Genomic DNA, 141,081 nt, shown 5'->3' on the forward strand with positions numbered 1-141,081 from the left:
TCATCCTGCACGTGATAAAGCCAGCCTTTTCCCCAAGGGGAATGCAACAACATCAGTGCAATGATTGTCTTTCTAAATAAAACAAAGCAATCCCCTCGTCTTAGAATGTGCACGATTTAACACCATTTAGACCTTTCCGATTTATCTGGAGTTTTGTTGTTTAATTCTCCTGAGTCTTTTCAGCCTCCTGCTGTTCCTGACGCCTCTCTGTGTTTCCACAGCCGTCAGGGCGAGCCATTGGCTGGAGAAGAGGGAGCAGAACGCATCGCTGGCTGTGTCGGGCTCGACTCCGAGGTGGAGCTGTGAAAAGGCACAGCAGCGCAAGGGACGACCATACCTTCCCGCTCCCTTTTCTTCTGTTTCATCCTCCGATTCTGGAACCAGATCTTCACCTGAGTGTCATTGAGGCCCAGGGATTTGGCGATCTCCACGCGTCGGGCCCGGGTGAGGTACTTGTTGAAGTGGAACTCTTTCTCCAGCTCCGTGAGTTGCTTGGTGCTGAAATTGGTCCGGACAGCACTGGGAGGGCTGGGAGATCCATAGGTGGAGAGCTTGCCTGCATGGAGTAAGAAGAGAGTTGAACTGTTAAGGAATTAATGCCCAAGTCATGGGACCTGCCGCTGGTTCTAACCACACAGCTTCTGAACGCACCCAGGTCTGTGGGTTAGAGCGTGTTGCTGATAACGCCAAAGTTTGCAGGTAGGATCCCCGTATGGGACAGCTGCATATTCCTGCATTGCAGGGGGTTGGACTAGATAATCCTCAGGGTCCCTTCCAACTCTACAATTCTATGAAACCCGAATCAGCTTATGCGGAAGAACCGCCACGTGTGCTTGTTTTAACTTCAAAGTCGACGTGGCTTGACAAAGTGGGGATATGCACCGTGTGCTACGTCGGTTGAATACGAATTATGTTAAGCAATAAGAACCCCCACCCCAGACGCGTTTCCTGGCTTTCAACCAGCTGCTCTTCCAAAGATATGTGCTTGGGGTCACAGCCTTAGAAGCAGGTAGATGGAAGCGATCCAAGTTCAGGAAAGGTTCCTTTACATGGGGGGGGGGGAGAGAAAGCCCCAGGTCCATGCTTTAGGAGGGTTTGAACAAGTTTCCTTTCATTTCCCGCCAGATCTTAAAACCCTTTTCCTTCTGAATGGAATAAAAGTACCGCCAACATCAGCAGAACTTGTTTCCAGAATGGAAGCTTGCACAATGCACAGGTGCTTGGGAGTAAGCCCCACGAAGTTCAGTGGGGCTCACTTCCGAGTTAACTATCGCAGAACCAGGAGGGAGGGGCGCGAGGTGGGACATGTCAGTTTCAGACTCAGAACCCAGGACCCAAGGGTGCCAAATATTGGGGGCCCAGGTAAGCCCTGCCCCGCATAATAGATCACAAAACATGGCGCACATACACCATTTTAATAGCAATGCCCATTAACTTTGGGGGGCGAAGGGACTCCTAAGAGTCGCCTCCTACGCTAGGACCCGAGCATTAGACAGCCCAGAGCTCACTTGGCGCGCCCAAGGCGCGACACTTACTTTTCGGGGGCGCATTCCTCTTGACTTTCATCCACTCGAACGTGCTGAGCGCGATCCGGGAGCCGGCCTTGACGCAGAAGTCCGAGGAAGGGGGAGGCGGCCGGGGAGGCGCATCCTTGGCGCAAGGCTGGAAGGTGTCGCTGAGCGCGCCGTAATCCACTTGGAGGTAAGCGCCGCCGCCGCCACCCGCAAAGATAGACGTGGTGGCGTAGTGGAGGGGAGCGCCGGCCTCGTCTGGGCCGCCGGGGGCCGCGTAAGGCGCCTCGGGCCGGAGCAAGCTGTACTCTGCTTCCGCGAAAGCGCTGCGCGCCAGGGCGCAAGGCGCCAGCTGTTGCTGCGGTTGCGCCGGCAAGCTTCCTGTCGTCGGCGTGGGGTAGGCGCCTTCCCCGCCTGCTGACAGGGGACAGGGCGGCCGCAGAGCCACGCCACCGGGCTCGGAGCCCCCGAATTTGGTCGCCAAGCTCAAGCCATCTCCGCCCCGCGCGAGATACTCCAGGAAGGAGTTCATGGCGGGTCCCTGAGCAAGATGAGAGAGCGCCGGAGAAGGGGCACCAGGGCGACTACGAGGCGGCCACGGCGCCCGCTGCGCTCTCTGAACCTCCTCCTCCTCCCTTAACCATGGTAAAGCCGGCTGGGAGGGTAAATAAGTGCCCTAATATAGAGCCAGGGGAGCTGGCACGTGCTTCGCCGGCTGGCCAATGGGAGCCGCGAGTTAGGCGCGCGACCTGGGATGCAGCCGGCCCGTCCCGGGCATCACCAGCCACAACTTTGCCAACGGAGAAGATGATTCAGGAAGCAGCAGCAACAGCGATGTGGGCGGGGGAGCAGGGAGGTGCCTAGTCATGCCTAAGCCTCCGAGGCTTAGGGACCCAGAGAGAGAGAGAGAGACCCCGGTAAGTGTGGTAAGAGATCCTGAAAGAGAGACGCCATTTCTCTCATTAGCGCTGGAATGAGGTTGCTTTTACAGAGAGGGGACTCTGACCAAAGTTTGACTTTGTGCAAACGGGATCACTACCCGAGTCCATCGGGCGAGCCTTCTCAGCACAGGGATAAGCAGCTGGGACAATGAATAAGGCGCGCGCGGAGGGCAAGGAGGGCTGGGAAGCAGCTGGGAGGGTGGGTAACTAACTAGTCCGCTTCCATTAAGCATCTCGCCCACCCCACCCCAAAAATGAATGGAAGAGTTCCCGTGTTCAGGCTCCAAGCCAGAGGTTATTCCAGGCTGGAAAATAAGTGAGAACCAGTCTGGTGTTAAGTTTAGGCGCGGGGAGAGAGAGGTCCCCTTGACCTGAAAGTAGACGTCAGTGAACTCTGCAGAGCTTGCTTTCAGGGTTAGGACGGGTAACCAAACATAATCCTCTCTTTATCCGCTTGCCTTGGCTAAATCGTGTGTCTAACAGGAATGGTTATGAAATAAAATATTAATTTAAAAATTGGGAGACTTTAATCCTGTATAATGCTCACTGATGAATTTAGGCGCACCTAATAGGGTCGGGGCTCTAAGAACTGCTATAGCAATCATTTATCTTCCCCACCCCATAGGAGCCAACTCTTAAGGGCTGAGGTCACTTCGTGTGTCCCCCAATAAAATAGTTGAGGGGACCGGGCCCCCAAAGTTGATGGGCATTGCCATTCAAATAGTCTGCCTGCGTCCCACGATGAACGCCGTGATTATGCAGGGCGGGGCTTGCCGGACCCATCCCCGCAATATTTTATTCAAGTTGGTACCGCTGCCCCAGCTACACACACATCACACACACACACACACACACTTTTTGACACTGTTATCTCTTAGGGAGTCATCGATGCTAACTGATGAGCGAAAGCTGAATAGTTTGTTCGGTGCCACCTCTGGCTTCGCTTCCCAAAGAGCGGATAACAAATAACGTCAGCTCGGGGTTCCTCCACCTCCAGGCTGACGAGGCTAGTCTTCTTTACGCGCACCGACTTGGGAGTTAACGTGAACTTCTTGGAGCTGCGTTCCTCGCAGAGCCTGAACAGGGCTGCGCTGAGCCAATTCTCCAGCAATCGCTCCCTCAGTTCAGTTTAGGACCGGGAGCTCCAAACCTCGGCGCGCTCCCGCACCGCTGCCGCCTTCCATCCTGCCCTGCCAAAGACGTGTAAGCTCTCGTCCTGCCAGGCTGGACATTAAGACTTGACTCGAGGTTCTTCCTGAACATAATATAGCAGGTGCTTCCACGCTGCAGCCACTGTAGTTCAAAGGGGAGTGGGGTGGGAGAAGTTCTCCACTCAGTCTAAAGTCCTCGGTCCTCCCTGTCTTGATGTGAACGGAAGCACTGTGGTTTCCAGTGAAACTAAGTAGGGTGGTTCGCTGCAACCTTTTCGTTCTGTCTTTGCTCCGAGAACTGAAGCACATCATCTCTCTCTCTCTCTCTCTCTCTCTCTCTCTCTCTCTCTCTCTCTCTCTCTCTCTCTCTCTCTCTCTCTCTCTCTCTCTCTCTTTTTCCCGGCGTGCGCTTTCGAATGACTCTTTGAGCTAAGGCTAAAAAGCATCCGGAAGCCAAAACAGACCAGGAATGCGCGCTACTGTAAGGAGCAGCTATTAATGGTCCTCAGCCAGCCGGTAAGTGCTCTGTGGGTCTTTGCAAGTGAATCTGAGGCCTCACGATGTTAATGGGATTCCTTGTTTCCCTTGATAATAATAACAGCCTTGTTGCTTTAATGACTGCTTTCAGTTGGCATAGTAGAAAAGAAAGGAAGTGGGCTTACAAATGGCGAATTTTTTCCTCCCCATCGTTTTTGTTTTTGTTTTTTTGCGGGGGGGGGGAGCAGGTGAGGGTATTTTTCTGCTGCAACACAAAATTACTCCCCTCCCACCCAAAGGTTCAGATGATCATCCTGATTTGTTTCTAAACAGTAACGAAGTACCGGCTTCTCAAAGCATAATTCTGATGATGTCTAACTTCTATTTTGGAGGTGTGTTTGAATTCAGGTGTCTATGCAAGAAGTGTGGGAATGTTCAAGGAGGCAGGAGAGGATATATTGTTTAATAACATCCTTCCCAACTTGCGTTAGCAAGTTCTATAATTTAGCAGAGTAACATTCCCTTTTTAAAACTTACGCAGTGGATAACTTGTTGCCAGGCTTGCTTAAGTTTCTAAAATAAGTTTCCTTGTAATTTCCCCCTCCTAAAAAGAATAGACACAACAGTGTCTTGGTATAAAATAGTTTACTCACACATTGTAAAGATCCCAGAAGGTAGGCTTAAGTTACAAAATATATACACTTGGAATCTATCCCATAAGGAGAAAGTTCCTTTGTCCTCCCTAGGCTGGAGGCCAAGAGAGCATCTCAGGCTGAGCAGCTGATGCTTCTGCAATGAAAGCAAGATGGGTAAGAGAGAGAGAGGTGGTGGTCAGCCCTGTGCTTATGTTACCTGCACAGGTAAGGTCACACCCACCTCTAGTCACAGGTGGAGGAAATTTGTCCCAGCCTAGGAGGAAACAGGAAGTTCCAACTGGCTGGTACAAACATGTCCACTCTAGGAATGTTGTATTTGACTGCTCTGTGTTTCACATCCCACAAGAAGAAACCCCTCCCCAACCCCTCAGTCTTTTGTATTTAAAATCAGTAGTTTCAGGAAAAGAAGAGCTGCCATTCACACCTGTTTGAAAACCATGCCTTGGACCCTGCATAGAAGGCCTTCCATGTGGAGGGTAATGTATTCCAAGTAGTTGTTTTTGTACTAGTTGTATATCCACTGTTTATCATACTCTGAATATGACTGTTGGATATTACCCAGAACTGTAAGGAAGAACCTTACATTTACAGAGAAAAATATCATCTTGAATTATATACCCAGCACATTGAACCTTACAAAAAGGCAATACAAGTGGACCTTCCATGCCCTGACTACAGCAAAAAGACTGATACTGATGAATTGGAAAAATAAACACAGACTTGCCATGGACAAATTCAATGATATTTGGAATCCATGCTTACAAATACTGTGATAGGTTAAGACAGTGCTTTTTTCTTTTAAAAAAATGTTTAGGGGTACTCTCATTTTCCTACTCATATTGAAATACTGCCCTTCAATGAGACCAAACTTAGATTCACAAAATGTTTAGGGGTATGCATAGCCCTGTGTACCCCCAGAAAAAAAGAACTGGGTTAAGATCTGGTGAAGTACGATGACAACCTTGTAAAGTGTACATTTTTGGGTTTCTCCCCCTCCCCCCTTTATTTTCTCTTCTACCTGGGTTTTGATTCTCTTTTTCTTACTCCCTTCTTCTATTTGTGTCTCACAATGTTTAGTGCACATATAATTATGTACTTTTTGAACTTTCAATAAAGATGATTTTAAAAAGAAAGAAAGAAAATATTATTAAACTGCATCTCAACAAAGGTTCCCAATATCAATAATAAAACCTTAAAATTATCAATAATCATCAATAATTGGTCCAACAATTTTTAGCAGTACATAATTCTGTGGGAATGTTCAGGGTGGCGGGAGATGATATATTGTTTATTAATATTCTTCCTAACTTGCACTAGCAAGTTCCTTTATGTAGCAGAGTTACATTCCCCTTTATACCGTATATGCACAGCAGATAGCTGGTTGCAGGTTTGTGTGAGCCTCTCACTATTATACAATTCATTCTGTCTCAGATTGAATTGTACGTTCCTGGTAAATTTCCTTTAATCCCTCTTAAAGGAATAAAGACACGACAACCTTATTAAAGTCAATAAAAGAAGTTTACTCACATCAGTTCACAGTTGGATTCCTGAAGGCAGACTTAGTTACAAATAGGTACATGTGGATCTACCCAATATGGGGAAATTATCCCAGTGCTTCTGCTAGCTGAGAGTTAGCAGAGCAGTCCTAGCTAGAAGCTGGTCAGACGAAGAAGGAAGTCAAAAAGAGGGAGGTCTGCTGTTTGACTAGTCCTTTTGTTACCTGGGCAGGTTAGGTCACGCCCACCTGCTATCACATGCCAAAGGAAGGACATGTCTTCTGTAGCATTACCAGGAATGTTGTACTTGACTGCCTCTCATGGATCACATCCCACAAATTCCACAGCTAACAAAATAGTTAACCATTTCACCAGTCCCTGAAGGCGAGAGGGAAAATCGATATCAGTGAGGGAGTTGGCCATACCTCTAACGTAAGCAAGTTCTTCAATTGGGGTGCCATAACAGATAAAGCCCTGCAGTGCCCTGCTGCAAAGGGAGCCATGTCTATGCATGAAACAATCAGCAGAGCATGCTCAAAGCCTCTCCATCATAACTTCACATATGCTAGGCTGGTCAAAGACAAAGGCTGAGTGTACATATTGCAAAGTTCTGCTGTTGAGCGCTGGTGAACACTGTTTCTGATCAGAACTGCTATTTTATGAATGCAAACTTGGGAGCAAGTCCTACTGAACACATTTCCTTTGGTGTAAACAATAAGATGGGACCATCAGTTAACAGAGCTTCTGAAACATAGATGAGACCATCAGTTAACAGAGCTACTGAAACATAGAGGCATCTCTTGCTTTTATAGTTCCTTGGCCTCTGTGGGTGCTCCTGCAGGGTAAGGAGCCAGCCTTATGTTGCAAGCCAATCACAGCTTTCAACTTGTTGCCATACAAATAAGGCTGCATTCCTAGGCAACCTTACAGCCTAGCATGTATGGCTTGGGTTGAAAGCATGCCGCCCTCCAGATAGGCCTGGCCCACCCATGAGGCGGGATGATAGAGCCATCTTGGGTGGCAGAAACCTGAGGCAGCACCCACACGGGTGGCGCAGAGCAGGTGGCGTGGTGCAGCAGAGGCAGCGGCAAGGCAGGGTGGCACTTCCCATTTCACCTCAAGCAGCAAAATGGGACACACCAGTCCTGCCTCCAGAACTTATTGGACTACAACTCAAGATGTCTTTGGATCATAGAAGCCAGCCTGGTCAGGGATGAATTAAGTTCTAGCCCAGCAACAACTGGAGGGCCACAGGTAACCCATCCCTGTTTTAGAGCAGGCATAGGCAAACTCGGCCCTCCAGATGTTTGGGGACTACAACTCCCATCATCCCTAGCTAACAGGGCCAGTGGTCAAGGATGATGGGAGTTGTAGTCCCAAAAAATCCGGAGGGCCGAGTTTGCCTATGCCTGTTTTAGAGTATTCACGTCAATGTAATTGCATTGCTGTCTTTCCAACAACCTGTTATAAGGTCAGTATTATTATCTCCACGTGGAGCTGAGGTGGAGAGAAACTGGATTGTTTGAGGCCACCCAGTGAACTCACAGCAAACATGGTTGTAGCCAGGATTTATGTTAGGGACGGCAGGACACCCATCTGCCACCATCCTCTGTCTGGCTCAGCTGTTTTACATTCCTTTCTTTTGACCCAAGGGCTCAGAAAAATCTGCCAAAATCATTTGAAAACTGGGAAGTTAAATAAGAAACGAACAACAGGGAATACAGTGGTACCTCGGTTTACAAACACAATTGGTTCCGGAAGTCTGTACTTAACCTGAAGCGTACTTAACCTGAAGCGAACTTTCCCATTGAAAGTAATGGAAAGTGGATTAATCCATTCCAGACGGGTCCACGGAGTACTTAAACTGAAAGTACTCAAACCAAAGTGTACTTAAACCGAGGTATGATTGTACCTTTCATGTGGTTACCGAGTATATTTTGCAAAATTACAAAGAAAATGCCTTTTTTCATCTTTTTAAAATAAAAAGTCTAAATTAAAACAAGATTTCTTGGATTTGCTGAAAGCCTTTTCAGCGCTTCCTTCTCAAAATTCCTCCTTTCTCTAATGCAGCTTTTCTGTGCACATTCAGTAAGCATAGTCCATGGTCAGGTCTTTACTCTCCACAAGGTTCTGAATGACCATCCAATGGTACAAGTGACCTCAGCGAGCATTTCAATTTCAAATATTATGATTATTATAATTACTTTTAGTTAAGTATTTTAATTTATTTACTTGATGGGGGAGCAGCTCCCCCCCCCGGGTACACCCATGATAGCAAACGTGAGATCTGAACCAATGATTTATTGAACTGCTGCTGCTCAGACTCTTAGTCACTAAGCTACACCAGCTTCCTACTAAAGAGTGCAGCCCATTGAGCTTGGTTGGGAAATATTTCTGAATAATATGATTATGCCAAAAAGTCAATATAATGTGTGCGCCCACCAGCTTGTTTATAAGTAGGGTCCATAGCTTCAGGTGTGATACCATTTACTTCTAAAGCATTCCCAGTAGGCCCAGTTGAACGAAGGGGTTTTACGACTGTGGTTTGAAGTTTTGCAAAACTCTTCTGTCATTTCAGGCACTGGTGTCATTCTAGTGCCGAGGGGGATTGTTTTTCAAAGAACTATATTCCAGCTGTCGTGGACGTAAAAGAAACAAAAGGCCACATGATAGAGAGCACTTAGGTAGAGAAGTCGCTTGCAGCGTGTAATGAAGAAGACTTGGCTCCGCAAAGGACCCTTCCCATCTACAGAAAGGTAGCCTCCATCCTTGTTGCAAGCCCGGCCCTACCATCAGGAAGGTGACTGCCTCAGGCAGCTGATTCTGGGTGTCATGGAAGGGAAGCAAATTGCTAGTTGTTTAATTCTCTTCCCTTTGTACTTGTACTGCCCAAGGACTTCTGGGATTTTCCACCTCCATTGCCAAAATAACTCAACCACTCTTGGGTCCCTTGCATCTTGGGGGGGGGGGGCAGAATTTGTTCCTCCGTGTGAGGCACAAAATGTCTTGGTCCAGCCTTGAAGAGCAGGGTGGGTGAAAATGTGAGCAAAGCTGCAAAATAAATCTAGAAATGACCATTCATGTTGGGGGAAACACTATATTGACTAAAACACTGAAAAATAAAGATGGTATCTCAGACCAGATCATTTCTCAAGCTGCCCATTCTTACTTTACTTTATAGTGTTGCCTGTTACCATTGCCTAATTGTAGGGAAAGGAACACCAGGGTTCAGCTCTCTTTGAAAACAATGCCCTACTATATAATCCTTAACTGCTCTGTGACTCATTAGTGAGGAGGACGAATTCTTCACCTGGAGCATTTTTTTAAATGCTGGCAATCCAGTCTATGCCTTTTCTAAGCCATTCTGTTGAGGTTTGTCCTATTTGGGGGCTGTTGGGGTTTGTCCTGTTTGGGGGCTGAATCCTGGCAATAGTTCAATTGCATTCATGTCCTGTTTGCAGGTTTCTTATTTATTCACGTATTGCAATTATATCTCACTTTTTCTCCTAGGAGCTGAGTGTGACATATGTGGTTCCCCCCCCCTTATTTAATCCCCACAATAGCCCTATGAGATAGGATAGATTGAGTGCTGTGATTGGCCCAAGGGGCTTCATGGCCAATGGAGATTTGAACCCTGGTCTCACAGGCCCCAGTCCAGCACTCTAAACATTATGCCACACTGGTATCCGATTGGCCACTGTAAGAATAGGATGCTGGAATAGATTATTTTCAATACATTCTTACGGTGTAAGAATTTCTGAAGCTGAATCCTGTGGGAATGTTCAGGGTGGCAGGAGAGGATATATTGTTTATTAACATCCTTCCTAACTTGCACTAGCAAGTTCCTTTACTTAGCAGAGTTTACATTCCCCTTTTTACATGCACAGCAGATAGCTGGTTGCAGGCTCGTGTGAGCCTCTCACTATTACACAATTCAGTCTGTCTCAGACTGCATTGTACGTTCCTGGTAAGTTCCCTTGAATCCCTCTTAAAAGAATAAAGACACCACAATCTCATTCAAAGGCAATAAAAGAATTTACTTCAGTGTGATACCTGAAGGCCAACTTAGTTACAAATATGTTCATGTGGATCTACCCCAAAGGTGGGAATAATCCCAGTGCTTCTGCTAGCTGAAAGCAGAGCAGTCCTAGCTAGAAGCTGGTCAAATGAAGAAGGAAGTGAAAAAGAGGGAGGTGTGCTGTGTGACTCGTCTTTTGTTACCTGGACAGGTTAGGTCACACCCACCTTCTATCACATGCAAAAGGAAGGATGCTCTAGCCCAGGAGAAAACAGGAAGTTTTGACTGGCTGGACGAAACATCCCCTTTCACGTCCACTCTAGTAAAACGAGGGATGTTGTATTTGACTGCTCCCAGTGGATTACATCCCACAAATCCTAGAAAGTCCTGGCTAAAACAAAAGCATCCAAACGATAGTTTTCACATACCTTGCAACATTTCTAATAAAACATGAGGCTTTAAAAAAAGAACAAGGAAAAATAATAATGCTTTTTTGTGCTGAATATATGCTATATGGTGATTTATGGACCTAATAGGTCCATACACAACACAAACACTGTTGCTGTATGTAGGTTTTATTTTATTTTTATCTTATATTTTGGAAATGTACATCCAGGTTTTTGTCCTTTAATTTTTTTTGGGGGGGGGACCAAGAGAGTGGGGCCCTAAGCTATAGCTTGTTTAGCTTATACGTAAATCTGGCACTGCCTGATATTGTAGAGGAGGGCTGCAGTAGGAGACAGACAGTATATGATACAATCAGGGGGACCCACACTTGTGACAATATGGAAAGTGTGGCAGTTCCCACTACCATTCATCAGACTGACAGAGGATTCCAAGAAGCAAGTAGGAATGTGTGTATGTTTACTGCTGTTGCATAAATCCTCTACATATCTTCCCAGAAGTAAATTTTATTCACTGGGACTTACCAAAAGCGCGCGTAAGAGTGTATAGGTTTTCACCTTTAAATATTTATAATCATGTTATAAGTTCAGGGATGCCTGACCCCTCTAAATTCCTGGATCCAGCAAATGTTAGAAGCTAATCAAGCCAGATAGCTTCCTGCGTTCAGATGATCACCTGGGAGATGGGTCATTAAGAGAACGAAGGAAAGGTCTTCCAGGACTCACAGCCAACCATGGCTCAGGACGTAAAGCTGATTTCATAAAATGATTATTTTCCAGGCTTATTGGGAAGTCTCACTCAGCTCAGTAGGATGGTTGTGTAAACATGTACAGGATCATGGCCCATGTCTGATTTTGCAGAACTTCATACACATCCTCCTTAAAAACATGTCTCAGAAGACAAGTGTTTCCATAAAAAGTGTGTGTATTTTTTTTTAAAAAAAGTGACTTAAAAGAAAGACTGTTCAAAAATACTTTGGTAAGATCTCTTCCCTCCCTCCTTTTCAGCGTTCAGAGAAATATTTAGTAATGCTAATGTTCCAGTTCTGAGCATGTGTTCGATCAGTTCATCTGCCTTCGATGCTGTTGTTATAATGTCACATTTGGCACCCATTATACTGAGTCAGCAGTTGGCAAACCCCACCATAAGCACACACATGCTGGTGCACAAATTAGGGACTTTAGTAACAAACATTTCCCTTATCCCAGTACAGTTTGGATGAGCAACAAGAAAAGGAACAGGTGTATTAACCAAGTGTCTTTTTAACCAGCAAATCTGTTAGTTAACTACATTCCATTATATTTCCATTCTACCATTGACTTATTAGAAGACTGCAATGTTAGAAGCATGTTTCCCGAGAAGGAAGTCCCACACAATACACAGTGGTCCTTACTCCCTAGCAATTGTGCTTACGACTGCAGCCTAAAATGTGATCCTATGCCTGTCTACTTATATTCAGTGGGACTCACAGCAAGATTTATGTGTGCAGGGTTGCATTATTCAAAAACTCCATTTCTGAAATGCAAAAGGAAATGCGAGATAACTTACAATGCAAATTAGAAGGAAAGGTCATGGTTAATACCGGTATTTTCTTCTTAATTCCCTATGTCTGTTAGCAGGGTTGAATGGAATAAGGTTTAGGGATTGTGATGCTGCCAAACATTTGGAATATTTGTGTATTTATTTCTTTTTCATATGGTGGGGGAGGCTGTGGGTTGAGCTGAACACCTAAAGTGATACAACTTTTTGGAAAGGTAAGCGGGCAGAAATTATGTCACGTCTCTCTGGAAAAAGCATATTCATGGGCATTTTAATGAATGATAGGCAAAAAAAAACCTGTTTTTATTTTGTTTCTTGGCATGTGGATTTTGTTGACGTGGACTGGAAATCCTTGAAAGGGGAGAAAGCCTTTCATACTTGAAATGACACTACATTTCATATCATTTCATAGTTGAAGCTGTACCTCATGTGGCATTTGGATTTTGTGGGAATGTTAGGATGTGGATTAGGATATATTATTAGATAGATCCTATCCAAGCTTGCGTTAGCAAGCTTCCAATATCAGCAGAGTGACATTCCCCTTTTGTGCGCAGCAAAGCGTGTGCGTTCAGGTTTCCTAAAACCTGTACAATATTATACTTCCTGGCAAAGTCCCCTTTGTCCCTCTTAAAAAAAATACACAACGTTTATAAAATAAGATAGAGTTTACTTACAGTTTCATCCTGAGTTAACAGCATAATCTCAGAAAGGCAGGCTTACGTAGAAAAGTTACAGATATATACATCTGGAGTCTACTTAGTAAAGTGAGGCTCCATCTGGTCTCTCTCTTGGCAGCAGGCCAAGAGGGAGAACCATCCTAAATGTAGGTTCTGTGCAGATGTGTTCCCATTGAAGGAGAAATGGCTAAGAGAGAGAATGGCTGCTGGCTGGGAGCTTCTATCTGCCAGCTAATCCATCTCATCTACATATCTGGAGGAACAGGAAGCTGAACTTAGTCAGGTGTCCCTCCAGATGAGTTCCTGTTAGTGGACACTCTAGGAACTGTTGTGACTTGTCTGCCCCAGTGTTCCATCCCACAGATTTAAGGGAGGAGTGGTATAGTGGTTAGAGTGGTGGACTAGGATTTGGAGTACCAGTGCTCAAAAACCCCTGCTCATCCATAAAGTTCAGTGGATGACCTTGAGTCTATCCTACCTCATAGGGTTGTTGTGAGGATAAAATGGAGGGAGGCGAAGAACCACACACACTGCCTTGAGCTCCCTGGAAGAAAGGTGGAGCAAGTTAATAAATAATTATATGTGTAAGAAAGAAGTATTTGGAGTAAATCGGGTGGTGATAAAGGTTAGGGTGTTTCTTCTTCCGGGTTTAGTGGAGCCAGATGTGCTTTTTTATACCAAACAGAAATACCCTGAAACCACATTCTTCCTAGAAAAGATGGAAGCGTAGATCATGAAACCAATGAATCCTTTATTCAGTTGAGAATTCTAACTTTGGGAAAGGAAGAGGTAGGAAAGGAGGGCAGAGGCTCTAGCGCTCCCAGTGTACAAACCTTTGGTACTGCAGCTCTCATGTTCACCAGGACTGTTGCTTCTCCTGTTAGACTGCGGACTGTAGGCTGGGGGGGGGGGGGTAGAACAGCCAAGCCACTTCCTTCTCTTAGTCTGGTGAGCATCACGATGGTTTCGGGAAGCCAAACTCTTCCTGAAAATCCAGACCTTTGCCAAAGCAAAGTGGGCTATGTCACACGCATGGGCGTAGCCAAGCTGCACCCCATCCCCCGAACAAAAATCCTGACTATGGCCACACACGCACAGGTTGTGTGTCCAAGGAATAGATCTCCTTGGAGGTTACGTCCAGTATGTTTTCTCCCTACTCAGCAAGTCCTGAGAAGCTGTCCGGGGTTCGCAGTTTACAGTGGTGGGAAGTTCCCTGGGTGGCTTGTCTAAGTCTGAGATTTCTCCCCATTCTTCAAAACCACACACCACCCCGTCCCCTTCATCTTATTGTGTTAGCAGAAGAATCTGGTTGCAACTTGGCTGCTGCCTGCTGGCAGCCCATGAGTCAAGCGATTAGTAGGTGCATGTTAGACGGCGCGTTCGTTTCTCCCTGGCTCCTCCTGGCTGTGCTTTCTGGTTGAATCCCAGCTGGTCCCGGACGGGAGCAGGAGGAGGGGCTGCTGTCGAGTGAAAAGTGCACACACGGTGTGATTGATGAACTCTTCATAGAACTATAAAAAAATAAAAATCCGCCCCGTTGGCCCTCCTCTTTCTCCGCGACTGCCCTGCTCCCAGCAGTAAGGAAGCCCTCCTTCCTTCCCCACTGGAAAACGCGGCTTCCCTTGGTAATAGCCAAGGAAGAGATTTGTTGCTTGTTGGCGATCAACTTACCATTCAGTCTCTCTCCTGATGAAAGTAGCTGAGGCCCCCAAAGTAGCGGAGACCTGGCCAAGCTCTCTCGCGCCTTTCCAGAGGCGGCGCTGGGTTAATGAATGAGCGCAGTGCCTGCCACGTGGTCGCACAAAGAGGCTCCGCCAACTCGTCTCGGGCCACTCAGTGAAGCGATTCCCCCGCACCCCGCACTCTTGTGCCCTATTGTTCGGTTTCAGGCTCTCCAGCCCTGGGATTGCGCGAGGAGGAGACTCTTTCCAAGAGTGTGTGCCTGGCCTGGTGTTGTTGCTGGCAAACGTTTGCCATTCCAAGCTGGAACCTTCTTGATTTATTTTTTTTAAAAAAAAACACCATTGTGCTGCGTGTGGTTAGGGGGGTTGTTTGGTTTTTGGAAGGAGGCTGTTTTCTGAGCCTTGGAAGGCAAAACGGAGCCTGGTGAAAGACGTCGGGGGCCTCCTTTTCTCAAGCTGCAATGTTTCTGCCAGTGTGGTTTGGGAGATGTGACTGCAACTGCCACCCTAACCGTGGACTGGTATATATAAAAAAGAGCAGCCTGAACCGGTTTATTGTGGCACAAACTTCGTGTGCCACAATAAATCTGCCTTCCAAGCACAGAAAGAAACTCCTAAGGGCCGAGGTCCCTTTGCCCCGCCCTAAAATATTTGAGGGGTTCTCTCCCGCCAAAAAAAGTTGATAGAATCTGCCATTCAAATGGTGTGTGCCCCCCATGTCATGTAACTGATTATGTTGGGCGGGGCTTACCTGAGCTTACCCAATATTTTATTCAAGTCGGCACCGCTGCTTCCAAGGGTTAGAAGGCTAGTTCTGCCACAACGCTCTAGCATAGCGCTCTAGAAAAGAATTTTGTTATAGCAGGCAGCGCGGAAGACCAGTGAAGTAGCCTAACTTTGCACAAGGCGGTAGCCTTTATTTCTTCTCTGCACAGTAGGCCTACTGTAGCCTCTTCTTCTCCTTCTGCGTTGGTCACACCACAGACCAGCATGGCAGGGTTTTAAATGAATGGATCTGGGATCCAGAGCTCTTTTGGTTCGAATAGCAAGCTGACTCTGTTTTGCATTGATCGTATTAATTTGGAAATAATATGTTTAATTGGGTTAAAAAATGGAAAATCAATTTTAAAAATAGTTGGCAAAAAAGAGAGAGTTTTGCCTAGTCTATGTAGCTCAGTGGTGTCCAAACTTTTTTCAAAGAGGGCCAGATTTGATGAAGTGAAGGGCCGTGAAGGCCACCAGAGGGACAACCAAAGATGCTGACCTTTTTTAGGATTGAAGTTGTTGGGGTGTTTTTTTTTAGGATTTTACCCCAGGGGCCGGATTGCCACAGGGGGCGGATACCGGATTAAACCGATCGGTGGGCCGGATTAGGCACCGAAACGGACTTTGGACATGCCTGACGTAGCTGATCCGGATTGGGACCGGATGGGTGGATTTCCATCTCCTGACATAAGTGGTGTTGTGGTGCCCCTGATCAAAGGCATCTTGGCACCGATGGCTTTGCCCCACCTAAAGCACTAGACAATGGTCCTCTCTGCACTTATTAATCACCACCACTTCATGCCCACAGGAGACCAGGACAGAATCCCCACCTGACGAGGCCCCAAAGATTGGCTGAAAGGACGGATGAGGAGGTGATGGAATCCATCTATTTACCACCCTGATTGAAAGTACACCCGGCCAGAGGTGCCAACTTGAATAAAATATGGGGGAGGGGGCAGGTAAGCCCCGCCCCGCATCATCGATCACAAGACGCTCAGCCCTATTTGAATGGCGATGTCCTTCAACTTTGCGGGCGGCCACCCTCAAATATTTATTGGGGGGCCGGAGGTACCTCGGAATTGGTTCCTATGCACCCGGGTGGGCACCGTGCTAATGAATCAACATATGACAGTGGAACTTGCTTCCTAGTATACACGCGAAGGCTGGAGCAGCGCGTAATCCTGGTCTTGCAGGGTAGAATTTGGGAGTGGGGGGTCGGTTTCCACGTTCTGCAGAATGGAACGCTGAAATCTAACAGCTAAGGTTTGTCCTGGACTACACCACACCACACCGGGGAGGAAGCATTCTTCAAGCATGCATTCAAAACAGTGCGGGAATAAAACAAAACAGATCCCATCTGCAACCTGAAGTGGTGCAGCCTAGGAAAAGTTTTACCCCTGGGTTCTGCTGCGCGGAAAATGGAAACAAAAAAAAAATGCCTCCCATTCCAATTATTCCTAAACCCCGTTTAGAAATAAATCATTCACTTGGAGGATTTAAATACACGCGCGCGCAATTAAACTCTTTCCTCCTCCTCCCCCTCCGCCTACGTAAATAACTTTATGGGAAGGGTTGCAAGTATTTACACATCCAGCCCCTTCAGCTTTGACTGAAGCTCTTTGGCAGAAAAGAATAGAAGGCAGCTGGCAAGCTAGAGACCGTGCACACAGCAGAGAGACGGGCGAGGGCAATGGGGGCTGGGGTGGGGGTGGGGTTAGCACTGGAAGTCTGGGCTGAGCATTCTTAGGCGATTGAGATTGACTCCGTCCTGAACACACACAGGCCCCTGTCGGTGCCACCAGTGGGACTTAACTTCCAAGGAACGTGCTTAGGATGAGTGATATCAATTCCCCGCCCCCCGCCCGCAGCATTTCGAAGCACACTTCTGGATGGGATCCATCCAGGGGGAAGCACTTTGGCACCCATATCCTACGCCTGAGTGGGAGTCAAGTAACTTCGACACAGAACAGACCCACTGAAATAAATTTACTCAGGTTAGCCATGTGCATTTTTCCCCCATGGGCCTAACATTGGATAAAAACCTCGCGCGTCTCTACGGAATAGTATGCCCTCCTGAGTTCAAGTGAGCAGCTTTCTATATAGCTCACCATGTTGTGACGTTTTGGTTGGTCCTAACAGGCACAAAGATTTTGGAATTATTGTCAAGCAAAAGGCTGCTGCTTTTATGGGTTGATTGTTGAAATCAATTGAATTGCTCAGCCCCATTGCTTTTGGTAGAACTCTCCCACGAGAGGTATGTGACGATTGGGTGCCAAACCACCAAGGTTTCGATGCTAAGTACTGTACGCTTACTTGGCAATAAGTCATATGATATTGGATGTTGTGGTGGCAAACAAAACGCAACACAAGGCAGTAATTTCCGGGGGGTAGACCCAGAACAGAAGCAGGAGCCCCCTTTTATTGAGATTTCGTTACAAAGTAAATGATTAACCAACAGTGCAGTCTTCCTCCAATGACAGCCAGGACATCCCAGAAAAGGTGGTACTTCCATACATGTCACATCCTGCCAACACCCAAATTTTCCTCTATAAGGGAAGTACCTGGTTCTCATGTATCCCTCAGACACCTCCCTGTCACATGTGCACTCTTTACACATCCCCCTCCTCTCAATCTTGTGACCACTGGTAGTTTTCCAAAACCTCCTCTCCATTCCATTGTTCTCCTCCCGACCTGGGTTCAACCTTTCTGGCTTGGACCTGCTTCCCCTGACACAACTTGCCCAAACCAGTTCCATCCTGTTTTCCCCACCTCTGTCCTGTGGTGACCTGCTGCCCTGCTCTGTCCCAATGACCCAACTTACAGATACGTGTGTGCCTATACCGACGTACAATGTGGCTTGCCAGCATTGTACGCGATAACAACCTTTTACATTTGACAGCTTGTCGACATCAACCCCAGGAACACCCCCACAATTGGACTCCGGCGGGACTGCTTCTGAGTAACTGTGCGTAAGATCAGGTTGTAACAGCCAGAATACTACAATACTGAATGGAACTAAAAACCACCCTGCGCTTGTATCCTGCGGCGCAATGGGTTAGTGCAGGCATCCCCAAACTTCGGCCCTCCAGATGTTTTGGACTACAATTCCCATCTTCCCTGACCACTGGTCCTGCTAGCTAGGAATAATGGGAGTTGTAGGCCAAAACATCTGGAGGGCCGCAGTTTGGGGATGCCTGGGTTAGTGCGTCTGGCTGCTAACCAGAAGGTTGGTGGTTCGAACCCACCCAGGGATGGCTGTGGGCAGGATTCCTCCTATTTCAGGGGGTTGAACTAGATGACCCTCCGGGTTCCACCCAACTCTATGATTCTCTGTTTCCCTGTCCCAAGCAAACTGAGCACTCTCCGATCCGACCCTATTTCTGACCTCTACTTTTGTGTTTAAGGCAGGATGTTACTTGAGTTCCACCGATTCTAGTGAAACATCCTTCTACATAATTGCGGTTTATAAAAAAATAAAAATAAAAACTATAACCCCATATAGTGCACATGTGTCTGTGTCCTAATGCCTCAAAATAAGTGCTATTTTGAGAAGGGAATTTAATGAATATAGATGTTTCTACTGATTAAAGGACCACGGAGGGGCATTCATTACTCGGGACGTTGTCTTAAACATGAATTGGGGGTGATATATGTCACTTGTATTTTGAAGCAATAAAAACGTTATGATTTGTTTCCTTGCCTGTTTATTTTTATTGCCGGGGCAGCATCAAGAGATTTATTAGAAAGCTGAGAACTACCCTCACAGCACTTGCACGTGGAAAAAAAGTCCAGAAAAGAGTCCACATTTAATCTGCAGATGGACCAGTGGTCATTTGCATGCAACTAATTATTATCCCCCATGTTAATCAAGACAGCATTTAGAAATACTATTACTGGTGTAAACCCTTGTGAATCGCTTTTAGCTGCAAATAATGAATTTGGTTCGGTGATGCAAAGTATGAAGATTCCTGTCAAAGCCCCATTATATGCCACTAATATTTTTCCAAAGTTGGCTGCATTTGGGCCACTTCGAATTAGTCCTGAGTCCAGTGAGTGATATTCCGGTCTAGGCCAACTTTGCTTTGAAGTATATCCCCTAGATTTTAGTAAAACTGACTTCCAGTTTTTGGATCGCGATGTCAGTCATCTCAAATGACACGGCGATACTTCAGTTTATCTCCGCGGTGGATCGGAGAGGGTTTTAAAAGGCTCATTTCTCAAGCCGCCTTTCTTTCCAAGAGGTCGGCCACGTGACTAGCTGAATAAATTCTGGAAAGGCTGAGGAGACGCTGCAGGGTCTATTTAAGCAGAGCTATTTTACAAATGGAGCAAATAATGCCGCACATTCGGTTACCATTGCAATTGATGTGAAATTTCAGAAAGGCTTATATACACCTTCGTTCATAAACGGATGGCTTGATCTGCGTCTCGATCATTCACCTTTGCTAACTGAACACGCTGCCACTTACTCATTGAGTAAACATGCATAGGATTGCGCTGCAATTTATTTATTATGCTAGAAATCGAAGAAATATCCAGCTATCTTCCTTCCTGCGCAGCCCGACCCCTGTACCTGTTCATCCTGCTATGTTCAATGGGACTTAACACGCACATTTACTTGGGAGTAAGCCCCAATGAAAATAGGGGGCTTGCTTCTGACTAAACATGTACAGTATAGGATAGGACAGCCTCGATTTACCCGAAACCAAAGGTGGAAGAGAGCTTAAATTTGACTGGATTGTACCCAGTAATAGAATCCCTCTTTTAAGGGATTTTCACATCCTCATTCACACCCACCCGATCCAAAAGACATTGGAAAGAAGAAGCATTCGAAAGGCAGGATCTCCAACACTCCTCCTCCTCCTGGATTCCATGCTAGCTAGTTAGGTGCTACTCAAGCCGGATCGGCGGATCCTGTGTATGTGACAATGAAGGAAGGAAGGAAGCCTAGTCGAGTTCAATAGGACTTGATCCTAAGGAAGCGTTCGCCTGAGTGCAACCTTCCATGAATCAGAAAGGAGTACTAATCAGCTTTGGCAAGTATCTGAAATGCTTTGTAGAGCCCAAACCTAGACATGTACCCTCAGAATTAAGACCTACTGGATTCAGCAACCCTTACTCTCAAGTAAGTACACAAAGGCACGAAATACACAATCTATGCATGTATACTCACTGAGTTCAATGCGGCTTACTGCTAGAACACTGTGAAGTGGAGGACAATGCACACTTAGACTCAGGAGTAAGCAAGTATATAGGATTGGAGCCTAAGACTCTCTTCTGGTCGCGTCTTGGCTACTTCAACCCTGTAGTGCGCAATATCTTCTGGAGGGCAAAGAGAAGGGAGAGCTGCCTTATGTGTGTTTTAAGTTATTTTTACCGGCGGCTCCTTTCTTTTATTTTTATATTTTAAAGATCCTCCATACCACAAAGGGAGGCCTCCCAGTCTAACGTCTACATGCTACGCCGCAAATAAACCGTGCGCGCTTTTGTGCCTTGCAAGCGGGCCTTCTAAACCAAAGAGGCGCCTCTGCTTTGTTCCTTTGGCGACCTCTGCATTATTATTCCTGTGCAAAAATGGCTACCAGGCCCCTTTGTTTGCACACAGCTCTGTTACAGTGGAGAGGGAGGGGAGGGGGAAGGAGCCAACGAGAGAAGGCAGGCAGGCAGGCGGCCACTATGCAGCGGGTAGGCTGCTGTATCATCCACGTCGCCTTGCAAATAGCTTCAGCAAAGCGTATCCCCCACTGACCCCGTCGAGTGGTGTCCTATCCGACGGACGTTGCTTAGCTACAGGGTTTACTCCAAGCCAATGAGGAAGGAGACCCGGGGAAGATGCAGCGCCTCGTTCTTTACCTAAGTGTGGGAGTATCAGCTCATCAAAGCACAGGAGGAAGATCAGTGAACGTACTGAAGGCCTCTCCCCTCCCATTCGGAGGGGCTGATACCTGCGAATAAAAATGGGGAGCTAAATGTTTGCTTATCGCTCTGCCATCCTCCCCTGTTTAGGACAGCCGGAGCCCTCGGAATCGCCTCGGAATCGACGGGCATGAGGCTACTACGGATCCGCGTTGGCTGCTCCTTGGGTGTCAAAACCTTAGGTTCAGTCCCATACCCACTTCTTACTCGGGAGTAAGTACCACGAAATGGTACTTATTTCTGAGTATGAATGCCTAGTCAAGGGGGGTGGGGGTGGATGCCGTTCTGAAGGGAATGAAGAGGAAAACAAACGGCTCTACTTCGGGACTTATGGGGCCGATGCTAATCAAGTTCACTTAGAAGTCAACCCAGCTGACTTCACCCAATCTTACTTTCCAGAAAGCTCTCTGAAGATTGCACCCCTAAAGAGAGAACTGGGGGTGGGATGGGGGCTGTGCCTCTGATTCTCACGCTCTCTCGCGCACACATTCACACTCACACGGATCTTTCCTTGTTGCCATAGCCTCTTTCTGCCCACATGCAATACCACAATAAGCCACAATCGAGTTTACCACTTTGGGATGCAGTGGGTAAGTCTAAATTAAAAGCGAAGGCGCGCCATGCAATAAAATCAAGGGCAACAGAGAAGGGAGTTTGTTAGCCCTAGTCCCTATTTTTCTTTCTTTTCACCTTAACCATTGAAAAAAATGGGAGGGGGTAATGTTGGCGTCCTCCAAAAGCTCATTCTTGGCGTTGGCCAGTGATATGGCGCAGCTAAAATGAAGATGAGTTACATTTAAAGGCAAGCCCCCGCAACCTTCCTCCTGTTGTTCTGGAAAAGCCATCCTGGGGAGAAGGACTGTTGACTCTTTGTAAAAGGGGTGCGGGGAGGGGGAGAGAAAAATATTCTTGGACCTGCTTACAGCATACTGTATTTGATTCAGATAACACCCCAGCAATTCAGGAAGCTAAACGGAGCAAGATTTATGTTAGGTGTGGAAACGGATTGAATATCATTTATGACGATCCGAAATGCGCGCGAAAGCCAAAGGCACGTAGTGCCAGAAACGTCTTTGAGCTTAAAGCAGAGCCTTTAAAATCCGTGGGAGAGTTGCCATTGACTTCTATGAAGAGTCCCCCCTCTCCTTCCTCCCTTCCTCCCTCCCTCTCGCTCTTGGGCATGGATCCCACAACTGTTTACTTGGAAGTAAGCGCCAGATTAATCAATGGGGCTTTCTGGCCAAGTAATTTGCTTAGCCTCGGCGTGTTCCTCCGGGGCTGGCCTCCTGAGTCAAGGGGGGGAAGCCAGAAATAGAGCCAAAGGGAGACGTCGCTGTCCAGTAATTGGGTTACGCTTTAAATGGAGGCCTATGCCAATTCTAACAATACACTCCTACACAACCCCTGAAATTTATGATTTCGAGACTCACTTATGAAGGCTATAGTGTATATATGTATAGCACAGTCTGTTCAAATGCCCATTGTGAAGATGTCAATTGAGGGCTATGAATATTTTGAGTAAGGCTATCCCAATTTTTCTACGTATGTGCAGACTGGGTGTGTGTGTTTTAGTTTATAATCCCTCCCAGCAATGCTTATAAATTATCGTGTCCCCTTTACTTGACTTTAAGAGGGAATAATAATGCAAGTCGGCCAAGGCACCATTTGAAGTTGAGCCCATAAAACATTAAGCTGTGGATAACATGTTAGGCCTCCCAGTCCCGCAGACTCAGCGGATGCCTCCTGAGTGACACACTAGACCATAAAGGGCCCACAGGGTTGGACTCTTTCTGCATTGTTTTGATTTATAGTAGTATGTGAAATATGCCCTCACATAAAGAATATAAAACTAAAATCTACATGCACTATTTATTTATCAATTCAGTTGCTGAGAATTCCCTGGAAGACATATTAGAAAATCATTTTTTTTTTTTGTTGTAGCAGCTCACCAGTTGTGCGTATTATTAGTTATTGTATTGTGATTATTATTATTTTAATGCTGGAAGAAACAGAAACTGCCATAGAAAGCCACTTTAGATCTGGAAGTGGTTAAAATATTTCTTCATTTGAAGCTGTTTATTCTGTTTTGTTTACAGATCTACAACACTTGGGTAAAAGTGAGATTTAACAAAACGATACATTTCCCCCTCTTCTCTCAGTTAACAACATGGTATTTTTAAAAAAGATAACGAGGTGAAATATATATATATATACACACACATATATGTTATACCATATATATATATATATATATATATATATATATATATATATATCCATATCCATCCTCGTTGTCTAGACAGACACAAATGTAGGAGTAAAAACCTCTCACACACAAAAAGAATTGCAGTAGTTGCCATCATAGGACGTGGAGAGATGGAGCTGCATTATTAGTCAAACTGAAAAGTGAGATTTTGCTACTGTTCTGTGGGACTTCAAAAGATCTGAATCTTAACTGAGTGCTTTTTAAAGCGATAAGGGATGCTTCCTTCTGAATTAATGGGCATGTATCGCTTCTAACGTGTACCTAATGCCCCTTTCATGTTGAGAAAAGCTTTATAAAACCCAGTAAGAGATTAAATGCAACATACAAATAAAGAGGAAGAGTGGGGCGGGGGGGGGGAGGATGTTTGTGTTTCCTGTCCCTTCTAGGCTTGGGGCAGAAACATTAGTTTACACAAGGATTGTACCAATGTCTGCTACAGAAGACTATATTAAATATTGATAGACCTAATTTCCTATCTTGAAAGCCATTCTGAGCATTTCAGAATGACTTCATCTCCTAAACCCTATCGCAGTCTTTCCTTTGTAGATACTTGATTGTCAATATTTCATTCAAAGTTTCTTCTTCTTCTTCTTCTTCTTCTTCTTCTTCTTCTTCTTCTTCTTCTTCTTCTTCTTCTTCTTCTTCTTCTTCTCTTTCCCTCCCCTCCCTGTTCAGCAAAAGTAAGTTTGGGTTTCCAGTGACTTGTACAAAATTGATTTATGGTTAGCATAAATATCATATCATATAAATAATAATAATAATAACAATAACAAAAATAACAACAGAAGCAACAGTATTAGCCTGAATTGCTAAGAAAATCCTAATTACATCAACAGTATTATATTGTTCCTAAACGTCAGTCTGAAGGTGTTGCATATTTCAGACTTTAAAATTATAAACAAGCAACCAGACGTAATGGTGTGTGCAACAGATAGGAAGGAATCAAATTATGTATGCAGAAGTTGGTCAAAGACCAAACAGTCGATTGGCCACTATATAGCAGAATATAACAATATATGAGATATAAGGTAGCTTTTAATGCTAAGTAAAACCATACCAAACAATCTGAAATAAATAAACATGTGATATATATTAAAATAAAAAATGTATCGGCTCTTTTGTGTAAAGTTTCAGTTTCTGTATTAATCTATGACTTACAATTTGCTTAATCCTTACATAAACTACAAACACCAGCCACTGTTACAACTGTTCAAAACTACTCTTTCTATTTCAGACCAAATATACTAAATAGGTGAAAATGTATAGTCACCAAAGACCTGAATCAATCTTCCCAAGTTAAGGGGGAAAGGGGGTGTGAAGAAACTCTACAAATATCCACATAAATACACTGAAGATCAGGATTAAATAATCAATGATACAAAAAAAAGTTCCTCTTAAAATAATAAATACATCTTATTTAAGTCCAAAGCAATCTTTCACATTGCTGGAGAAAAAAAATATCTTATAAATTATAACTCTCGAAATAGGTCTCCGTTTTGGTCCCAAATGTTGTAAACGCCTCATCAGGACTCACTTTCGCCTAGTTCTAATGGATTTCTACAACTTACCTTCCAGTACATCGTTACCAATTATTACTCCCTTGAGGGAATGTTTAGATTTATTTTATTTTTTGTTAAGGATATTGCACTGCCATGCTTTTAAACGGCTAAAACATTTAAGAGGGCAACAAGGGGGGGATGGGGCAGAAATAATTTTCATGGACTCGGTCGCCAAAGAAAACAAGAACTAGGTAGCTTCTACCGGGGACACAAAAAAACCCCACTATAATACTCAAAGTAATACTGCAACGTCAGGGGCAAAGTGAGGTAATTTAAACGCGAATGCATTTCACTCTCTCTCTCTCTCGTTTTCTCTTTCTCTCTTCCTTTCTCTCTCTCTCTTTCTTTCTTTCTGAATGCGTTCCAGTCTACTACAGATGCGTCAGTTTGGGCGCCTCCTGAATCCTTCCCTGAGATGTGTGGTGAGAAGTGAGATCTGTGTACGTGGGATGGGGGTCACAAGGTCCATGGTGATGGTTGCCTGGGATCTGAGCAGCGCAGCTGTAGTCCACGCTGGCAGATGAAGGATGAGAGAGGTGGCCGATGTTGAACATGGGGCCAGAGGCTGGCATGGAATCAACGAAGTTCCCTCCGACATAGACGGGGCTGCCCTGCAAATTGGGGTTGGCGAAGCCGCCGTTGCTTTGCATGGCGTGATGGTCGTACTCGGCGCCTGGGTATCTCTTCTGCTGGGGCAAGCAGCTGCTGAGAGGCGCCGTGTAAGCCGCCAGCCCGTACATGTTTTGCTGCGATTTGGCAAAGGACGTCGGCGACGGGGCGTCGTAGCTCAAGCTGTTGACGGTGGGCAGCTGGCTGGAGTATCCTACATGGTTGGGCCCGCTCAAAGGCGGGCTCCGGTCTGGGGACTGCCCTACCGGGGAGTGCATAATTCCTTTCGCTTTTTGGTCTTTTTTGTACTTCATCCTCCGGTTCTGGAACCAGATTTTGATCTGGCGCTCCGTCAGGTTCAGCAGGTTGGCCATCTCGACCCGGCGAGGGCGGCACAGATAGCGGTTGAAGTGGAACTCCTTCTCCAGTTCCACAAGCTGCGCGCTGGTATAGGCGGTGCGGACCCGCTTGGAAGCGGGGCCCGGGGGGCTTTTGTCCTCGCAGTTCTCTCCTGTCCAAAAAGGAGAGAAAGAAGAAGGAGAGGAGGTTGGCTGGCTGGCTGGCTGGCTAATTTACAAAGCCTGAGAGTATTAACATTGCAGCGGCTGGGGGAGGGAGGGACGGGGAAGGGAGGGGAAATGCTTTGGCACTCTGGGGCAGCAGCAGAGGACTAGGTGCCAATTTTGTGGGGCGCGGAGGGAAAGAGGCACACAAATCGCTATTATCACGCAGTTCGAATCTAGCCGCGTGGAGACCTGCCCGAATTGGTATTATCCTCTATTTGTGGAACATTTTTAACTGTTCACGATCTTCTTTTTCCTGAAGGTCCCTCTCCTCCTGAAATTCTAACCCACCCACACCCCACCATTCCACACTTTCCCCAAAGTATAAATCTGGACATTCGAAGAGAACTGAAACAGGACGAGAAAAGGACTGGGAAATGTTCTCCCCGCGCACAATTGCCATTAATTAGCGAGGGTCGCTGCCTCATATCCGCACGGGAGAGGCGTGATTTAGGAACAGGGTGATTCAAACGACGCTTTCCCCAAATCTTTCGATTTCATTGGATTTTATTTTATTTCTTTGAGACGGGCGGTGCTGCAGCCGAGGTTTTCAGCTACGGACAACACTCCCTCCCTCCCTCGCCCAGTGTCTACAATGAGAATGGGGTTCGATCTCCCAACTCCGGGGTTCTCTGAGGGTTAGGAAAGTTACAGTTCCAGATGGGAGAGTTGTAAATCATCTAACTTAATTAGAAGAATCGATCGATCCCTGACAGAGCCCAGGAAGGTTCTCTTGGCTGGTCCCAAATAGGAGCAGGGCCCAGGCCTCCAAACTTGGAAGACAATGGAGCCGCCTCCTCCTCTGGTACAACTAACAAGAGGAAATCAGGCACGTTTATTAGCTCTGAGGCGGTGCTCTAACTAGCAGGACAGCAGAAGTGGGGATTCCCATAGGAAGAGCGTCTGGCGCGCGCGGGGAGGGGGGAGAATCCGGGTTTACAACTCTCCACGCTCCCCTTCCCCAGGAAAGTTGGCAGCAGCCATTTCAAGACAGGGGAGAAGGTCGCAGTGGTTGGATATGTGACCACATCAGCGTGTCTGCATAATAAACACATGTTTTGTTAGATGGCCTGTTTGCATTTTGTACACACCTTTGACATTGCTTTGGGTTTAGACAGTCTGTAAACTTTCTGCATGCCAAATAAGGGGAGTAATGCTTGTCAGAAATGCTCCCACCAAGATGGTTTCAGAGGACAGAGTTGCCAAAAGTAGGCCACACACGCTTGGGGACAGAAGGTTTCAGAAGGTGATGAACCACTGCTGTTTATTTGTGATGGGGGAATTATAATTGATTTGATACTTTTATTGCTTTATTGTGCTTACTGTAAATCGCTCTAAACGCTAAGTAAGTAAGTAAGGGAGGAAGGGACAGAGGGAGGGTGGTCAGTCCATTCTGGAACTGGAGAAGAGACCGGCCTGCTAGAATAAAGTCGGGGATTTATTGGTTCATTGTTTCCCCCTCCCTTTTGGGTAACCTTTGCGTTATTACAGGCTTTATAGATTCCCCAGATCAACTTCTGAAAAAGAAGGGTTGTCGTGGAATCTGATATAAAGCACCATGGATAAGTTGCAAAATGGTGTGAATTGTGGGAAGAAGGAAGCTCTATGGAGGGTCTGTGGATGACTGCAATGTGCCAGAAGAAAGCTGGACACTTGGAATGCAAATTGGTGATATTGTATGTTGTATCGATTTTCATTTTTTATTGTGTTGTGCATTTGCATTTGGTACACTTTTTGGATATTTCTTATGTTTAGCGATATTTAAAGTTCTTAAACAAATGACACTTTCAATAAAGAAGACACCTCTTAAAATAAGACTTCTGGGAATATGTTTTGCAGTGGGGATCCTTGAGAGCCTAAACTTTGAAATGACAAAAGAGCGAGAGTTTCCCAAATACCATTCCCCGCCCTTGCAGTTTTATTTAATTTTCCTCTTCCTACCCCAGACTAAAATCCTGATTGAAAACTAATTCCAATCTATTTAAATGAGACTTTACCCCTTAAAGACACTTGGGTAACTAACCTCTTTGAGAAGGGGCAAGGGAAGGGCAATATTAAAGGAGGAAATCTTTAGACTGGTGCAATTTCTATATGAAGTTATCAATGTAGGCTTTGAAGTCACACAGAATTCGCCCTCTGGCTGAATGTTCAAATGGAAACAAAGAGGGGGAGGAAATGCTGCCAAGACAAGTACTTTCATTCTGTTTACATGGCTGTCCCAGAGACCAGCAAAATGTATCCAAGTCACTTGTACTGTATCTTGCAGGGCTGAGGGAGTCAGATAAACGTCACAGCCTGGTCTCTGATGTTCTAGAGAGTTGGGTCTCCTTCCTTCAATATTGGTGGGGCGGGGAGTTAAAAAGGGGAACTAGGTACACCCATATTAATGACTACTAGCCATGAAGGTTCTGCACCACCTCCAAGTTCAGAAACAGTTTGCCAATTATTGGAGGTGGTGGTGAAAGAAGGCTCTTGCTGCTCTGTGCTGCTTGGAGGCTTCCCATTGTCATTGGTTAGAAACTGCATGCTGGACAAGATGGGCCTTTGGTGTACTGGTGGAGGGGAAGGGGATTAGATTCATAGACCCATAGAGCTGGAAGGCACCCTGAGAATCATCCAAGCCAAAGTTTCCCAAACTTGGGTCTCCAGCCGTTGTTGGACTACAACTGCCATCATCCCTAACTAGCAAGACAAGGGATGGGATGACCAGTGGTCAGTGATGATCCCTGCAATGCAGGAATATGCAGCTGTCTGATACACGGGTTGAACTTGCAACCTTGGCAATATCAGCACCATGCTTACACCAACTGAACTATCCAGGGTTGGCTTTTGTTGTTATTGTTTTCAGGGTTTTTTTAATGTATTTTGTGCTTTTACATTGTTTTTTTAGCTTCTGAACTGCCCTGAGATCTGCAGGTGACCAGATGGGTCCAAACCCAGAACACTGGGTCAATCCACCTCACAGCCTTGTCCATGGCAGCAAACTCCTAAGGGACAATGTCCCTTTGACCCCCCCCTAAAATATTTGAAGGGGCTGCCTCCACAAGCTGATGGACATTGCCATTCAAATGGGGTGTGTGCACCGCATCTTGTGATTGATGCAGTGTGGGGCTTACATGGGTGTCTTCCCTCCTATATTTTATTCAAATTGGCACCCCTGACATTGCCTAAATAAACCCTGACTGGCAGCGGCTCTGCAAAGCGGAGCTACAGCCCCTCGCTTGGCAGGACTCCTCCTCCTACTGCTCTCTCTTTCCTGCCTCTTGCTCTCTGATTCGCGGTGTGTCTGGACTGGAGCAACCAAGGGAAACCCCCTCGAAGGTCACAGAGGGCCTTGCTGCTCCCCAGGAGGTGGAGCTCGACTGGGTACCTGCGGGGGCGCAGCTGCTCTTCTGCTTGGAGTTCTGGCGGGACTCCTTCATCCAGGGGAAGATCTGCTTGCTAATAGTGGCCGCGGAGCCGCCCGAGGCGTTGGCCCCGCCTTTGCCCTTTTTGGCGGGAATCGAGTGGGCGGGGTTGCTGCTGGGTGGCGAGGGCGACGGCAGCGCGGGGGGCGGAGCCTGTTGCTGAGGCGGCGGTTGCTGCTGCTGCTGCTGTTGTTGTTGCTCGGCTAGGCCCGGCGGCTGCTGGGGGCCTCCCTGGGCGCCTCCGGCGGGGCGCATACAGCTGCCGCTCAGCTCGGCGCTCTTGTGGGCCGGAGGCGCCCGGATGGCGGCGGCGGCGGCTCCCTGGAGTGAGCAGGCCGAGCCTGGGTAATCGGTGTCCAGGGCAGGCTGGGCGTAGGGCTGAGGAGGGCCCGGCGGGTAGCCGTAGGCGTCCGCTTTGCTGTAGCCGCCGTAGGCCCCGAAGAGGCCCGCGTTGTCGTAGTAGGCGGCCTTCTGCATGGTGGGCTCCGCCGTCGCCAAGGCCTCGGCAGCCCGCTCAAATAACATGGGCTGCCGACCACCCCTTCACGCGGCCTGGCCTCCCTCGCGCCACGGGTCTCGGCCAGTCGCTGCCCCAGAAGCCACCTGGAGGAGAGAGAAGCGGGATGGGGGCGAGAGAAACGAGACAACCGTCAGTGAGGGAGCGGGGAGGGCGCGCGCCTGAGGGGAAGCGAGGGGAAAGCGGGAAGTGGTTTCCTCACACGTTGGCAACTTCCTAGGGGGGCAAAGGCCCAGGTACAGCTGCCCTCTTACACAAACACACACTCCATTCCAATTTCACCTTCTCACACTCCGTTCCAGTTTCGCCATCACACACCACACAAACGGTTCCGATTTCACCTTCACACAAACACATGCCCGTCATACGTTCACAAGGCTACCTCATGAAACACTTCCCTGGCCTCATTTGGCACGGCTCTCACAAGTCTTATTAATTATTTATTAACCAAATTAATACACTGCCCTCCTGCAAGATCTCAGGGCGGTTCACAGAATAAAATACTGTACAAGATAAAAAGCGAGTAAATAATTAAACCAAGACATCAAAACAGTAACTCCGCCTTTCCACAGACATTTAAAAGGCTGTGGAATATTAATCAGCCAAGGGCCTGGTTGAAGAGCATAGCTGCCAAGTTATCCCTTTTTTACAGGGATTTTCCCTTATGCTGAATAGGCTTCCTCGCGAGAAAAGTGAAAACTTGGCAGCTATGTTGAAGAGGAGCGTTTTAGCCTGGCGCCTCAAAATATATAATGAAGGCACCAGGTGAATCTCCCTGGGGAGAGCATTCCACAAACCGGGAACCACTACAGAGTCTCTTCATACATTCATGATCATGCGCACAAGCTCGGGCACGTTCTGATCATGTGGAACTCCTGACCGCGCCATGAGAACCACACACGTGTACACTTGGATGGAATTCAGAGGCAATCCGTGCATCCCCTCGCCCCTTCTCAAGCGTGCACAAAACGGACAAAACCAGAAGGCTCTGTGAAGGCAGTTACATGGTGCTGTCTCGGAACTGGTGCAAACTTATTTATAATGCTCACAAAAATACTAGTGGTCCAGCTGTGTTCTGAGATTCGAGACATCTCCCCAACACGGGGGAAAGTTGCCTTGTCGCACACATGCATACACATGATCTTCGTTCCCATTCTCCCTTGCCAGTAAGGGTCCATAGGAACCAACTACTAGGGGCCGAGAAGGCCCCTTCAGCCCCCCAATAAAATATTTGAGGGAGTCAACCCTCCTCCCAAAGTTGATAGACTTGTCATTTAAACAGTGTATGCGCGCCATCTCATGTGATCAATTATGTGGGCCAGGGTTTACCTGAGGGGGCCCCCCATATTTTATTCAAGTTGGCACCCCTGTTTCCAAGGGTCTGAAGGGTGATTCGGCTCTAGCATAGCGCCCTAGAAAAGCATTTTGTTGTGGCAGGAAGTGCATAAGGCCAGTGAAGTAACATAACTGCACAGAACGGTAGCCTTTATTTCTTCCCTGCACACAGTCCCCCCCCCCCCCGGTTTCTTTCACACATGCACCACGTGGTAAACAACCCTCATACAGTATCCTTGCATCATCTCTTCCGCTAGGTCCCTTGTCGGAAATCCTGCCCAGCCCAGACTATCATATGATTCCCCCTCTCCCTCATCCACTGCTCCTCCCTCTCCCGTAGCAAGAAAATAACTGGGTGGCCTCTCCTGCCAATTCCCATGGACGGTTTTTGCACGCTCTCTAATATAGTGCATTTCACCATTAGCCTCGCTTCCATACAACCAATCATTTCTCCCTTCTTTACAGAGTAAACTGGGGTGCCTGATCCATTGGAATCAATGGTTTTCTTCTCTTCCAGGTATAAGTTTTGAGAGTCGGGTGTACAAAAAGGAGCGGTCCAGAGCCATTAATACAACAGTGCCATGGGTTTTGAACTCTTGCAATTCGATGGAGAGCACAGGCAGCTGGAAGTGTACAACTCTGAAATAAATTGCACTGGTCTCCAACTAACAGTGTAGGGGGTGGGTGACTCTACTGTACAACTAAAGGAGATGCCCAAACCAAGCCGAATATAGTAATGGATAAAGGGTCTCTGACGAGTTAGGAAGGCATAGATCCTTCTGTACAATGTTCCCTTTGTCCAGCTAGGGTGAGGAGGAGTGAAATGTTTCTCCCTGATTAGAGTGTTAAAGGATGGCTTTTCATAACTTTATTATAGTATTACAATAAAATGATGTTATTCCCAATGTAATGCGTGTGGGTGTTTGTTTGTTAAAGGAACAGGTCTTTTGCAAAAAAAGAGAGGAAGAATTAGCATTTAGCTTGGCGTGCTAAATTACTTGGATCAGCTGTTACAAAAATAAGTTTGTTCAAGTGATTTCATTTCTAGCCTTCAAATTCTTACTGCTTTTGCATATATATTTTTACAGTGCTCGAAAACCAAACACTTCTGCAATATTATTTTCTTCTACAAATATTATTTTCTTCTACCATATTATTATGTATCTCTTTATTTTCCCAGAGGCATTTTTTATGTGCTCTACATTCGATCCCTGTGCCATTTTGGTATAAATATTAACCAACATTTTGTTGTTGTTCCTTTTTTGTCTCTTCACTCCCCCACCCTTGGGGTTTTATGTTTTCTTCAAGTCACGCATGCGCTCGACTATTTGTGAGCCAGGAGTGACATGATGGATTGAACCAGAACTGGAACCTGAAAAACCAGAGAAAATTCCATCTCTATTGTAAATCCTGTCTCTTGGTGTTTTGCTTTGTTTTTCCTGGGAAGATTTCCACGAAGTTAAAGTGTAACTAAGGGCATTCAATAACTTTCATTTGCAATATAAAGAAGAAATACATAGGTCAGCTACCTTAGCTCCTAGTCTTTAGAGATATTTCAACTAAGGTTTCTTGCAGATTGTTTTGACGCAAAAGCTATCTAAAGTTGAGAGAAGCAATTTCCCGGGCAGGGTTTTTTTGGCTGCAAGGGTCTCTTGTTTATTACGATCCAGGAAAGATTCCTGGTTGGGGATATCCCTTATTACTGTATTATGTAGCATTAGATCTCCACTATTTCCTGTATATAAAAACCTGCATTTTGTAGGTGTTGGAAGAAGGGATTGTCCTTCAGTTATGGGGAAAGACAGCTTTTTTCTTGTTTTCTATATTTTGATGAGTGTGCTTAGACATATCTGTGGGCCAAAATATAAAAAGATGTGTGTGGTGCTTAGAGTTATGGGCTTAGACTGGAAAAACTTGGGTTCCTTTCTCCAGTCTAAGGCCAGCCACTATATCTCAAACTACTTTATAGGGAAATTCTGGAGATAAAATGGATAGGGGAAATGTATGGAGACTCAAGCTTTTTGGAGCAGAATTCAATAGATAAATAGATAATTGCTTATCAGTGTATAGTTTGGATGACTTGTGTGAAGCATACAGTATATTTTTAATAGGCCAATCCATTGAATTTACATCTGATTAGAGTGCTTAGAACTGAGATGTCTAGGAAATATTTTCTGAAACTCCTAATTTCCAAAGATGAGAAGTGTCATTTGGAATCAATTATCATTGGGTTCCTAGCACTTCACCAATAAATTTATTCCTCAGAGATAAGACCTAATTAATTCAAATTAAATTTACTCACAAGTAAGTGATGAACAGTCCAATCCTATCCCTGTTTTATTTAGAATCTCTACTGAGTTTGTATGGGACTTTCCCCTAACTAAAGTATGCACTGGATTGCATCTTTTAAGATCACAACCAGCAAGTAGTTGCTGGCTCCAAATGCTGTCTGAAAGGCTACCCTTCAAGCAAGTTTGCTAAAGGATGCAATTCATAAGCCTTTGAGCCTGAAGGCACAATTTCCAATTATTTAATTGTGTGGTTACAGCTTTCAACTCCTGCATTTTTGGTCCGCAAATAATCCTATGAAATTAAAATATCTGTGGGAGCTGACTGAGTGCTGGTGAATCTGGATGTTTACATCCAAATAAATTAGCTTATGATCTCAAAATGTAGTGTTCTGATAATGATACCAGACAAACTGATGTCTGTCACTAGCAGCCTCCCCAAAACAGTTTTGCATTGTTTGTATTTATAGGATATCTTTCTTTTCACCTTATAAGTTTTCTGACTCCCCAATAATCACTTATGGATGTCATAGCTACAGCTTAATTTATCACACAACTTATTTATCATTAAAATATTACTATGTTTTCTCATCTTTGTCATAATCTACTAACCTCAGTTTAACCTACAAAATATCCAAGGTGTCTGCATTTTAAACTGGAGGACAATAGTTGGGTTGGTTTGGACACATTTTGGTTCTTCCAGTTAGGTTCCTTACAGTGTAATCCTATACATGTCTAATCAGAGGAAAGACCTTTGATAAATGGTTCCTAGGTAAGGCAGTATTAATTTCAACCTAAGAGTGGGGATTTTTTTTAAAAGGCAGCTTTAAATAAAATACAATTTAAGACATATTCCATATATCCATTCCACCTCCTTCAGAAATGTAAAATATAGTGAGCACTTCTAGAAGGGATAGCAGTGTTAGTCTGTTACAACAAAAACATCAAAGTCTCATGGGACTTTTCAGGCTGACACATTTATTGTGGCATAAGGTTTCTTGGTCTTGAGGTCCCCTTCATCAGATGCATGAAGTATTATCCTCTAACACTGGAATAAATTTATACCTATAAACACACACACACACACACACACACACACACATACACGGTTTGTTGCAAAATGCCATGAAATACAAGAAGGATACGGATATTTTTTATTTTTAACAAAGATGAAGAAAGACCAATAACAGTTACATGATTTCCTTCCATCTATCTAATAACGCTGAATCATTTATTTATTCACGGATGATCATCTATAATCAGAAAGATCAACCCTCAGCCATTTGCAAATTCACTGGTAGTCTGCTCTGAATTGTTTTTGTTTCTTCCAACCCAGCACCCTCTCGCTGCCTCCTGCTTCATTCACCAAAACCAGGTTTCTCCCAAATAGGGCACGAAGCCTTCAGAATATTGCTGCAAAACTGAGAAGCTTTATTTCTTTTCTGAAATACCAACTGCTTGTGAACTCTGCTTGAACCTAACAAGGAGGCAAAGGGCCATAAATCACATGGACAATGCTCTACTGTTTGGTGGCTCATCTTTTTAGATCTACACACACGCGCGCGCACATTTTCTCCCTCTTTCCTTATTTTCTTTCCTTCCCCTCTTTCTCTTTTAAAACAACAACAACAACCCTAATGGCACGTTTTGCTTTTGCCAGGATGTCATACGCTAAAAGCAATGGGGTTCTTTTCCTAGGTAACACCCAAGCACTTAGTCGTTTGGCCCGAACTGTTTACAAGCTGCGTGGGAGGCAGACCAGGGAGCAGAATTCGCTCCCGAGCCTAAGGAAACCACAAAATATCCGTGCCCGTGTTTCGAATTTCCTTTTGCAAGCATATAGAGAGGTTAACCTTGTCTGAACCGTTGTGCTATTAGGCAGAGTAATGGATCCCATTGTTCCCTTACTACTACTCTCAATCCACTGCGAGGAATAATCTCTCCAAATCAAACTGACTACGGGGCGTGGGGGCGGAGAATGAGAGTCTCAGCAACTACCTACCCCCTTCTCTCATACATACACACACACCACCACCACGCACTAAACACCACGTGCCACAGAAGAGCCCCAAACTCCGCTTCTGACAAGTTCCCGGGCGCTGACAATTGCGTTCGATCAGATCCCCAACCCGCATATTCATACGAAGCAAGTCCTCTACTAATGCGTCCACTACACTTAATTCTGCTGGGGATCAATACCTAATATGATCCCGAATAAATAAAAAGCAGTAAGAGAGAGAGAGGGAGAGGGAGGCCGGAGGAGTGGTTAATAAGCAGCCGGAGTTCTCACTGCGCATATCAATGCACCTGTCACGGTGCTGTGTAGCAAAATTTATGACTTGCTGGCGCTAGGGCAGTAAACGCTTCGGTAAGGAATGAAAGCAGCGAAGGGGGGGAGAAGAAGTAGGAGAAGGAGAAAAAAGAAAAAGAAGGGGGCTGGTGGGGGAGGGAGGGGAAAGACCTGGGCACGGCGGAGTGTAAGATAGGCTGCGTAGGAAGGGGAGCCCGGCGAAAGAATGCCCCAGTCTGCAGAAAATTTCCCTTCTCTTGCAGCCTACGAGAGGGCAGATCAGTATATAAAAGGGCCGAGCCGTTGTCCTTTTGGCGCTTTCCCCGCTTCTAAAGCAAGGCTGATATTCACACCGTGCCGTGGCAACCTCAAAGTATGTTCGGAGTCCAGGAGGAGCCCTTTTCTACGGACGGAAGGACTCTCCGGGTCTTTACTTGGAAGAAATGCAGGGTTGAACCGAGTGATCTGCTGCGGCCGCCAGGAAAGAGCCTGAGGAAATGAGCTATTCTTCGAGGGATGGGGGGGAAGAGAGAAAGAGGTGATGGATGTAAATTGACCATAACTGCCATATTCTATCACCGTCCTACTGGATCATTTTGGCTATCACCGCCAGGCTGACAGAGGCATTGTGTATATTCGGTGTTATGGGCTTGTACACAGGAGCTCATGCGTTATGATGATATGTAGATGCTTCTCCTCTTCCTTCTGTTCATCTGTTTGTTTCCAGTAACTCGCAGTTTACAACATAGTCATGTTCTCTCGGAACATTGGCTCGAAGGGCATATATATATACACAGTATATAAACATATACTTCATCTGTAGCCTTGGGGAAGATACGTCGTGTTGGGAAGAGAGCTATCTTAACCCTAAAGATGAGGTATACTTACTTCTTGAGTAAATCTACTTCGAGCATAACTGTGTTGTAAAGCTCGAGTTGGGGGAACGTGGCATGATCCATTAAAAAACGGAGCACGTTAAAGCCCAACAGGTTCAACGGCAGATATTTAAAATGCTTAGCTAGTGCGGAATTATGACTACATTTTCCTCCAGCGTTTGGTTTGATGTCCTTAGACGGTCGCTGGCATCTGCGTTTTGTGGGACCGAGCAGGATCCTTCCGGTACAGCTTCATCAAAGGCTTTTCCTAGCCCACCACCATCTTTAATAATGATCTACTGAAGCGGCATGATAGGATATCAATTCTGTTTAGGCAAAAAAATAACCTCCGTGGCAATAACCTTTTATCTATTTACTCCAAGTATTTGTTTGAGGCCACTGAATATTAACTTTTTTTGAAAATCGATTGTCAGTTACATTATATCATGTGTATTAGTGCTCCTAGGGGGATGAACTGCCAGAATCCCACACACACACACAAATACACGCTTCCTGCTCCATTTAAAATTCATCATCTACTGGTAAACCTCACGTGGAGAAGGAAAAGTAACAAATGTAGCCGAAACCATATTAAAAAAACAAACACTCACCACAGTTACGTTTTTTCTTGTACTGTGTTTTATCTGTAACACTTTGGATAGGGTCTTCAGATTCCTTTGGGGAAAACGTGGAGGTGTACCTGGAACAAAGGGGAAAACTCATTGGATCCAGCCTCCCCCCCGCGTTTTTAACCAGGGGCATCATAAATAATGTATATATTAGGCAGAGCTATTCACTCTTACATGTTTAATGCAATAGGACATGCTCCCAGATAGGTGCGCAAGAGGGACTGCAGTCCTCTTTGACTTATAAGCGGGTTTCTTTTTCTTTGTTAAAAATAATGTCTAACTTTCTTTTTATTGAAATATTATACCAAAAGTGCTGGGGCAACTTTCTGAGCTTTGGATATACTCTGTGTGCAAATCTACACAGAATCAGAGTCACGCGCATCCACGCACACATACATGCCTTTCTCCCCCCCCCCCAGTATTTAACCATTTGGGGAAATAAGGCATTCCAGAAGCCCTGAACTCAAACTTTGAAAATCTTTTTCACACGCACAGATGCACACAGCTCCTTAGCATCTCTATGTGTCCGGCTGAGAATGGAGAAGAAATACCTCCCCAAAAATTGCAGTTGTTGTGAGCAGCAACTTTACAAGCACCCACAAAAAGCTGGCTTGGTGTACTCCAGCGCCAGTACACCCCCACGCCCCAGAAAGCCATATGCATCAGGCGTATTAAGACGAGGAAAATAGAACTGAAGGCAACTGCATTCTACTCCGAAGAATGGAAATCTAGCAGGGAGACCCCCGCGCCATAACCCGAGGCTCATGCATTATGTATGGATGTAGTGAGCTTGGGTATGTCACAGGGAGAAAAGCCCGGCCATCACACACCCCTTCCAGAATCTTAGCAGTCCTCCTTCACTTTTCACACGAGGGCTGCTCCATGCAAGACGCAGCCAGATGATTATTTATTTATTATTATTATTATTATTATTATTATTATTATTATTATTATTATTATTATTATTTTGCTGATGCTAAGGAGTAATTTACCCACCCACCCCAGAAAACCAGCTCGCGCCATTAATTTGAGGCTACCGTTACCATTTCGCATCGGAAATCTGCCAACTAAGAACTTTGAAGAACATTAACAGAGCTACGGTAGTAGGTAGGGAAAGTGGGCGGGGGGGGATCCCTCCTCGATGAAGCCTGGGTCATTATAAAGAGAAATATCTAACAAGCATAAGCCTTTGAAATGACCTTTGGCTTGTATAGCAATAACTCACCACTTAATGAACAACCAGCGGAAGCCCCCTCCAAGAGCTGGCAAGGAATCGAGCTTCCAACTTTTCTTCTCTTATCCCTCTCCAAGCCCAACTGGGAAGCAAGCAGCCCCTTCCTTTCCCCGAGCCACCTCTAATTTATGCCGACAAAGTGGAGTTTGTGGGGAAGTGGAGCTGGCTGGTCACACACGACGCTCTAACCAGGTCTTTGGTCTTCCAAGGCCTGTGCCCAGCAAACGTCTTATATAATACATCCACGTGGGCGGACGTCAACTTTAAGTGGTTTTATTTATTTTTTTCGCCCTAACAGCTTTAAAAACGCAGTTCATTAGAAATAAGCAGTGCGTCTCTGTGTGAGAGAGTGTGTGTGTGTACAGTGTAAGAAGAAAGCTTAAGTTGAAGGGGGTGTGTGGTCAGCATCAGAGAAGCGCCTGAGCTGAAGGATCATTATTTGCACATACAAAAAAGGCAGACATTGTTACCAGCTGTTGATTAACGTGGTAAGTTTTCATTTTGTGTCTAATTAATTATCGACTTCTGAATCCTTCTACAACAGCAATAAGACAACGCAGAAAGATGCTGATTGGAAACTCTTTAACAACAAAAAAAGAGTAAGCAAAAGCAAATGTTTAACATGCTGGTTTGGGGTTTGTTTTGATGCGCGAACTGTCGCCCAAGTTACCTGTCTTCTGCCGCAGCCTTGGGCGCCTCCTGAGCAGAAGCGGCTTCCAGAAACAGAAACTTCAGCCTGAGCTCTTCCCCAAGGGATGTCAGGGATTTGCTGAGACCCCAGGGGCGATCTCTGAGGATTCCCCAGCGCGCCTCCACCCCAAGATAGAGAGAAATGATTGAAATTTTAGGTGAAGCTCCAAGCAGGAGACTCTTCCGTCGCGTAAGGAAATGAAATGCCGCTTGTCGTAATTGGATTCAGCGGACTAACTTGTCAGGCCCGCAGCTTGGAGGCAAAAGGGACTCTAAAGGTGCGTGGAATGGAGGTGGGGGGGAGTCGCTTGCTTCGAAACCTCTTCTGATCGAGACCAGCGCAGACCATTGATCAAAGTGCTGCTTTCTTCCCCTTTCCATTGTCTGGCGAAAATAACACGAATTAACACTATGTGTAGGATGTGTGGGGTGGTGGAATCTTGAGGGGGAGAGCGACAAAAAGATCATCAGTCTATATATTCCTTTTCTCCATGATCATACGATGAGCTGGAAGCTATGCATTACTTCCTAGGGAGCAAGTCCCACTGAACTTAGTTGGACTTCACTTAGAAGTGAACGTCCATTAAGACTGGGCTGCATGAGCAGAACCCTGCACCCTTAGGATGCAGCAAGTTTTCATTGAAATCAGTTCGATTTTTCCAGGTTAAAATGCTGTGGATTCAAGAATAAAGGGATGCTATTCGCAGTGCTAATTGTAAACCCCCACTGAAATCATCTTGATTGAAATCCAAGTAAGACAGCAATCCTTTCCTTACTTACCTGGGAGTGATCTGCATTGAGTTCAATGTCAAAGATTGCTCTCAAAGTGAATTTAAAACCGGAGTGGCTTTGAAGGCCCCTGATTTTAAACAGGATCGAGCATCTTTGGATGTAAAGAAACTGAGTAAAAGACAAATGAGCTATCTACCCACTCGATATTTTTTTAATAATGTGATCCCTGCTTGATGGCAATTGGCCGCAGCTCAGCACAGAGCTCAGTACACCTGTGTTGCAGTCCCAAAGGCACCTAGGGAGTAAGTCCCGTTGAACTCAGTGGGATTTACTTCCGAGTAAACAGGCTGCGCAGATGCGGCTGCACTGTTCGTTACCATATGTGGGATTGGTGCGCCTAACTTGGATGGGTTGTAGCTCTTTTTTTCTTTCAATTATGGGGTGGTTCATACACACATGCAGATACACAGACCCTAGGAAACGCCGCTGTAGATGGAGCCATGAGAAATATATAAGTAGTACGGTATGGCAAACAAGTGTCCTGTTCTCCCCCCCCCCGCATTTTGCTTTTGTTTGTTTCTTGCGGGAGGCAACAATTCAGAGAAGATGGCAGATTCATTGTAAAACAAACGCGAAGTATGAGGGGCGAGTCAACGTTTCCAGAATGAGCCCCCAGAAGCAATAGGCAGTGACACGATTTCCATTAGTTGTGTTTTAAATATTATATATACTGTGTATATATACACACACAGAGAGAGAGTGAATGAGAGAGAATTCCATTAAGTCTGACAGTCCGAGACTAACAGAGCAGTCTAGAGCCATTGAAATGCATAGGATGCTTGCCATCCTAACCCAAACTGTTACTTTTTGGTTTCTTGCTTGAACCCAAATATATGTCTTCCTTTGAAGTGCCTAATGGAAAATCCTCTTTCCCCCCACTTCCAGGTCACCCCAACACTTGATGTCTTGGGTTGGGGAAATGCAACGCAGAAAAGCCCTAGGTTTACTACTACTACAGCCTCGACAACAACAAAACATATTATTGCGTCTATACATCCTTTTATATAGTTCTATAGACTACTAGTAGGTTCTATTTCATCTCCCATTACTGTGGTGGTGGGGGTGGGCAGGAAAAAAAAGGATCTGGGATTCAGGATTCCATCTTTGTTCAAGCTCATGCAGTCGCTTACCTGTATCCCAAAACTGTCCTCTTCGGTCAGAAATTGCGCGCTTTCAGCTTGGAAGATATATCCTTCCTCCTTTGTTCTGCAGACAATACACTCCTAAACCTGATCTTGCGGGTCTGCTCGAGCATTTCCATAGACCAGTATTCCCGGTAGAATATATTTTTTAAGAGCAAGCCAAGATTGCAGCTCCAATAAAAGAGGGCGAATGGATTCTGAGTTCGTTAGGTTTAATAATAATTTTGAAAATCCTTCACAATCAACCCCATGGAATAAAAAAAATAAAGCCAGCTGTTCAAGCTTATCGTTTTGCTTTGTTTGTAAATAACAAGCGATGAGGCCACAAAGGCATCGTCTTTTCAATTATAGCTATATATATTTTATCTTTTAAAAAAAGAGCCGCCGAGGAAGCCTTCGGTAATAAGAAATACAGGCGCTGCCTTAAAATATAAGCATATTTGTTCACGTGATCCTGAGAGAGGAGATGGTTCTGATTAAGGCTGGAACTTTCACTCGGGTTATCCTCTGTAAATCCTCCCCCATGTATCCTCGGTCTAGGTGGCTGCGGAGCTCGGGTGGGCTAACCCACAGGGCCAAAGGCACCCACAAACCTTCCTAGGTGGGGCGGGGAGCGAGTCGTAATAACCTGCTCTATTCAAGGTGTCCATTCACCGTCCAAGTGCCCAGGGGCATAACACACACAGCGTAGTTTTCAGAGCCCTCTTTAGAAATCCACATTGGCTTCATCACCTTAGGAAACTATTTCACAGAGTAGATAGGGATGGTGATGAGGAGGAGCGGGCGTGGGGGGCGGCGGCTGGAGGGAGGGAGAGATTGGGGTTGAGGTTGGGGAGGGGGTTTGCAGACCTTGTCGGATATTCGCGGTAAGTTGAACCAACATCACAGCAAATTTGGCTCCAGGATCTCTATAGGGTTATAATAACCCGCGAACAAAACGAATTGGAGGGGGGGTTCATGTTAATAGCAGGGGTGGGGCTTGTTCCCCATTGCTCCTCAAAATAATTATTATAGTTTCATAATGAAGGAAGATGTGTGGGCTTGCCTTGCTTTGCTATTTCTGTAAAATCCACTGACGATAGAGGGTGGCTGTAACTCTGTCCTAGTTACCCTTGCATTGTATAGAATAATCTCGTTCTTTTCACCCCCTTTTGTTGTTGTAGGGGGACAAACAAATTCGGTAAAGTTGGGTTTGGTCTACGATGAAGGTTGAAGATAATCCTTATCTTCATTGCCTAATAGAGAGCTCCTGGTGTTGGGGAAGCATCTGTTCTCTGTCCTGCTCTAGCCTAACTCTCCCTTGTATTTATGTCTGTGTAGAAACCTCCTTCAGATACAGCCATCTCGCAAGTTTGTCACACAAATAATGTCCGAAGCAAGTCAGATTATTGCGCAGCGTTGTTGTTGTTACTATTATGATGATTATTATTATTATTACTATTACAGCTCTTTTGTCTGGTGTCTCTAAAAGTAACTTGGAGCTATAAAAGAGCCCAACCTAATCTAGAATCTCCTAAGATTTCATTACCATCCAAAGCATGGGGAACCTGACAGTAATGTATTACCTTACAATACGCACCATAAGTGTGTGGTAGCATTTATCTAAATTACTCTGCTTTATCCTGACTTTGCAAACCAGTCTTTTTTTAAACACAAACACACACACACACACACACACACACACACACACACACGGGGTGGGGGTGGGTGGGTGGTGGAAGAGGAGATAAATTGTAGTCCTGTTATCAAAGCTCAGGCATAAACTCATACTCGAGAATCTGCTGTCACTTAAAACCTGCGGGCGCAGGATCCAGCCGCGTTTTTTGCATTTATGGAGTCTGACTACATGCATGCTTACAGGGGAGTAAGCTCCTGAACGTGAGACATAATTCCAGGTAAATCCCAGGTACTCAGGATTGCATCCCATTGCCTCCGATGGTTCCAATGGGAACGAAGCATATGAGCTGAATTGGGAGCGCTCTACTCTTTCCTGTCAGATGTCTCTTAGCCTAGCTGTAAAACAGGTCGGCGTCGGAAATAAAAGCTGGTTCCAAAAATAATTTAACCTGAGAAACACATACTAACAAAATCAAGCAGATATAAAAGGAATAAGGATGCTGAAGAAGAAGCGGGAGAAGCAACTTCTAAATATATTCGGGGGTGGGGTGGGGGGTGGGGAGATCGCACCTTCCAGAAGGGCCACCTATAAATTATGCGGCTAAAACAAACAAGCAGGCAACAACCCTACGAAATTAAGGCTGAAAACGCTGCAAGCCAAGTGTGAAGCTCACCGAGAGGGCGGGAGGTGAGGGGGACTCCCAGTTTGGCCGAGATGCGCCTCGGTAAAGGATCTAAGGCTTTTTCAGTCCAAGCATATGTTCATAGAGCAATAAAATGGAAAGATTTACAGTCCTTGCTAGGCCTCCTCCTTTCTCTTTCTCCCCCTTCCACGTCGTACCACCCCTCCATCACACACACACAAACGCAGGCGATCAGCATCGCACCCTTCCAGGAATTACTTACGATGATTTATAACAATAAACCCGGCAATTGTCAAACTGATAAAATATACGGGGCGATACGCAGGAATCAGCGTTATCATTAAAGGGCCTTTTCCGTTTAGGTTCGGAGTTTCTTTGCCTCTTTCCCTCTCTGTCTGTGTCTCTTGTTCTGTCTCTTGTGTAGTATGAGATTCTTTCTGGGACAAACCAGAAAGATATATATAAACTTTGCTCGTGTGTGTGTGTGTGCGTGCGCGCGCGCGCCTGGACGAATTCGGAAAGAGCAAATCTGATTCTTAAGTCACTATCCCAAACCAAAAGCATTTGTCATATTTGAATAATTGAATTAATGTGTTATTGTTTGAATGTATAATTAATAACGCAGGAAACTCTGTCTTTGTCCTGACACACAGCGGAAGTAATAAAAAATCTGAATTATTATTATTATTATTATTATTATTATTATTATTATTATTATTATACAAGCTCTCCAAGTAACGCGTAAGAAAGACCACACCGCTTGCCAGAAACAAAACAAAGCCTTTCCAAACAGCCAAAGGCTTAGGAAGATAGCTCTTGGCTTTGTGATATACACACCCATATATGTATGTGTGCCTATGTATTTGCGTGTACTGTATAGTTCTATCTATGTGTACCGTACACATACAAATGCATAGACAGGCACACTCACTGCAGTTCAAAATTCCCATTTGCTAAAGCGAGTCTTTCCCCCGCCACCCAAAACAAAACAAAATCCAGACTGTCTGGGTGTCTTCTACAAAATACTCAATGCCGACTCCAGTGGGACTGTCCCCACCTTCAGGTATCCCACCCCCCCAATGGTTCCAGAACGCCATCCCTCCCCACAAATATATTGCCAAACAGAACATCTGAAATCACCCACGTCTTTGTGTGACGGCACCATAGTATATAGCCTAGCTGGGTCGGGAGGGTGGCGGCGGTGGAGTGCCCTTAGAATTCATTATCTCTTGGTTAAAGTCTGCCTTGGGTAAAATTTCAACTCCGTTTTATAGCCTTCTATTATGACGCAAAGAAGAAAAAAATTTACGACCCTCGCTTGAAAAGAAGATCAGGGCCTTTTCTCACCATTCAAGAATGGGGCAGCAGATGCCCTGACAGCTATCATTGTTCCCAGTAAGATATAAACAACCAGTAAATCTTCACCCATTTCCCCACACAAGCAGCTTTTGGCCAGACCTCCCTTCTCTCTCTCTCTCTCTCTCTCTCTCTCTCTCTCTCTCTCTCTCTCTCTCTCTCTCTCTCTCTCTCTCTCTCTCTCTCTCTCTCTCTCTCTCTCTCTCTCTCTCTCTCCTGTGCTGTGGGACACAGAAAGATCCGTTCCTTATTCAGTACCAGAATATCTCATAATAAAGGGTAAACATTGGGGTGTCTTCCCCCCCCCAGTTTTCCTAGTACAGCTTCTGACTAGGGCAGAGTTGCAAATCAGGAGGAGAAGGGCCCCTATTTGTCAAACATTTGACAGCTAAGTTCATTAAGGATTTCGAAATATAAAAGGAAAGAAAGAAAATGTGTACCTACCAAGCTCCGCTTTCTTTCTTTCTTTCTTTTATTATTGGTAATTTCCCCCCCTTCGGCTGTAGCCAAAGAGCTAGGTGTGCATAGAAAGAGCCTGCGCCCCTTTGTATATTATATTCTTGGGATCTCTTCAGTTTTCAAGTCTGATAGAGTCCTTTGCTTGGCAGATTAATGACGACTCCGTGTTTCTTAAGGGACGCGCTGAATTAATTATTTCGCCCATCACGTGGTCAGGACTTGGAGAAAAATCTATTCTTATCATCTTCCTTGCACTTTGAGAGGCTGTCTGCTGTGACTCTTCCCTAGCAAAAGATGATTTGGGTCTACATGGTTAGATTTAACCCTCTCCTCCTCCTCCTCCACTACCACCATCTTCCTGACATACACACGCACGAAAGAAAATATAAGAAATCCGGGGGCGGGGGGAGCTTTGGCAAACATGGCCGATGGAAGCTACTTGAGGCGCTCCATTGAGAAGTCCCTGTTTACTATACTGTAGAGAGGATTTGGTTCTGGATCCTGCCTTCCCCCCCGCCCCCAGCCCAGCCCCGCTTCCGCACCATAAGGACTAGCGACGAGGCAATATACAAACTGGAATTGATGGCAACCGGAGGAGTATAAGGCAGCTGAGAAGCCTTCAGCGTAAATTTGTGTCCTGAATCTTACCACTCGTGGCTGTGGCGGTGCACTGACAAACAAACACACAACAATCCCTCATCAGTCTCTCCTGTCTAAAGGGGGGAAAAATCATACTTCGCTCCAATACATGGATGGGGGTTCCTTGTTTTTATTCTTCCAGGCTGGGTGATGTGGTTTTGAATTCCAGCTTTGGCTGCTCTTCCAAGAGAAAACAAGCCAACATGTGTAAAAGGGAGGAGAAGGCGGAGGAGCGGGGGGGGGGGGGAACAAATCAAAATATATTTGATAAAAATAGCGCCATCGACCTCCTAGACAGATAAATGCTTTATTGCTGTCAGGGGTGTTTATGTCGGAAGAAAGGAGGAGCCTTTCATGACAGAAGTCTACAGTAACTTTTTGAATGCTCAGGTCGTCTACAGATTGATTCCTAAGGAATATAAGATAATAGGTTCATAGGAACAAAAGGGGGGATGTTTCTATCTGGCAGAGTCTGGACTTCAAGTTTGGATGGTTATTCCTCCACAGAATGATTCTGATTAATATACAGCAGGCTTTCCCAAACTTGGGTCTCCAGCTGTTTTGGACTACAATTCCCATCATCCCTGACCACTGGTCCTACTAGCTAGGGATGATGTAGTCCAAAAGCAGCTGGAGACCCATGTTTGGGAAACCCTGCTATATAGTAATACCACCTATCACACAGAAACAAGTACGGTGGGTCCAATTGACCTTACCTTCTACAGTATCAGGTTAACACAGCAACAATAATGTAGGATAAGGCTATCAGGGGCTACTAATCAAGATGGCTATGTGCTATGTACTGTACTATCATTGGTGTCAGAGCAGGTATGCCTCTGAATACTACCGGTAGTTGCTGGGAAACTCAAGTGGGGAGAATGCTGATGCTACTAGGTCCTATCAGTGGGCTTCCCATAAGCCTCTGGTTGGTCACTGTGAGAACAGGATGCTGGACTAGGTAGGGCTTTGGTCTGAGCAGCTGTTCTTGTGCTCTTAAGTACAACAGAAGGTAATTGATATCAATGTGTTGAAGGTCTTCATTTTTGATTGTGACTCCTGTGTTGCCAGCACATTATTAAGCCACATTAATTCTTGAACTACCCCATTCATCACCTGAGTGAGTGAGACTAGGGCCCCATTAAAACCATTAAAGCCAAGTTCTGCCATACTTTTCAGTGACATGTAGGTTACATCTCAGTTTTGTGGATTCTTGTCTAAAACTGCAGTCCTAAAAAAAAACACCCTGGAGAATAAATTCCACTTATTAGTTAATTTTGCTGGAATTCTAATATCCAAATTCTGTGTGTGTTTACTCTCAAGCAAGTGAGTTCAGTGGTGTTCAGTTAAACATACCTCCCAAGTAAGCAGGCATTGGATTCTCAGCTGGAAAAAACACCTATTAAAATCCATTACTTATAACACATACACTACCCAGTTACCTGGGAGAAATTACAAATGAACCCAGTGGAACTTACCACTAAAAAGACATGTATAGGATTGCATTTATGGGAAGCAATTCACCTGAGAGCAGGGAAGGCAACCTTTTTAGGTCTGAGGGAGTGTGTGTGTTTGCATCTTTTGCCAATCAAATATAAGATGTGGTGTGTAGAGCAATGTACCATAGTATTCAAATCTTGTATCAGCCATGAGCTCACCAGGAGGCCGTAGGGATGCTGTCACCTTTCATCCTCAGGCTCCCATCTGTGACATGGGATAATGATATTAGCCTACCCTTGCAGGCTACTTGTGTTCCTTACAGTGTATCAATACCGAGAATATAGCCACCCACCCACCCACTATACTCAGAAGTAGAGTAAGTGGGTATGGGTTTTCAAACTGAGTCTTGATGCCCTAAGAATTGACAAAAAGGGTTTAGCAGTAATTGGCACTCTAACCTTCAACCCACTGGACCAGATCCAAAGAGCTTAATGAATCTCACCTAGGTGCTTTGTTGAGCTGGAGGGAAATTGCTGTTTTTAAGTTGGGAGAGTTTGCATACAAACACACACAAAATGCTTTCAAAATTCCTATCAGCTTGTTATGAGATTGGAGGAGGGCCTGCTGTCTGAGAAAGGCCACCCAAGCTGCATTTGCACTTAAGGAATTAATTACAAGTTTTTTGGGATCAGGGAGAAAACATGGAAGTAAGTCCCACTGAAATAAGTAGGATACTGTCAAATATATCTGATAATATTAAAGGCTTAGCAAAAGAGAGTGAAAGGAAGCAAAGTCACAGCCTATTTTAACAGGCTGTCACCTATTATATATTTTTATTTTCCCCCTTCCTTTCTCCTATTTTTGTAAACCATCCTGGGAGTCTTGCTGAAAGGCGGGATAGAAATATTTTTAAAAAATACATTTAAATGTAAATGGTGGTTGCCACAGCTTTTGAAACACCTGGCCCCCTTCCCTATCCACAATGAATCAGCCATAATCTCCATTGAAAACAGTGAGGTTTCATTCCAAATCTGATGTGTCCCTAAATAAAATTATTTGGAAGCAACTGCAGCTGGGATTAGTGAAATTTACTTCTGAGTCAATATGCTTGGGCTAAACTATAAAAGGTCCTATGCAAACTTACTTGAAAGTAAGCCTGTGGACCCCAATGGGTTTAATATAAACATCATTGGATTTCCAATGTAAGGCAGCAAGCCTTTGCACCCTTACTTGGAAATAAGCCCTATTGAAATCAGCGATACCTACATCTCAATACAGAATAGGTTAAGATAGGTTCTTCCTGCATACTTCATTAGTTACTGTTTGTGGAGTTCTACTATGAGATGGCAAACATGTCAAGGGAGCATATTAGAAGATATCACGCCTGCTCTTGGGTCGTTATCGATTCAAAGCTTTTTTGATCGAGGTACAATAGAATACCAGTACTTATTTCCATGTGTGCGTGTCAAACATGTATGCTTAGAAAGGACTTAGACGGAAAACAATATGTATAAATAGTTCTTTAATCAGAGGCAGCAAAAAAAACATTGGCAAAGTCTAGAAAACATCTCAGGGTCACAACTGTCGTAGAGACAGCACAGTTTAATCACAGAGGTCATGGTAATAATATACAACTTTGTGTCTCTAATGGGAAAAGAAAAGATTCCCCTACAATCTTCAGTGTGGTAGCAGGACGATCTCTGCATAGTTAAAAACAAGTACCATTATTATAATTACTTTCATCAACAACTCCACTCACCCCCAGAAAAGTGAGAATAGTTTGTAGGAAATGAATGGGATGGTGAGGTTGTGTGCGTAGTTTTCTTTTAAAATCATTTTTGGCCAAATGTTTACATCAAGCAGAAACCCTTTGATGCTCTCCCACTTCCATCATTCTTTTTCAAGAGTGCACCAACATCACTGCGACCAAGATTTAAGACTTCAAGAAGAAGAAGAAAGAGCTCAAAGGGGATTTTTTTTCCCTAACACAACTTTAAGAGTTTGACCCAAACATTTGTCCAGAGGACATTTACATTACAAAAGGACTTTGGCCGAGTTCTGCCCCCAACCCTTTCTTCTTCACACGTTCTTCAGTTCACGTCATTTGGGTTGGGGATGGATGAGCTACATTGTGAAGCCAAATTTGTCCTACTGACAGCCCCACTGGAAACTTGTTTACTCGGAAGCAAGTTCCACTGGGTTTAATAGGGATTGTTTCCTTGCAAGCAGTGGAGCATTGCTGCCTTGTCCCTTTTCCTAAACCAACCTTGAGCGGCAGCGTGACCATATTTGCCATAGATTGAGCCCCACTGAAACCAGTGGCACCTACTTCTGAGTAAATATACAAAGGATTCGCGAACGCAATCCCGAGCACGTTTAAGGAAAAAGACCAGGCCAATAAAGTCGATGGACCAGAACTTCCCAGTGAAACGTGTTCAGGATGGAGAGACGCGTAGTAGACACACAAAGGAAATCCATTTTCTCCTTCACTCCCCTTTCCCAGAATATCCCCACCAACAACAACCTTACTTACTTTTCTAGGATATTACTCTGCGCGGTTACTAGAGAATACCCCACTGAACGCAGGACTTACTTCCGAATCAACGTGCCCTGGGATCAGACGTTTCCTAAGCCCAGCGAAGCTCAGGCGGGCTTGCCTTGGGCTCTAGACTGTAAGGAAGCTAGGGTTGTGGACTTCTCTTTCCCAAACAACACGCTTCCATGGGACAAAACGACTCAACACAGGCCATATGTAAACAATGGTTGGTTTCCCTGTTCTTAAATCAATCTAACCTAGAGCTTCTGTAGAGAGGAGGATTTCGAAAGGGACTCGATGAAATCTGAGCACAGTGAAAATCCAGGATTAAGGATGATGCTCCCCCCCTTTAAAAAATAAAAATGATTTTAGGGTTTAGATCTCCAAATTCGAGGCCAGGTCTTGACAACAAGCCCTGTTTTTCTCTTGGTACTTTTTTCGGTGCCAGCAGAAAAGGAAGGGGAACTCCAGGTCCAAGAGGTTAAGGGTTCAGAGGTCATTCCTCCCGGCTGAAATACGGCGAATCGAAGGGGGGGGGGGGAAACGTGTCCTCTGGATGAACCTGTTTCTACAATTTAGCCCGAACTTCAGTAAAATATCTTTTCAGCCTCTCAACGTGAAGGCGTCAGAAAAGAAGAAGTCTCCACTATGTATGAACTGGGCGCTTTTTGTCATAGACAATGACGCGCGGTGAATGCAGGAATATCCATCTTTAATATCACGGACGGGCAGATATTCAAGGGGAGCCCCCGTAAGAGTCTGAGAAGTAGACTCAACTAAAAAGAGAGAGGAGAGAGAGAGAGAACAAAGAAGGGGCTCCAGGACCCAACACAAAAGAACACAACCTTCTAAGACCCCGATCCTAAATGCCCCAAAGTAAGCCCTACTGATCGTCTAAGGACTGTCTTCCAAATAGGCCTGCTTGCTTACTTTGGTGGAAAGAAAGCACAAAAGAAACTGCCAAACTGCGGTGACTTCCATGATCCACTACATTAAATATGTGCCCCTCGTCCTATTATTTAGACACATCCATCTCTCTTCTCCTCTCCCCTCCCATCTCTTTTTCTAATCAAGGAAAGCCTTCTGAACTGGGGCTACGCGATTATAAGGTGAATCCAATGTGGCTATTTGGCATGGAGAAAACAATACAGACCACGCTAAGATCCCATTCTAGAACACAGAAATGTCAGTTCTTAGAATTCAGAATTCTCTTGCAACACTCGGTACGCTGAGAGGGTTGGCGATCCTATGCACCCTTACCTGAGAGTCAGTCTTATTGAATTCTGCGGGGCAGGTCTAGGGTTGTGATAGAATTCCCGTTGAAATCAACATGCCTGGGCAATGGCTGCTCATTTAAGAGGGATGCGAGCTTAACAAACAAGCTCATCTACCTTTCTTCTTTTCCCAATTGTCCGAAACTTAGACTACTGATTGGGGGGGGGCGTGTTATATTTACTTCGTTCCTATCCAAAGTTGTAATTGGAAGGGACGGCGGTTTTAGCATCGTTTATGTAAGGTTTGCATTGGTTCAGATACTTTCAGCCAAATCTGGGTTGATCTACGCAATAGTATAAAAGGCATGGATGCATGCCGAAGTATGATATTAAAGCATATTCTTCCCTCAATAAGCCTACCCGCTTCCTCTGAAATTATATTAAAACAGATCCAATATTTCCCATTTGGGTGTGAGTAAAAAAGAAACACAAGCATTTCCATCCGAAACATGCAGTTCATTCCTGTGCTTTTGTTTTGTCTATTTTGCTTTGAAAAACCAACACGATGGTTTAATTCAAAACATTATAGTAATAGTAAGCACCATGCCACCTAGTTTCTTTGTTTTCCCCCCATATCACAAATCCCTTGGAATATTCACTTCATTTTCCCCCTTTTTGCTTTCCTTTTGTGTATAATTTGCCCTGTCCCTCCTCCCACACAACCCCCCTCCCTCCAACCCCGCCTTGGCTCAAAGTATAACGCGTGAACAAAAGGAAACGTTTTTAATCCATTTCATTTAAAAACGATAATAATGCTTTGCTCCTCGTCTCTAAAAGCTATAAAACATTTGCCTATATACAGAAGAATTTTTAAAAACAACAACAACGGGGCCAGGGAGTGGGGTGGGGGAGAGAAAGATCTCTATTTTTATGGGAGATAAAAAACACTGGATAACATTGAAAGGCGGGGAAAGTACAGGCTTGCGTTCTCTCTCTCTCTTTCTCTTTTTGGTTTGTCTCTCTAACTTTTACTTTTTCCTAAACAAGAAATAAATAAATACGCTAATACAGTACAAAAAATAACAATAAAATAACCCGTTTCACATCATATTTGTATTAAATATTTCTGAAAAGTTAGAAGAATGGAAACGCTTCCCCCTCCCCTTAAGAAACAAACAAACAAAAAATTAATGGTAACTCAGCGAAGATGAGCGGGGAGGAGGGGAAGAGTTCACAGGTTTTCAGAGGCTTCAGTTTAGGATTTACCCAAATGCACAACCCGGAATGGCATTGGGGGGTGGGAAGGAAGAAATAACGAAATTAAGAGAATCAATTCCACCACCACCCAAAAAAACCTCTCTCCTTGGAGATCCCAGACGAAATACGGTTCGTTTGTAATGGTGCAATAGCTGTGTGTCGGCAGAGGAGTTTTATTTTAAAAATATTTTTATCTATCTTTCTCTCTCTTTCTGTATATATATATATATATCTATTTATAATTATCACTTTCTCACCACCTGGATGCAGAGTTTGTTTGAGTGTGAATGGTTGTGCTGTTTTGCATTATTCCTGCGAAGTCCATAATATCGTTGGGTTTGTCTTCAGTACCTTAAAGCAGGATGAGGACAATTTTGGAGTTGTTGGCTGCTACTTGCAGGTTTCTGCTTAGCCGGCATGTGCGTTTGTTTGGGTGCTTGTTCGTATATTTGTTTGTTTGTTTGTGTATCCTGGACAGTTCAGTTCCGAATCAACCGGGTCTGAAACGGACCATCTTCCAAGTTCCCTACAAAGTTGTCAAGTCAGTCTGATGCTCCTTGGAGACAGTCTGTGAGTGTTGGCTGGGGGCCGAGGAAGCGCTAGAGGACCGGCCCTTGGTGTTGGGCAGTTTGTGGTCTTTTTTCCACTTCATCCTCCTGTTCTGGAACCAGATCTTGATCTGGCGTTCGGAGAGACACAACGTGTGGGCAATTTCGATCCGCCGGCGCCGAGTCAGGTACCGGTTGAAGTGGAATTCCTTCTCCAGTTCCAGGACTTGCTGCCTCGTGTAGGCTGTCCTGGAGCGCTTCGGTTCTCCTCCGGTGTAATTAGGATTCACTGAGCGGGGAGAGACAAATCACAGGCAGGACTTAACAACCAACCCTCCAAAACAACAACAACAGCAAACCCACAGCCTAATCTTGACTTTCTCATTAGGCGTTAAGGAAGAGAGAGAGAGAGGAGTCTCCGGTAACCATGTGGCCGTTATATACACCATTACATTTGCTAATAACAGATGGGCATGCTCTCTCTCTCTCACACACACACACACACACACACACACACACACTCCTCCTTCTCTCATAGAAACAGCGGACCTTTAAATATGTCTAGCATCTTTCTGAAATGGAATATTCTCATGCCCACAACCACATGACCAAGAGGCCTATTTCCTCCGCCATAAAAATTTATGGCGAGTGTAATTGGCTACCTCGATTTCAACCCGCGTCGCGAAGCCTGGAAAGGACTTTGGAGGGGTGGGGTGAGGTGGGGTAATGAATCAAGATGGGGGAGGCGGAGTGGGGTGGGGTGGGGTGGTGGGTAGCAGAAGGGGATGCTTACCTGAGTTAACGTGGACTTTCTTCATCCAAGGATAAACCACCGCTGGCTGCTTCATTGCTCCCGCTGCTGTTGGTGGCGATGACCCGTTGGGGCTTTTGAGGCTGGGCTGCTGGTTGCAGGTCCTCGTGGCGGGCATTGGAGGCGGGGGACAGTGCTCAGCCTGCCCGGGGAAGTGGCTCGCTGGGCCGGATTGCTCCTGCCCGTGACCCCGCGGCTGCACTGCCGAGCCCTGGGCATTGCTACAACCGTAGGGCTGCTCGCTGTAGTTTGACCGTGGATAGATTCCCTGGTGCTGGAAGTCAGAGCCTTGCGAGGCACCGTAATAGTCTGAGCTTTGCTCAGCAAGGTAGCTGTTCTGCAGATATTCCTCGCAAGGGGGGAATTTGGGGTCCACATACTTAGAGTTCACCATATACGAACTCATGGCCATTAATTTCGGAAGGTAGAAAATACTAATTTTTCTCGTGTTGTCTTTTTTTCTCCTTCCAGAGAGCCCTCCTACTTGCTGTCAACTGAATAAAGTTAGGCGCCCATGTGACCTTCTCAGCCAATCGGGAGGCAGAGAGGTTTATCACCGGATTTGTGTGTGCACCTCATAATTCCCACAAATTTCACTAAATAATATACGGGTAATCAAGTGGACCCACATGCTGTCTGATGATTCGCGTGGTTTCCCCCCCCCCTCCCTCCAAAAGGAGATATGAATGCCATAAAACACGATTCATCAATAGATGGCCGTTTCCCTGACACCCACGCCCCAACCCCATCTGCCCTCTTCCCCCCCCTCCCCCAGGTAAATCAAAGCCTTTTGTCTCATCTGACTTTCTTAACCTTTGATGCCCTTTAGTTTACAATTTCGGGGATCATATGAAAACATTAGTTGGTTACATTTCAAGCAATCAAGAGCCAAAGAGTTAAATTTAGGCAAGGGGAGCGAAGGAAGCGCCGAAAACCAGGGAAAGGAAAGGAAAATCAGAAGAAGACATCAAAGAAGAGGGCAATATGATGTATAATGGATCCCCTCTGCCTTTGTTTGGCAGGGGTCAACCAAAAGTTACCAGCATCTAGCTGGACAGAACAAAATTAGGCAATAAGTAACTAGCTTCGAATTTACATTGCAAGTGTCGAAACAATCTGTTTTTTTGTAAACTCCATACAGATAACAAACTAGCCTGAGATCTCTAAAGTTCAACCTAAAAAAAGATTTTTTAAAAAATGGCTTTTTAAAAAAATGGCTGCTTTTTTAAAAAAAAAAACTTTAATAAGATAATTCCAATATTCAAATTGTCCATAGCCTTTTTTCAGAGTACAAGAAAACGAGGCGACTGTTTCTATTGGCGTCCAACGTTAACATAAAAATCTGGAGAAAATTGGGGCATGGGAACGAACACAGAAATCGGTATTATCAAAGTTACTTTAGCCACCCTTTGTTATTATCTGCAAGCACATATTAACTGGCCAATTAGCATTTTCACAAATTCTTTGCAAACTAATTATGTTAATACGAACAGGATTTTGGTGAGATATAAATAACCGTAATTTTTTTTAAAGCAACAAATATAGAACTATTTTTTTAATGTCCTAGTATACCAGAGTGAGGCAATAGCATCCAACATGCATTTGTCTTTGAGCATCTTCTATGTTTATAACTTATAACCATTTGCAGAAAGGTGAAGTTTTTGCATCGACCATATATTCCCCTAGAATCGAATCTGTGACTATGTAAACACCACACAAATTCGGTTCTACAGGGTATATATAGACAACGTAATAACATTTTGCTTTCGTGTACAGAGGGTGGGTAACAAAGGCAGCGTCACTGTAGCGTTCTGATCCCTCTGACTCGCTCCCGAGGAATTCATACTACTCTCTGTTGGGGTAAAGGTCTGAAATTATGGATTTGAAAAATATAATGATTTCATAGGAAAGCATACCAAAAAAATGTCAATATTGTGACTTTCGTCTTTTTCAATATGTAACGAGTTCTCACGGCGGATTTTCAGATAATCTACGTGACAATCGCTCTGAACTCTCCAGCATTTAAAACACTTGCACTTAAAAAAACACCATTCAAATAATAACTGTATACTTTCAATAAAAAGAAAGGCTGTCAGCTGATTTATTTTTTGTCAATAACATGATGTTGATCAAAACAATCCGCCTTTCAATCCCATAATAAAAGTCTTAGTGCAAAGGGACCTTTATATAGGAGAAAGCTAACTATTCGTTTCTGAAAACAACGAAATGGATTTTTTTTCTATTTCTATTTTTGTATTTTTATCTTTATGCCACTACCGTCAAGCTGAATATTCTAACTGCGGAGAGTATCTGAGCCCTATTTAAAGAAACCCAACTCTACACCACTGTCCTTTGGTTTTCATGCAGTAGTGTTGATGGTGAAGGGCAGGGCAAGAGGTCATCTTAAATCATTTACAAACATATCCCAGCGTTTCATTATTTCTACTTTGTCGACGGCAACACATAGGATTCCAAAAGTTCATGCATTGTGGCTGACCCGGTTCCTCTGTGTTGTCTTGCGGTCAGCTCCCTTCCATCATAGCTGCCAAGTTTTCCCTTTTCTCGCGAGGAAGCCTATTCAGCACAAGGGAATTTCCCTTAAAAAAGGGAGAACTTGGCAGCTATGCCTTCCATTCTCCCTCTGTTGGGTATTCTAAGCAAACCAACTTGGGATAAATCAGAGCGAGAGTGAATGGGAATATATGTACGTGTCTGCGTTTGTGTGCAAATATGTATATGTATGTGTGTGTGTGCGCACACATATGTATCTATAGACATGTATGCTTATATATATATCATTAAGCATCTGTGAGCAAATGGCTTTTTAAGCAACGACCTGCTCCTTTTCATTGAATTAGGGGAGGCTTTTTCTTTCCAGAAGGTGGTCTCCTTGGGACAGAAATGGAAGAGCAAGTGGATCACTTTACGGATTTCTGAATCAGTACCTGCTCTCTGAGCTGGCTAAAGAGGCATTATTATTTCTAATGAGAAGAATGCGTGGGTACCCCCCACTCTTGCTCCCTTTGATGAGTAAGTATTTAAGCAAGAAATGCAAAACGGTCCAATTCTACAGAATATACGTTTTCAAATATGTTACTTCTCGGGGAAAGCGGAATTAAGGGGTGGCCTGGGACAGGACTAATCGGAGAAAGGGCTTTCTTTAATTTAAACAAAACAAAACATTTTTTTAAAAAAAGAATCGTTCGAATATTTTGTTAAATAGCCCAGATTTTCATATTTGTTAGACGCTGTGACCTGCGTTTCACCTTATTGCGTGACTTGCTCAGACAGGTCAAAGCCAAAGGAGTTATTGATGAACAAAAGCGTTAAACATTCACCTCGTGCTCAACTGCCCGTACAAATTCTTTTGATCCACCAGGCCGTTTTTGTATTCTGGTTCATAATCAGTATGCTGCAGCTAAGTTGAAGGAATATTTTTTAAAAGAAGAAGAAGGAAGGAAGGATAGAAAATGAAAGGGTGGTGCTTATTTCCTTGTTAAGGTTTAAAGCTGGCCAAAGAAAACTGAGGAAAGGGCAAAAAAAGTTCCACTAGGAAGGAAGAAATTGTAGGAAATCCCAGGCACCCTCTTATGGTTTAAAGCCATCCAAAAGCCATACAAAGCATAATATTGTGATTTTAAAACCGGCAGATCGATATATCAGGCTGGGATTTAAAATTAGCAAAGTAAATGGCTCAGAGCTAAGGAAGGAAAGCATAAAGGAGACAGAAAGATGTTGTGCCGAAAATAATAACTTTTAGAGGTTGAGTAATATATGGTTATATTGGTTTCCCTTTTTTTCTAAATAGCGAGGTAATGTATTGTATCCCAGGACAGCAGAGTAGAACTCATGCTCCACATATAATTATGCCACATATAATTATACTTGCAACTATTGAACTAATAATAGCCTTCCTTTCTTTCTCCTTTAATGAAACCCAGCTTCCCCCCTCTCGTGTTATTTTTACCTCCTGTTTCCCCTAAGTTCAGACAGCAATATTATCTGTATCTGCTTTCTTCCAGTATTTCATATAAATGTCAACCACTCTATCTCGGGAACACTTCACTGACATCTGACAAAAACGCCTTGGTTGCGATCCTATGCCTATTGACTAGGAGTGCACCTTTCCATTGCAAGCAGCAGGCCTTTATGCCCAAAATAAAAGGGGAGGAGATACAACAGTATTTAGAGCATAACTCCTCGTTGGAACATTAGTTCATCCTCAAAGGCTGCAGTACCGAGAGGGCAAGCGCAATCCGTATTTTGGATCTCCACCAAAAGAGGAGCCAACCAGTAGAAGTGCTTGCCCTGGGACATGATAGATTCAACATTTGCACAGGGAAACACGGCATAACTTTATCCTGTTAAAATGCTAATCCTGCTCATTATCTGGAAAGAGCTTAAGAGAGGCACAAGTTAGGCACCTTGCACCTGCAATTATCTCCCCAGAAACTGCACAATCAGCGTTTGCTGTGATCTGCAGCCACAAACCGCAGGAGGATGGGAGAGGGGGAGAGAGAGAGAACAAGCTTGAAGCCCCAAGAGCCGTCCAGTACAAAACAGCCTTGCAGAAACATAATCAGAAACACACCATCTCTGTTTACAAACTCAAACGTTTACAAGGCGATGTTTGGAAGCCCCGGCAAATTTTGCACACCCGGAAAGGAGAGGGAAAAAAGTTCACTTACTGTAGAAGCCCTTCCATTGTCCCGAACCTGTTGCAGTGGGGGGAAAGAGGAGAAAGAAAATAAACAAAACCATTTCGTATTGTTGTTTTTCCATGTATAGATGATACTAATCATAGTTCCGGGGGGAGGGGGAGCAATACATGCATTGCATCTCTATTTAGATAGGAGAATGTTAAGGACACAGGCAGGCATTGCATATAAAGGTGGCAAATCAACACACTCACCACCACCCCATTGTTGATTTGCCTCTTTTGTTAAATTCTTTTTGTAATAAAAGCCAGCGAAATTAAATATTTCAGTCAGGGTTATCATGTAATTGTATACGATCATCCTTACTACTAGTTTCAACTATGTTTTCATAAAATGTTTTATCTGATAAAGATATATTCTTCCTCCAACTAGGCTAATCCCAAAGTGTCATAAAGCTTACCAGCGTAATGAATCCCTGAAGCGCCCTGGCCAGCATTTAGTCAGTAACCCGCTTGCTTAAAATCCATACCATTTTCCCAACATGAACTTGTGAATATCATCATTATTATAGTACATCTATTTTACAGTTTACTTAAACAGATCTCCCTTTTTCTGTCTGTGTCTTTATTCTCTTATTGTAACAAATAAATTCTACATCATCAACCACGTGGAGGGGGGAGACTATTTAAACAATGTTTTCAAAGAGAAAGAACCAAGGTTGAGGTATTTTGCAAAACATCCCCTTCACTTTTGCTTGCGCTATCCCTGAGAAGGGCTGTATAGACCCCCAGACCAGCTTAAAACAGGGAGCAATCATTCCATCGATGTATATCATCTTATCTTTCTTTCCGTTCCTCCCTTCACTCTCCTTCTAAAATAACAGCCAGAACGCAGTGCCCCTTGAAATCTCTGCAAATTAATCACTTAATGAAGGAGGTACCGGCTTAAACCGAGGTTGGTTTCTTTTACAAAATTAAAATTAAAACTGTCGACGTGCGATTTACTGACAGCCCTCTTAAAACTTGGAGCAAATCCGAAGGAAATGCTATTCCTATAATACTTCCGGGCTTCCCTGGATCGGATCTTTTCATTCATATACAGTTCCAGAGAACACTCAGACACACGGTCACTGGAGAGAGGGACTCGGTCACATATGGAGCGCAAGAAGAGACTTACTTGTGAGCTTTGCCAAAGGGAAGAGGAAGAAGCAAAGGTCCTGGGCGCTTGGTTTCAGGCAGAGGTCTCCTGCCTAACACTTTCCCTGTCACTGCTCCCAGGAACTAAAGCATCTGCACTTGTATGCTCTTAAACTAATTTATGGTGGGAATTATATTTTGGCTTGTCAACTCTCAAGCCATAAAACAAAGTTTATTGGAATCACGTGCTTCGAAAGAGCCACTCAGGACTTATCTCGACGGAACAATAAATAACCTCTAGCTTTAAACTTTTATTCACTTATATAAAGAGGGTCTGGAAGGAAGGGGGGTGAAAGAGAAGGGGGGAAAGGGGGTAAACCCACACACCCTGCGTTCTATGAAATTTAAAGTAGTCTAAAATAGCGAGCGCCAGGCACTGGAGGCCTTGCCTGTCTGTAGCCTTTAGGCCAGGCTCTTTTTTAATTAAATAATAATAATAATGAGTTGTGCGAGGACAGGCCCCAGTGGCAGTTTAGATCTCCCCTTTAATGAGGAAAGGAACGTGTGATTTTCGCTGTGAGTACCGTTTCAAAATTTATTTGAATGAATATGTATGTGGAGTGGTGGGAGGGAGGAGGGAGGGAGGGAGGGAAGGACGATTTTAAGCGACACCAAAGGCCATCACTTTTGTGAAATCCTCCCAGCTAGCCCACGCCCAGCCTCGTCTCTATGGTCAGGCCCCAGGCACTCGGGTTACGCGATCATCCAGGCGGCTTGGCATGCACACAAAACTTTGGAGGGAATGGTGCCGTTCTGCAGGATAAATGGTTCTGTTGTCTAGGGTTTGTCAGAGGAAGAGTGTGTTTATCTATGTCTGTTTGCTAAGCAGCTACGGGAAGTGCTGGGGGCCGGGAATCGACCGATAGCAAAACCTCCATGTGCAGGAGCAGCGCAGCAGACGTTGGGTGGGAGCAAAAGAGAGAGGAAGGCCATCATTTTCAGCTCCTGCTTGGAAGCTTCCAAGAGGGATCTGGCTGGCCACCGTGATATCCAGAATGGATCTAGCAATACAGTTCAGCAACTCTTTATCAGGCGGCCTCTTCTGGGCCCCTTCACACTAACCAAACTGTTTCGCAGCGCAAGGAGATACACGGGACTTGTAAAAGTGACAAAACAGCTCAGTCTATTCGTGTCGTCGTCCCCCTCCGCCGCCTCCCGAAAACTTTGATAGCTGAAGCTTTAAGGAGGGGAGTCATAAAGTAATAAAAAGTAGTCTGGTGTGAAGGAAAGGTAGGAGGCAGCAGAGAGGGAGCGGGTGAGTAAGTCAAACTGGATCTTAAAGAAACTAAAATTCTGAGACACCGGAAGTCAAATGTCCCTTGGAAGGTATAGCCTTTTGCATGCAAAGCTGTGTGTGAGAGTGTGTATGTGAGATATAAAACTGGGGATGGCAGGGATAAATGCTTATCCAGTTGTGTAGGTCAATGGAAGATAATTTTTTGTAAACAATACTCCAAAACGAAACAAATAAGATAAAACGGCAAGGCAAGAGAAAAGCAAGTACCCTCTGACATTTAAAATGAGCAGAGCATAAATGTTTGAATGGAGAAGGCCCCGCCCTCCACTTGGCTCTCCTGCCATGCGAATTGATCTTATTATTACAAGGAAATGATTTATGAAAATGACTCCAAAGCATGGGTGTGCATGCGTCGCTGTAAGGCTGTAAAGTTCAGCCTCAGAGGAAGGTATCCGAAGTCATTTAGGAGCAGGACTTTTGTCATATCCTGGGGGGGGGGCAGGATTCTTAGGAACAAATGCAACTGACGTTCACCTGCTGGAAAGACTAGATTCTTTTTAAGGTTCCTCGGACCAGCACAACTTCCCTGCATCTAGTTCAAGCAAAGTGTTTGGAAGTTTATATACTATTTTAAACTAGCGTTTTCTCACCCCACCCCCTCGTATATACATTACTTTAAAACAGTAAATCTCCCCATGGGAGGGGGGGTTAAGAGAAATTTTCATGTGTGGAGGAAGTGTGTTATTTCACTGCAATGTGCGCAGAGATTCAAAACATAAATTAGGTCTCTCGGTTTAACAGGCTTACCAGCCACTTATGTTGAAAAAGTAGCCACACTCAAATCCCAATTTTACTTTAAGTGACACCTTCGGTGACACCGTGGAATACGTGTTCAGAATTTCGGGCTCTCCTAGTTTTCTAAGATGTTGTTCAAATAGTATAAATATTTTTTTAGAAAAAAAATTAAAAGCATTGTTCCAATCCAAGAGAAAGTCTGCTCAGCTTTCCAAAGCAAATGAAGACTCAGATAAGCCAAACGGGACAAAATGATAAAAACTTTTTCCAAGGGACGGGGAACACAAAAAGAAAAAACATAAGCAAATATTTATGGGGCACGGATTCGGGTCAGTAAGCCGCCACGAGGCTGCCTTGTAAATCAGGCCCCCTGTTACACTCAAATTCCCAAAACTGGTAATCTGGAATACTTGAATTAAAGACAGTTTAAACGATCCATGTGGATCATGTGCATTAACGGACATTATTGATTGATTAGACTTTGATTTTGATGGAACTTGCCTTCAGAAAAGTGTGCTTAAAGGCTTGCGTCTGCCGTTTAGTTCAGCTGCTTTAGTTTAGCTATCAAACTGAATTGAAGCTCCAGTGACTTGCATTAGTACCTCTCTTGGAGTAGAGTCCTACCACTGGACTTATGCAGCGCAACTGTGAGAAGGACTAACATTGTTCTCAGTGTGTCTGGTTTCAATGACACAAGTTTAGAATGCAATTTCCCTTCAAGTACTACCTCTTACCTTGGTTATTGATTCTGTGTGCAGTCCTGAAGATGAGGATTTGTTCTGAGAACATATTATTGACATTAGCACTAAGGTTTCTACTATTGGACATAGATTCTAAAAGGTCGCCCCCTTTCCTGATCTTCATTTGGATAGTGTCTCGAGACCACTTAACAAAATAGTATTTTGTCCCTTCTGCAAAAAAAATCCTTCTAGCTGTGGTCCAGGTCCCATGACATCAAAGTTCCAAGCCAGGGTGCTCAATGTGCTGCTCTCCATATATTTTGGGCTACAACTCCTATAAGCCCCAGCCAGCATGGCCAAGGGTCATAGATGATAGGAGTTCTCATTCATAACACATTGAGGACACTACGTTTGGCCACCCCTGTTCTAAGTGGACACATGGACATCTGAGGTGCTTGATTCCTGCTTTACTCAATAGGCCAAGTTCTTGCCACAGTGCTCAACCTGTGTCTGGGCTGTACTCTTTTAGAACCCCAATCACATGGGGGCTCGAGTGATTGAACATACCTCCATACCCTCCACCCAAAACCTGTGTGGAAACCTTCTCCCAAAAAAAATCTAGTTTGTTTGCTTTTTTTCTATTCCAATAATTTTGTTTGTAGGAAGAAGTATTGTGCCATGTGAATTCCTGCCTGCAGCCTGAGATACTAGGACCCAAAATAAAGTTTGCTACTTTCTGTGATAAGTAGAACAGAGTCAAACGGTACAGTAGAACTGTGATAAGTAGAAAAGTCAAATGGTAGAGTCTGTGAATACAAAGCCAGTAAGATTCATTATCTAATACACAAGGCTAGCAGCTGGTTTGTCTCCTGTTTTTGCACAACACAGAGACTGGTCACTCAGTCTAGGTCTCCCATATAAGGCACTGCAGAACATCTTAATTTAGGGTTAGCCCAACCAAGACATCTTCCTGCCTGGTGTGCACAGCAGCATTTTGCCAGTTCCCACTCCCCCCAGCCCAGTGAAATTACTTAATACCCAAGACCCGCTATGTTTTTTGGACCTGAACCAGGAAACCCTGCAAGCACACACACACAATAACAGCAATAATGCTGTTTGAAACTATCCCTTTGAAATTCACTCGCTGCCCTAGAATCACCTCTTCCTAAACTCATACTTATACTTGTTAGTTGTTCCTCAGTGATTCAATAAATGTGCTCTGCACATGTTGAGAGACACTCAGGTCTTCACATTTTCCTGGCTCAACCAAAAAGTTCTGTTTTCTAGCCATGAAGACTGGCCTCAAATCAAATGCTTTGTGAATATAAAATAGCATTTAGACGTGTTTCTGTTTTCTCAAAGTTATAGGAAGCACATCACGAAGCTAGTTAAAAGTTTTAAACTGCAAAAAGAGAGAAAGAAACAGGAAAAAACATACATTTTACAATGAGCGCCACAACTAAGGAAATGACCTGCCATTTTTTAAGTGGTCATCAAAGATAACATAGGCTTCACTGGTGACTATATGCACCTAGAAGGGAAATGAGCATAGAAAATCAGATTAGGAACAGAGGGGTCCAGTTTACAGGTGCAAAGCCTTCTTTAACAGGCAGGAAGAAATACGGTCAGAAATAGATTCCCCCGTGCCCCCCCCTACTTCTTCTGTACAAACTTTGCACTAAATCAACTAAACTCGTGCTGGACCGTGATCAAAATGCCAGCACAGATTACTTGGTTATTTCTCAAAACGATAAGTGCATAAGAAGTCAGTTTCAGCTCCTTGACGCTAGCCCATACAATTTAGGATAAATGCATCCACTGGAAATTGGCAAGGGGTTTAATGCCCCGAAACCACAGAAAGGAGGAAATAAGGCAAATGAGCTGTAGGAGGAGATGACGTGGCTTTTCATTAAATGTGATCAAGGATACATCAGCAGAAAGGGAAAACAGGGAGCGTTCTCAGGTGAAAAATTAGAAGTTTGCAAAATGGCTCGGTTCAAAGCGGGTTAGTGCTATGCGGAGCCTTGAAAAGTCCTGGCCCCAGAGAAGGCGCGCGCAAAGGAGAGAATAACTTCGCTTTTATCCCGATTCTCTGCAAGGAAACAGAACAGAAGCCCCTGGATATGAACACAATAAGATCGAGTCAAACTCAAGCTAATAACTTGCATTTAATGTAAAAAGGACTCAAAGTAAGAACTCTTGTAGAGTTATTCAAGAGATTGATACATTTATTTACCACACAGTAGATCCATCCCGAATACATTTTACCTGGAAAATTTTACCTGGAAAATAAGCCCTTTAGTTTTAACTGCCATCAGAAATCTGAGATTTTGCACCTCAGCTTAAAAACCTGCTCTTGTTTTGCGAGCGGTTGTAGCCAACTAAGCCATACTCTGAGTAGAACCACTGAAATCAATGATCTTAACTTACTTAACTCTAATGATGTAGTTTCAAACTGTCTACTCTTGAGTAACATTGGATATCACCCCAGATCCAAAGTGTGCATTCATAGCACCATAGAATTGTTGAATTGGAAGGGACCACGAGAGTCATCTAGTACAACAACCTACAATGCAGGAATTGTTTTTGCCCAACGTGGGTTTAAACCCATGACTTTGATATCCTTTGCTGCCTCTGACGAACTTCTACAGCTGCAAAGAGGGTTGAGCTGAGTGAAAGTCCCACTGAAGCATCTTTTGCCCTTTGTAGGACCTGATTTCACGTCAGGTAGTTGTCATTCCCCTGATTTAAATTCTACAATCTGATTTCATCAGCTATACACATTCACCTCAAAAACGTGTGCTGCCACCCTAATCTTAGCTACTAAGAAGTAAACTCAATGGGTTTCAATTCTTAGGATGGTGACCCACGACAGGAATTATATGGGAATAGGTTCAATTGAAGCAATTGGGTTAGCCTCTGATTGAAAGTGCATGGCTGATTAGGCAGGATTCAGTAGCCAGAAGAAGGACACAGGTAACTTTTCCTCACTGGAAAATATTAGGCAGGTTTGGGGCTTCACAGAGCTCTTTCTCATTCCAAGAACTTTTGAAAAGAAGACAGCATAAGAGACATAAGAACATAATGCAAGCCTGTTGGATCAGGTCAATTGGCCCCTCTAGTCCAGCATCCTGTTCTCAAGGTGGCCAGCCAGATGCATGTGGAAAGCCAGCAAACAGGATTAGAGCATGAGAACACTTTGCCCACCTGCAATTCCAAGCAACTGATATTCAGAAGAACCCATATACAAAAGCCCTGTACAGGATAGGGCAGGCATAGGCAAACTCCGGCCCTCCAGATGTTTAGGACTACAATTTCCATCATCCCTAGCTAACAGGATCAGTGATAAGGGATGATGGGAATTGTAGTCCCAAACATCTGGAGGGCCGGAGTTTGCCTATGCCTGGTATAGGGAAGCTTTTTAAGGTTTAATGCTTTACTATGTTTTTATATATGCTGGAAACCACCCAGAGTGGATGGGGCAAACCAGTCAGATGGGTGGGGTACAAATAATAAATTAGGATGATGATGATGCCTCTGACAGTGAAGGCAGTGACCAGTAACCGTTGATAGCCTTCTCCTTCATGAATTTGTCTAATCCTCTTTTAACTTCATAACTTTAAAATGTAGTGTGTTTGACCAACAAGAATTTGTTTTGATCACCCAGTCACATGGCAAGGAACCTTGCATTTCTTCAGGATACTGTAGAATCATGTCTTGATTGTGTGGCCATTCATGTTGATCAAGTCCACTTTCTGAGGACAAATGAACTGCATTGCTCAATTAGACTAAGGCGCTCTGTTTCAAACAGTGACCAGGCTATGAAAACTCATAACCAAGGGATTAAAAATTTGGCATGTCTCATAGGCACCTTGTCCAACACCTGGTACTCGGAAGTATGCTGTCTGAACATGGAGACAGGTAGGTAGCCGTGTTGGTCTGGGTCGAAGTAAAAATAAAAAAATTCCTTCAGTAGCACCTTAAAGACCAACTAAGTTTTTATTTTGGTATGAGCTTTCGTGTGCATGCACACTTCTTCAGATACCTTCAGGTGCATGCACACGAAAGCTCATACCAAAATAAAAACTTAGTTGGTCTTTAAGGTGCTACTGAAGGAATTTTTTTATTTGAACATGGAGAGTTTCACATAGCTAGGAAAATAGCTGAGCAATGCCTACCCAACTAAATGAAGAGAGAAAGCCAACTTAATGTGAGATGTGACATTTTAAAGATCCAGGGTCTGCAGTCCTATGCACCCTGAAGTAAGCCCCATTGAACTCAGTGTAGCTTACTTCTGAATAGACATAGGAATGCAGGAAGCTGCTTTATATTGAGTCATTCCAGTGATCCACCTAGCTCAGTATTGGTTACACTGTCTGGAAGTGACAGGGGACATTCCTAGCCCTTCTTGGAGATGCCAAGGATCTTCTGCATGCAAAACAGATGTTCTGCCACTGAGCCATAACCTTCCCCTGTGTATAGTATTGTGTTGTATAAGTTTGTGTTATGAAGGCAGATGCTCTGACTCAGGAAAGAAGAATATGGCACCTGGATGGAGACCACAAGTGTGAAGAGGAGGGCAGTGCATATCTATTGCACATGCCAATGGGAGATGGGGAGACAGAGAAAGGGGGGGAGAGATGGTTGTGTGGCACAGAAGGTCAATCTAGGCCAAGTACTTGTGTCATGACTGTGGAAGGTGAACCTTGAAAGAGTCCAGTGAATGAGGTTGCGAGCTATGGGGGTAGGGAAGGCAGACAGAAAGAAATAAAAAGCTAGACATGCAATTTGCTTTTATCACCTACAATTGGGAAGACCACAAACCAATGGACTGGATGCTTGCAGCCCTGTTAGAAGTAAGAGACTTTTGAGAGGAATGGCTACCATTTTAGGGGCCATCAGAGATCAAAGGGAAAGCAAAGGAAGCAGGAGAAGAACAACATCAAAGATCAGACAGATGATGGTCCCCTGGAGTAACTAGCTGTGACCACTTGTTTGCTATGGTACAAAAGGCTGTCTATACAGCCCCATAAACAGGGACTGCACTTGAGGGTGAGGAGGCTGGCTGATGGTATTTTAAATGGCACTGGTCTGTGGGAGACCCGGGGAGTGTAGTGCAATGATTATGGGCCATTTCAACTGTGGTTTTTAATGGGTAGCTGTAATATGTCTTTCTTCTGGTCTAAAGACGTCTGGCTGACTGGCTGCACCCACAGGTATGTGCATAAGACTGAAAAGAAGGGATGGAATATAAGCACTACTTATGGGGCAGTCCTGTGCACCCTTGAATTCATTGGGATTTACTTTCAAGTCAAAATAGATAGGATCAGGCTGTGAAGTGCATGGAGGCCTAGCAGATGAACAAATATGTAGCTCTCCATTGACCTCAATAGCTTGCCTTGGCAAATCTGCTCTTAAAATCTCAACTCTGACTGAGCCTATCATAGTTACTCAAAAGTAACTTTCATTGGGATCTACTCTCAATGCCGTGTATGTAGGATTGTAGCCTTCCAGTTCAGTTTTGTAAACGCAGTGAGATTTAGGCTGCAATCCTATTCCCATTTACTTGAGAGTAAGACCTTCTGAACTGACTATTACTCGCTTCTGGATAAACATGTGTAAGATTGCCCTGTTAATAATACAACTTCCTTGAGTGGAGTGCAGCTGGCTTCCAGTTTCAAATGTTGGGCCAGAACTAGCCAAGTGAAATTCAACAGAGATGGAAATAAAGTCTTGTATTTGTGTAACTAGAATGAAAGACACAAATATAGAATTGAAGCAGCCTGCCTTGGCAGCAGTACATAGGGAAAGGATCAATAAAGGACCAATAAGTTGATCATAAGCTAAACATAAGCAGTATGATGCAGTTGCTAAAAAAAACCCAAAACACCTAAATGCAATATTAGGATATATTAAAAGAAGCATAATGTCCAGATAAAAAAAGCAATAGTTCCACTATATTCCATGCTGGTTGGGCTATAACTGGAGTACTGACAAAATGGAGCATGGCCAGAGGAAGGGGACCAGGGCGGTGAGTAGCATGGTATCCAAGTCTCATGGGGAACCATAAGAGAAGTTGTCTAGTTTTAGTCTGGAGAAAAGTGAATTAATGATCACAGCCTTCAAATATCTGAAGGACTGTCATGCAGAAGAAGATGGAGCAGGCCTGTCCTCTGTTGGTCCAGAGGGCCAGACTAGAACTCATGGGTGGAAATGGCAAGAAAGTAGTTTTTATCTAAACATTAAGAGAGAATGGCAAGTGCTGTTCAAGAGTGCAATGGGCTGCCTCCAGAGGTGATAGCATCTGGGGTAGCCCCTGCTGGAGGTCTTTAAGTAGACTGCCATATGGCAGGGATCCTGTCACTGAAACCTGCACTGCAGATACTGCACTGACCAGGAGATTGGACTGGATCACTTCAATATTCCCTTCCAACACTATGGTTCTATCAGGGTCAAGAAATGTAGAGCATTCCGAAACTATTTAGGCTCCTCCCCTTCCCTAAAACGGTTGTAGCTTGCTTTCCAGAATGCTGAGAATCAAGAGTGCCTTAGCCTCTCATGAAATTACAACTCCCCAAATGTGAAACTGGTTAAACGTGTAGTTTAAGCATGAGGTTACATTAGTCAAGGAAAGGGACTATTATTATTATTTCATCTGATCTCTTGTGACAATTGCTTAGGGAGGGCAAGAAAGTGTCACAGAGATCTAGAATTTCGTGATAATTTTCTTCCTCGAACCTCCTTGCGCGGGGTGGGTTAAGAGAGGCTTTCTGGGCTGCCCTTGCACATTGCGGGTCCCTGCCATGTAATAGATCAGCAGAGTCACTGCAGCCGCTGATCTTAAGATGCACAGGACTGCGAGGCTTGTCCTACAGCGCCTTCTCCTGGACGAGCGGCCAGACGACAAAGTGACTCTTCACATCACAGGGGCTGGTGGGCGGGGAGGGGGAGGGAGAAGAGGGGCAGGGTCTCCATGTGACATCTGCTCCCAAATCAGATAGAAGAGGATTAGGGAGAGGGGGAGAGGAAAGGAAATTAGATGGAGTAGGGAATCCCTTCTGGGAAATAACGGCAAGGATGAACCGCACCTTTGTGACACCCGTCGACTCAAATATCAGGTGTGTGCAGAAGGCCTTCTGATTACTGTATAGATAGTGTCCCTTCAGACTCTGAAAGATTCCTACCATCCTGAGCGTAGTCATGAGAGTGTGTGCGCGTTTGCACGGTTGCAGGCTTCACTCTCCAGCGATCTTCTTACATAAAGCACGTATACATAATATTAAACAATGTTTTGATGTTGAAGAAGGGGAGGCATCCCGCTTTAAGTCAATATTAAAAGAGCTATTTATTTAACAGCTGAAACTGAAAAGCACGTCTGGCTCGCGCGCGCGCGCACACACCCACACCCCTCTGAATAAGTTTGCTCCAAGAGGGCGCTGGACAGGAAACGTGGAGCTGAGCTGTTTTGTTCTAGGCCCAGGCTGAGGGTCTGAGAAAAGCAGCTGAGAATGTGTGGAGGTTGTTTAAAGGGATGGGAGAAAAGGAAGCTGGCAGTGTGGACGGAGATCTGAGGCTGCATGGGGGAGACTGCGCTAGCCAGGCCGTTCTGCGTCCAGCACAGGAATGCAGAGGGACACAATAAAAAGGAACTTAACGAGCGACTAGCAAACAGGAAGGCAGAATAGGCTGGCAACGTTTCAAAGGCAAAACGAGCCTCTGACACCACTCAAGGCGAGACCCCAGACTCTTAACATCCTTCCTGATCCTTGGCTGGTTCCTTGAGCAGAACCGTTGGCCTCAATAGCAATGCGTCCAGGCCCGGTCGGTGACTAACACAATGTGGGAGTTCTCTGTTCTGCAGAGTGAAGAGAGGCCTGTTGCTTGGCCGATTTCAGAGTCAGTCGGCCAGACAGAGACAACAAACCAGTTGCCAAACAACCAACAAGCATTGAGGCCCATTATCTCTTTCTAGCTAAAGATCTAGTAAAATCGGTCTGGCACCCAGGAGTTTTAACCCGGGCCTAGCCTTGTGCCAGATTGTGGCTAAGGGCTGCTCCATGAAACCCGGTGACTGCAGCCTGGAAGCCACATGGATTTAAAGGAACTGCGCCGACCTTTTTCTTAACCCCACATAGCTCCTGCCTCCGCGTCAGGTCTGTGTCTTCCTGGTGGTGCTTTGAAACGGTCCAACATAAAAATAATAATAATAAAGTCTCCGGTTCTTCTTCTTAAATCTCAAAGCTGGGCTGATTCATTCCCAAAGCGCAGATTGCTGTCAGTTTGGAAGAACTGATGACTATCCTAGGAGCCCAACCCAAACCCGCAACCCTACCTTGATACAGCTACCCATCCATTGTTCACTTTTATGTCTGCAAACAAGAGAAAACCGGAGGGCAATAAGGTTCTCCAAATAAAGCTTTAGCTATCGCCACAAAGAGCTCTAAAACAATGCGTTGCTTTTCCTTCTCCTTAAAGTGCTTGGTCCCTCCTCTCACTTCCACCTTTTATATATGTATATATGAAAGCCCCTCAACCCATTTCCCCCTTCCCATGCTGGGATCATGCAAGTATTTGTGTCTTCCCCACGCGCGCACCCCCCCCCCCAGCACTTTAACTCACACGTTTCATGTTTGCTACCCTCAGCTTCCTATTTGGAAGATTTTGAAAGGGGAGATCCCCCCCCCTCGCATCCAATTAAACTACACTTCCTCTTTAGGAAAAGGCAGGTTTTCAAAAGCCACTCGACATAAGGATTTTTAGGGAGATATTTATCCCGTGTGGTGTTATTTTCTGTCTTAAGCTCTGTCCCATTGACCAAATGAACTGTTTATGGCGATTCCTTTTTCCTCTCCCCCTCACCACCCCACACTCACTTCCTGTTTTTTAGCTCTTAACACTAGCAGTAGCAGCATTCAGTGCCGCAATGCAGTAGAGCTGTAAATACCTTTAACAGCTGCCTGCCAACCAAAGAGTGAAATACTGTCTTTGTTCGGATTCTTTCTCCCACCCCCAGCTCCAAGCACTCATACAGCAGCCCCTGAGAAATATAGTTCTCTGGTGTGTGTGTGTGTGTACACACCACGATTAGATTTTTAGAGCTTTGGGTGAGTGGGTATTTAAGGGCACTGAACCCACCACTAATGTACAAAAGATCTAGGCAACATATGAACGGGTGGAGGGTTCTTCTTCACTAAGAACATGACCATTTCTGAGATTATTTTTCCTTACACAAATTGTTGCCTTGTTGTGCATTTTCAGCGAGAAGTGATTAAACTATCCACGTTTGACCACTGGATGAATTCTCCTTTCTTGAGGGGGTCCTAACGTGTCTATTTATGAACACTTTCCTTTTTTTAGGGGGAAATGAAATTAGCAGCCCCAAATACAATACCCCCCAATTAATTTGATTTCAGTAAGCTTGGGGGCAAACTCTCATGAAACTCTGTGGAATTTACAATGGCAGGGTGGTCGAGCCTAAAACTGTATGCCTAAATTGCGGTTTAAGGTGGGAAAATGTACTGAAATCAGTGCCCCTTTCTTCCAATGAATCGAATGCATTTAGAATCAAGAGTCTGGGTTTTTCAGCACCAAGCACTCTGGCACTTTAAGTTGAAGAACATGAATATATTCTGTAAAAAGAACAGTCATCCAGCATACATGATTTTGTTTTGTTTTGTTTTGCTTTATTTCTTTAAATCCAAGTACTGTATATTGGGTTACGGATCTACGATGGGTTAGATCTTATGGTTACAAAATGTGGAAATTAAGATTTCAAGAATGCAAAGGCAAACAAACCAATCAACATTGTTTCTCCAATTTTGCTATAATAAATGCAGTCTGAGAGGGAGGGAAAGGGAGAAGCAATATATACCAGAGGGGAAAGTGGGCGGACTTATATATGCACACATGATTATTTTTATTTAGGATGGTTTGCGACTTTCTGCTATAAACTGTAGCCATTAAACTGTAATCAACAATCACCTTGCAAGATTGTGATGGTGTTTTACTCCCACCCAACACCCAGCCCAATAACTTTCCCTAGACGGATTGCTAGAAATCCAGAACTTCACATTCTGTAGACTTGATCGAAAAAAGAGGGGAAACCGGATTCGAGTGATTACGTGTTGACTTCCAACAAGTCACAAAAAGGATATACCAAGTAGTCATTCTTTACAGAATAAAATTTGAGTGCATTAGCAAGATTGAAATTTATTCCTATCACCGATCAGTTATTTTAAATTGTGGGGTGATCAAATATTTATGCATAGTAGTACGGCCCTTAAACAAAACTGATGTAAAAGCAACATTACATTAACATATTTAATGCATGTATAAATCACATTATGCAAACCAGTTTTCAGGAAGATAATAACATAATAAAATACATTCCGGAAGAGATAATCGACCTTTTTTTTTTAAAAAAAATGATTTGTCTAGACCGGACAACAGCCCTCCTTTAAAAATAAATAAATAAATAAATAAATGGGGTGATAATTCAGCATAAGATTTTAAATAGAAATAGAGACGCCTAAGGCTACATTACAACAACGACAAAGTTATAGGGGAAATATATTAGATATCTGTATCCAGTCTGCAATCTTAAGCCATATTTACTTAACAATTAATTCCCACTGTAAGGAATTTATTCACTGCCAAGAAAACATGGATAAGATTGGACTGTCTAGAGCTGTATGTATTATTCCCTTTCCCATAATTGTTGCTATGAAAATAAACGTATTGAATCCTCATGTCACCCCGCTTACAGCCAGAAAGACAGACAGATAATCTCCCTTGGTTCAATTAGGCCTGATCGATATAAAATACATTTTTGAAAACGTCTGAGCACCACGGTGATGTCATCCTCCCGCTAGACCACAATAATCCGCAACGCCTTTACTCCAGAAGTCGCTGTCTTGCTACATAAGAGTAAGTACCTGCTACGTTGCAGCCATATTGGTGTCTGCTTAAACCTTCCACGGGTTAGCTACCGTGGAACATGCCACATGGGTCTGCTCTTTATGACAATGCACACTAGGAAGTGTTTTGACCGCCCTAGAAAAAAGCACCTAGCCGCTGCTCGATCCATTTCAAAACTGTTATATATATCCGACAGTATGACACAAACATTCCTCGCCATCCCTCCCGCAAAGTACAGTTTTAACAAACCCCTGATGTTTTAATGACTGCAAACATTTGGCCTTCGCTTTGCAAGTAAAATCCCAAAACAGGGTCATGTTTTCTGTTTAGGATCCCCCCCTCCCCGCCCTCCCAGTCATCTTGGTAGGATTAATCGGATGAAAAGTCGGACTCCTCAGAACAGAAGAAACCACAGATCGTAAGCCAGTCTCCCTGCAGCAAATCTGGGCGTAGGAGCGCTCAGCTTTGCTCATTATTAGTGACCCGGATGGACACACACACACACACACACACACACACACACACACACACACACACACACACACACCACCTGTTGACAATGAGAGGCATGCGGATGGAATCCTGCTGTTAAGAAAAACCACTAAAAGGGGGGAGCAACAGCGCACAAGTAGAAATTGCAGAACATCTCAGTCCAAATAATTTTGCTAGTAGTTTTTGTTTTGGGTTGTTTTTTTAAAAAATTCTGCTACGGCATTTTCTCTTGCTTCCTAACCTACTCTTGCCTCCCCAACCTCAGGGGCATTCAGTTCCACTAGCTGTGGAGCCACGCTGGTGGGGCGGGGGGAGAGTGCCTCTCTCAGCCTTGTTCTCCGTGGCATGGAAGCCTCAAAAGCCAGACAGGTGGCAGCAGAAGGCGGCGAAGCGCTTCCAAGCCTAACCCATCGCACCTCCTCGCCTCTGTTGCCTCAACCTGGGCGAAGAAAAAACCACAGGCGCTTGCAGTGATGGGTGCCCGCCTTGCCCACTTTCTTTTATGACCTACGGAGTCATTCTCCGGCGCCTGAGCGAAAGTAGGAAGCCCTGCAGCGATGGAGACGAGTCAGGAATAAAATGGGGGGGGAAGGAGGAGGAGGAGGTGGTGGTGGTGGAAAACGAGAGCTGAAAAATCCCTTACCCGTTCGCTGCCCCGGTGGAAGGGCGTGGAGCCCAGCCGCATCCCTGTAATCCATTAGGGGTCGCGTTCGGTAGCAATCCGAGTCCCATCCCGATCGGAAAAGCCAAAGGAGGCAGGCAAGGAAGGCAGGCAGGCAGGTAGGGCTGGGAGGAAGGAGAGCTCGCTAGATAAACAAGCTGCCTTGCTGGCAAAGACAAGGGAGCTCTGCCCCCCCCCTCACAGTCCCTCCCCGCCCACTCTAACCCTTCACCACACTCCGCGTCTCTGCTATGACTGGAAACTGGCAGGGTAGCAGCGGAGGAGGGTGGGCGTTTGCGTGTGTGCGCGCGTGTGTGTGCGAGCGCGTGTTGTTTTTAAACCCCTTGGACCGGACTGGATCGGTACTCAAACATCATAGCGAGCGCAATGCACCTTATCGGAGACAAAGGTTAGAAAAAGAAGGGTTGAGGCTGTGGGAAAGACAGAATGCAAAAAAGCGGGAGGGGGGATTCGCCGGGGAAATCTGGAAGGGAAAAGGAGGGGGAAGGCCGTGAAAGTCATCAGCGCTCGCACATGACCAGGCGCAGCCAATGACGTGCCCAAATAGGTCATAAAAGGTCTATTACGAGTTGTAAATTCTCTTCAAACAAAAAGGAATTTACTGCAATTCCTTGCGGGTTTTTTTTTTTAACCCAGGCTGCTGCAAACAGTGGGTTTTGTTTTCCTGGGTTTATTTCTTTCTGCCTTCTCTCTCTGCTGTTTGTCTTTACACGCTACCAAGGCTCACCACCACCTTTCTGTTTCCTTGGCCTGTCTCAGGGAGCAGCAGATCGGTGGGAATCGTCTGAATGATTGACGCAGCCCAGTCAACAGCCCCCTTACCCCGGAGGCCAAACGCTGCAGAGTAGAGGCCCTGATTCGGAAGCGTTTAGCCCAAACACAGGGGCCTAAACCCACCCCCTACGCCTTGCCTGTGAGCAACGCAAAAGCGCGTAAAAGTCCATTTGCTACGGGGTCGGGAGGAAGTCCAGCAGGCAAGGCCCCTTTTGCTAGGTGTACATTATGTCTAGGCCGCTCGGCACTGCCTCACTCCGACCCTCCTCCCCGTGCGCTGGGAAGGTTGAAGGGGTTGGGAATGGGGAACATCCCAATGAAACTCAGCTCCTGAAAATCTCGAATCTACTTCACTCCAAAGGCTCGTCACGTTCCCGAGCTCCTGAAAGCTCCGTTTGGAGTGGCAAATAAAAACCACCCGCTTGTGCGAATTAATGAGCGTCTCTTCCTTGTTGCAGGAAAAAGCCTCTCCAGAAGCTTTTCCGGCCCCGGCTGCGGATGGAACGTTGACGAGAGACAAAGCCTCCCTTGGCTGCCGATCCATTGATTTGTAACGTTCTAGAACGCGCTGGAAGTTCTGCGCTCTGAAGGAGTAACCAGGCATTCTACCGGATCTGCGATGGCAAAAGAATTCGAGACATGGAAAGAAGGGTGGGCGAGGGAGACAAAGCATGCCTCCAGTGTTTAAAACGGCCTCCCCTTCTTGAACTTTAAATCTCAACCGCACCCAGTATTTTGTCCACACACGCTACAGGGACGTTTATTCTGGTTCCGTTCTCTTTCATGCAGCAATTGGGACTGACTGAACTGCACACTTAAGGGTACTCACTGAAAAGTAAGGCCCCCCCTAAACTCTGCTGCGCACTTACAACTGAGCAAATGTGTGTACAAATTGCATTATTTGGATGTTCAGCGCGATTCACTTTCTTCCGCTGAAGATAGGCTGGAAGTGGTGGGGGAATTAGTCGCTGTCTGTAGTGTGGATCCCACGGAAGTACGGGATCCAAACTGTTTACTTGGATTTTGTTGCTTTCCTCCGCAACCCAAAAGGCAGCCTTTAATAAATGGCGAATTCATCCAATTATTTATGGCCATTTATGTGGGATTAGGGTTTTTTAAGCGCCTTCTGTTCGAAAGGACGTTCCGGGCGGCCTGACAGGTTCAGACTCACTTGATATTTGCTTCCAAGTCAGCTATGTCATTGGGGCTGGTTTAAATATCTAAGATGTGGGTTTCTCGCCTTGAAGGACCGCATAGCGACTTCGCAAGCTTGATTTCCACCCGATTCCAAAATGGCCGCTTCCTCGTAAATAATCAGGATCGACAAACTCTAGGGCAGTGTTATGTTTGATGGTATTAATTAGATTCGTCATTCATGATGAATTGTGGATGTTAATATATTGATTAAATACATTAAAAAGCATACTGCGTTACAATGTGCACTTACAGATAAATATATTCAGGAGAATGTGTGCAGCAAATATTCGGATTGCCCTCCAAAATCAATTGTCTTCAGACATTTTAATCCAATTTTGGAATTAGCGTTGGATAAATATCGGATAATACCTTTTTCTAGTTGAAAGGGTTTACGGTTTAAAATTCTCAAAATGACCTCTCCCTCCGCTAGGGCTCAATTGAACTAAGGCTGCATAGGTACCTTCGTTGCAAAGGTATTGCTACTTTACCAATAATGTCTGCAAACATTTAACTTGTATATTTACATTTAAAATAAAATCACTACCCCTTCTATATAGATTTCTGGAAGTTCGCTTGCCTTAGACCCGCATAACTGATCCCAGGCTGACCACTGAGACGTTTTGCCGCATTTATGCAAATCACTGCACCAAATTGTTTTGCTTCACAGTTTTTGCCGCAGTTCCTCTACGTGAACGGGTTCCCAGTCCACTATGGCGCTTGTAGAGGAATGCGGTGGCCAAGGAAGGCGTTTCCGGCGGGGAGGGGCTATTTTCTGAATTCGAAAAGAGCCTCGAAAAATATTGGCGCTGAAAGCATATTCTGCTGTCTTCTTAGCCAGCAGATTTCACAGCTAACATAGCTGCTGAAATGTACATATATACTAAGGAAACAATTAGACCAGAGCGAATGGTAACACACAAACAAGCAAAACAAAATGAACAAGACCCTTTCTCTCTCACCCTCCGTGTGTGCGTGTGTGTATGTCTATGGGGGAATCTTCTAGTTAAAGCTAAATCCTCCGGATTCTGGTTAGATGAGAACAGACTTTGACCTGGTATCTGTTCACTCATTTCGCCTTATTCCCCTTCACCCTCTCTTTAAAGATTGGGAGCAGGATAGCAAAGTGAACTTGTTTCAGGGGCTTTGATATGAGCAAAGAAGAAACTATTGACTGTCTCCAAGACTGTTAATTAGAACAATGGGAGCGATTCAGCCACAGGACTTCAACACATTTCAGTTCTACTGGTCACACACAAAGAAGTCCTTAGGACTTACAGCCACCTAATTTTGGCTGTTAAAAGTGGTCCGAGTTAACACGCCTTGCAGCGAGAAAAAGACTTGATGAAGTGGTGGACAGGGTACCAGTACGATGATGGAGGATTGATGCAAATATAATGCCTCTCAGTTTTGATAACTCTGCTGTTCTACATGTTACATATAAAAGGAGCTACCAAGAGGTTGCTGATTTCCTACCCTTTGGGGTCTTTCGGGGTTTCTGTCTACAATGGTTATCACCCATCGAACAGGATTTGGTCCCGTGGAAAAGCAACGGAACTGCGCTTAGTTGTAACTAACTGAAGTCGAATTCTTACCCAAGGGATTTAGTCACTACTAATTTTTGATGAAGTGTGGCTTCTTCTGCATCTATGGGCGTCTTCATACACAATTCCTCTTAGGCCTCTTGTGTGTGGTTTCTGGGGGCTGCGGGGGGGGGGCTCCCCACACCATTTGAAAGCCGTTATTTCCAGCAACAGACAATTTGAGGTTTCTTGCGCGAGAAGGCTCTACCTTTTAATTATCTGCATGATTTAAGATTGAGAAACCACCTCTTTGAAATTACCTGGAGAATTCTGGTGGTGTCCTTGCACTTTGATGTGGAGATATGATTACCTGATTGGAGATAGAGGCTTCAAGCCAGCGCCCGTGTGAAAGTCCTTAATAAATCCCGTTGAAGTGAATGGGATTTGATAGCATTAAGGGCAGGCAGGATCACCCAAAAGCCGAGAAATAAAATCAGCCCTCCCTTAGTTTTTTCACCAACAAAGCGGTGTGTGGGGGGTGTTATTTGTTTTTATTTATTTTTTACTGGGGAGAAAATGTCGAAAATAAAGCTAATGTGTAAAAAATGTGTAAGCCAGTGGGAATCTCACGCGTAATTCAGAACCTGGGATAGGGTTTTTTTTGTTATTTTGCTATCACTCCGTGCAGTGTTTTCAGTCGTTTGCAGGGCTTCCATGCTTTGATAGTCTTAAATTGCCCGTTTTCTGCTGAATAACAGCTACAACAAACCTACAACAGACATTGGACAAAATCCATGGAATGCTGGCACACCTGGACCCCACAGGAATCAATGGATTTCTGATCGCAAGTGTATTGCACATGCGGGCCACAATCCAGCGATGAATTAGGCTAAGTATTCTTGCACAGGTGCCTTATTTATAGTGCTTAAGCACTCTGACCTTCATCCTGGGATTATAGGCATTAACATTGCACAGGCCCGTTATATCTTGGGATTCTATGAACTAATGAACCCAAATAGCGGTGTGTGTCCCCCTTCCGCAAGTTACGTCCATCTGCAGCGATTTCAGAGTTGGCTTCTGGAGCAGCGCATGGCTGAATCCCTTGCCTGCTGTTAGCTCAGACCTCGTTCCAATCCCGTCGCAGCCACTAATACCTGTCAGTCTCATCTCCCTTTTACTGTGAGGATAATACCGACCTCCTACCTTACAGTGCTGTTGTATGTATGGCACAGACAGCACGTGAAAGCCTACTGCTCAGGGTGGTTTTTATTACTCCTGTAAACACTAATTATTGCAACAGCTAAAGTCTGACCAAGATGAGGATGAGGAATTGCACCTCTCCAAATGATGGGAATAACATGAAGACAGTCCCTGCTGCATATATGATTTTAAATAATAATAATAATTCAGCCATAGTGTTAGTAGTAAGAACGGCAAGTTTTTATAAATGTAGTCTGGGAAATCCTTAAAGTTTTAGATGGTCAATTGAAAAAAGGATGCTACTAATCAAACTTCTGCTTTACTTCCAACCCAGACTTAGAAATACGCAGGGATGCTGTACGAATGACATAGCATACTAGTGGGGGGGCGGGGGGCGGCGCTTCGTCTTGCTGAATCCAGCTAGCCCGCCATACTTTCTTCAGCAGCGGCCTGAGCAGCTTACATCAAGCAAGGCATGAAGAAATGGAAAGAGGCATCTCGTGGTGTTTATCTAGTAATATGGTAGACTGCTCCCTTGTGACGGGGATGGGTGGAGAAGGTTTCTGCAACACCAGACTAGGACTTTCCATTAATTTTAAACCTCCTTGCTTTGATGGGTGTCCCACTGTGCTCACTGCAGCTTACTCGAAATTGTCCATAGGACTGCAGCCTCTGCGACCCAGCGCAGAGAAAGCTGGTTGCCCCCTTAAGTCCCCCCAATTGAGACCAACATTGCTTCGTATTGAATTTATTTATGATTAATTTTGAACTGGATTGGGACCGTGCCATATTCGAGATAGAAACATCAGGTACCTTGTAACACAACCCTAGGCATGTCTACTCAGAAGTAAGCCCCGTTGAGTTGAGTGGGGTTTACTTCCAAGTCTAGGATAGCTGCCTGGATGACCTGATCCGCCCTTCCTCTTCTTCTTCCTGTACTTGGCAATGCAACCACTTCCAAGGGTCAGGCCTAAAACATGCTTCCTTGAAAGAAATCCGGTTGAAAACTGAAGTCTGTGGAAGTCAGTGCACTGAAAACAGTAGCACTCCATGGGTACATGGCAGGGGTTTTCCACAGAGAACCGAATAAGCCTCCCTTAGCAGATAACTAAACGCTTGGATACTTTTCATTTATTTTTTTCAGTAGCTACCATAAGGCTAATGTAACTCGGGGAATGCTGCAGCAAATGCGTAATGAAGCTGCGCGCTAGAGCTGTACCCAAATCATGCCCGCTGAGCGCCGAAGAAAAAAACCTCGTGCGGTCAATGCAGGCAACAGCGAACGCTGTGTCCTTGAACGCCTCGGCCTCGTAGCTGTTGGACGGTTGGGCTATTCTCTCAGCAAAACCGCGCAAGTTTGCTTGGGGTAATTTGACCTACGTTTTCTCAGTCTCGCTGCACTTTTGGGCTCCACAGAGAGGTGGTTGTTGTCGTTTTTATTAAAAACAAACCAATCAGCCAAGAACAGGAACGTAGGAAGAAACCTGACGACGGATATTACAGTGGAATCACTTTTGTTTTATTTCGATCAATTACCGATCATTCAGTATCAATGTGCCATTAAAATATCTCCTCCTTCTCCCCCCCCCTTTCCCACACCCCCGCAAAAAATAATAATCATTATAATGTCTGAATTAATTTACTTTACAAGAAATAAGTTGGAAGGAAAGTTTGAGATTACAAGTGCACTTGCTTGATTCGCGCATTTGGGTTGGGTTTTGGCTTTTCTGTGCTTGGGGACAGGAGAGGAGAGCACCAAAAAAGAGAAAGGAAGGAAGAAAAAGACCGAAGAGGGGACGCGTACAAAATTGCTATATAGTTTTCGGTATCAAATTCCACGTGGAGAAAGATGCAGCAGTAGCAGCCAGCTGGGACTCCGCTTAGGGCGCCCCGGGTGCAGTAACAAATAAAATAAAACTCTCACCTAAGTACATAAACATCAAAAGGTAGCTTTAAAAAACAAACAGACAAGGTCGGGCCCTTGTGAAAAAAGTGCCTGAGTAAGACCTGTGAAGGCCGGGAGGAGAGGCTGCTGGTGCTCTCGCGCCCCCGCTCTCGCTCCCAGGCATTGTCTTTCGCCAAGAAGAACCTTCAATTCGTCAGGCCTTCTGCTCCTTCTTCTAGAAGGTCCTCCTGGGCTTCTGTCTTGGCCTCCTCTCCTTCCTTCCCCTCCTGCCTGCCGGCTGGGAACTTATCTTTGTTGTTCTCCTTTTTCCACTTCATCCTCCTGTTCTGAAACCAGATCTTGACCTGCCTCTCCGTGAGTCCGAGGGCATGGGAGACCTCGATCCGCCTTTTCCTGGTCAGGTAGGGGTTAAAAAGGAACTCCTTCTCCAGCTCGAGAGTCTGGAAGCGGCTGTAGGTCTGTCTCCCTCTCCGCCTACCAGGAGCTGCTATTTGAGACGAAACAAAAAAGCACAGCGTTTCTTTAAAACGAAACGAAACCGCCGCCGCCGCCCCAAATAAACTGAAAACAAGTAGAACGCCCCCGCCCCGCACACGACGCGTGCTTAGAGATCTGGAGTACATCCTAAACTGGTTTACTGGGAAATAAGTCCCACGGGGGTCTTCGTGACGCCCCTTGGGAATAAATGTTATCTAACTCCGTGGGATGTACTTTCCACTGCATGGCCAGAGGCTGAGGCAAGTATATTCGATCCAGCTGCATTCCAGCGAACAAATTTAGCGCAGGCACGTTTATCCAGAAATAAATCCCACTGCACTCAGCAGGGTTTCCTCTCCAGGGAGGAGGTTGAGGAATCCCCTTTAAATCAAAGTACTCCGAGTTAGCTGGTCTAGGGCTGTTTGCCTCGCTTGTGCTTAACGCACCACAGCAGCAGCAGCCTGAAACAAGACTACTTCTGAAGACTGGTCTAATTGTTTGTTTGTTTCATTCATACCACGATTCATAACATTTGTGACTTAACGGCCTCCAGTACGTGGTGGGTTCGGAGGGGGTGGAGTGGAGGGAATCGTGGAAAGTGTGCTGGAACCTGGAAGGTATAACAGCAACGCAATAATTTCATGTTAATTATAGGTGAGAGAGAGAGAGAGAGAGAGAGAGAGAGAGAGAGAGAGAGAGAGAGAGAGAGAGAGAGAGAGAGAGAGAGAGAGAAAGAAAGAAAGAAAGAAAGAAAGAAAGAAAGAAAGAAAGAAAGAAAGAAAGAAAGAAAGAAAGAAAGAAAGAAAGAAAGAAAGAGAAAAGCAGGGATCTGAATTTAGGGATAGATGCTGGGTTGTAATTTGTTTTGGCGAGGAAAGGCATGAGACGCACAGAGGGAAAAGGGGGCTGTTGTAACAAAGGCAGGAGGGGAAAGGAAGAAAGGAAGAAAGGAAGAAAGAAAGAAGGCAGCGACTGGGTTGCCGCGGCGCCAAGGCAAAGAGAAGCGGGGGTTTCGCTCGCGTCCAACCTTGTGGTCTCATCCAGGGGAACATTGGAGAAGGAGACGCGCCCTGATTTAAGTGCTCTGGGTCCTCGCCAATATTAGCACTGGACGATTTACAGTCAGGATACTGGACCAGCTCGGCCTCTTGGTGTGTCGTAAAAATCGGCTGTCTCTGTAAGTTATCGTATCCGTAAAACTTGGCAGGCTCTCCCGGACAAGGCAGGCCGGCGCAGGGGCCCTGCGGGGCCGGAGGAGGCGGTGGCGGCGGCTGGTGGTGGTGGTAGGCTGAGGGGCTTACTCCGGATAGGTGCCCGTGGTGCTGCTGGTGATGGTAGTATTCCGGGCCGCTGCCGCCCGAGCCAGGCCCAAGTGGGGGCTGCGGAGGGGGAAAGCCCGAGGCGGCGGCGGCGGCTGCTGCGGCTGCTGCAGCCGCGCTGTTCCCGTAGAGCAGGGCGGCCGCGGCCGCGGCGGGCGCAAAGTGACAGTCGTAGTAAGCGGGATTGATGGGCTGCTCGCCCCCTCCTCCTGCTGCTGCTCCTGCCGCCGCCGCTGCTTTGTACTTGGAGTAGAGCGGATTGACGAAGTAGGAGCTCATCGGAGGGCGGCGGCAGGGGGGCGGCGAGCGGAGGCGCCACCACCAGCAGAAGCAAGAGAAGGAGGAGCAGCAGCAGCAGCTGGGCCAGCCGAAGCCCACGAACCACTGCCTCGCTACTCCTTCCTTACTCCTACTTTACTCAGCCGGGCCGCCGCCGCCGCCCCTGCCACCAACTGCGGACGGCAGCGCTGGGAAGGTCCGGAGCTGGGATCTAATCGCTGCCCGACTGACTGACCTGCCTCACTGCTTTTACTATTTCCTATTAGGCACACACAGGCAGCTCCGCCGCAGCAGCAGCAGCCACACACTCACATGGGCCGGAGTTCAGGGCAAGGCAGGAGAGCCTGTTGGCTTCGGTTTACACTCACCTCCCGGAGGCAGAAAACGAGCCCGGGGAAATAAATAAATAACAACGCTGCAGCCCCATGCAGCCATCCATGCAGCCAAAGCTTGTCCCACCGGCTGTTCAGGCGAGCGGCCTCTCTTTCTTTCTTTCTCTCTCTCTCTTTCTTTCTCTCCCCACCCCCACCCGCTTCAGCCTCCACACCCGCAGCCGTATGCATATTTTCTCGAAAACTCACCAAGCAGAAAGTAGGAGAGATCAGGGCGAGATAAAGAGTAAGCACTGGGCTGTTGGATGGGGAGGCCTAGTGGAGTCCAGCTTGGGGTGGTGGGGAGGGAGAAGAGGTGCTGTGGCTGGTTTGATGACAACCCCTGCTGTAAATTCTACTTTTACTTTTGTTTTTTAAATGAGACTATTTCTAGGCCAAGCCTTGAAGCATACCCTCCAACATTTCTCCGATAAAAAATAGGGACATTTTTTAAAAATTTAATTTAATTTAATTTTTACCCTGCCCATCTGACTGCTACTCTGGGAGGCTTCCAACATGCTTCATATTAAAAAAAACACATAATGAAACGTTGAACATTGAACAACTTTCCTATGCAGGCCTGCCTTCAGATGTCTTTTAAAAGTTCTATGCAGTCATACCTCAGTTTAAGTACGCCTTGGTTTGAGTATTTTCAATTTAAGTACTCCGCAGTTCCGACTGGAACGAATTAATCCACTTTCCATTACTTTCAATGGGAAAGTTCGCTTCAGGTTAAGTAAGCTTCAGGTTAAGTACAGACTTCCGGAACCAATTGTGTTTGTAAACCGAGGTACCACTGAAGTTACTTCTCTCCTCGGCTGGGGGAGGGGGGGTGTCGCATAAGCCATCATTAGATCCTTAGAGCCCTGAGACATGAAAACATCATAAAGGAGGACACGTGTCTCTGGACGTGTACAGAGTTTTGACCCAACTCCCCCACATACCAGGGATGATAGGGGACCAGAGCTTCCACTTCCGGGATCAAAGGGCATGGCTTTTAGGCAAGCCCTGAGCAGTGGTGCCGCTGCCCCCCCCATAAAGCCATTATCCACCGGCATTGGAGAAGGGAGGGTGTCGTTCCTGCGCTCAAATCCAATGGTATTGGTAAAGTCCAGGCCCAGAAGGTCATAAACCATCAAAGGATGGAGGGGGCAAGGGCAGGGGGAGGCCCAGGCAAAGGGCGGAGATGTTGGGCAGCAAAACTAGACGAAATCAATGGGTGTTTTGCCATTGATCTCAATGGAATGTGGATTTCCATTAGGTAAGCAAGTAAATAAGTAAGTATAAGTAAAATAAATGAGGCTGGGGGCATGGAAAGCGAGCTCAGGCTAGCAGGCCGATTTCAAACGCGATGCCCATTTACCCTTGACGCACTGCGCGCCTGGCTGCAGATCCCGGATTAATTGATACTTAATGGAAGTCATGTCCATGAATATGCTTTCCATCATTTCACCCTTGGTGGACGTCATTAGCCAAGCCAAGCCAAGCGAGGGAGAGTGGCGGGTGGAGAGTGAGCGAGTACCGGCGAGCACTAGCATAGCTGGCGGGGCCGGAATCCCAAATAAAGGAATGTTTTCCGAAGTGGAAGGGACTGAGAGAGGGAAGAGGCTGAGGAGGAGGAGGACAGCAGGATCGCGCAGTAGCCTTTCCCCAACACCCTGGGCAGTACAGGCCGCTGCCCGCATTTAAGCGTCTTCCTTTCCAGAGCGGGAGGCACGAGTTTTGGCCAAGGCTGGCTCCTCTTTTCTTGGTTTTGGGGAGCCACCCGAGAAGGGCGCGCTGGACTTTCCTGTTTTCCCCTGACGCTTGGGGTGGAGGAGTCTGCTGAAAGGGACGGCGGTGTTAGATCCCAGGCAGGAATTCGAATACACACGACCTTTCTTTTTGGGTGCGGGGGGGGGGGCAGTTTCCCTGTGGTTAAAACCAAAGCGGCTGAACAGTGTGGGATGCAATCATGTGGACAGATTCCGAGATGCAGTAGCGTTTGCCCTCATTATTTGAGGAAGGGAGAAAGGGAAGGGGCGGGGCCTATTATTATTATTATTACTATTATTACCACCACACACTTCTTTATCTCACAACATAACTGCCATTCCGTTCTGGACTCACTGCAAAACTAAACTAAGAATAAAATATATGGGTGAAATGTGCACAGAGCCGGACAGAGAAGCATCAGAAGACAGACACGACAGTCTGGTGTGAGTTCAATAAAAATTTTGTGGTTACATGACATGTCTCTTTGTCTTTTTTTCCTCTCACGATAAGTTGTCCTTTTCTTTTCTTTTCTTTTCTTTACAAATACTAGCATTTATCCCCCGCCCGCCACGTTTTTTCACGTAACCCAGCCGCATAAAATGTACGCTGTGTAGTTTCCATTTTGCGTTTCCCTTTTATAGTTTTATGTTGTGAGCCGCCCTGTGATCTTCGGGTGAAAGGCGGTATACACATTTTATTAATAATAATAATAATAATGACTAAAATGTATTTAACTTTACTAACAAAGGACATTGGGTGGGGGAAATAAAATTCCACAATAATTTAAGGAACCGAACATTGGACTATAACTTGGGAGACGCGGGAGGAATAAGAGCGTTTTGAGGAAGCTTCTCCATCCAGTTGTGTTGAGGAAAGAAGGTTGCAGTATTGCTTAATCAATGCTGTGGTGGAGCTTAGATAAACCAAACTCTGCTACCGTACTTACGCTGTGAAAATACGTTTCCTTCTATGCAGTAAAACAGGCAACCCTACTGATACAGAGGGAATCATTTTTATCTGCAGAAATAGATCCGGGCCTTATAAGCTTTTCTCCAGTGTTGACAGTGTTCGCTCGAGTGGAGTTACAACCATCAGTTGCTTCAACTATTTCAGATTCATCGGAGCAAATGTTGAAGCGCGGAATGAAAGACCAAATCCAGCGCTTTCTCTTGGGATACAGGGAGATCCAAATTCTTCAGTGAATTGATTTTCTCCTATTGACTTACTATAGTCTAAAGAAACCCCCTTACCGTTTATTAAGCATATCTGATAACACCCTTTTGAGATGTTTTGTTAAGATGCATAATTGTGTGCGCATCTTTTTAGATTCTGGAATCCTACCACAGGGGTAGGAGGAATGGTTGCGTGCGTGAAGAAATCAAATACAAGTTTAATGGCAATGCAATGGAAAACCCTTTCGTCGCAGCTGAGTCTCTTTTAGAAAAAGAGAGGTCCCTTGTGCAGTTCTTCTTAAACCTAATCCCACTCTATATTTCCTGGGTTTGAAAAAGGAGGGTAACAACAGACGGGAAATATATTAGAATACCTTCCTGAATTTAGAATACGTTCTGGTGGTGGTTAGAATAACAATAAGAAAACAAGCTGCGGCCATTAGATGTTCGATCAGCATTGATTATTTCTTTTATGTAAAACGTGCTTTTTATACGCATACATACTGTATTTATAATTGAAAGGAACTTTTTGTAAAAATTCTGATAATACAAAGAATGAATTGATTTCGCCTGTAGACACAAATAGCCCCCCCCCCGCGCTTTTATTTTACACACCCATAGTCTGCAGAAATTAAATTTAGTGTCACTGGCAAATTTATACGGGTGGATACTTTTTCAGGTGCTGACTGCGTTCTTCTAGCCACTTAATTAGTTAGATCATAGTAAAGAACGGTCATGTGCGTTTATTTTTAGCTACAAACACAAAATTCATTGATTAAAAGAAACAGCCTGTACATATTTTAAATAAACAAATAATCCTGGCCGGATACAGAAAATTATCAGAATATGGAGCAACACCGCCCTCTAGTGGTGAGATGAAATCTTGTTCGGCAACCCGGGTTGACGCCACACGTTTATGCTTTTTCTACGATGAATGTGAAAGAAAGATATTTGCAAGGAACACTTGCTTGTTGTTTCTAATAAAATATTTCTTTTTCGTTGGCTAAAGACGATTAAAGTCATGCAAAAAAAAAAATCCAAGGAGCGTGCAATGGTTACAAAGAATGAGAAATATCCTTCATATTTACAAGTAAGAAGGGGTATATGCCAAGTCCTATATCTTGAATGACGGGGAAATGTTTACAATGATTACACAATGCTGCCTTTTGTTATCAAGAGTACAGGACTCTTTAATCATAGGAATTTTGCTTAACCAAAGAAACGACTTCTTTATGCCTAATGAAGTCAGATTAAGTGAAAAAACGAACGAGGAAGCACGTTGCTGTTTGCATAAAACCAAACCTCTCGTTTTTTGTTTTGTCTGTTTCTGTTCTATGCTTCGATTTCAAGCTCAGAAACCTTCCTGCCTTGAACTTGCCTATGTCATTTTATTTCTCCCTTTCCCCATCGGAGACCTGGTCAGTTTCGGCTTGCGCACTTACACTTGGAATCATAACAACATCCACGTTTCTGCTTTATTGTGACACTCAACATATCCAAAAAGAAACGGACTCTTAAGCAAATGTCCCTTGGCTTATTGGAAGGGGAGGGCTAGTGGTTTGGGAATGGCAGCGTTTCCATGTTTCCATGCAGATCCAGCTACATAGCTGGGCTGCAGTGGCATTTGAAATAAATAAACGTGGACTTGGGTTCAAACCTCGGCAAGTTTAGATCCGGTCCCGTTCCAGCCAAGGAGGACCTTCCCCAACGTGTCGCCCGTTTCAAGGTCTAGGTATTGCCCTAACCTTTACGGGTGTTGTTGCTCTTGCACTCTTTTTGCACACCAAGGTTCCTATAAGCGCTTCCTCTCTTTTTGTTTTTTGTTTTCAAAAGAACCCCTGACTTTCTAATATATGGCTACTTCCAGGTCCATTGGCATACCCAGCCGAATTGGTCTTAATCTCCTCACTTTTCAGACTTCAGCGGCGTCCAAACTGCTGTCTCGCCCAGCCGGGGTGACATATTGAAATTTATAGTACGGGATTTTAAGACCTGGTTTTGTCTGCATCGGTGTTCTATCCTAACAAACGCAAACATCAAAATAAGATGGTCTCAAAGAGAGAAAAGCGCCATCGCATATCGTAAACTCATTAGGTCCAGACGTCTAGCCTTCTCAATGGTTTTATTACGCCTCGGTTCTTCCTGTTTTAAAAAGAATTATAGGTATAGGGTTGACAATGAATGGGGAAGCGAGGCAACACCTTTTCCTAGGCCTTAATCGCTGTGGGTCTTTCTGAGGGGATGGGGGAAGTGATAGCATCTACAGACCCCCAGGTCTCTGTGCCTGTTTCCTTTCACCTTAAATCTTCTTTCAAATGGCTTGAGAGGCCATGTTTTCCTCGAGACGCTTAATTAAAATGGTGCCTCACATCAGAACAATGCTCCTCTCCTTCTCTAAAATATCCCAGTAGCCTGCTGCCCACCCCTCAATGTGCAGTGTGTGTGTGTCTGTGTTTAAATACAATGTACATACTGTACATGATTCAGCTAAAGTTTTTAACACTTGGACGTTCCATTTATTTCCATCGAGGAGTTATGCATGTGCTGAAATTTCTACATCAGGGTGGCTTCAAAGTCCTTATCAGAAATTCACATATGCACACACACACACACACACACACACACACAACGCGCATATATCTGGTGATACTTGCCGATAACCGTATGATCGAAAAGGACGTATACTAAAGCAAATACCGACAGAGCTGATCATCAAGTCTATCTATCAAGTGTCTTTAAGGTTCAAGATTTTGAATGGGCGACATGGTGTCATAATTATGAACCAACTTCAGTCTTATTTGAGGACAGCGGAATTTGCCCTATGTTGTCCCTACATATCCCCACCCCTGAAATTGCTACATGAACCTTTCGGGGGTTTTTTTGGAGGGGGGGAGTTGGTTATGTTTCGGATTTATTTTTTTAAGAAAGGCAACGAAGCTTGCGCCACGCACCCTCATCCACCACTCACAATTGCAATCAGGAAATATTCTCAGAAAAGAAGGTCGTAGAGGCTATGAACCCGGGGCAAACGCTCTCGACCTGCCCTGGTATGTATCTCCGCATATTTAGACCGTTGCTTAAAGACCGGTTCTTTTGCTCGGTTGCTGGCAGAGGTGGGGAAGAGAGATTTGGGAGCAAGTCAGGTTCAAATAGAAAAGATATCCAGGAGGAGTGGGGAAGGAAAGGAAGCAGGGCGGGCGGGGGTCATGCAGGCCTGCTCTATTATACCGGTACTAGCTGTTGTACAGTTGACCTGCTGAAACCCTTCCTTCATGTCCACGATTTGTATAATAGTATTCAGGAGTGGAGAATGGTGAACCTGTGTCGATGAAGACCTCCTGCCTCTGGGACCTCCTGCCTCTCTAGGTACAGAGGAAGCGTCCCTTCGTCTGCAAATGGCTTCCTGCGGGTTATATGCAAGGCATCTTTATTACAGAGAAGAGAGCGCAGAAAGACTGGGGTTTTCTTTTCTCTCTCTCTCTTTTCTTTCTTTCTTTCTTTCTTTCTTTCTTTCTTTCTTTCTTTCTTTCTCTCTCTCTCTCTCTCTCTCTCTCTCTCTCTCTCTCTCTCTCTCTCTCTCTCTCTCTCTCTCTCTTTTTGGAGGGGCGGCGGTTTCGTTTATAGTCAGGCGCTGTCTGTTTACTTCCACTTTGTAGAGAGAAGTCAAAGGCAAACCGCGGGCGCGTTTGCACTCACATTACAGCACATCTCATTCCCCAGCACACGAAAACCCCCACCTTCCCAGTCACCCAAATGTTGGGAATTTTATTATTACTGTTATTTCACCAGCTCAGCCTTTATTATAATAACCTATGACAATTACATTATTATTATTATTATAAAAAATAAGTCCTTAGGTAAAGTTCCAGGCCTCAGGCAATGGGGACGGGTGCTCAGAACTGTTAAGCCGCAGAACTGCGGGGCCTGTGGAAGTTAATACTGGTTCAAGTACCGCTTTTAATACAGTGCACTGGAGAGGGTGAAACGGGAAGCCAGGGGGGAAGATAATAAAAATATTTTATATTAAAAGAAAACATAACCTGCAGAAGGAAAGCGATGCACAGGGTCAGGAGTTCTCCCCTCCCCGCTCTCCGCTTTTCCTTTTTTGAAAGTCCGAGGTAAACGCACTATTGCCATCAAGGTAATCCTCGCTGTCATTCAATATTATCGTCTTCATCGCCGCCTTTGCCTTCAGTTGGGAAAAGCGACTGTCCCGTCCCCCCCACCTTACAACCCCGCCACTCTCTCTCTCTCTCTCTCTCGTCTAGGGTAACTTGGTAGTAGCATGTCAAACATTTAGTATTTAGATAAAGCCCCCCCAATAAAATAAAATAAAACCCTAACGTGCACTCATAATATCTTAAAACCAAACTGGAGGCGCGGGGAAAGAAGCAACTTTTACCAAATACATTCTCCACACCCAACCCTTTTCCTTTCCAAAATACCTGACATCGACCACATTACTGCTATCTAAAGAATAAACCCACCAGATCAATAGGAAGTTTCGAGCCAGTGAACCTGGCAACATAATAATATTAATAATGACAATAACAATAATTAATATCGATACTTTTGTGTGTATCTTCGTAGAAAGCCCAGCACATTTCCACAAACGCACGCACACCCTCAAGGCGCTAGTCCCCTTTATTCCCTTTTTCCTTGTTCATCTTTTTCATTTTCATTCTTCGGTTCTGAAACCATATTTTAACCTGCCTCTCGGTCAGGTTTAAAATCCTAGCCACTTCGTAACGGCGGTCGCGGGTGAGGTACATGTTAAAGAGGAATTCCTTTTCCAGTTCCAGAGTTTGGAATTTTGTGTAAGGGCAACGCTTTTTCCTCGTGGAACGAGCGTGAATCCAGTTCGCGGCGGGGTTATCTGGAGAAGGGAGACCAAGAAAGGGGGGGGGAGAGAAGGTCAGGGTTCGGAGGGAGAAGAGGGGCAGGCATTGAAGTAAGGGAGAGGGTTGGGTAGGGGAGAAAGGTCGTTAAATTAATTTAACGGAGGATGCCTGCTCTTTTCACAATTGAGGAGGAATTATCATAAAACCTTGAATGGCCCGGTCTGTTTACTGTACAAATGATGTCTTCTTGATGGCCGTAGGTGGTTATGGGGAGCCTTTTTTATGGGTGCTTGTTGCCGCTTGCGCTCGAGTAGGCGTCTAGACGTTTTTATAGGTTAGTAAAACTATCGGTTTTGCACATTGGAGCCTTACAGGTTGGGGCAATAAATCAAAGCGGGTGCAATTTCTTTTCTTTCTCTCTCTGGCTCGGATTTTTTTTTTAAACTTACTTGGGTCAAGTTGCTGCTGAGGCTTCTCCTCTTTCAGATCGCTGCTGGGGCTAGCATTGCGGCTGCAACCAGACGCTGGCTTGGCCGGGGCGGCGGTACTGCTGTTGCTGCCGGTGGTGGTGACATTGCTGGTGGCTGCAGCTACGGCGGCCGCCGCAACCGGGTGAGAAGAACCGTTGCTCACTGTTGTTGTTGTTGTTGCTGCTGCTGCCGCCGCCGCCTTCTCGCGGGGCTCTGCCAGGAAGGAATTGCACGTGTACTCGGGCCCATTGACCCCCGAGGGCTCCCTAGACGGCGCGCACTCAGTTCTTTTGGAAGGAGAATCGGAGCTGCAAGACGAGGAGGAGGAGGAGACGGTGGCAGAGGAGGAGGAAGGAGAGGGCCCTACCGGACCGGCGGCGGCGGCTGCCCCGCTCTCCGGCTTGACGATCCCGTAGTGGCGCGCGCTGGAGGAGCCACCGCCGGCGCCGTTGGAGGCGATGTTGGTCGCCGCAGCAGCCGCGGCACTAGCGGCGGAGACGTTGCTGTTGCCTCCGCCGCCGTTGCCGGGGCTGCTGGGGAAAGAGGCGAAGGGCTCAATCCAGGAGCGCACGTATCTGCCTCCGCCGCCTCCGCCGCCCTCGCCCGGTCCGCCTAAGTGCGGCTGGGGCATGTAAGGGTGATAAATGCCGGGCATGGGCGCCGGAGGCTGAGGGTGCCACGAGGCTGGGAAGACGGCCGACTTAGGCGCGAAGCTGCAGGAGGAGAAATCCGAGCCCTCGGCCACCACACCTGAGGATGGCCTGGGGGTCGCATGGTGACCTCCCTGCAGGAACCGGGCAGCCCCTCCGACGCCTCCGACGCCTCCTCCTGCTCCTCCGACGCCGCCACCGTACACTTCCTCGCTGTCGTGGCCTATGAGGGAATCGACATAGTAGTTACTGAGGGTGCCGCCGGTCGACATTTTTTGGAGGCTCCCTCCGTAGCAGGGCATATGATGGGGGGAAGGCAAAAAAGGTTACTCTGTTAACTGTAGATGATCGCCTGGCCCAGAGAACAATCGTAGTATTTTGCAGGCGGCCAGGCTCAGCCATTGGTCCCTCCGCCCACGTGATCATATTTACCAATACTCCAAGTAAATCAATCCGCTAAACTGAAGGGGTTGCTGTGATTCAAGCGGAGGTGGTGGTGGGGAAAGAAGAGATAAAGAAAGAAGGAAAAACCCAAGAAGGCAACAAGCTAAGACAACAATCTCCCCCCGCCTTTAAAAAACAAAAACAAAAAACAAAAACCTCATTCCCATCCTCTAAGGAAAACACTAGTCTCCAAAACGTGTAATTGTATACAGGCAGAGAGAGAGAGAATCCTTCCACTCTCTTGCCTTAGCAGGACTCCAAGCGGGCGTGGCGCGCTACTAGCAGAAGCAAGTTCGGGGACTATTTGTTCGCCTCCTTTGAGAGATTCCTGCCATTCATTCCGCTGCCTTCAGCCTCAAGCAACACGGAAGTTCTGCGAAGGCTTGGCTTGTCCTTGTCTTTGGAAGTTGCCGAGGAAAACCCCCATTGAAATCATAATAAGAGAGAGAGAGAGAGGGCGAGAGAGAGGGGGGGGGAGGGGGAACCCAGCGAGATCCCCGCCTGTGAAAACAAACCCTGCCAAAAACTGAGAGTGTGTAACGACTCCTCATAAAACAGGGAAATGTTACAGTAAAAAAGAAAAAGCGCAACAATGCAGGAGAGGGCCACTTTTCCAGAACAGCTCTTGGTGTCGTTTCCTTTAAAAGGAAAAAAAAAAAGGAAAAACAGCAACACAGGGGCAGAATTGAATGATTGAAAAGAGAGAGAGAGAGAGAGAGAGGAAGGAAAGAGCTGCCCATTGTGTTGTTTTAAAACAGGTGGAAGACCTCTCCGCAATGATTTTATGCCTTTCAATAAAAATTTTATGAGGTGCATTTGATTATAGATTAATGTGTCCCTCTAATAAAATGGACTGATGGCACACGAGAAAAAATCTCTCTCTCTCTCTCTCTCTCTCTCTCTCTCTCTCTCTCTCTCTCACCAGTCTTTACTACAGTTTTCAAACTTTGGATTCAAACGGGGGCGTTGTCATTACTTCCAAGGTACTCCAGAGTTTGGGAGGCTGAAATGCAGGAAATGAATGAATGAATGAGCCCCGAAACGCCGAAACCCCTTGGAGAAGATATCTTTGTAAATCGAGCCTGCTTTGCAAACATTCTGCGAGAAAGACAAACTCGGTGCACTAGTGGCTAGAACTTACCCCCCCCCCCAAAAGCACCTTCCATTCCTTAATTTTATTTCCTGGATATTTCCTAGTAAGCACAAACTCCTCCTCCGCCACCACCCCCACCCTCACCACACACCCCCACCCCCACCATAGAAGTCAAGGAGATTCAATCTGGTTCAACCACCTTTATTATTTACTCGCAGAGACCAAGTATCCAGGGTGGGTTTTGAACCTGAAGCAAACGCTACGCCGAGGATTTCAAGCCAACTTAAGCCATTTATTATCATTCCTCTCCCCCCTTCTTCTTCTTCTTTTGTTTGATTCTGAGAAAGCCTAATATGATTGACTGAGGAGAGAACGTGCAGGGCTACTTCAAATCCAAATATTTGCTTGGAACAAAACAAAGGAAGACGAGAAACGCAGCGAGGGAAGCAGACAGGGCTGCGTTACCTATCTGGTGGTGGTCTGGACGCTGGGTCCAGATTTGTAGGAATCCATCTCTCTCACTCTTTGTTTTATTTATTGTAACTTACTGTTTTCTTTATGTGCGATGGAACTCACGCCCACTTCCTTACCTCTCTCTCTTTCTCTGTGTGTCTACATACACTCAATGTTCATGCTCACATACCAGTTCAAAACAACATAAGAATGTGGAAGCCATTGCCCTCGATTCCAGCTGAATTTACTTTCAGAGGAAAACGAGTTTGAACCATAGCCGTAAGTGCCATTTTCTCACGGCAACATCACTGAGTGTTTATTGAGAGCGAGTAAAAAGGAAAGGGGGAAAAAAACCTCAAAATATCTGTAGGTGTCTCAGTGAGGGAGAGACGCTTTTATACTGAAGTTATGGATATTACAAAACAAAAAACACAAACCCACGGCTCTGCTTAACATCTCACAAATACCCAAATACCCTTGGTGTAGCAAAGACAGAGAGAGTATACGTATCATCTGTGCACATGACTATATACAAATACATACACAGGTTTTGTGCGCGCGCGTGCATACATGACATCTTCTGTACGCCCTTTGAATTTAGATACACGCAGTTTACTATTGATAAATCAGTACCACAAAAAGCATCCATCTGTATAAGAACAACTTTATCAGACAATTAACCAAAACACTGGGGTCGGGTTGGAGAGATGTGATGTCACTCGTTCTTTCATGAACTGTCTGGGTGTCATTAGGAAAGCAAATATTTCCAACATGTTAGAGGCAATTTCCTGATTTGAAAGTCAAGGAGGGGCATTTGTTGTTAGTTACAAGCCCATTTCTCCAGAAGCTGAGCCGGCAGTTTCTCAAGTCCCCCTTCTTTCTTTCTTTCTTTCTTTCTTTCTTTCTTTCTTTCTTTCTTTCTTTCTTTCTTTCTTTCTTTCTTTCTTTCTTGAAGGTGAAAGCATTCCCAAGTATTTGGACTTCAGCCGGGAGTCATGTTCATTTGCAAACTCCTTTTAAGGGACTTTCTGCTTCAAATCTCCCCACCCCACCCCACCCCACCCGACCCCCACCCCGCCTTCCTAACTCCTTTCCCAAGATAAAGTGGCTGTGAGCAAAATTTCGCAGCGATGTCCGGGGAGGGCGTTGCGGAGAGTCGTGAACTTCATTATCCTGATGTAGGCTACAACGAAGGAACCACAGAAAACAAACACGCACACACAGAGCAAAATAACCCAGGATTGTCAGGAGAGGAAGGGGGGGAAAGGCCCTGTAGACAGAAATTAGGCAATATGGCTTCTTTTATTTTTTACAACACTGCAAGTAGGATAATAATAATAAGTAGTAGTAGTAGTAGTAGTAGTAGTTGTGTGTCTCGGGTGCATGAAAAGCAAGGGAGGTGAAATGGAATAAAACAATTGAATTTATCTCGCACGCTGTATTTGCAACGATATATACAAACTGCAGTAAGGATTTGCAATAAGAGCACATTTAGGCTGGCAATCGGGGCTCTGGGCGAAGGCTCGTTACGGCTTCTGTTTTCCTTCCTAAAAGTCAACTTACCGTTTATGATTGGATGGGATAAAGGTGTCCACTTTCGGTCATAACATTTCACTAGCGTTTTGGCGCTCCCTTGTCAAGACTGTCTGTTCCCGACGCCCTAGGCCATTTCTTCACGACCCTAGCAGTTTCTAAAGGTGTTATTAGGACTAACGAGCTCCCACACTAGTAGGAGGGTTTGGGTTGGGGGTGTGGGTGTGGGGTGATGGCGGGGTGCGCGGGAGGGAGGGAGAGTCTTTGAGCGCAAGGGAATGGCAAGGAGAAGCTGCGAAATGGGGTCTCCGTGCTGGTGGCGTTTTCTGGTTCGGTTTGGATTTGGATTTGGAAAGACCAACCAAAGGAGCCTCGTGAACTTTACAGAGTTTATTGCATTAGACATGCGAATAGGACATGCACAAAGAAGAAGGCGTAGGAAAAGGAAAAAGAAGACATATTGCTTGTTATACCACTACGATTCCACGTATGCACCACAAGGGGAAGAGACAGGAAAAAAATGTCTACAGTTGAGGAAGAATGAAGGATTCCATTGCACGCACGAAGGACAAGTTTGACGCACACGGGAGAAAGGGGAGTGTTACATCTTAAAATGTGCTTTTTAAAATCCCTTTTCCTCTCACTCTCGCTCTCTCACTCTCGCTCTCTTTGCCTCCCCCTCCCCACCTCTCAAGGAAGGGAAAAAATGCTTATTTTTTCTTTCCTTTAAATAATTATAAAAAGTATTGTCATCTACTCAAAATGGCATGGCCCGTATAACAGCCCCCCCCTCCCATAAATACCACGTGGTGAGTTAAAAAAAAACATGGGAAAAGTCACATTCTCTGGATGTTCAACAGCTCCAATAAGTTAAGACCAAATGATCATATTGAATCAGTGTTTACCCTGCATTACGATGAGAAAATAATAATAATAAATTACACGTGCTAGGCTCCATATATATATATATATATATATATATATATATATATATATATAATGTCGTAGGAACATACATAAACACTTGCAGCACTAAAAAGAATGACAAAAGGTCACATTCTATCAGAAATTAAACAAATGGGAAATGAAGGGGGGTCTACTTTTGTTCCTCCCCTCTCTCTGTCTCTGCCCCCCCCAAAGTCTTTCCTACATATATATATTTATTATATATATATATATTTATATATACCAACTGGTGGTAACTGAGCCCAGGTCTCAATCCTTTCAAGCCCCCAGTTGAACCGGTTTATGAGAAGGTCAGATTGGCGGTCAGTTCTCGGATCCTGTTCTCTCTGCTCATCTTCTTGAGCTTCATTCTGCGGTTTTGAAACCATATCTTGACCTGCCTGTCAGTGAGGTTTACGCTCTTACTGATCTCTAGGCGGCGCTCTCGAGTGAGATACATATTGAACAAGAACTCTTTCTCTAATTCCAGTGTTTGATGTTTAGTATATGGGCACCTCTTCTTTCTGCCACTCTTTGCAGTTAACCAATTGCTGGTTGGAGTATCAGACTTGATTTCCTCTAGCAACATCAAAGGAGAAGGAAAGAAGGAAGGGAGGGAAAATAAGAAAGAAAAAGAAAACACCTCAGTCTGTTATAGAGTACCCTTGGCCATGAACCTACTACATCCATTGTGTCTGGCAGATACGGTGGCTTGTGGGTATTAAACATTGCTAATGGTGGTGTGTACATCGGGGCAGGGCAGGTTTTTATATACATATAATGATAATGATACAAAAATGGTGTCCACATTCGAGTTAAACAATGCCAGCAGTAGCACTATTTCCCACTCTCTGGGTTATTTCTGCAGCTTTCCCAAACATTAGCTCTATGCATTCTCCCCGCTAATCCACATATTTCAAAATAGTCTGTGACATTGGGAGCAATATGAATACTGTCATCTTCCCAGTGGTTCGCGTTTTAGTGGATTTGAACTGTTCAAACCAACCCACGCCTTATAAAGCCACTTGTTTGGGAAATGCCTCAGTTAAAAACAGTACTATCCCCAATCATGTTGAAAGAGATTCAGCTGCATCACTCATGAAATTAAGCAAACACCCAAGGGGGGGGGAGGAGTGGCCTTTTTAGTCCTCAACTAACACCAATATGGAGGGGGGCGAAGACCTAAAAATCAACTGTATTTATCGTTCCACTTTTAATTCCCCGTCTTCTATTAGATGCAAATGCCAGACCTGGTCTTAATAATCATGGTCTGTATTATTCTGCACTTACTACGAGTAACAAATGCACAGTAGAGATTGACAAGTTAATTTTTTACTAAAGGCATGGTTTCTGAGGGCCCCGCTCTTCCACCATATTCTCCCCTCTCCAATCGAAGCCCCTGTGGTCCTCCCCCATCTTGAAATAAACAATGCAGTTCCTTCCATTATTTCATAACAACCTTCAAAGCCTAGTGAAATTAGGAGACCCAAACTTGGTTATCTATAGTACCTTATCCCAAATTTAGACTTCCTTCGATGAAAGGGCCTTGCCTTATTCTCCTCACACTTTATACGGGCTCTGCGGAACCTCCCAATTTTATTTTACCTCGTCAGAAGAAAAACAAGAACCCCACAACTTTTTATTGCCACGCTTAGCAATCGACTGTGCTCTTCACAGAGAAGATCCACAGGAAATATTTGATCCCAATCTGACCAAGGGGGGGATAACAGTGGGTGTAATTTAAGAACCTCTAATCTGAAGGAGCTGCTGGAGCAGTTATAATGCAGCAGCCTTGGCAAAAGAGAAACGAAAACACCCCTTTCCTGGCTGAATCTCTGGGATTCAAAGGCATGAAACGATGGATGCCTCCAACACTGTGGCCAGGTCCTAAGGCATCCATCCCCTTCTATTTCCTTTTTGTTTGTTTGTTTTTTCAATTGCAAAAAAACCACAAAAAACCCAGCACCTGCAGCAGCAGAAAGAGGTGAGGGGACACACGACCCTGTCTGCTGAGCAGTTATGGCTGAGCTTAAAGCATTAGCTCCTGTGGTTTACGAGACTGGCGTGCCCAAGTTAGTCTGCGACCACGTTCGGGTATCTGCCCCCCACAGCCGCCGACTCCTGCGATCATACCGACCTTTGCTTTCCTTCTCTTGGGTTTCTGGGCTGGAAACGGAGGCTTCAGCCAGGCAGCTCCTGTCGTCTTGCAGCGTGGACTTAGACTCGGGACTTTCCACTTGAGAGACTTTGGCAGAGTTGTCTGAATGGTGGCTGCTGCTGGTGGTGGTGGTGTTGGTGGCGGCGGAGGCGCTGCCGCTGTTGGGATTTTCATTCATTTTCTTCTCCATCGGAAGTTGCGAAGCGATCTGCGGTTTGGAAGCGCCGCGAGGGTTTAACTGCAACATGACAGTTGAACTCGTTTCGGGGCTGTTATGGTACTCTTGGGTTTTCCCAGTGGCGTAGGTCTGGCTCAGCCTGAAATATCCTGGGACGGGGACCTCGGGGTTTTCAATGGAGCACGAGTCAGAGACCAGCCTCTGGTAAGAAGGGACGTCGGACGAAGACACCAGCTTGGAGCGCTTATCAGAATACATGCAGCAATTGGTTTCTTCCTTAATATTTGTCGTGAAGGAGCAGGTGGGGACCTGCTGAGTAACAGGTTGCTCAATTCGGCAGGACCTGTTCGGATCAGTCCAGTTGTCTACTTGAGGTATATAAGGGTGTACATTCATACCCATATTTTGATGGTTGACTTCTCTCTTGGCCAGAGACGGTAGAAGTCCACAGGTTTGCATCCCATAAGTCCCAATGTCTGTGCTAGGTGGCATGTACATACTGGCGCTGTTGGAATAGAAACTATCGCTCCTGCAGGCACTGATCAAGGAATCGACTAGGAAAGTGTTGGCGGCAGGAGAGCTGTTGGGAAAGGACATTTTGGGGAGGAATTTGAAGAAGAGAGATTGTGTCCTTTGTAGGCTGACATCTCTACGAAAACATTCCCTGTGTAATTGTGGATGCCTCTGCACAACCACATGACAGCTAAGCCAATGAGATTTGAAAATGGCCTTGAGCCGCTACCTCCCCGCCGGTCACGTGCTCCGCGGGACACTCCGGGCTGCGGCGCAAAGGTGGTCAACAGCGACATCTAGAAAGTCGAGGAGAAAGTGCGCGCGTTCCTCCAAGCGAGGGAGCACCAGCGGCGGCGGCAGCAGCAATATTAGTAGCAACCTTTTCCCCGGTTTTTTTTTTGTCCTTTTGCAAAGATAGCCTTGGCGCACTGCGCTGATTTAAAACAAGGAAATGAGTTGAATTGATCTGACCCCCACACACACACACATACCCCCCCCCCACATCTCGCAACTCTTTCGTTGTTGCTGCTGAGTGTTTTTGTTTGTTTGTGTTTGTTTTTTAACACCACAAAGGAGTTACTGTCCGAATTCAGGCTGATCCTGAGCCATGCCCCTTTGCTCCAATATAAATATATCTATATATATATGACAGGTACTTCAGGCAGGAAAATCCCTCGCAGGCTTAAACAGAGAAAAGGGGTGTGAGATGGACGCAGAGGCGCGCGCAGACACAGAGAGAGATGGAGGTGGGGGGAGGGAGAGACGCATGGAATCCTGCAAGGCGAAATTTGTGTGGGTCTTCTCATTTCCCCCACCTGTGAATAGTAATGGTGATGATAATATTGATAAAAAGTGGTTTCCCCCATCTCCAGTCCTCATGGTTTCCCAACATCTCCTTCAAGTTACATGAATTGGCGGCAACTGACGTCCTCAGAAGAGACGTCCCTAAGTCTCAGCCCTGGACAGCACATCCTTCTCTCCACTACTTCCTCCTTTCACTTCATAATCAAACACTTTCTAAAACAAAAGCCACGACATACAATAAAGGTCCCAAAAAGTTTGTTTGTTTTTTAGGGTGGACAGCTGGACTATGTCTGAAGTGTAGGCGATCTCCAAACGTGTCATAATTTGGGGGAGATACAAAGGGGTGGTGGTAGCGGTGGAAATAATGTTACCTTTTATGGATTTTGTAAAAGCATTGGTTCCTTGACAAGGGCAAGGTACAAAAGGTTGTGGAATTTATTAATACAGATTAAGAAGAATCAGAGCGATCAATAAAATTCTCATCTACATTCTTGGGCCACTTGGTAATTTTCTTGCTTCTGGAGCTTTTTCAAGAGTTATACCCTCTGTTGCCACACACGGGAAGATATTTTATTAACAAATCAATCGAGACTTTGTAAAGGATAAGATTAATAGTTAAGATTTAGCATAATGGTGTTCGCGTTATGAATTATTGAAAATTATACTATTGATTTTTCCTCTTCGCTGCTAACCAAGAAGGTCAATTTTTGTTTTAATACAAATCGTCAAATATTAAAAGCTAGAAAAAATTTTTGGTCATAAGTTTGGTTTTATAGCTCCACCAGATTCCTAAAATAAAATAATTAATAAATAAGATGACAGTCCTTTCTCATAGTACACATGTGAAGAAATTCTCTTTGCCCACGAAAATAGCACCAGAGAAAAGGTAAAGTTTTTGTAGACGATGTTGCTGAACTTCACACAAAAACAACAAACACCCACATATGCACTCACAACGCGGTAGCCCGCATCCCACAACGGAATCTGCTGGCTTCTTACAGCATTTCATTACCCAACTTCATATCTATTAAAAAGGGCGATAATAAACACCTGAGTCCACCACTCCCCAGTTCTTTACCACCGGAATTGTGGGCAACTCTACCTATGGAAAAATTTGGACGCTTCTTTCAAAATAGGTTTCCTCACTTCGATGTTCATTCTTTCTTTTCCTTATATTTATACCCGCATCACTCCCTTTTCTTGAAACACAGGAGGACACATATCCTTGAAATGAAGGACTGTTCTTCCCCCCTCTCACCTTCGGGACTTTAAAAACATTCATATTTCCCCTCTCCTCCCCGCTTGTTTGGCAGTGCGTTTTTACTCCAAAGGTGTCTCTTTATTCATAAAATGTCACACGCACGCCACACAGGAACCATCTACTTGAGGTTAAATGTTGCCTTGAGTCCATCTATTTATTCCAGGCCTTGAGCTCATCCCTTATCAGCAAACCCTCATTCTCGCCTTTGAAATAAGAACCTCGGAGAAACCAAAACAGACCCTTTGAAATGGCAACCACGGCCTCTCCAAGAAGCTCCAAGAACCCACTGCAAGAAGCTTAATTTTCCGTCCTGGTTTTTTCACCCTTATGTCTTTGGCACTTTTTGGGGGGGGGGTTCTTCACTTTTCCTCTTTTTCCTCTTCTTCTTCTCCTTCTTCTCCTCTCTCCCCCCCCCCATCCATTTGCCGAAAACAACCCCTTCACCCCAGTTTAAAATCTCGCTGTGGCAATGAGACAGACCCTTTTTGAAAAAGCTTATCGCAGCTGTTCAAATACAACATCATTGTCAGGTTAAGAGCCGGTGGGTTTTACGGCTCCAGCCTCTCTTCTCACCCTCTGTCTCGCTCTCTCTATGGCTTCTGTGTTTGTCGGGCAGTCTCCAGCTTACCTTCGTAAAATAAGCTACATTCCACCACCACCACCCCTGATAAACATTTTCTCTCTTTCTTCATGGACCCCTTTAAATTGTAGGTCCATAAGCCATGCCCTTGTCCTGGATAGGGGCTTAGAAACAAGGGACACAGCACCGCAAGGAAGTGGCGGTGGTCCCAGTGTATGAGAGAGGATTTTTGTTTTGTTTTTCCCCCCACACCTCCTCCTTTTCTCCAATTTAAGATCATTATCAGAGCCATTGCTAAGATTTTGTCTGAGCTGGGGAACAAACAAAAGTGGAGGTCACGACGCTCCCTCTTTGGGGGCCGGCTTTTTATGTGCTTTCCAGCAATTTCCCTTCCTCCCCCCTCTCTTTCCCTCTCCCCTCAAAACAAGACGCCAGACAATCCACCGAGTTTAAAGCAACCCAATACTATTTATCTGGTCTGCATTTTAAGACTTGACTGTGAAATCTAATCAGGTTTTTAAAATAATAATAATAATAATCCCCCTTCAAACAGCCTTCCGTAATTCTTATTTACACTTTCAGAAGTGCCCTAGAAATCTCCCAATGGCCACATCCTCTTTATTTTTATTTTATTTTGGCTATATGTTGCCCAGTTGTAACGTTAAAGCAAGCCAGACTTTCCCCCTGTTTTCCATCTCAGGGGTGTGTGTTGTTTAATGAACTGACTCCGAGTCCTCCCTTTAGAGTTAGGACATTTCGCTAGATTTGAGGCGCAGGATACTAATGCCGCCATCTAATGACCTCCAATTATTTTGTTAGATAAACCATGTGTGCGGTTAAGGCTCTCCAGTTCTGAAGCAATCCATTGATCATCACGAATTACTACTTTTAATATAAAAAAGAGTAAGGGGAAAAAAGAATTTGAGCAGGCTTGGGTAAATATATTAAAATGTGTGGGGTGGGGTGGGGAATGGAATGGAAAACCGAAAATCTTAAAATTTGTGTGACACATCTAAAGGTTGAATAAACATCTCATTTGGAAATGGGTTACTCAGACCTTGTGTGTTTAACGCCACTTCAATTTTAAATCATATTAAGATGGAATTGTAGTAATTAACATTAATAAATAAATCAATATTGTGCCATAAATGAGATATACAATCTACATTAATGCAAAGGTTTTCGTCTTTTACTGTCCCATATTTTTTCTTCAAAGGGGGTGAAACCCCCCGAAAAAAGCTCCTTTTATAACTCGATTACTATTTGCAGTAAAATATATGTTGACATCCCCCTTTTCTGTCTTAATAAATAATAGAAAATAAAACCCGAGAGGAAAAGTCGATACTTTAAACTTTAATTTTAATCCTTCAGATTTATTCGACATTTTGTGCCTGGCCGTTTGATGCTCTTTTGGGGCTTTGTATGTATGTATGTAGGGACGTATTAAAAGATATTCCTCCCACCTTTTACTCTTCTAAGGGCAATTTGTTTTATTCTCTTCTAATTATTAAAGGGATGGAGGAGGGGAAGGAGCCTACCCAAAAGTGGGGGGGGGTCAGATATTTTGCAGCTGTGGATTCTGAATTGGACTGACAAATATTGGTCAAAAGAGTGGCATTCAGACGGGCACCCTGGAAGCCTTTCTAAATGTCCCCTTCCTCCTTTCATCTAAGTATTATTTAATCTGGAGGCGTTTACACATCGATTCAGTTTATTTCATTCCATACCATTGCAGAGCAGAGGCGCTGAAAGGTATTCCTTTTAATTAAGGAAGGAAATTAGTGCCATACAATATCGTGGCTTTTCGTCCCATCATAACACAGCAATTAAATGATTCTGCTTCCTGAGCCTCACGTTGTTATGCGGAGCAGAGACAACGTCCCAAAATATTTGGATTAAAAAGAAGAGGGAGATGTGGTGTGATGAGACCATCGCTCTTTGTAATGTACAGAGCATAATTTTTAACTAATATTAACTATACTACATGAGATATGAGGGAGAAGTCAACAGCACGCACATCCTTATTTTTGCTCTGCATATATTATATGCATCTCTATAGGTATATAGATATTTAGGTCTATAGATATCTATAGATGTATCAACTGATTCACGTCATAAACGAAACTCCCCTGAATAGGATTCGCGTTTTGTCCATTGTTTATCATAAGTCTTTTGTACACAAAAGCACGAGTTCAATTTCAGACGCTCGCAGCCTTTACTAGAAGGGTCTGGCCAGGTTAATGTCTTTACAACATACATCCTCTACTCTCTCAATTAATTAGAAGCTCCGGAGAGACTTAGTACTGTATACAATAGCATTGGCCGTAGTCTTGCGTTACAGTTATTTAAAACATGGAAGTATCAATACGGCATAAGCTTTCGCAGATTTGGCAAACTTGGATGGAAGGATAGATGGATAGATAGACAGACAGACAGACAGAAAGACAGACAGATGATAGATAGATAGATAGATAGACAGACAGACAGACTTTTGTATTTTTTTAATTGCCAACGTTTTCTGCGCCTTCTTAACACTCCCTGATCAAAAAGGCTTTGAGAAATTGCTGAGAATCATAACAAAAATGAAATCCCATCCCCTAACCTCCCCAGGTCCATCACACGTGCGTGAAGGTTCCACAAAGAACAAAGGCGAGATTTTAAATATCCAACTAATTTAATGAGCAGAGTATATATAATAGGCATATAGCCCCAACCACAATGTTACATTTTTATTTTTAAAACAAGGTCTTAATATAAATGGGAGGGGAGGGGAGGGGAGGGGAGGGGAGGGGGGAGGGAGAATTCTAACCGTGTAGTTTAGTCTTCATGCGGTGTCTTACAAGGCGTGCGTTAATTTAACAGTGGGGGGAAAGCCCCAACCAAACATTAACCTTTTCTACACTATTCTTTCCCAAAATAGATTCATCTTACACCATCCCGTTTATTATGGATCTTAAATGGCAAATATTAATTTCATTTGTGTTTCAACATGATGGTGTTTTTTTTTAACATTTCATTTTATTTCAGAACACTTCCGTTTATTTCAGGCGGAAAGGCTATTCTAGGTAACTGGAGTAACAATGACCTCCTTTTTATAAAAAAATATTTTAAAAACCCACTGGAAAACAATGCACCCAACATTCATTTGGCAGGGATGACTGTGAATGTGTCTAGTTTATTGGATTACACAATGCCAAATTTCGAATCCATATTTTGCAGAAGAGGAAAGGCGAAGGAGGCAACCTCTGATCTTTGGCGTTTTCACCTAAAAGTGCGTTTTCGGAGATAACTAAGATCTCCCAAATCAGTTGCCCTTTTTGTGAAGGGGGTTCCGTTCTTGTTTTAAACATTTTAGGGATTCTTGGAATACATAATTCTCTTTCCGTTTGTATTCTTTTGTCGGAGAATGAAAATTAGTTTCACAATATCGGGTCAAGGTGACGAAATGAAACCCACCATAAGCAAAATACCCGACTCTTCTCGGGTAAATAAAGCTATCTCTAGAGAAAAGGCACTCCCTCCCCCCCCAAAAAACCCCACCTCATCAGTCCATTTTCCCACTAATTAAAAGTATACATTCTTTTTTAACATTGAACTATCTGCCTGCGTTGGTCTTCTCGTGAAAAAATCTCGACCTAAATATAAACTGGCTTTGATCACATTGGTATTCTTTGGGCGTTATGATTGCGCTGAAAAAGAAACAATTAGAATTTCGTTCTGTTGAGGAAATCCAGGAGATAAACTACCCCATCCTAAAAAATTACTAGTTTTTAAAAAATTCTTATGCATCATATTGTAAAAGATTATGACCCAAAATATATTTTTTAAATGAAATACGTCTTGTTCATGTCATGGTCATGAGTTACTTGTTTAATAAATCCTGTTTATGCTCTATTTTCTCATTTCCCAAGCCCTGAAAACTTATAGTTGCTTATATATTAGATATTTTATTAGTAGCAGGGTGATTGGGGACGGGGGTGGAAATACACTTGAACATCAGGACAATTAGACATTCTGGAATATTAGCGCGCCCTCTTGTGGAATTTAGCAGTCCGGCATGCAGGGAATTTTTTTATTTGAAAAAAACCCTGGATGCTTTCTTCTTGCATTTCTGAGACATTATTCTGTTGGGTTTTTATTTCGAAAAAAAGCTTTTCTATTTCTATTCCTATATAGTAAAGCTTTTTTCGAATAAAAAACCCAACAGAGTTGTCTTATGACAACTGTAGTTGGTGAATTTGAATTGATTTGCCTTTTGGTACATTCCTGATTGAAGAATAAATGATAAGGAAACTCACCCCCTTTTTAATAAAAATAGTTTAAGGCATCAGGAAAACACACAATATTTTCCTATAACGTTAAGAGGATGTTTTTTCAGGCGCCTTGAAACTTTAAATTGAATTATTTGAACGTCCTATGGGCTCCAAATCACAAGTCAGTTCCTTTTCGGATAATCTGCGTTACACTGAATTCCATGAACGAATTCTTATTTATTTTAGTGGCACTGAGTTGCAACTGTTGCTTTTGACTTTATTTATTTATCTATTGGGATTTTTAAAATAAAAAATGTATTGACCTGATTTCTGTATGTATGTCACTGCTAAACAGTAAAAGAAAGATTTGGGAAGAAATGGTGGCTTGTGCCTTGCGGAGCGGGAGGGCGGCTAGGGACAGAATTCTAAATATTGTTTCAGGAGGAATTAGAAAAGGTTTCACAGCAAATAAGCTGTTAGTCTGGAGAAACGTTCTGCAAATACCCCTGGTCAGAACTGATGAAATGAACTATTTCCTAGTGGAAGTCGAAGGGCTCCCAAGACCTACGTGATGGATTCTCGGGTGTGGATAGCTATGCAGTAAGAAAAGTGTGTGTGTGTGTGTGGTGGGTGGGTGGGTGGGTGTGCGAGAGAGAGAGAGAGAGAGAGAGAGAGAAAAGCCAGAGAGAGGGGGGAGGAAGTAAGAAACGGGGGATAAGAGGCACACAGAGAGAGTGGGTGGTGGTTGAAAATAAGAGAGGAACCTTTAAGGCTCCTAATTATTCAGAAAGGTTAAAGGTGATGACCTTGACATTTTGGAAGTTCAAAGGCAGACACTTATGTTTTCCTTGCTTAAGAGTTTCAATTTTTTAATTTTTGGCCATGCCTACCTGCAGCCTCGACGCTTAACGTTTGTTTTATATGTTTCGCTCTCCTTTTATCCGTCTAGTTTGGCCTTTAATTGATGCAAAATGGACCCACCGCTTCTCCCTCCCCCGCCCTGCTCTCCTCCTTTTTTTTAAGCCAAATTCTTTTCTCACTCGTCTCCTTTATTGCTCATTGCGGAAATCTCTTTTTCTGCCACCAGAAGGTGTACAATATAACCCAATTAAGCTGTTTAGACCCTGAGCTTTTATGGTGTTGTCTAGACAGTTCAAGGTTTTGTAAACAGCCTAGCTAGGTCGCGCAATATAAAAGTAGAGGCGAGGACCTCACCAAACCCTTCTCGGAAAAATAGTAATAATTATAAGAATAATAATGATAATGAAGAATGGGCAGCTTGGTGGCTAATTAGATTACTTCCCCCCCTTCCTCTGTGTGTGTGTGTGTGTGTGAGTGAATATAGGGTGGAAAATCAGGAGGCATCTTTTAAAAGATTTGCCCTCCTTATCCCAGTACCAGTCACCCATCCTTAATTAAGTTCAAGTTTTGGAGTGGGAAGCTCCGTTTCGACTGGAACTCTACACTAAGTCGCTATGCTAGTTTGCTTCCCCTCCCCAAAAAGTTCATTAGAACTTTGTACTTCTGTGGATTTGTTATCCACTGTAAGTCGGATCAGGATGTGCTTTACTATATACGCATTTTTTAAAATACAGGATATGATCCAGACAGAGTTTTTAAAGCAACACCTTTTAACTCCCACTTATTCAAATGGCACAGATTTACATACATTTTATTTATTTTTTCCAGGCTTGACATGTTGAGTTTTCCCCTAAAAAAATAAAACATGGGTAAGCCCGCCGGGGACGTTGCTCCTCTTTTTGGTTTTTTTAAAATTATTCTCATTATAGCGAAGAAACAGAGAATGAACAGGGTTTTTTTTTCTTTGAAATGTAGGGGCGGGAGGGGAGCACATAACGGTGGGTCGGACCACACTCTCAGCTATTAGTCGATTTCACTTGGCACCAGCAGGGACCCGACTATGGACATTCAGAGGGTGGCACTGCTGATAACGCACGCGGAAAAGGCAACTTCAACCTTACTAGGAACCATTTGTTCACATGAGCAAGACAGTGTCCCGTGCTGCTTCTTTTTTAAAAAAACAAACCCTCCCCCAGAACGCAATGGAAAACCAGATATATCTCTCTCTATACTGGTGTGCGTATAGGTAGATACCGAACGCGCATTACCACCTTTTCGACAACGACAACGAAAGAAATGGGGAAGTTGAGAGGAGTCACTCTCTCCTATCTCAGACCCAACAGAAAGCGGGCCCAACACGGCTGTTTCATAAACGCGCTTCTTTCTTAACTACCATCTACATTCGAAGTCTAGTAGTGGCCTCCGCCAGGAACTAGGGAGAAGGGGGGGAAAGCAACACAGTGGGTAGTTTTAACCCCCCCCCAAAAAAAAACCCAGAGAGGATGGAAAGGGAGTGGAAACCCAGACAAAACGACAACCCCCAAACCCAAAACTCCAAAAACACACAACAAGGTTAGAATGGACTCTTGGATTTACCCTCTGGGTTTCTGGTCCCCCTTTTGAGGATTCCTCTCCGCCAAGCGCCCCAACACCTCTCGTGGACACAAAGGCTGTTTGGAAGAACCAGATCTGTTGAGCATGGGTGAAATAAAAATAACAATAAAGGGAACTTGTCCGCAGGGTGGATGTCGTGTAAACCTCTTGATTATTATTATTATTATTATTTGATTTTTTTTTGCACTCAGGTGGCAGGTTGGTCTAGGGAGGGAGGTCTTCTTCGCCTCCTTCCTCCCCTCCCCGCTTAGTCCTCTCAAAACAAGGGATTCCCCGTGAAATACTGCAGTCGATCTCTGTTCAGTTTCTTTTCTTTCATCCGTCGATTTTGGAACCATATTTTGACTTGTCGATCCGTGAGGTTTAGCATTCTAGACAGCTGGAGTCTTTTCTCTTTGTTTATGTACACGTTGAAGAAAAACTCCCGTTCCAGTTCTCTTATCTGGTATTTCGTGTAAGGGCATCTCTTTTTCCGGGATCGCTGGGGAAGTGCTGAACATTCAGGAAAGGGGAAAAAAACACAACCCAATAATGATAATGATGATGATTGTGATGATTGTGATGATGATGATAATAATAATAATAATAATAATAATAAGGGAAGCGGGGTGGGAGACAGAAGGGGGAAATTAGGAACGAAGAAATAAAGAAGCTGACATATGTTGTCCCACTCAGAACACTTTCAAGCAGAGCTACACTTCATAAGGACTTACTGTAACTATTCCCTTACTCCCTGGGAAACCGACCACTGAAACATCCAGGGAGTTTTCTGCCTCACGCTAGTCAACTTTGTCAAAGTGGTTTTTGGAAGGTGTGGGTGGAAGATGATGATAATAATAATAATCATCATCATCATCATCTACGTAATCCCAAGCTTAGACTACCCAACTCCATTTACAGGACTGAGAGAAGGGTATGTGTGGAATTGTTTGAAACTGACTTTGCAAAGTACACCTCAACCCGTTCAGTTGGGACCCTGGTTTCCCCCCCCCTCCCCTTCCTCAGAAGAATAGTTTGTGGAAAAGAATCCTGCCTCTCTCATATGTCAGTCCCAAGTCCAGCCCAGACAGGATCCCCACTGAATTTTTATACACACACACACACACACACACACACACACACACACACACACAATGTATATATAAATAAACATACCAGTATATATGAACACCTCTCCCCAAAACTTTGGGAGCTCTCAGCCTCCCAATCAACAGTTTCGTCACAATTAACATCCTACCTCCAAGTATATCTATAAGTTCCCCTCAATGGGTTTCCTATCGTAAACACGCTTTACAACGGTGAGGGAAACCTTATAGGATATATAAAAGCCCTTCGGATGCTTATAAAATCTCACATAAAAAAACCTCGGGCTTGACAAAGTGGTGGCCTCCTGATCCCTCCCTCCCTCTCTCTTTCTCTCTCCCACCCACTCACCCACTCACCCATCCTCTCTCCACCCCACCCCTCTCAATTTTTGGCTCTCCTCTCGCTCCCCGCCTCCCCCAACTTAACAAATAAATAATCAACAGCTCGGAAAAGCGGAGCTGATGGTGAGGCGCCGCGGACTGGACGCCTCTTCTTACCTGACGTGCTGTTGCTGCTGCTACTGTTGCTGCTGCTGCTCTTGTCCGGTCTGGCCTCCTCCGACGGGGACTCGGCGCTGCCCTCGCTTGTCACTTTCTTTTCCTGGCCGGGCAGCGGGGAAGCTTTGCCACAAGTGTTGCTGGGGAGCTTGAGGTCGCCCTTGTCGCCCTCTGGCTCCGGGTAGGGGGTGCCTCCTCCTCCTCCACCACCGCCGCCATGCGCCGCCTCGTAAAACTGGTCGAAGCCCTGCGGGAGGATCCCGTTCCTGCCCACTGCGCTGTAGAAGTTGGCGGCGGCGGCGGCGGCCGCAGCAGCTGCGGAAGCGGCGGCGGCGGCCGCCCCGTGGTGGTGGTGGGCTCCGCACAGGGGATCTGCCTTGAAGAGCACGTCTGTCCTGCGGGTGGCCGGCTGTAGAAAGTCCCTGCCGTGCATCACCTCCTCGTAGTAGCTGCTGGGCGCGTAGCTGCTGCCTCGGTAGGGCCACTTGCTGCCTCCGCCTGCGCCGCCTGCTCCGCCGCCACCTCCGCCGCCGCCTCCCGCGTAGTCCCTGAACGCCGCCGCCGCCGCCGCTTCGCGCACCGGTTGCACATGGGGAGGCAGGTTGGAGGCGTAAGGGAAAGTCATTTGACAGGAGGGCGACTGGGACAGGAACGTGGGCTTGCCGGAGAAATCCGAGGAGGAGACGTAATAGGCGGCGGCGGCGCACCCGGGGAGGTACATGCTGGAGGCCCCGTGGCTGCCGCAGTCGTCAAAGTCACTCATGTCTTCTCCTCCTCCAGCTGCTGCTGCCTCTGGGCGAGGGCGAGCAGGCAGCGGCAGCGGCAGCAGCAGCAGCCGAGCCAGCGCGTGGGAGCCGGAGGAGCCCCATCTATCTGCGCGCGAGGCTTTGGGCAGGAGCAACCACCACGAAGGGGGGAAAAATCCCACCGTGTGCTGACGTGCAATTCATCTTGATTGATTCGAGTGGTAATTATGTCACGTGACGGCAGGCGATGGTAGAAATGTCCTTATATCTAGGAACTGCTCCCCTTTTCGCCCGCCTGCTTTCGCCAGAGGTTTCTTCTCTCCAAGAATCCCCTTCTTCAGAGAGCTTCCCAGTTCTCTCGCTCACACACACACGCTCTCTCTCTCTCTCTCTCTCACGCGCAAAACCAGGCATAGGTTTGGACAAATAGGACCTTTTCCAGCTCTTGCTCTCTCCCCCCCACCTCCCCAAACTACACACACACACACACACACCCCTCCCCCTCCTCCTCCCGTTTCACCCCCCTTCCCCCAACCAGGAAGCTCGATGAGCTGTAGGTAGGGCAGCAAATCACCTGGGAATGCCATCCTTTGCCCAGATTCCTGCGCGCATACATCTCACATGCACAGCCCAGACCCATATATCCTAGCAAAATCCTCCACAGAACTGGAAGAGAGTCAGACACACAAAGCCTATGGCACTATGTCCTGGTTTGAGACAACAAACAGGAATAGTTTGTATTTCTATAAAAAGAACAAGAACAAGCAGTCACCGGAAATGCAGTCAGGAAAGGCTCAAGGGCCAAGAAGGTGTTTAGGGAGAATATCTCTTGCTTTCCAGACTTTGCAAAGCAACCGCCAATATTTGCCCTCATTGGGGCATCCTTTCTTCTTATTAGAAAAAAGCATGTGCTGTAGGAGCTTGTTGCTTCTCTCTCTCTCTCTCTCTCTCACACACACACACACACACACACACGCTTGCTAGCTAGCTAGCCAAACTAGGACGTTTCCCCACCGAGCAGAAAATTCCCTCCCTCTTATCTGTTTCATTTAACATAATGCAGTTTTTCCAACTCGAAATTCTGTTGCTTGGTTCCCTTCCCTAGATCACGATATCATTTTGTACCGGGCAGAACGAAAGAGAGAGCGAGAGAGGGAGGGAGGTAATATGGAATGGGTACTAGGTCTATCTGTCTAATCGATGCAGAGTCCTATGTATAGGCATCAACTTCCACCACCACCCCCGTTTCATCGAAGTGTGAGCCTCGTTTCCGAGCCCGTTATGCTGACAGAATCCTAGGCTGCATCAGACATCTTAGGGTGGGGCAACTGCCCCAGAACAGGCGCTTCCTTCTGAAAAGCAACAATCAGATCCTCGCAGAAACACACCCCAGCTTCAATGTCACTTGAAGGTGGAAGGGAGGGGGGGGAAGACACAGTATTTTAGAATTAGATTCCGAAACACAGAACCGCACACAGCACCTTCACCTCGCGGTTGAAATGGCTCCCTCGCCCCCCTCCCTTTCCTTCTCCTTCTACACATTCAAGGCGCATGAAATGAGCGAGGACACATTAAATCAGATACACACCGAGAATCCCCACGGAAGAAGAGGCACATTTCTCCCGACAACAGGTAACAACAGAAGACCGGTTCTTTCCTCCCGGTTCTTTCCTTCGGCTGTTGTACAATGTCAAGTTTAACCCCACAACTTTGTTTCTCCTCCTAGTCGAAACAGTACCAAAACACGTCGCTTTACTAAAGACAACAAGCTGGAAATCCATGTCTATTTCCCGTCCTCTTCCACTCCCCAACTTCTGAGGGCTATTAATAAAATAAGATAAAGACGACAACTAAGATCATTATCCAAGATACTGATAGTAAAATGAGATGGAATTTATTTTCTCTTATGAACCGTAGCCAGGAGCACGAAAAAGAAACCAAAAAACCCCGAAAGAAATTGGATTTCAAGGCCATCTAATATAACTTTCTGAAGGGGGGGTTAATGGTTTTTTATTATTATTAAAAGAAACACGCATTCCGGTCTCAACCTTGTAACGTCATATATATTCAATCTTTTAGAAGCAGGAAGGCAAATTAAAACAACGAGGCTAATCGTAGTCAGACGGGTTTAAAAGCCTTAGTTCAGTGTGGGCTTTCCAGCCGGCTAAATAGGTGTAGGATTGGAGCATTGTGTGTGTGTGTGTGTGTGTGTGTGTGTGTGAAGATATGTGTGTAACACACACACAAAGGCACCTCCCAAATAGGAAGAGAGTACGAGATATTATTATTATATATTTTGTTATATTGTTTTACATTAATGAGAGGCTTATATGGATATATAACGGCGCCTATTCGTTTGAAGTCCTCGATAAACCCCCAAAATGACCAAGTATCTTGTACAAGGGTGCCTCCTGATTGACATCCGCAGTGACTCACAAGTCCCAAGCCCTCTTTTGCACTTAGCTCTAGGAAGGAAGCTGAGGAGGTAGGAGAAATACCTTCATCTCTAAAGCCTAACCAAGCCAAGTCCCAGCTCCCCCATATATGAACCTATTTCCTAATTAAAAGAAAAGAAAAGAAAAGGGGTGGGGAAGTAGAAGGAAGGGGAAGATCATATGCCCAAATGGTATCCAGATCTCCTTCGAGTGTCCACCGTTTAACCATGGTTGCCTTGCTTGTATGACGCCCATCCACGAATCACCACCACAAGCTCACACCAAACCAGCGCAACAGATCTGGGCATAAACCAGTCGCACCACCCAATGTCCATTTAGCCAGACACAGTTCCACCTCCTTTCTTTCGAATGCTCATGCTTGGGTTTAGGTTTTGCTGCAATGAATGGACTCGCCTCCCCTCCCCTCCCAAATGTTGACTGCGCAGCTAAAATGGCCCCTGCGTCTCCTATCGCAATGGAGCGAGGCAAAGGCTTTCTCGCTTGCGCGGTTGTCTCAAAGATATCCTCCAGACCAAGCGCCTCAGGATCATGCGGAAAAAGCAGACGATTCCAAAAGCAGACGATCCCCCCCCTTAATCGCCCCCACCCATCCACGCACCCTCCAGTAACCACACCACAGGAAATCAACATAAAACTAATAACCAGCATCCTGTCGACCCCCACCCCCACCTCACCTCTCCTTTTCAAAAAACCCTTGAATCAGCTACATATCTGGATAGGAGACAACTAGTTTCTACCATTCCAAGTTCAAGGACACGGTGGTCGTTTGTTAATAAGGAAAAGGAAAGGAGCGGGGGTGGGGGTGGGAGAGAAAAAGACTCCCTCCACGATTCTTGCAAAAGACCACTTACAGTCTGGAAATGCCTATTAAACAAACCACAGCAAAAGAGAGCAATATGGTGTCCTTGAGTTGCTCAAGGATTCCTACCCTGATTAAGACGCGAAGAGAAATCTGGGACTTTTCCATAGACGCATCTTCAAAAAGCCTTGTTCTATCCGGCGCGGTAGCATTTCAAACCCAGGAACTAGCAAACCAACACCCCACTCCACCCCGCGCCCGCCTCGCAACGCGCAACATAGCACAGAAGGGTGGCTTTACCGTTCGGCGTCTTGCAAGGTATGTCGTCGCTGCCTCCTGGAACTAGCCGGTTTTCCACTGCGAGTGTCATCTCCAAAGAAGCCTCCGTGAAAAATTAGGACGGCTGGCATAACGGTGTCGGAGCGAGGGGGGTGGGGGCGGAAGAGAGAGAAGGAAAATATGCCTGGTCCGCCCGGAGAGAAGGTGCTGTGTTTTTGTGCCACCCAAGATAAGACACTAACTTGACCTTAACTTTGTTATGGCGCCCCTAGTATCTGGAGAACGTGAACAGACACTGTCTGGCAGCTCTCGTAAAAACTGACTGGAGAAGCGATTCTGAGTCATTTCATTTATGGCCACTACAGTTCTGCAAGAAAGCTTTTCCTCCCTGCCAAACTTTAATTATTTATGCTCTTTTAGGAAACACAAAAGCGCCCAGAGCCATTTAAAACAATCAGAGGGACGTTCCTTTTGCCTTATCAAACTCCCAGGCATTGCAAAAAGCACCCCGGCTTAGCCTATCAGAGCGAAGGACTCGTCCCCGCGACGCCAACAAGATGCGGATTTGGGGATTGACTCGAGGAGGAAGATGTATGTGGACATGTGTGTCGCTAATGAAGCCATACAATCATGGTGTGTGTGTGTGTGTGTGTGTGTGTGAAGGTGGGGGGGGGGAGAGAGCCTTATTTTCTACACACACCCCACCCTCCAAATCGCATCACACTACATACACACCACACCACCACAAACAAACACACACGTACACACACACACACACCAACGCTGCACCCTTTCTTTCTATGTACGATAAACAGAAAGACAAGAGCAGTGAAAACGACTTTCCTCTATCCTTTCGGTCAAGGATGGGAGCTTTCACTGAAATGCCCCTCACCAAGCATTTAAAAAAATAAATAATAAATGCAAGATTAAGCTCTAGGCCAAATAATGCTGCAATCCTACGCACATTTACCTCCGAGGAAGCTGTCCTGATTCCATCGGGAGCTCACACGCCTCCATGGGCGAGCATTGATTCCTGCTGTAAGGAGGGACTTGCTTCCCAGAAAACGTGCTTAGGATCGGTCGGAACCGGGTGCAAATCCCATTCGGAATCCATCATGGGCAATTTACCTATGGATTCCGACAGCGTGTAAATTGCAGCTGATCGGCATGCGAGGATGCGCAGATACAAAGCTAACTCATGTGTGGTTATCGCCATTTTCAGGTTTTTAGCTACAGCAACTATAACTGTTCCGAATTTAATGTCTAGGACCCTGTCTATATATATATATACCTCCAAGATAGCACCAACCTACCCGTCCCTATGATATTTTTCCTAGCTACAATCACGTATACAGGTATATATGATAGCGACCTACCTAGAGCGGCCATGGCACCGAACGAATAGTATCTGTCGCAATGCGCTTCTCCAGTGATATGCATTTTTGGAGCAGTTTACCGACCATTGTGTGTCTTGAGTGCTTGTACGCCTCGGAACCAACAGTTGTTGTTGTTTTCAACACGTAAATGCTAGGAATATTTATTTCGGTGGCTTAATAAAAACAATACATGGACACACTACATATAATGTGCATATACTGATACTGCTTCTCTCTCTCGCTCATTTTATTTCACTTCACACAGACTAATTGCAAGTCCATAATCATCCACAAATGGAAACCAATTGAACTTAATAAAGAATGCACCCTCGTTTCTATATTTTCTGCTGCTAATGGTGGAATCTTGCACAACCGTTGAGCTTGGTGTTTGCAAGGAGTTAGTGAAAGAGAGAGTAAAATAATAATTATAATAAAAAAAGAGGACCATAAAGGGTCAGATGTGCTATTTGCTAGAAAAATCGCCTGTGGATGTTAGCGAAAAGAACCTCAACATGGAAGGAAGTTGGTTGTATTCGTAGGATTGATTTTAATTAATTCAGTCTGTATTTTATAAACATTTATTTAGCGACTTAGAAAACTAAACAAGACCTTGATTACCTAATCAGCTCTGTTGTGGCCTCGGTTGTCGAAAGGGAAAATTTTGGTAATAGAGATGGAAAGGAGTTGACCGCATAATTGAAAAAGAACCATTAGTCATTCCAAAACCATCATTGTTATTCTGAGGCATCATTAAATATTTATCCTATTTTAATGTTAGCTTTTTCTCTATAGCAGTATTCGGATATTTAAAAATAGCGATTCCTTCTTAACCGTGCTTACCGCCTCAGATTTCTCAAAACAAATGGAATTTTAGATAATCATTTTTAAGACAATGCACTGTAAATATTGCAATTTTTTTCTAGCAAAATGGAAATTGTTTAACATGTCTGATAAACTGTTACGGCCATCTACAGTTAAATAACATCTCCGCTCAAAACCATGCCTGGCTGGGAAACATCTGAAGGAGGTGAAGTTCAAACATCTAATTAATACTAAAAATGTAGACAATAAACATCAACGTCGTTTTAATTCCTCATTTGCGGTGTGTGTTTGTGTGTGTGAATGAATGCCCCGTTTTTAGCTCTGGAGAGATCTGGAAACGTGAAGGATCAAAACAAATAATTGATCAAGGGTTTAATTTGAAGACCAGGGAAAACAAATTTCATTTTATCCTTTGTGGGAAATTTTTTTTCTTTCCCCATTCGAGGCGTCTGAATTGTAGAATACTCTCTCGCTCTGCTCTCGTTCTTAGAAAACTATTATTACACACAGTTATCAGATTAATATGACATTATACCACAACCTCCACTCAAATAAGCTTCATTAGTTTCCTTGTGTGCCTATAGAATCACGGTGTAAAGGAAAGACCCCAGGTAGATCCTTGGCCAGTTGTGCTTAAAAACTTGCTGGCTTGACGAGGAGTTTTGTTTTGTTTGGTGATGTGTGAGTGTTTCTGAAAGCAGGGGCTGGAAACAGGCGGCCGACATGGAGCAGAGGATATTCCGACTGAGTCGCATCCTTGATTCCTTTGTGTCTTCCCTCCCTTTATTTTGGGCGCAGGCTTTGGACAAGGCCAAAGTCAAGCTAAAGAGGAAGGAAGGCTGCAAGCAGCGGAGACAGAGCGCTGAGCCAAGGGCAGCCGGCGAATAGGGGCGAGAGGCGGTTTGGGGAAAGGGAAAAAAAAGGCAGAACAAAACAGAAACAAACCGCAAATGGCAGACAGAGTGTCGGAGGGTGGGCTGTAGGGAAAGGAAGCGAAGACGGTTGGATATGCCTTTGGAGGCGCGGGCCTAGGTCGTGTTCAGACTTAGGCCAGAAAGAAGGAAGGAAGGAAGGAAGGAAGGAAGGAAGGAAGGAAGGAAGGAAGGAAGGAAGAAAGAAAGAAAGAAAGAAAGAAAGAAAGAAAGAAAGAAAGAAAGAAAGAAAGAAAGAAAGAAAGAAAGAAAGAAAGAAAGAAAGAAAGAAAGAATATCAGAAGGAGCAGGAGACTGGGTGCCAAAGGTGCGTCTCAGGCATGGCGGGAGGCAGATGGAGAACAAAGAGACTTGTGGCACCGTCAAGACGACAGTCCAGATGATTTGGCAAGTGAGAAGTTTCTGTGGAGTGCGGTCTACTTCGCCCAATGTCCTACATACCGATGTTAGTTAAATTTCCTGGGACTCAGGATCCCATTCGGTGTTGTATCTGGCGAACGGTTAAGAAAGTGGACTGCCTTAAGAAAAGGTGGTCATAGAATAATAGAATTGCAGAGCTGGAGGGACCCCGGCGGTCATCTAGCCCAACCCCCTGCAACGCAGGAATCTCAACTAAAGCATACAGAGCAGACGGTCGTTTTTAAGGTGTCCCTCTGTTTCCCCACCTCCCCGCGGCAGACTAGCAGGGCGGCCCCTCTGGAAGCGAATGCAACGGGAGGCGCGTAGACGTTGCTTATTAACACGCGCGCGCGCATGCACAAGTATGCGCTCCGTTTGCTTGTGGCGGAGGCGCCTTCCGTTCCAGTGCAGCAATCGTGGTGTGAGACCAGGCGACAATGCCTGCGCCTGGAAACCGAAGCAATAAGGCAAGAATAGTCGAGAAGCCACTCCTCGCTGTCAAGGGACAAAGAACACAGAACGGGATCCACTAGGAAAGGCGGCTTCCTCGGCTCTCCCCACTGCAGCGTAGGCCCCACCGCCACGCGCAAAATAAGACCCCGCGTAACATCTTCACCGCTCCCCGCCAAAATCTGCATGAGAAATACTAAAGATCCAGGGAACAGCCTAACACCCCTCGAGCATTTTCAATTCACACAGATTTTTGCTTCAGGGCAAGCAAACACAGCCGCGGTTTTGTCACTTCCATCTTCCTTCCACTCCTGGGAGAAACGCGAAGATCTTCCCATCTTCTGCTCCCAACCACCTCCCCATCTCTCTCTGTCTGCCCCCCCCCAACTTTTATCTAACAATCAGGGCTCCAAAAAGTGGGGGAGGGGTTGTTCGAGCAATCCAGAGACCACGGAGGGGGCTCAGGGCATCGAGGCACAAAACGCTGGAATGCCTTGCGAAGTAACCGAGGAAGATGACAGCCAAGCCTTGACTGCGAGGTCACGTGCCTTTGTCGCAATAAATACATGTGCGCGCATATGCGCGCGTGTCTGTGTGTAGCTATTTCAAAATAATGCATTTTATTGTGAACCACTTTAAAAAAATGTTCCAACGCTTCCTTGTTTTGTGGTTTTAGTAAAACAAACCCCCACAACAGCCCCCCCCTCCACTCACACCCTGCATCCTACTGCAATGTAGCTGGAGCCATACACGGATTACCTGCCAATGCAACCATTTTTGGGCCTTTCCCATTCAGCCAGTCACACACAATATTCTCCCTTTGCTTTCACGCAGTTCCAGGCGGCGGGCGGGCGTTCGACGCGTTCCTTCCCCCAAACTGAAGCCTTGGTGAGGGTGGAATGAATGTTAAAGAACATAACAAAAGAAAGAAACAGAGGAGGGGGTGGGGTGGGGAGAGCTGACACCACACATTTCCTTTATTATAGTTACTTCCTTCCCCCTTCAGCCAAGTAGTGAGGCTTTCGCCGATTTACAAAGCCAAGCAGGTTGATGGGGGGCGGGGAGAGAGAATCTGACTGCTTGGGCTAGACCCCTGTCAACGCTCCCCTCCAGATTTTGCCTGCGTTTTCGCCTGGAATCCGTAGTGGCTTCGCTTCGCCTCGGTTCGCGTCGCTTTGTTGTTCCTCTGCTGAGCCGGGAGACAGCCGCTCCAGAGGCAAGTTCATGATTAACAGGGAGGAAGAGAGCCAGCCCCAAGACGCCCCCCTCCCTGGGCGGCGTCTCTAGTAGAGCGAGAGCGCCTGCTCGCGCATCACCACGCGCTTCTTCTTCATCCGCCGGTTCTGGAACCAAATCTTCACTTGCTGGTCGCTCAGATTCAGTCTGTTGGACAGCTCTTTCCGCTTCTGCCGGTTGATGAACTCGCTGAGGAGGAACTCGCTCTCCAGCTCGGTGATCTGTTGCTTCGTGTATGGCTTCCGTTTCTTCCTCGACCTCCCTGGCGTAGGGCACCAGGGCAAACCTGCAACAGAACAAGACACATCGAGAAGGGGGTTTGTGTTTGGTTCGTTCTTGCTTGGCGCGCTTGGTCTGACCGAGCTGGGCCCCCGTTGCTCTGGGTGGTCTAACGCAAGCGCGGAGGAAGCCGAGCTTATGGCAAGGAGGTGGGGAAGCCTATTCCAAGAAAGCAAGGCGGTTTTTAATCCTCTAGGATTTAAACCTGTAGGATTATGCGCTTTGGGGTGGGATCGAAGTGATGCGCCGCAGTCCGATTTTGCACAAGTCCCATCCCGAGCAAGCGCCACTGAACCCAGAGGGACTTACTCCCGACGCAGGATCAGGCCTAGGGTGTTGGTGGCGGCGATCCTACTCAGATTTCCATGGAAATGAAATCGGTGAGGCAGATAGGCCTAACAGCTTTACCGTGGAAGTAATCTCACCGAGTGTACCGGAGTTTGGGTGCAACTTTTGTGAAGGCTCAGGGACTGGGGGTTCATTGGCTGGGGAGGGTTGGGTTGGGTTGGGTGGGTGGGATTCTCTCCTCTATCTAGCAGCGAGAAGGCACATACCGTCCTGCAGAGGAGGTCTGAGGTTTGGCTGGGTTGCTGCGGGCGGGAGTGTCAGGTTCAAGTTGATGGCGTGCTTGAGGTCCTCCTTAAAAAAGCCCGAGGCGGAAGAATCCGCGTTCAAAAGAGACGCTGATGCGTTGGGCAGGCTTCTCGGCTCATACCTGAGCCCTTTGGCCTGAGTCGCCGCCGCCGCCATCCTCACCATTCTCCCGCAACTCGAGTCGTCGGCCAAAGCTTCCCGGCTCTGCCTGCCTCTCTCGTCCTGCTTGGGAGCGGCTTCGTGGGCGGAGTACTTGGGATGGTGGCCGTCCAAGGCGGCTTTGCTGCCGCTGGGGTTGAGGCTAACACCGGGGAGGGAGCCAGTGGCTGCGGCGAGGTAAGACGGAGCCTGCGACGAGCCGCTGAGTACGTGGCTGGAGGGCTGAGCTGGGCAGGAGCTGGCGCAAGTCCACGCGATGGGGCTCCTCGGGTAGGAGAGCGCGGGCAACGAGGCAGCCAGCTGGTGGCTTCCATTAGCTCGCAGGTTGGGGAAGTAAAAGGAGTCGGCGGCAGAGGGCAAGTTCAGGAGGGAGCCCACGTAGCCCGGCCGGCAGAGGCTGCGATCGCACATTTTCCAACGCGAAGGACGTGCGCTTCCTCCGTCTTTATTCAGGGCGGTGTGCGTGGAACGATAGGAAGAGGACTCCTTCTTCGCCCGGGGGTGCTTCCAAGCCGGGCATTTCCAGACCAGCTTCCTTCGCGAAAGTTGCAGGAGAACTTCTCGAAAGAAGGAGATGGACCCCCAGTGCAGCGGAGGAGGAGGAGGAGGAAGAGGAGGAGGAGGAAGAGGGCGGGAGCGGAGTGGGGAAGAGATGGTAGACTCCAGTCATGGAACGCCCATGGGCAAGTGGACGGGGAATGCCCTGGTGGCAAAGTTTTAGAAGACCCCCCCTCCCCCGTTCCAGGGCTTCAACCTGCAGGATCTCCCCGTTCTCTGCTCCCTCCCTGGCAGACGCAAATTAGTCGGGTTCTGCATTATAACCTCCATCATGGGCTTCCCTCACCATAATTTATTATTCCAAGAGTTAATTAAGACCGTGTGTGTGTGTGTAACATTGCACACACGCACACACTTGCATATTTGTTCTTTGCATAAGTAATATACAAACCTTGCCTTTATGAACTTTGTCTAAGTACAGTACCTCAATCTATATACGTATAAAGGTGGGGACGTGCTGCTTCGGCAAGGAAATTGTTTTGTTATTTCATACGCGCATATTCCGCACATATTTTGCCTCCTGTCTATTGTGAGGGAGCAGGAAGCGGAATGAGCCGCAGTCCCTCACGGATACATGAGGATTTGAACTTGACACACCGCGTGACTCTAAGGCATTTCTGTAAACACAAATGTGCGGTGCAGTCTTTACTCAGAAGTAAGGCTTACTGAGTTCAATGAGGTTTGCTCCTATAGGTAAGCATGCGTAGGATCACAGGCACAATGCAATTTCGGCAGTTCTGAATTATGAATTAACAGTTCCCATTACTGATATATTATGTACAATGTTAATACGTTCTACCTGTATACAGAATGCGCGGACAAGTGTCCTATTTATCTGTGAAATCGAATGAACACATTAGGGAGGGGGGAAGAGAGATCTGTTTATTTTAATGAAACTTATCCCTTCATACCCAGTGGAGATTGCTTGCCAATACAAGTTTTCCCCATTTTAAAATTACAACATTTGGCGTGTTTCTACAAGGATTTCCATTAAAAGCCAGTTCTTGCTCCTTCTCATACGCCATTCTTTACAATAATCGGTGTGTGTATGATATAATGTATAAAACGGACATACATTTTTTTTTAAAAAAAACACAATTCCTGGGGGGGGGGATATTGTGCTGAAAGGGAAGGGAGCTCAATTTTTCCTATGCTCTCATGGAACCTTACCTAACTCACTTCCAAACCTTCTGCGTGGTAAGGTGTCTCTGGAAGTTCCTCCCATCGATTTGCTTGGGACTGACTTTGGCTTACGTAGAAAGTAGCTCCCCGCAAAGGAGCGGCCTGCTAAGGAAGGTCTTCCGCGAAGATCGAGGCCTGCTTGCTTTGAAATTAACACTTCGCTTCGCAGGAAGGAAAAGGAGGAACCTACCTGCTAACGGTCCGGCAGAGCAGAGGGCGAGGATATGCGTAATAGCGGCTATGGCGAGCCTTTTAAGTCATGACCGCCTAATGGACAGTGCTAATTTGCATGGCATTACACACACACACACACACACACACCCCTTCGGGAGGCAGGAGCAACAACAACAAATGACATGGGGACTTTCGCGTTTGAGGCTGAATCTCCACCTTACCCACCCCGAAGCAGATCTGCTTTGTTGGCTCTTTGGGCCGCACCGTCAAGGGACCAGAAAGGAAGGACACTATTCCTCAGAGAGTGCCTTACTCATTAACCATTTGAGGCAGGTACATTTTTTACTTAAGAAAACTTTGTGAGCGGCTCTGTAACGGAGACGCGATGTTTGTTTTGCGAAACGCCTTAAAAAAAAAAGTCCCCAAGTCGTCCGCAGCAGCCATTTGTCACCAGACCGGTCTCATTTAAACGTGGCGCGTTTAAAAACGGAATGCGAGGGTTACCCTTAGGAAGTGTCAGAAACAAATTCGCAACCGGGCTGGCTTTTGTCCCCTCTCCGCGGAGGCCCTGATTCTGAGCGGCTGGAATCGACCGAGCCGTCGAGGACGCAGACGCTCTCCAGCATCGTGGCTGTGGCCGGTGGCCTGCGAGTGAGGGTCCCTTCCTGAGTCCAGGAGGGCCTTGCCTAGAGGCTGAATGAACACTTGGGGAAAATAATTCAAATCTGGGACAATTCGGACTTTTCTCCTCAGGCACCAAAACAAGCATCAAAATAATGTAAGCCCGGTTACAGACAGTAAGCATTTCGGCCTCCAAGATGCGTAAGGATCCTACCCTGCGTTATTATGAATTTCGAACTTTTAGCGCGTTCAGCTTCTATCCAGTCTTTTGAGAACGAGAGAGAGAGCATTGGTTCCTCCTTGTCCTGTTGCTGTTCTTTGCTTGCTTGCTTGTCTGATTGTTTTATTTCTAAAAAAAAACAAAAAACCCAACCCTAATATGGTGAACCTGGAAGGTTTAATTCCTTATGTTGTATTATCTTATTGGTCAAAGTTATCTTGGATTTTCCCTTGGAGATCACAGGCGCGGCTCTTTCCTCTCTGCTTTGATGGCGAGGCACCCCCAGCCGAAGAGCACCCCCGCCAGAGAGCAGCAAAACAAAACAAAATCCCTCGGCTTTGAAATAAATCTTTAAATGATTATTCCCCACATGATGCTGCAGACCGCACCAGACCACACAGGCACCGCCGGAGGATATTGCTCACCACTACATTTAATTTTTATTGTTTGACTTATGTCTACCAATTGAGTTTCTCTTATTAACTTGGGGGTTTTGGCTTTCTCCAGCAGGTCTCATCCAACGGGGAACAGAGCTCAGAAGTTTCTGGCAAAAACCTTTCTCTAAAAGACAACTGATTACTGTTCTGCTACTTAAGAAAATGTGCGTTTTGTGTGTGTCTTTTAATTCCTCTCTCTTTAATGCTAGGTAGATAGAGCAACAGATAACCCTCTGGTGCAAATCAATCACAGAAATTTATTTTAAACGGCAGAACAGATATAACATATAATATAATGTTCTCAGTTTTTCATATAGATGAAATGACGGCACATTTAAAACTATGGCTATGCAGCCCGCCTCTTTCAGTGCATTCTTGAATATAAATCCCACTTTATTCGTTTTTTAAAAAAATTTTTGTTTATGCGTTATTGCAACTTGTATATACATAATACAATATCCATCATTTATCCCTTATCCTGGGACTTCTCAGTCTATCGCTCCATGGCATTCTAGGTAAACCTTTGTCGGCTGCATATTCTATTATTCCACCCATTTTCGTCTCAAATCTTCCTTTATTTAGTATGATCTGCTGCTCATATGTTCATTCCTACTTGTAGGTTATGTTGACTATTGTGCCCTCTAAGATATTCTCCTAAACGCTTCCACTCATCTCTTATCCGTGACTAAATCCCACTTTATTCCATGGGAATTTATGCCAAAGCCATTACTGCCTTGCGCATCTGCCGCCTTCACATCGGAGAAGCTTGGCGCGGAGAGGGCTCGCTGTCCAATATGATGAGCCCCTGAAACCCGTCGAAGATATTGCTACAGTAGCAAGTGGTCCGTGTTGCTTAGCTATGAAACTTCAGGAATTGGCAGAGCAATCCTATGCGTGTTTTCTCAGTAGCAAGCCCTCACGGTTTTCAAGAAGTGTGTAGGGTTACAGCCTTAATGGACAACAATTCTTCCACCCCTCGTTACGCTTACAGAAATAGGAAATTTCCACCTCTGCCTTAAATACACAGGTACAAAAAGGGGCACTCACCCCTGTCTTACGTAATCTATAAACGTTCTATCCCATCCTCTATCCTTGCTCAAAACAAAGGAGGCCAAATCGATGGAACCGCGCAGTTCCTCGCAGGTCTTACTGAGAAGTAATACCCATTGAGTTCCATAGTAGGGGCGCAAAGGGGTGCAGCCTAAATTCTTCGATCTAAACTTCATGTCTATGTGTGTTATATTTTGATACCGAATTGACCAAATTTTGCTTTCTTTGACTCCCGTGCATAACCGCGGGAGTTATTCGTGGGAATCCTAGGGCGATGGTCGGAAGGTACGCGAGAGGCACTCAGTTTGCTGAGCAGGTCTGGTCTATGCCCAGCTGGGAGACCTCCTGGCAACCTCACGTCTTCCTGTTTGGGCTCACGGCGGAAGAAAGGTGGGCTATAGAACGGCATGGAAATTAGCCAATGGACTGAGTGATAGAATGGGAGAGCCGAGAAAGTCCTTAGATCTAAGCCTTTCCCATTGAAATCAATTAGGATGTTTGACTTTGGGCGCGTCTTGTCGGTGGCCTCTAGATTGGAAATGCCGATGAGAAAATACTGATGAACTCGTAATTAAAACAAGTTAATTACCCTCTCGAGAAATCACGAAGCAAGAGAGACTATTACCATACACTCACAGTGCAATGTTGAACATATTCAGAAGGAGTCATGGTTCAGGCCCAGGAGAGACGTGTGTTTATTAGATAAATAGAGCCACTCTATCAGAAGGGAAAACCAGAAAGGGCTGGGTGTTAAGATGCGGTGAAATGATGTCACTATTAAGAGGCCCCATAGCATTACCCTCAAAATGCGGACCATTCTAGCAGAAAGGACAATGAAAATAGAAATAATAAAACCTTATACAGTACTTGAATATATACCGGTACAGCAGTGAGGATGCAGCTAAAAGATAAGTATCAAACCAAATTATATACCTTGCAGCAAGTCTATTTTTGTTGGGTCTGCAACTCAGATTTGAAGAAGACAAGATTGTTTTTATTCACAGGACATTTATTTATACAGTGATCAATTGCACCACGTGCAAAACAAGCACCCTTACTCTGTAGCTGAGACTGCCTGCTTGCAGGCTGCTCATAATCTGAGGTCCTAAACGGTTGGTTACTTAACTTGCGCATAAATCCAGCTCTGGGACTACAAATAGTGGGTAAACTGACTCCACGTGTAAGCTGAAAATTAATTCTGGTTCTGCATTACGAAGAGTTCTGTATAACTGGCAAGCTTACACAGTCCGGGAGAAGTTCTTACATCAGAAATATGCCGCTTCATCTGGTCCATAATCTGACCCTAATCACGTTTACCAGGAAATTAATCACATTGATTTGAATGTTACTTACTTCCAAGATATAGTGCATATGCAAAAAGGGACAGAATAACAGACCCAGAGCAACTTGCAGGATGTCTGACTCAAATTGTTTAACAGCAAAAACTAAAAAGTTTGCACCCACCCACCCACCCACCTAATAATAGACTGCTGAGAAAGAACGGTTGGGTGGGGCTCGGAGTTAGTTTATATGTGAAATGTGGGGCTTAAACTCGGTTCTGAAATGCATCGCAAAATTATGAGCAAAACACATGCCCAGAGAGGTACTCTGTTCCATATTCCTTTAGTCTAACTCTAGGACCTTGGAGGTTTTTTTTGGGGGGGCACAAAATGAATCCCACAAATGTGGCCCCCTTTAGTGAACATAAATCACAGGCACACAATATGACCCTAATCCCACTGACTTTTAGAGGACCTTATGCTACCAACATGAGTTTGACCAAACTGCAGGAGGCAGTGGAAGACAGGAGTGCCTGGCGTGCTCTGACGACAAAACAACAAATGTCCCAGGATTTAAATGTTAGGCTGGAGAGAGTAAGGTTGCAATTATAACCTAACCCCGTTTACCTGGGAGTAACTGCTATTGACTTCTGAGTAGACATGGTTAGGATTCAGTAGGGCTTACTTCCTGTAAAACAGAGTTGATAATCCTAAAGGTATGGTCTCAGAATCAGTGGGAAATAACAGTCATATCCAGTGTAGTAGGACAATGCAGTCCTATTCCTGTCTCCTCGGAAATAAGTCCCATTGAAAGGGTGTATAAGATTGCAGACTTCCTTCCACTTTGCTTTTTTAGTTTCCAAGTTCAGTGAACTAGCGATCAGACTAAGCCAAAGGGGGGGGGGTGAAGGAGGTTATTTATTCCCCCCCTTTTGTACACACACATACACAAAACATTCATGGAAGAGGAAAGGGCGGAGGGGGAAGAAAGAGCTGTACTTCAGGCACGGCCAAACTTGGCCCTCCAGGTGTTTTGGGACTTCAACTCTCATCATCCCTAGCTAACAGGACCAGTGGTCAGGGATGATGGGAATTGTAGTCCCAAAACACCTGGAGGGCCAAGTTTGGCCATACCTGCTGTAGTTAGAGGGGGCCCTTTCTCCATCCTTTGGACCCCTTCCCCCTGGGAAACTCAACAAACCTGCTGCACCTGGAACTGGGTGTGGAGAGTACAGATGAACGGGACACAGCTATGGGCAGCTTGAGGAAGCCCCATCAGCTCTGGGGCTGCCCATAAATACCAAGTAAGATAGAAGCGTGATGTCTGCAGTCTCCAGGAACTCTTCTCATGAAACTTTTGTGGGTGAGCTAAGAGTTTGTTTGGACCCTGGGTGAGAACCCGGGGGCTGAGAGGGAGGATGTGTCAGAAGGAAAATGAATTGATATTCATGTGCATGTATTAGTATTATTAAGGTAACGTTTTTATATGTAGCTGTGCATTTTTGTAATATTTTGTTGTCTGTTGTCTGTTGTTGCTTCAGTTTTATTGTACACCGCTCAGATGTATTTTTTAAATATATTTAGCAGTATAGAAATTAAATAATCGAAGCAAAATAAAAACTTTTTTCCTTCCCCAGTGCACATACTAATGAACTAGCCAGTCCGCTGCCAGAAAGAAAAGTGACTCACTCTTCAAACTATTTTTATAGGTCTGAAAAAGCACAACCCTTAAGGAATCAGTAAACTCTTAGCTAACCAATTCAGGCATAATATGCGAAGGAAATATAGGTAGATCCAAGGACGTGGATGAAATAACACTGTTAGTGAAATGTTAACTATAGTTGTAAGCAAACTGTAAAACCTACGCCCACATATTGCAAAATTAGACTGACACTACTGTATCAGGAAAAATAGCATGCACCAGAGTAAAGCTATTTTATTTCCTAACCTGGTTAGGATCATGGCCCGGCCATATTCCTGACCATATTCGGAAGTAATTCTCAATGAATGAAATGGGCCTCTTCTAATTACAGTACAGCTGTCTAAGAGCCTCGGTTATCTGAGCTGAGGCTTCAGAATGAAGAGTCTCATAATTGAGCTGTTTGCAGTGTTTATTTTAATATTACAGTTTAAAATGTGTTGGCTACCCAGGAAACCAAGCGCGAACATTCCACAGGAATCCATATTTCCCTTTTCCCCGCTTTCATTTTACGGGCATATCCTTTCAATTACGACATGAAAGTTGTGTTCATACATATTGCTCGGAATGTTGCGAATAGAATTTCTCCTCGGCTTATGCTGCAATTCGTCCAGCAGATGGCAGTATTGTTCTACACATTGAACTGTCTCGCTTAGCAGCGGCAGGAAACCAGCAACTAACCCCACGCAGCCGCGATGGCGGTCTTTGTGTAATTTGCCTAACAAAATATTGTCCACAATTCCCGATTACAAGCAAACGACCGTGCACTTTCGGACAGCTCCCCCCTCCCCCGCTTAGGCGCTAGCTGCCCACACACTTAACACAAAAGGCGTTACTCCAGATAGTTGAGACTTGTTCAGCCAATTTTTAAGGAACTGGAAACGATGCCAAGAGTTGCTAGATTTGGCGCCCCTGGATAATCCCGAATTGCACTTGAGCGCTGCAGTCCACTCGTGAGCAGGCCCATTCAAATCAAAGGAATTACTCTGGTGTAAAGCACGCTGTGTGTCTCTTTGCAGCCGAAGCACAATGGTCGGAGAGAGGCCTTAATTTTGTACAGTACTGTACTAGCTGTCGTGGGGGGGTGGGGGGGATATATATATATAATTTAACCCGTTAGCGTCCCTCGCCTCCAGCTCTCTCCCGGCAGCCTTTCTAATTAAATTTGGCATTTGGTACACTTTCGGTTCCTTTATGAGCAGAGAGGGTGCGGGTAGCCCTTTCGACGCTGTTGATTCAGCAGCCAGTTCAAAGTTCATTCCCCAGGGTTCCCTCCGCATTTGCGCAGCACAAGGTAGCACTCCCCACCTTTACTCTGGACTGAGTCCTCCCAGGGCTTCCTGCGGGGGGGGGGTTCTGAGAAGAGGGCCGCCTTATTTATACATGCCCACTCAGAAGCGAGCGGCGCCGAATTGAATGGCACTCATTAGTTCCTGAAAGTCTTGTGTGCAGGGTGGAGTGGGGTGGTTGCAGCCTAAAGTGATTTTAGGACCCCAGCTACGGCTTGCATTTACAGTAGCGCATCGCATGAGTAGAGAGCGAATCACTTTAGCACCCCAAAAGTTGTTTGAAAGTCAGTTCCATTGACCTCAATGGAGCTTCTTCCCACAGAATTGCAACTCAATTCTGGATGTTAAGGAGGTGAGTTAGCGCAGTACGAAAACAGGTCTGGATTTATTGATGTTTTCAGTGGCAACAAGGCGGCAGAGTTAACATTATCTTTGCATAAGAGGGGAATTCAAAACTCAGCACGCCAAGCAGTGATTTCATTTCCGTATGAGTATTTTGCGTGTGTGTGTGTTTGTGTGTGTGCATGAGTGAAAATGTTACGAAAATTTGTTTTGTACACCCTCCAAAGGAGGAGATACCAGAAATTAAAAAAACCCACTATCATATTATTTACTTCCACTACGAATACCTAACCCTTCCCAGACTCACCCCCACCAACTGCTGCTACATAACACCCAACACATATTTATTCCATCAGTATAATAGTTTGCAGCAACTTATTTCAGGAGTATGTTTACCTGTCTGCATTAACATAAAAACACACACACACACAAAAACATTTGTTCATGCCTTGGAAAACCTTTCATCCTCTCTAGTTGAGTGTACTATTATTTTGGGTGGGATTTAAATCGAGAGAGGGGACAGAAGCTAGGGAGGAAAGGAAAAGACGGCCATAGAAAGATGCTCTTTCTCTCTTCTCTTCTCTTCTCTTTTTATTTTATTTGTTTTTTTAAAAAAAACCCAGCTATTTGCGTCCAGCGCCAAACCCCAGATTCCAAGGAAAGGCGTCCAAAACGCAGGGGCGCGGGGAAAGAAGTGGGACAGCGCAAACGTTGAAGATTTCCAAAGACCCCCGTCTTTGTAGTGAACTGAAATACACGGACACGGCCCTTGAAATATAATACTTGCATTTCAAGTGTTTCACATATGTGCTCGGAGTCATCTATTACTTCAGCAAAAACCGAAGGATAAGACATATTACACTGGCATGGCTTTAGATACTTAAAACAAAGCGAAACCCCAACATCACACCCGCTCACTGTTTGAAAACAGACTCCTTTCTTTTATTTTCTTTTTAAGGCCCTTTCTGACAAACACACACAGAGACGTGTCGTTTTCTTTCCCTCTGGGCATCGAAAATAAATAAATCAGTTTATTCGGGGTAGTGAGGAGGAACATGTCTAACAGCTTGTGAGATCAAGCCTTTTAACCAAGTAAAAACGAAAATTAGCCGTAGAGCAAGAGTTTGGGAGCAGGATGGGAAACGATTTTGAAACGCAAGGGCCAAAGTTCAATACTTCCTTTTTTCCGCCCCGCCCACTAAATTCAATTATCCTTTTTAATCATTAAATGAGTTCAGGGGCTTCTGCTCCAGAGGGCTGTGTAGCCTTAAGTCCCTTGAAGTCCATTCAAGAAACAGATCATTCTCTCCCTGCCCCTGCGGCTGGCGCTTTCCTCAACGACGCTATCAGCCCGTGAGTTAAAGATCTGCTTGTATCCCAAAGCAAAGCAGAGCAAAGCACGAGGTCTCAGTTTTACCAAGTAGTTAAGTATGGGAGCAGCAGGAAGGAGTGAGGGTCGCAGGGCTTTCGTTTCCTACTCGAACCTAAAGAAAGGGGACCGACAACAGGGAGTCGGATTCAGATCAGATTCACTCCACAGCAAACTTTTCGCCTCTAACCAGGCGGGCGCCAAACGAGTTTCCCTCTTTGAGGCTTTGCGCAAATCTGCTGCGACCCAACAACCCACCTGGAAAAGGAGATACTTCGCCATTGTATCTCTTCCGTGGCGCCTGGAATTTTTGCTCGATGCTGTGCACTCGCTTGTTGCAACCGGGAGAGGAAATAAAACACCCAACTCTTGGGTCTACGTAACGTACTAGGACTCTTTTAAAAAACCAAACCTATTTTTTGTCATTTATTGCTTCTTTCACTAACACCCGTTTCATGTACTGTAGTTAACAAAATCTATCGCCAAGCTCCCACTGCTCTGAGCAGAAGCCTGCCCATTCCCAGGAAGGGTTAAAAGCGAATGCTTTTTTTTTGGTGATTGTGGAGGAGGAGACAAAACAGAAGAGTTAACAGAACGTCCCGATATTTATATAAAAATACGCATCGATTTATACACACCTTTATACAAACTAAACATATTAGGCACAGTCGGTTTAAAAACCCCGGAACTCCAGGCCACTGTACTAAGTTGAGAATTCAGCCGAGCGCGTGAGGTGCCCTAGCTCTTAGTACAACAATCATGAAAAAGAGCTTACGTGTTAAGCATCGGTTGCAGACTGCATGCGAGTGCAACAGCAAGCAACCCAACGTCACCACTTCCACTTCACACGCGCGAACACACACGCACCCCCCAAAAAAATTGCAGACAGGATCCGGCCAAAATTTAAAGCACTTATAAAGCCCCGTTTGGTTCCAATAATCCACCATGCATGGCAGCAAACCATCACGAAACTTAGTGGAACTAACTTTACGGTGCGTAAAGTACGGGTAGGTTTCCTTTGGGTCGGATCTTGCCTTTCACTACTGCAGGAAATCTGACTCCATTGACTGTACATAAAAGCAACCGGTTATTTCTTCCCCGCTACCCGCAGCAAATGTGTGGGAGGTGGGCAACCTAATCAACAATGCATTTTTGGGGTTCGTTTCAAAAAGATTATTTATAAACCTGACAACCACCCCATTCTAAACAGATGGTCTTGGGAGGAATTACGAACTCATTTCTACAGTGTATACTCCCCTAAATGAACTTTGCTTAGTTAAGCCTGGAACGGCAGGTCTCCAACCCTCTGACTCCGGTTTAAGATCGTGGGGGATCGGTTTTCGGAGGAGGAGGTGGAAGGAAAAATGCAGTCCTCTTAAAAAAAAAAGTAATTTCACATTAAGGTCAGAGGTCAGTGGCGACCATCGACTTCATTTACCTTGGCGTTGACGTCATCACCACACAACTCCCTTGCACATAATTCTTGTCTTCTGGTCCACTATGAAAATTCGGGAGATTGATGATAAGGATAGACTATAGATATATAGATTATATATATCTATCTATAATCACACCAGCTCCTTTTAGCACTTGGCATATTCTTAAGGCTAGTTTAGCGGTTTTTCAGGAAGGCCTCCTGGTGGGGGTGGGGGGATGGGGGAAGGGAACAGAACCTACCAAAATACAACGAAGGAAAATGACTTTTTTTTAAGGGGGGGAAGAGGAAGTTTAAGACTTGCAAGTAAATCCGAAAAAGAAATTGCGAACCTTTCCCTATAAGTCCTTCAACAAGGTTCCTCCCTCCCCCCTCCCCCCCGGGGAAAAATATTAAATATATTTCAAGTCTTTCCAAAAGTCTTTTTGAGCCGATAGTGGATGGTTTGCAATTAATATATATTTATATATATATTTATAGCTAGAGATAGATCCTACCCCCCCTCCAAAAAAAACCGATTTGGGCCCGGATCAGGAGACATTGTCCTTCAGCTTGGAGACTATCTTCTTGTCCTTGACCCTGCGGTTCTGAAACCAAATAGTGACTTGTCTCTCCGAGAGGTTGGTGGCCGCTGATATCCTCCGCCTCTTGTCCTTGTTTATGAATTTGTTCACGGCGTACTCGCTCTCCAGTTCCTTGAGCTGCAGCTTCGTGTAAGGCACGCGCTTCTTCCTCCCTCGCCGGTAGACACACATATCCGGCTGATTTAGTGCAACGTCCCCTACGAAAAGAGGAGACCAACGGGCAAGTTTAAAAACATTTTTTTTATATTTTTTTACCATTACAGTACTACTTAGTCTTACGCCTTAACTTAACGGCCGACAGCTCTCTTTGGAGACGATGCAACACAAGAGCTGGTTTGCAGCTGTTTCAGTGAAGATTTCTTATTTTGTTTAATCTAACTCCTCAAGTGCATATGGTTCAAAAGGGAAATGCACACTTGCGCTCTCAAGCACACAGACAGACAGACAGACAGACAGACAGACAGACACACACACACACACACACACACAGAGAGAGAGAGAGAGGAGAAACTTTGAAACACTGTATCTTCCTTGCTTGATTTGCTTGTGGCTGCCGATGGTTGACACGGGATACTCTGCGCCCCCCCCCCCGAGGTTTGCGGGCTCTGGGGCAAGTTTGCAGCAGCCAACAACAGTAAAACGATCACGGCCAGCCTCGGAGAGGCCCGTCTTCATTAAGGCCAGAAGTCCCCCCCCCCCGCCCCTCAAATCCTCAACTCATTTCCTCTCCGGCTTTCAGTCCCTCGGATTACTTTCCAGCGGATCTGATTTTATTTTAAAGCTCAAGGCTGCAAGAAGCCCGCGAGGGACTTTCTGAGAGAGTAACGTAAAGGGTGAGGGGTGGCTTTTCCCGAGGAAAATACGCCTCGGATCAGGCTGCAGGGCTGAGATCCTTATCCAGTCTGCTCAGAAATAAATGGCGAGTATTTTAGTGGAACTTGTTCCGATGCCTTTTCTGGAAGTTCACACACACACACACACACACACACACACACACACACACACACACACACAATGCAAGCCAAGGGGACCTTCCTAGATTTGGGTTTTAGGTCTGGGGTGTTTGGGGGAAGGACCCCCAACATATTGCCGTGTGGCTTCTGTACGGACATAATGAGAATGACTGCACAAATAGTACAATCCTACCCCGAAGTCAATCCCATTGAGCTCAATGGGTTTCCTATTTTCCCTGGAAAGTGGGTAGGAGAATTGCAGACCAAGTCCCACATATTTCAGAGGAACCTTGGGAGTGAACAAAAGCCGGTCGCCTTACAGGCTTACTGGGAAGATAATGCCCACTATAGGACATTCTATCTACAGCCTAAGACTAAGTTACTGGATAGGAAGTTCTTTTGAAAGTAAAGGCGATTACAGGTTAGGCGTGTCAAAGACCCCTGCAGCCCAGGAGCAAAGACATGAGAGCATGGAGAGCTCAGACGCTTAAGGGAGCCGCTCCACGGCTTTCTGTGGGGCTTCCTTGAGGGTCTCTGGGAGTTGCAAAAGAGAACAGGACGTTTGCTGGCTCCTGGTAGGTCCAGCGTGTAGCTAACCAGCTGGAGGAACTTTCCCCTCCTTTCCCCTCCTCTCCCCCTTCCCCTCCCCTCCCTGTGGTTTTAGGTGGGCAGCTACTTCTCCCAGATGTCAGCTTCCTGTCCGGTTGACCTCCTCCTCCTCCTGCTGCGATCAGCACCTGGCCGTGCCGTACCTGGGAAGGAGGACTTCCAAAAGTGGGAGCCCTGGGCCTGGTCTTTGGCGCAGTACACCTGGCCGTTCCACCCGTTGGCCAAAGTCCACGACTGGTAGCCCTCCATGGAGATGTACGTCTCGTGCCTGGGCTCGCCGCCCGCCGCCGAGCCGAAGGTGGAGACCATGTCCAGGTAGCCGGCGGGCACGTGCTGGTAAGGGCCGGCGGCGGCGGCGGCAGCGGCGTAGCCCTGATAGAAAGAGACCTCCTTGGCTCGCGAGGAGACGTCGCTGCCCGACGGAACGCTGGTGCTCGCCAGGCCGGCCACGTCCATGTACTTCTCCACGGGGAAGGCGGCGTGCGGGGAGGCTTTGAGCGCGGCGTTCTGCTGCAGGCAGCTGTAGTAGCCGTTGCCGAAGTGGTGGTAGCCCGGGTGGTAGCCTAGTGCGGCGGCCGCGGCCGCGGCGGCCGTGGCCGTCGGGGGCCCACCGCTGGAGCAGTCCTTGGAAGGGGCCGCCTCTGACGACGACGACGACGAGCGCGCCCCGGCCGAAGAGCCCGAGCGCTCGTAAGGGAAGCCCGAGGAGGCGGTGGGACCCGCAGCTCGGCCCGGCGGCGGCGGCGCCGCCCCGAAGACCGACGGCGATAGGAAATTGCGGCACTGGCCCCGGCCACTGCTGCTCCCGCCGCCGCCGGCGTCTGCCCGTAGCGCCTCCATATCCCAGCCGCTGCCTGCGCGGCTCATGCTGCCTGCGCCGAAGAGCCTTGCTGAAGGCGGGGGCGCCGCCGCTGCTGCTTCTCCTTCTCCTCTCCCTGGCCTGCTTCCTCCCCGCCTCGGCCCAGCGGCGGCGGCGGCGACCCCCAGCAGCTCATGGCGCGCCAAGCCACCGTAGCCGAGGCGACTGCTGCCTGGGACGGAGCGCTGGACGGGGCGGCCTCGCTCGCCCCCAGCTCGGGATGGTTTATAAAAACTAAGGCCACGCTGGGAGGGGGGACGCGGCGCCTGGCTTCGCAGGGAGGGCCAGCAGGGAACCCCCATTGGCTCCTCACGCCCACGTGATCGTAACCCGGCCACCGGGAAACTGAGCCTGAGAGAGAGAGAGAGAGAGAGAGAGAGAGATCACCCCTCCCTCCCACCTCCTCTCTTCTCCCTCTCTAAACTTTGTTTCCCTAAGTAGTTACGGTTCTCAGATAAGGGGTTTTGTTCTATTTTTGGGAGGTGGGGGTGGAGAAGAGGAGGATTAATAGGAGGGGGCAGGAAAAGAGGGGCTTGAATAAGACTGAAATATTAATAAATGCCGACGACCCTCCCCCTCCGTCCTTCTCTTTGACAACCTCGGGCGGGGTGGGGGGGCTGACATCCATTTCGAACCAGTTCACAAGGAGAAATTCCAGTTTGGGATCATGTTTACAGAATATCAGAACGCACGCACGCACGCGCACGCGCGCGCACACACACACTTTAGCCCTAGATAGGACCTCTGTAGAATTATCTATTCATAGATAAAGAAGGAGACTGAGATGGGAAAAAGAAACCCTGTCTACGCTGCATTTAAATGTTATGTGGACACGGTTCTCAGCTCTAGGTCTCCCAGGCCAGCTAAGATACCAGGTGGTAATTTGAGGGGGGAAATGGTCTCAACAGCAGCTCATCTGCCCTAGTTCTGCTTTCCTCCGATGCCTCGACCCAAACTGTATTCTTCAATGGGGTTTTAATGGTAGAGGTGCTTACCAGAGTTTCCTGAAGCATTAACTTGTCCGAAATGCACCGGGGGCGCCACGATTTTAAGCTGAACACCGATCCTAACCCAGTTTGCAGCGGAGTAAGTCGTACTGATTTCATTAATTCACCGTCCCCCAATTTGTTTCACTAAGTACTTTCGAGCTGCAGCCTAACTTAATTGTTAAGACCACGAGAACGTGTATAGGCGTGAGAGGACATGATACATTCATTCGTATAACATTATACCTGTACATGTATTTTGTATGAAAGCCACCTCTCTGCACAGCAACACTGTATTGCACAGGTACAAACTGCAGCAGGTCTACCTCTCAGGCCGGGAGATTCACTTTCTTGGGCTTTGGATTTGAACCACTGGGCTCTAAGGAACCGGTGAGTTTGCTTAGTTTCCAGGTGGGTTCAGCCCTGGGTCTCTTGGAGCTAAAAGCAACAAAATAGTTGTCTTTTAGGTGTCACAAGTCTCTTCGTCGGGCTTCTTTAGTGCAGCTTTCAAGAGGGTGAAGATTAAGGAGAATCTTCCTGCTGCTAAGCAGAAGTTGGAGCTCAGAAAAGTTAAAATGCGAGTGTTTCATACAGTGAAAACAGTGCCACAGCTCTCTGTTTATTTCTGCGGTTTAAGGGCGAGGTAGGGCTCTTTTTACGCCTTTCTTACACCTCGATTCTCAGAAAGTTACGTTGAACTCAGTGTCAGATTCTACTCATCCGACCTACGCGGCTGCAAACGTCCCCCTGGACTTTACTCCAGAGACAAAACTCGTAGGATCGAGCTGCTGTGCTTCAGCTGTGATCCTAGGCATGGATACCCGCGAGTAAATCCCTGTAAATTTAACCTTAGCAGACTTTCTTCCTCCCCTTGGCTTTTCGGAGCTGTCGGGAGTCTTCCTAAAGCTCGCTCTTTAAGCTGTAGATTCCACGGGCATCGCGCAGAGGCAGGTCTGGGGTGTTAGATGCGCACAGAATCGAATAAATTCCCTTGACTTAATTTTACCTTCCCTGGTCGATGGACTTTCTGGCTGTAGGAGCTTATCAGCAGGCTATAGAATAGGAAGGAAGGAAGGAAGGAAGGTAGGAAGAAAGAAAGAAATCCCCGGAATATGGCAAGATGCTTTTAATGGACACTCAAGTCTTTAAGAATGTCTTTAAAGTGCTTAAACCATTGTAAGGAAAAGGGGGGTGGGGTGGCTCATTTCCCCCTGAGTGGAAAGAGATATTTATATCCAAGCAGAAAGGCTAAAATAGAACTGCGAAAAGATAATGAGTCCGGCAAAGGGTGTGGGGTGGGCAGGCAGCATAGCTGCCAAGTTTTCCCTTTTCTCACGAGGAGGCCTATTCAGCATGAGGGAATTTCCCTTAAAAAAATGGATAACTTGGCAGCTATGGCAGGCAGGCGCTTGGTTCGGCTTCGGATCGGAAAAGAATTCGTGCCGAGGGAAAGAGGCTGCCTTGTGCAACAGGAGGAGAAAGAAACCTGCGGCCGCGGCTTCTGAGAATCACTCGGCAAATGGAAGCAGAAAACCGGCCGGGCGGGTCATGAGAGGTCTATTCGCCATGGTTTGCAGCCCTCCTAATAACTCTTGGCAGTTTCCGAGGCAAGAGCGAGGAATGACAAAGCAGTGCCAATAACGACAACAGCAACCGGCTGGGAGCAAACACAAGTTCACGTTCATTAAGTCTCGATCGCTTAACTTCACTGACTGTCGATCCTCCTAATCAACGGAGCGCGCCAGTAAGTGAAACTGACAAAGGTCACAAAGTTCACTCCTGCCTAAACCCCATTTCTATTTGTTTCCAGGACGTGTAAAGGAGTCGGTAATTAGGAAGTGGTTACTAAGGGCAGGACGTAAAAAAAATATATTTATTTTTTATAAAATCAACTCGGCTGAACTCCTTCCCCCTCCCCTCTTTTATTTCTAAATTGCATACAGTTAAGGAAACATTTATACAGTATTCCGAAATAACAGAAATATCGAAACAGAATAAGGTTGCCACCAAATTCCAGCTGTAACCTTTCAACGGCATGGCTGGATGTATGTATGTGGTTAGGATAAAGGTGTTTATGTAACACAGTTGCAATCCTCCTCAACATTTGAGTAAGAAGTAGGATAAAGACATTCCGGACACGATGCAACCAGAGGTAGGCCTTTGAAAAGGATTCAGCCGGCTTACTCGGTGGCAATATTTACTAGGACTTAAATATTTCCCCTTGTGTTCAATGGTGCTTCCTTCCTAGGGGCATAAGGGCTGCAGTCTTCCTTGAAGGGGGCAACTTTCCTCCAATGGAATCATTAGGCTTATCAGAGCGTTAAATTGTGGCTGGATCGTGTCTTACCATTTTGGTATACGTTCTTCAGTGTTTTTCATTGCAGCAGAGATCGTCGCTGCTCCCGGTCGTGGTGCCTTTCCCCGCACCCACACTTTTTTGGGGGGAACCATCTATTCCACAAGCCCCGAACACGGCTTGACCTCATCCATTCCAGTGAGGTGATAAGGTAGTTTTGTGAGGTGTGGGGAGAACTGAGGGTCTGAACACGGGAGTGCGGGAGACCGCGAGTGGGAATCAAAATAATGAGGTCAGCCAGGCAAACGGGCTTTGTAAGGTAGATAGGGAAAGCACCCCGCCGCCATTCACATTTGAGCAAAACCTGTTGCTCCGACTGGGGCTGAGGCTCATTCCAGAGGAGAGTCAACAGCCGCTGCAATGATCCGCAGGTTGCTGCTGTGGAATGACAGGCCGGGTCGTGCTGACCTATGGTTCTGCGCACACAAAGAATGGGGATGGCTGGCTGAGATTACGAGGAGGCGGCAATGCTCGGAAAACAACTTGTCTAACAAGACTGGCATATTTGAAGAGGCGCCAGGGCATACTGGCGGAGCTTTGTTCCGTTTGCAACACCCCCTTTCGGGAATCCCTTTCCGTTCCCTCCCTCTCCCCCTTGGCATTAAGTCAACGTGTGTGCCGCTGACATCATATCTGCCTTACATTTTCCATTTGCAAATGGCGCAGGCATCAGAAGAAACGATTTTGTTGGGGACGCAGTGAAAGAAACGGGGGGCTTCCTAGGAAAGGAGAAACACACATACCCGCGAAGAAGTTGTGATTTGTGCTTCGAGGAGAAATTACCTCATTTTCCCTCCCAAATATTTTCAGCGACCTAATCTAATCGCTATGCAGAACCATTTCCTAATTAAAGGCTGTTTTAAGTCTTTCGGCGACCCGCCCCAACCACATCCCTCAGCTTTTATCTCCTAAGCACAAGTTCCCTATTGTGCTCCATTTAAATTGACCCGTTTCCAAGTGAGTGGACCCGGAAGCGCAGCCTCTTGCTGGGACACGCAACAAAAACCCGAGCCAGATAACCTCGTGCGCAAGCGAGGATCGAATGTCCTCCCCGCTGCCAATTCATCTTCTTTATGAAAAGTCTTGACCTTAATTTCGTTCACCCACGTCTTAAAATGCATTGCGGATAAGTTAGTTTGGGAATTAGGTCAATGGGACTTTTTACATATATTTATTAATTGGGTGCAAGTGGCTATCATCACCAGCGCAAGAAGGTCATTCTGTTTATTCAGCAAATCTGATTCAGGGAATCCACCCTGACCAAATTTTGTGTCCTACTTGCGCAAAACGGCTGAGTTTCCCGCTTTCAAACTCCTGTATGAGAAAGGATGGGTCCCCCCCTCAATAATGCAGTAAGCAAGTGAAAGGAAGGGGGTAGAGGGGAGGAACTATTGTAAATATCTGGTTGCTTTACCCCACTCATGTTTGTTTGTTTGTTTGTTTGCTTATTTGCAATTCAGTGCAGAGTTCTCCCTCTGAAGTGGTTAGGATTTTCACTCCCTCTTATTTCTATAAACTTCCAGTCCGCTGAGGTGTAACTGAATTGTAGGCTGCTATACTGGACAGACAACTGTAAAAATGAAAAGAAAAGCGAGCGGTCTTGTGTCACTTATATATTGCCGCTACATACATATTACAGTGTTTGAATTATGACTTATGGCGCGATCCTATACATCTAAGAAGAAGGCTGCGCTGACCTCAGTAAGGTTTGTGCCAAAGCAAGTGGCTGCAGGTTGACATCA

The 141,081-nt window shown here is 45.5% G+C and overlaps 9 protein-coding genes and 1 long non-coding RNA gene across 16 annotated transcripts in view; 1 reads left to right on the top strand and 9 right to left on the bottom strand.

Moving 5' to 3' along the window:
• The window catches only part of HOXD1 (homeobox D1), a 3,788-nt gene extending 1,745 nt beyond the window's left edge, over positions 1-2,043 (bottom strand). The window contains exons 1-2 of the mRNA XM_035112413.2: positions 1,536-2,043; positions 1-556 (exon numbers count right to left, since the gene is read on the bottom strand). The exon at positions 1-556 is cut by the window's left edge and continues 1,745 nt beyond it. Coding sequence (XP_034968304.1) covers positions 225-556; positions 1,536-2,043 — 840 coding nt within the window. The 3' untranslated portion in view covers positions 1-224. The remainder of the gene's footprint in view (positions 557-1,535) is intronic.
• A 15,157-nt stretch (positions 2,044-17,200) lies between these two features.
• Positions 17,201-74,677, bottom strand: HOXD3 (homeobox D3). Of its 4 annotated transcripts, XM_035134733.2 has the most exons (4): positions 74,567-74,677; positions 58,637-58,663; positions 29,602-30,241; positions 17,201-26,179 (listed from the first exon to the last, which is right to left on the bottom strand). In XM_035134733.2, the coding sequence occupies exons 3-4, from the start codon at positions 30,161-30,163 to the stop codon at positions 25,431-25,433; spliced, it is 1,311 nt and encodes a 436-aa protein (XP_034990624.1). In that variant the 5' UTR covers positions 30,164-30,241; positions 58,637-58,663; positions 74,567-74,677; the 3' UTR covers positions 17,201-25,430. The 4 variants fall into 4 exon arrangements, with proteins under 4 accessions (XP_034990624.1, XP_060136866.1, XP_034990632.1 ...); XM_060280883.1 differs by lacking the exon at positions 58,637-58,663 and having other exon boundaries at positions 74,567-74,630; XM_035134741.2 differs by lacking the exons at positions 58,637-58,663; positions 74,567-74,677 and adding an exon at positions 37,555-42,982.
• Positions 43,085-74,589, bottom strand: HOXD4 (homeobox D4). Of its 3 annotated transcripts, none has more exons than XM_060280890.1 (4): positions 74,567-74,589; positions 58,637-58,663; positions 53,931-55,800; positions 43,085-53,426 (listed from the first exon to the last, which is right to left on the bottom strand). In XM_060280890.1, exons 3-4 carry the CDS (start codon positions 54,358-54,360, stop codon positions 53,116-53,118), a joined length of 741 nt encoding a protein of 246 aa, XP_060136873.1. In that variant the 5' UTR covers positions 54,361-55,800; positions 58,637-58,663; positions 74,567-74,589; the 3' UTR covers positions 43,085-53,115. The 3 variants fall into 3 exon arrangements, with proteins under 3 accessions (XP_060136873.1, XP_060136880.1, XP_060136872.1); XM_060280897.1 differs by lacking the exon at positions 74,567-74,589 and adding an exon at positions 59,783-59,796; XM_060280889.1 differs by lacking the exon at positions 74,567-74,589 and having other exon boundaries at positions 58,637-59,789.
• Positions 74,678-74,907: 230 nt separating the features above from the next.
• LOC118094435 (uncharacterized) lies at positions 74,908-76,190 on the top strand. Its single transcript, XR_004693759.2, has 2 exons — positions 74,908-74,993; positions 75,838-76,190. It is a non-coding gene; the product is annotated as an uncharacterized LOC118094435 (long non-coding RNA).
• A 4,603-nt stretch (positions 76,191-80,793) lies between these two features.
• HOXD8 (homeobox D8) lies at positions 80,794-83,638 on the bottom strand. The gene is made up of 2 exons (XM_035134806.2): positions 82,707-83,638; positions 80,794-81,689 (listed from the first exon to the last, which is right to left on the bottom strand). The coding sequence occupies exons 1-2, from the start codon at positions 83,275-83,277 to the stop codon at positions 81,388-81,390; spliced, it is 873 nt and encodes a 290-aa protein (XP_034990697.2). The 5' UTR covers positions 83,278-83,638; the 3' UTR covers positions 80,794-81,387.
• Positions 83,639-86,399: 2,761 nt separating this feature from the next.
• HOXD9 (homeobox D9) lies at positions 86,400-93,619 on the bottom strand. Its single transcript, XM_035134763.2, has 2 exons — positions 91,866-93,619; positions 86,400-91,451 (listed from the first exon to the last, which is right to left on the bottom strand). The coding sequence occupies exons 1-2, from the start codon at positions 92,836-92,838 to the stop codon at positions 91,210-91,212; spliced, it is 1,215 nt and encodes a 404-aa protein (XP_034990654.2). The 5' UTR covers positions 92,839-93,619; the 3' UTR covers positions 86,400-91,209.
• Positions 93,620-97,180: 3,561 nt separating this feature from the next.
• Positions 97,181-100,318, bottom strand: HOXD10 (homeobox D10). Its single transcript, XM_035134776.2, has 2 exons — positions 99,142-100,318; positions 97,181-97,583 (listed from the first exon to the last, which is right to left on the bottom strand). The coding sequence occupies exons 1-2, from the start codon at positions 99,935-99,937 to the stop codon at positions 97,306-97,308; spliced, it is 1,074 nt and encodes a 357-aa protein (XP_034990667.2). The 5' UTR covers positions 99,938-100,318; the 3' UTR covers positions 97,181-97,305.
• Positions 100,319-109,324: 9,006 nt separating this feature from the next.
• On the bottom strand, positions 109,325-111,987 carry HOXD11 (homeobox D11). Of its 2 annotated transcripts, none has more exons than XM_060280916.1 (2): positions 110,834-111,987; positions 109,325-109,718 (listed from the first exon to the last, which is right to left on the bottom strand). In XM_060280916.1, exons 1-2 carry the CDS (start codon positions 111,570-111,572, stop codon positions 109,483-109,485), a joined length of 975 nt encoding a protein of 324 aa, XP_060136899.1. In that variant the 5' UTR covers positions 111,573-111,987; the 3' UTR covers positions 109,325-109,482. The 2 variants fall into 2 exon arrangements, with proteins under 2 accessions (XP_060136899.1, XP_060136898.1); XM_060280915.1 differs by having other exon boundaries at positions 110,810-111,987.
• Positions 111,988-120,097: 8,110 nt separating this feature from the next.
• Positions 120,098-121,916, bottom strand: HOXD12 (homeobox D12). Its single transcript, XM_035134820.2, has 2 exons — positions 121,138-121,916; positions 120,098-120,590 (listed from the first exon to the last, which is right to left on the bottom strand). Exons 1-2 carry the CDS (start codon positions 121,745-121,747, stop codon positions 120,352-120,354), a joined length of 849 nt encoding a protein of 282 aa, XP_034990711.2. The 5' UTR covers positions 121,748-121,916; the 3' UTR covers positions 120,098-120,351.
• An 11,513-nt stretch (positions 121,917-133,429) lies between these two features.
• HOXD13 (homeobox D13) lies at positions 133,430-136,005 on the bottom strand. The gene is made up of 2 exons (XM_035131472.2): positions 135,282-136,005; positions 133,430-133,773 (listed from the first exon to the last, which is right to left on the bottom strand). Exons 1-2 carry the CDS (start codon positions 136,003-136,005, stop codon positions 133,523-133,525), a joined length of 975 nt encoding a protein of 324 aa, XP_034987363.1. The 3' UTR covers positions 133,430-133,522.
• Between the last annotated feature and the right edge of the window lie 5,076 nt (positions 136,006-141,081).

This window comes from Zootoca vivipara, chromosome 1, assembly GCF_963506605.1.
Source record: "Zootoca vivipara chromosome 1, rZooViv1.1, whole genome shotgun sequence".
In the NCBI taxonomy this organism is placed as follows: domain Eukaryota; kingdom Metazoa; phylum Chordata; class Lepidosauria; order Squamata; family Lacertidae; genus Zootoca; species Zootoca vivipara.

Excerpts from the sequence above, each read along its gene's own strand:
- HOXD11 (XM_060280915.1), bottom strand. The coding sequence starts at position 111,572 with ATGAGTGACTTTGACGACTGCGGCAGCCACGGGGCCTCCAGCATGTAC. Across the intron at positions 109,719-110,809 it reads CAGCAGCAACAGCACGTCAG|CACTTCCCCAGCGATCCCGG; the intron begins GTAAGAAGAGGC and ends CTGAATGTTCAG.
- HOXD3 (XM_035134733.2), bottom strand. The coding sequence starts at position 30,163 with ATGTTATTTGAGCGGGCTGCCGAGGCCTTGGCGACGGCGGAGCCCACC. Across the intron at positions 26,180-29,601 it reads GAGCAGCTGCGCCCCCGCAG|GAGAGAACTGCGAGGACAAA; the intron begins GTACCCAGTCGA and ends CTTTTTGGACAG.
- HOXD12 (XM_035134820.2), bottom strand. The coding sequence starts at position 121,747 with ATGTGCGATCGCAGCCTCTGCCGGCCGGGCTACGTGGGCTCCCTCCTG. Across the intron at positions 120,591-121,137 it reads CAGACCTCCTCTGCAGGACG|GTTTGCCCTGGTGCCCTACG; the intron begins GTATGTGCCTTC and ends GTTCTGTTGCAG.
- HOXD4 (XM_060280890.1), bottom strand. The coding sequence starts at position 54,360 with ATGGCCATGAGTTCGTATATGGTGAACTCTAAGTATGTGGACCCCAAA. Across the intron at positions 53,427-53,930 it reads GAAAGTCCACGTTAACTCAG|TGAATCCTAATTACACCGGA; the intron begins GTAAGCATCCCC and ends CTCCCCGCTCAG.
- HOXD9 (XM_035134763.2), bottom strand. The coding sequence starts at position 92,838 with ATGCCCTGCTACGGAGGGAGCCTCCAAAAAATGTCGACCGGCGGCACC. Across the intron at positions 91,452-91,865 it reads TCAGCAGCAACTTGACCCAA|ATAACCCCGCCGCGAACTGG; the intron begins GTAAGTTTAAAA and ends TCCCTTCTCCAG.
- HOXD13 (XM_035131472.2), bottom strand. The coding sequence starts at position 136,005 with ATGAGCCGCGCAGGCAGCGGCTGGGATATGGAGGCGCTACGGGCAGAC. Across the intron at positions 133,774-135,281 it reads TTGGAAGTCCTCCTTCCCAG|GGGACGTTGCACTAAATCAG; the intron begins GTACGGCACGGC and ends CTCTTTTCGTAG.
- HOXD10 (XM_035134776.2), bottom strand. The coding sequence starts at position 99,937 with ATGTCCTTTCCCAACAGCTCTCCTGCCGCCAACACTTTCCTAGTCGAT. Across the intron at positions 97,584-99,141 it reads CCAAGAGAAGGAAAGCAAAG|AGGAAATCAAGTCTGATACT; the intron begins GTCGGTATGATC and ends TGATGTTGCTAG.
- HOXD8 (XM_035134806.2), bottom strand. The coding sequence starts at position 83,277 with ATGAGCTCCTACTTCGTCAATCCGCTCTACTCCAAGTACAAAGCAGCG. Across the intron at positions 81,690-82,706 it reads CCCCTGGATGAGACCACAAG|CAGCTCCTGGTAGGCGGAGA; the intron begins GTTGGACGCGAG and ends CGTCTCAAATAG.